The sequence below is a fragment of the Quercus lobata genome, chromosome 4 (genome assembly GCF_001633185.2).
Source record: "Quercus lobata isolate SW786 chromosome 4, ValleyOak3.0 Primary Assembly, whole genome shotgun sequence".
NCBI classification, from domain to species: Eukaryota; Viridiplantae; Streptophyta; class Magnoliopsida; order Fagales; family Fagaceae; genus Quercus; species Quercus lobata.
The window spans coordinates 88,473,056-88,596,503 of record NC_044907.1 but is presented as its reverse complement, the minus strand read 5'-3'; the positions used below and the strand labels follow the sequence as shown (position 1 = coordinate 88,596,503).

General features: G+C 35.6%; 7 protein-coding genes and 1 non-coding gene across 11 annotated transcripts; 4 read left to right on the top strand and 4 right to left on the bottom strand.

Annotated features, from left to right (window-relative positions):
• Window positions 1-28,854: 28,854 nt before the first annotated feature.
• On the bottom strand, window positions 28,855-29,337 carry LOC115986084 (putative receptor-like protein kinase At3g47110). The gene has a single exon (XM_031108947.1). It carries the CDS (start codon window positions 29,335-29,337, stop codon window positions 28,855-28,857), a length of 483 nt encoding a protein of 160 aa, XP_030964807.1.
• Window positions 29,338-51,277: 21,940 nt separating this feature from the next.
• Window positions 51,278-60,429, top strand: LOC115987257 (release factor glutamine methyltransferase-like). Of its 2 annotated transcripts, none has more exons than XM_031110767.1 (3): window positions 51,278-52,719; window positions 54,257-54,502; window positions 60,342-60,429. In XM_031110767.1, the coding sequence occupies exons 1-3, from the start codon at window positions 51,997-51,999 to the stop codon at window positions 60,348-60,350; spliced, it is 978 nt and encodes a 325-aa protein (XP_030966627.1). In that variant the 5' UTR covers window positions 51,278-51,996; the 3' UTR covers window positions 60,351-60,429. The 2 variants fall into 2 exon arrangements, with proteins under 2 accessions (XP_030966627.1, XP_030966626.1); XM_031110766.1 differs by lacking the exon at window positions 60,342-60,429 and adding an exon at window positions 59,032-59,444.
• Window positions 60,235-63,978, bottom strand: LOC115987258 (ubiquitin-conjugating enzyme E2-17 kDa-like). Its single transcript, XM_031110768.1, has 5 exons — window positions 63,882-63,978; window positions 62,182-62,259; window positions 61,474-61,601; window positions 60,659-60,763; window positions 60,235-60,506 (listed from the first exon to the last, which is right to left on the bottom strand). Exons 2-5 carry the CDS (start codon window positions 62,249-62,251, stop codon window positions 60,363-60,365), a joined length of 447 nt encoding a protein of 148 aa, XP_030966628.1. The 5' UTR covers window positions 62,252-62,259; window positions 63,882-63,978; the 3' UTR covers window positions 60,235-60,362.
• Window positions 63,979-68,942: 4,964 nt separating this feature from the next.
• On the top strand, window positions 68,943-83,447 carry LOC115988169 (thiosulfate/3-mercaptopyruvate sulfurtransferase 1, mitochondrial-like). 2 transcript variants are annotated; one of them, XM_031111817.1, is made up of 12 exons: window positions 68,943-69,234; window positions 70,175-70,363; window positions 73,059-73,118; window positions 73,289-73,351; window positions 74,768-74,892; window positions 74,984-75,143; window positions 75,995-76,054; window positions 76,625-76,683; window positions 78,791-78,872; window positions 80,150-80,213; window positions 81,642-81,709; window positions 82,987-83,447. In XM_031111817.1, exons 1-12 carry the CDS (start codon window positions 69,130-69,132, stop codon window positions 83,080-83,082), a joined length of 1,131 nt encoding a protein of 376 aa, XP_030967677.1. In that variant the 5' UTR covers window positions 68,943-69,129; the 3' UTR covers window positions 83,083-83,447. The 2 variants fall into 2 exon arrangements, with proteins under 2 accessions (XP_030967677.1, XP_030967675.1); XM_031111815.1 differs by having other exon boundaries at window positions 68,944-69,234; window positions 74,984-75,146.
• Window positions 83,448-84,278: 831 nt separating this feature from the next.
• On the bottom strand, window positions 84,279-88,758 carry LOC115983385 (transcription factor bHLH52-like). The gene is made up of 2 exons (XM_031106058.1): window positions 87,921-88,758; window positions 84,279-84,648 (listed from the first exon to the last, which is right to left on the bottom strand). Exons 1-2 carry the CDS (start codon window positions 88,581-88,583, stop codon window positions 84,457-84,459), a joined length of 855 nt encoding a protein of 284 aa, XP_030961918.1. The 5' UTR covers window positions 88,584-88,758; the 3' UTR covers window positions 84,279-84,456.
• A 12,796-nt stretch (window positions 88,759-101,554) lies between these two features.
• On the top strand, window positions 101,555-104,587 carry LOC115983423 (patellin-4-like). Its single transcript, XM_031106094.1, has 4 exons — window positions 101,555-102,930; window positions 103,634-103,758; window positions 103,849-103,990; window positions 104,333-104,587. Exons 1-4 carry the CDS (start codon window positions 101,590-101,592, stop codon window positions 104,585-104,587), a joined length of 1,863 nt encoding a protein of 620 aa, XP_030961954.1. The 5' UTR covers window positions 101,555-101,589.
• Window positions 104,588-107,878: 3,291 nt separating this feature from the next.
• On the top strand, window positions 107,879-107,951 carry TRNAR-CCG. The gene has a single exon. It is a non-coding gene; the product is annotated as a tRNA-Arg (tRNA).
• Window positions 107,952-109,448: 1,497 nt separating this feature from the next.
• LOC115983770 (putative rRNA methylase YtqB) lies at window positions 109,449-115,634 on the bottom strand. Of its 2 annotated transcripts, none has more exons than XM_031106543.1 (6): window positions 115,402-115,634; window positions 114,988-115,051; window positions 113,376-113,568; window positions 111,700-111,770; window positions 110,353-110,508; window positions 109,449-109,721 (listed from the first exon to the last, which is right to left on the bottom strand). In XM_031106543.1, exons 1-6 carry the CDS (start codon window positions 115,604-115,606, stop codon window positions 109,598-109,600), a joined length of 813 nt encoding a protein of 270 aa, XP_030962403.1. In that variant the 5' UTR covers window positions 115,607-115,634; the 3' UTR covers window positions 109,449-109,597. The 2 variants fall into 2 exon arrangements, with proteins under 2 accessions (XP_030962403.1, XP_030962404.1); XM_031106544.1 differs by having other exon boundaries at window positions 109,635-109,716.
• Between the last annotated feature and the right edge of the window lie 7,814 nt (window positions 115,635-123,448).

Here is a 123,448-nt window from a genome sequence, read left to right as displayed (position 1 = left end):
ACTTAAACCCCGGCACTTGCCCCCCACACCCCATAAATACTTACTCCTATATTTATGAAGTGACTATCGCACCAAGGGTGCACGGTGATAGGAAAACCCAATTTTAACTTGATGAGATTTGGATGAATGTAAATTTGAGTATTCAACTACTCTCTTGACTTGAGTGTGGGACGTCTTACTCTCCATTGAGATTGTATTGAAAATTTGAGTATTCAACAACTACTCTCTTGATTGAGAAGTCCTTGAATTCATGTTAACAAGAGGATGTGAAATGTCCAAACAACTTTTGAAAACCTTTTTTTTTTTTTTTTTTTTTTTTTTTTGAGAAAGCAGTTGAGGACTTGACTAATAATTTGATTCCCATTTAATTAGGATTTGATGTGTTGGCTGTGTGGTTTAGAATCAACGTATGTGTTGCATGGTTGTTAGAAAGTAGAGCTCTCAGTAGATCTCGCTAGATTTGGGTGTTTTTGTAGTTTTAATTTTAACTGACATCACAACGTTTAATTTGTTTTTTTTTTCATAATTTTTTTTTTTGTTGGACATTATGCTTGACAAAGATTACGTTCAATTCATTTTACAAATTACAAACCTTTGTGATTGCTTATGATTTGCTATGATTTTGATATCTAATTCACATTTAGGGGCGGAGCAATAGTGTTAGGTTCTAAAAGTTTAGAAAAATTAGCAAATGGTGAGCACAAACTTGTCTAGATATAGATTCCTAGATCTATAGAGTTTATTAGACAATGATCAAAGTGTTACAAGTCAGAACACAAGGACATACAAACTGCAGAAAGAAGAATTCAAATTCAATGAAATCCGACCGATCGAAAATTAGATCCGACCAATTGAAAATCGCAGACAAGAAATTTTTGCAAAATTTTATTTCAACCCAAACTCTGCTTAAACGTTTTGGGTTTCAAGTGAAACACTTCTAGTATATGAACAAAAACCCTAATTATGTTTTGGGCTTGTTTAAAAATTCTGCAAAAACTATGCCTGTGATTTTCGATCAGTCGAGCCTAATTCTCGATCAGTCGAGAAAGACAAAACTTCACTTTTCTTTTTTGCAATCAGCTAGACTTCGAAACTTGAAACAACCTTATTTAAGCATTGCCTAAACACCTAGACTAGACATGTTTTATTCTCAGTTTGCCAACACAATACCATAACAATTCTAAATATTTAGAACCTAACAATTTTAATACAACCCAAAGTTCAGGAGTCTCTCTAACCCTTTCCCTGGGTAGTTGGATTTGGTGCAGTGTTACGTTTTCTTCTTATTTCTTTGAGCTTTAATTTCACTGTCATGTAAGCCGTGTAATTAACAGTATTTTTATTTTGGAAAATGCTAACAAATGCCCTTAGGGCATTGGTTAATAATCCATTTAAAGAAAGTTTTTATGAGAAAAGAAAAAAAGCAATTAATGTTTTGACAGATTTTTTCATTTCCCATAAAAATGATGTCAAAATTTTCCTAAAATGAACTATTAACCAATGCCCTAAGGGCACTCGTTTGCATGACCCTTTTATTTTTAGTTTTGTTGGGTTTCTTTTTTTACCTTGTGGAGTGAGCTAATGGCATGAGGACTTTGACTATTAATTTGATTCCCATTTGATTAGGATTAAATTTGTTTGCTCTGTGTGGTTTAGAATCAACGAATTGCGTGCTGTTATAAAATAGAGCACTCAGGAGACTCACTAGATTTGGGTGTTTTAAGTTTTAAACTTTTTTTTTTTTTGAGATAATTACAAATGTTGCTAATTTCGCAGCTCAAAAGTCAAATCCCTTAGACTCTTAAGCATTTTATGCATAAGGATATGTCAATTTAACTTTTAACTTACATCACAAAGTTTAATTAGTTTTGTTCGTAAAAGTTTTTGTTGGATATTATCATTATTATGCATCACAAAGATTACGTTCAAAATCATTTTACAATTTGCAATCTTTTGTGAGTGTGTGCTTATGAATTTCAATTATTTCAAGATCTAAATTGGCAATGTTGTCATAGCTAAATATTTGTTATTTCTTGTAGCGGCTTTAGGAATTTTTCTTAAGATAGTCATTAAAAAAATTAAAATTATACAAAATCTAATTAAAAAAACATGTGAAATTTTACAATTTCCTTTTATTAACAAAATGAAAAGGCACCCCCGCACCCTTAGTATGATGGTCATTTCACAACTATAAGTTCTTGTAGGGTGTAAGGGGTAAGAACCAGACTTCAAATCTTCAGGAGGGAGCTTCACATGCATACATTTATATTAGGTTAGAGTAAAATTCAATCTAAAAACAAAAAAAACAAAACAAAACAAAACAAAATAAAAAAAAATGAAAAAGAAAATATAGATTAATTAATGAAAATGATAAGATGAGAGTAATAAAATTAGAGAGTCTGATCATGATGATAGAAAAACATGGAGAGAGAGAGAGAGAGAGAGAGAGAGAGAGAGAGAGAGAGAGAGAGAGAGAGCCACGAATGATCACTGTTGACATTGCAAGCCAAGCCACCAAGGAGAGCAAATTAAAGTTATTGCAATGGCAACTATAAAGCCTAAGAGAAGTCACCGTCATAGTAGTATCTCTTTTCATATCGGTTTTTTAGGAAAAATAAATTACAAATTATTTTTATGTAATAGATTCAATATGTTACGAATTTGAATAATAAGTTTTTCTTTTTCTTTTTCTTTTTTTAATTCTGTTGGAAATTTTTTCATTTGTTCTGTTTAGTCTAATCTTGTTATTGTTTGAACTTTTTCTTTTTCTTTTTTGTGTGGTTATTTTGACTAATTTTTAGAGTTATGTCTAGGTACATTACCAATATATTAATAGAGTTGGTTCTAAAACTTAAAATTAAAAAATTAAAAATTGTTAGCGTGCATGCTACGTAGAAAGACCCAATACTACCTTGGACGAAGACCCCTGGGAAAACTACTCTACCGTGTGATTTGTGTCATAATGGACATCTCTCCTGAAAACGACGGGCAGAGAACATGAGTTTGAACTTTGAACTATTGTCATCTTCTTTTAAACCCTTCCCAAGTGGTCCTACCCCTATCTTCGGGATGGTTGTTTCCAGAATGAGATATATGGCAAGTCAAGTCTTGAACAAGATTTGTATTGTGGCTCTGTCAAGTATCATTTTCTCTCTTATCAACTAAATTGTTTATCTCAATTTCCTCAATCTGAATTTGGTTTCATAACTAAACTTTTCATATTCGAATTAATATGCCTGAACTTTGTGCTTATATAAGAGGCTAACATCTACGATTTTCACAACTTCCAGATGTGCGTATGCACTATTAAACAACAAAAAGACAACTAAAATAGGACAAAATTCGTATTAAACAAAAAGGCCCCGGAAATTTATGTTAACGCCTTAATGATACCTTCCAAGCTTATTTACTTTTCATGATTTGTAAATATTTTTGAAATTTTTAAGCCCAAAAACTCAAAGCAAACTTATAGAAACTAGTAAAATAGTTAAAGACTTGTTTGCCTTGGAAGTTAAAACGTAAAGGCTGTAGTATTTCCTAGAAGACTCAAATTAAATGTTTTTTTGACTTCTTGAACAACATAAATCATCAACTTCAAATATCATTTTCCCCCTCAAAAAAAAAAAAAAAAAAAAAAAAAAACCTCAAATATCATTTGAACTAAAGGCAAAATTTATTCTAAATAATGGGCCATGTTTGCTGGACTTAAAAATCAATTGGCACTACAACAAAAGTGGGCTATGGTGACGAAATCTAGTGAGGATAAACAATTTCGTCACCAAATATTATAAAAAATTTAAAATTGATTTCGTCACCAAATTGATTTCGTCACCAAAGATGTACCAATTGGTGATGAAATCAATATTTCGTCACCAAAGATGCACAAATTGGTGACGAAATATTTATTTCATCACTATAGGTCATGAAAAAAAGGCAAACCTAGGGTGACGAAATATTCATGTCACCAAAGACTTACCAATGGTGATGAAATTCTAAATTTGTCACCCAATATTAGGATGTAGGTGTTTTTGGTGACGAAATAAATTTTGGTCACCTATTGTTTAACCAAAGACTAACTAGAGGGCGACAAAATTCCAAATTCATCATCCAATATTAAGATGGAGCTGTTTTTGGTGAAGAAATAAGTGTTCATCACCTATTGTTTACAAATAATTAAGGATGGCCATGGGCAGGGTATACCCATACATACCCAACCCAATTAATTTATCCATGGATATCCGATTACTTTACCCAATTAGTATCCATACCCAATTGTTACCCGGTCTATTTATCCATAGATATCCATACCCTACCCAAAGCCAATTTTTATAAAATCACCAAATATTCTCAAAAACCACTAAAATGACCAATATATCTTCAAAATCTCTAAAATAAGCAAAATACCCATGAAACCTTTAAAATGACCAAAATACTCCTACAATCTCTAAAATCACCAATTATGCTAAAAAACCACTACAATGACCAAAATATCCCAAAATCTCTAAAATGAGCAAAATACCCATGAAATAACCTCAAAAATGACCAATGTATGGACCGTATTTGGATTAAATCCAGTACAAGATTGGGTTTAAGCCCAACAAGCCCAAACAATGAATTTATAAAGCGTGGGTGAAAGAACTAATTCTACTCTAAAAGATGGACCATAAAAGTTGCCGAATTAAGATTGTTAAGCACAAGTAAAGTAAGAAAATCTGTCATTGGCACAGCCTGAGAAACTTATCTTATAATATCTTGTTGAGGAACACAGTTACCAGAATTCACAATGTTAGTGCCTAGATTTTATGATTTTTTCCTCAATCCCCTTTTAGGTCACCTTCCCATGCTATATATTACAATCTTGGTGTTATCCCTGCCATACACGTGTAGGTTGGATTCTAAGAGCTCCTTCTTGTCCCATCCAACACCTCCTAGAACCATCAAATAGTAGCTGTAAGGCTGCTTGGTCACTGTTCAGGTATCACCTCCACATTAATACGGTCAGAGAGTTAGTTGGGAGGCATTTAATGTGGAGGTAGTAGCTTTTGAAGATATTTGTTGCCTCCTTTTACTTACCCCTTGTCCAACGTCCAACTCCTAATTATGATGTAACTTTGAAGAAGGCCTAGGGTGATATGACACTCTTACCGACCTCAGATCCTTGTTCCCGAGATGGCTTTTCTCCTTGAACGTGTGTCAAACTTGTCTCATACTATCTTTATTTTTCTTATTATACCATTCCCATTATAACCTCATTTGACCATTCTCGGATTAGTTAATGTCTTCAGATTGGGCCATAGGCCTAATTCGTACAGCCTTAATAATACCTCCTGACTAACTGGCCCCCACAATAGCCCTTCAAAATCTTGCTTTTTGACTCCTCGGGAGGAAAGGGTGATTTTGATGTCCTCAACCCATCTCGTTTATGGTTTTATTCTATATTCCCGATCCCCTAAATGCCTTTTTACCTGCTCAAGGCACATTCCTGACGCTTCGGTGTCCATAGCGTGCCATCATTAAATTTTGGCGGCACCTTTATCCCCCACGTTCAACGGTAGGATGTAAATCAAATGGTGGAGAATTTTTCTAGTTTTATGAGCAAGAACTTTCCCACTTGTAACTTCTACGCCACTAAAAATAGCTTTTCAAATCAATTCATTTTCCTACTTTCAACAATCACACAGTACTAGAGCTCATACACTGAACCTGTCTCTTTCTTTCATCTCCCTGTGCGTCTACAAATACTAGAAATTTGTCTGAGGACCCTTTTTTTAAACCTATAAGTTTTCTCAAACCCTCTTAGTTTTCATTTTAAACTTGTTAATTTTTCTTCAAACCTCTTAGAAAAATGGGTAAGTTCAAACGTTTAGTTGAGTCTGAGGAGGGTATGGAAAGTTTTAGGGCTAAGTATAGGATCCCACCAACAGTAGGCATGAGGTACGCTGCCCAGGGGGAGTGGGTAAATGTTAGGAAAACAGGAGAGGTGGTCATTCCCATGATCGCCTTCATAAAGGGAGGGATGACCATTCCCATGGGTACCATCACTAGGAATTACCTCAGGTTCTTTAGACTATCTCCCACGCAATGCGCCCCAAATATGTTTAGGGTCTTGGGAGTATAGAAGCTTTAATGAACCTAAATTTGACCCACCACAATGTGAATTGGGTATACAGCTTGCACCACCTAAAGAGACAGGGGTATTTCCTTAAGTCGAGGCATCCCGAAGTAAGGTTAATCCAGTGTCTCCCCACTTCAAACAAAAACTTAAAGGAGGATTTCTTAATCTTTTCTAGGGAATGGCACGATGGCGTACCCTGTCCGACTAAGGAGGGAGAACCAGGTGGGGGTATAGCTGTAGATTTATGTGTCTTGGTTTGCATTTCTCTTTTGTTTCCTAACACCCCTGTCTCTAACGAAATTTTATTCTAATTCAATGATTTTGCAGATAAGAGTTCTACTAAACCCAAGCTCAGTTTAATCAATAAAGAGAGTTTAGATAGGATTTTATGGGCCGAGGTGTACGTAAACGAAGCTGACAGTCAACTGCGAGCGGCACACCTGATTCTCGGGTATACACCCCTCTCTTTTGCCTTTCAAGCCCCAAAGTACGTGATAAAAGCCAACAATCCTCGGCTCCACCATATCAGTGTTGCCTACTAAGGTTTCGTTGTTCCGGAGGGTATTCCACTTACTGAAGGCACTCCTCGTACTCAAACACTCTTTGTTGCCACCCCTTCTATAGGAGCATCCTCATCCCAAATCATTCTTGAAGAAAAGGAAGAAGGAAGAGAAGAAGAAAAAGAAGATTCAGAGGAGATTGTAGACGTATCAGACTCGGACGAATTCGAAGCATTCAACCAACCTTTATCCCCCAAGAGTATATCAGACGAAATGGATATCCAGAGGAAATCCCAGAGGAGATAGAAGATCAACCCGGAAGAGGTGTAATGGGGAAGTCCACTCAACCTAAACTTCCTCCTCCTCCTCCCAAATCTCCTTTCCCTCCTCCTCTGCCATCTTTGCCCTCTAGGCCAGAACTTGCTGATTCGAAGAGGAAGAGAGAGCAGAAAGGTAAAGATGTGGTAGAGACCGAGAGATCTCGTCCTACTCGTGAAGACAAGGCTCAATGAGCTGTGAAGCAGCAAAAAGTTAGCCATGTGTCACAACAAGGCGTGCAAAGGGTAGATACTCAACCTCCAAAGTCTCAAGCTTGGCTTCCAGCACCCATGCTCGGCGGTGAGCCCTTGAGAGATGATGCATCACTCAGGGACTTCAACGGGGGTATTGGGTGCCATGTTGCTTCAGCCCTAGAGGAGGCTTTGTTACTTCTAAAGGATATGACCGAGTTGCGGAATATCAGGAAGAACGAGGTTTTCCTCAATTGTAAGAGATATTTGGGCATGGTATGATGCTAACCGCTTTTTTTTTTTTTTTTACTTACAATTATTATATATATATATATATATATTTTTTTTTTTTTATTTGTTATGTTACTAACCCTTTTCTTTTACGCTGTCCAAGCCACTTTCAGGCTTGAGGAGGTAACCAACTCCTGCTACAAACAACTGGAAGATGAGAGAAAAAGGAGGGTAGCAGTTGTGCAGATGCTCAACATTGCTGATCAAAACAATGTAGAATTGAGGAAAAAGCTGGCTGATGAGGAACATGCCCGCAAGAGTGTTGACTCGGCTCTAGAGAGCGCACAAAGACAAGCCGAGGATCAGAGGAAGCGCCTGTGTGAGGCCAATGATCAGTTGGCTGCTTCCAAGGAACAAATGGCAACCTTTAGGAAACAATTGGAAGAAGCCTAGAGGCTCAAAGATCAAGCCGAAAAAACAAAAGCTGAGGCAGAGAAGACAAAAATAGAGGCCGAGAAGGCAAGGGATGAGGCTGAACAGCATGGCTATGACATCAGCGTGGCCGAGACTGAGGATACCCTCCAGGCAGAGGTCCCTACTGTATACTAAGCCTACTGTGCTCAGACTTGGGAAGAAGCTCTCAACCGAGCTGGGGTTGAGGCTTCCTCTGAGTTGAGAAGGCCAAAAAATGTTTATTTCTCTCCAGCCATACGAGCCTCGAACCTTCCTTCCAACCAAGAGGAGTTGGCCTTTATAGTTGTTGTAAGGTTAAATTTAATCAACCATGTGTTGGCTTTATTCCATGACAAATTTTCTTGTAATACAGCACTTAGAAACCATGTATTTAGGTGGGAATCATGTAAGGGTAGTGTGTGAGAGAGTGTGAAGAAATGCTCAAGACAGTGCAGTGAAGCAGGGACTCGCGACTGGATCTCGTGGGAGGCTCGCGGCTTGTAAGCCGCCAAAAGTTGCACATGCGCAGAGCATGCAGGGGAGCTGAACAGTCACGCCAGCCGGAGCACTACAGGACAAAAATCCAGACTGGCCATTCAGTTAGCTTGCAGCTTGAACTCGCAACTCAGTCAAGTCGCGAGGTCAAGTCGCCAACTAATCCTGTTTTAGAAAAACTGACTCTTCGCATTCTATTTTCACACCAATATAAATACCCCTCATTCTCACAAAATATGTGTGGCTATTCAGAAAGAAAAACCCTAAGAAAGGTTTCTTCAAAACACCCACCCAATTAGAGAGAGCTACTCATTCTTAGAGAGAGCTACTCATTCTCAGAGAGAAATTTTTGTAGTCTCTTTTCATTCTCTCTCTCATTGTCATATCTACTGAGAGGAGATTTCTATCCAAACACTACCCACACCCATTTAGAGTGTTGAGTGTTTTTGGAGTTTTGGGAAGCATTGGAAGATGCCAAGGATAGCAGATGTTATGGATTATAGCGGAATCCAGTAAGTTAGAAAAGAAAAAGGTTTGGCACAACCTCGTTTGAGCAAGAAGCTTGGAGGACTTAGGTACATCGGGTAGATTAGGCTTGGAGGGTCTATTGCTGTTCATGTATCCCAACTACATTTTCTAGTGGATTATTGACCGCTTGGAGGGCGGCGGAGAGGTTTTACGCCGAGGGCTTCAGTTTCCTCTTCGATAACACATCGTGTGTTGTCCTTGTGTTTGCATCTCTCTTCCCTTAATCTTTGCCTTTTTATTTTCTGCTGTGGATGTGATTTTAATTGGCTTAGATTATTTACCAATTTTGTTTATAGGTTGTGTTCATTTTCCGCACACTTAGTGTTTGTCATAAAGCTTGAATTGGTTGTTTTGTAATTGGGGGTCTAAACGTTCAAGGGTGTTTTATACACTATTTAAACTTTCAATTGGTATCAGAGTGGGTACACTTGTTGTGGTTTAATTACCTAAGTGTGATCCTTGACCCCTTGTATTTATTTGCTATAGATTGTGTTTTGTATGCCTCTTTGTATGATTTGGTTGGTGATGAATGTAACATGCCACGTGTTTGTGAAAATGCCTCTATGAGTGTTCAACCTTATAAGTGTGATGACATGTTATTTGAATATATGGGTGTTATTGACAAACTCTTGAAGAAAAATGCTAAGAAGTTTCAAAAGAATTTGAGCAAGTTATTTTGTGAAACGGATGATTTGATTGCTAAGTTCAATGAATCCAACGAATTGGTTGAGAAATATAAAAAACTTGCTGAAATTTCTCTTGAAAAGCTGAAAGAGTTTGAATGTTTGAATATGGACTTGGATGCTAAACTTGTTTTGTCTAACAAACTTGTTGATGAGTTAAAATGTGAAAATGAATCTCTTAAGATGCATGCCACGTGTTTGATTGTTGAACCTACTGCTAAAAAGGATGATAATATTTGTTGCAATCATGTTGTGGTACCCGATTTTGTACCTAGTGTGTGTTCTACCTTAAAGGACAAATCGATGTACATTCCTCCACATAAAAGAAATCAAAAGGTGGAGAGAAAGGCTGTTAAGTCAAAGCCTCCGTTTAGGTCTCAACCTAAGGCTTGGGATAGATCTAAGTTTGTTTCAACTTGCCACCATTGTGGTGTGATTGATCATATAAGACCTCAATGTCATAAGTTGAAGAAGGAACAAAACCATATTGCTAGATCCCTTCCCAAAAGGCCTAGTGGACCTAAACACATTGTGTGTCATCATTGTGGTGTCTTTGGTCACCTAAGACCTCAATGCTCTAAGTTTCATGCTGTCAAAAGAATTAAAAGAAAAGAAAAACTTGAGCTTCATGGAAGTTATGCTAAAAAGAGTAAACCGGTTTTGAGTGAAAATAGCATGTTGTTAAAGAAAATGTTTAATGCTCTTAACTCCTTGACTATGTGCATCTTCGGTTCTCATTCTTCCAACCCTCGTCTCGCTTCTCTTGAGACACTCATTCCAAACAATCGTTCCGTTTGGATGAGGAAGGGTTCATATGGTTGAGCTTGTGCTCTTTTTAGTCCTTGATCTAATTCTTTCGATCTTTGTAGGACCCTTCATGCATTAAATGCCATATCATTATGTATTTTGTGCATCTTGCATTTATTTGTATGCATTGTTTTGTTCTTGATCTTACTTTTATGTTTCTGCTTTGTGTGAGTAAAAAATCCAAAACCACATAAAAAGTGAAAAATTCAAAAAGTTTGATCGTATATGTTTGAGCACATATCACATGTGAGTTTGGCCTTGTACCTTTGTACAAATGGTTTTGTGCATTTACGAGCTTAACTTGTTATTTTTGCACTTATATCTTTGTGGGAAAAATCTTGACATCTTTGTGTGATTATTGTAAATCGATTTTCAAGCTTGTCATGAATGATTAGTCAATAGTCATGTTGGTTTTGATACATGCGTAGACTTGTGCTTATATCTCTTCCCACTCTTTTAATTTTATTGCTTAAAAAGCTCAATAAATGTAAATCTCAAAATGAAAAGAGATAATGAGCTGCAAAAGCCATCGCACATACTAGTATTCGACTAGGAAAAAGGGAAAGCGACTTATATGAAATTGTATGATGCCTAAAAAGCTAAAGGCTTGTTCATCAAATTGAAATATCACAAATTTCAGGCATCGATCTCAAAATGAGATGTTTTGATTCAAAATGATCAAATGTTATGAAATGTAAAGAAGCCAAATGAAAAGCTTCATCGTATGTAATCGTTTTCTTATGGGAAGTCATATATGTTCATTTCTATAATTGAGATAGACCTCTTGACTTAGTACTAGTTGTGTATGACTTGATTGAATTGATCATTGAAGTTTCACTCTAGACTAAGGACTATTCCACATTTGATACACACACATAACACACATGCCTAATGTTCAATGAATGTCTTATTCATTTGTTAGATTGTACTTGTCTAAATGTGATGTGTGTGTGCTCAATCTTATATGAATTAATCCAAAAAGATTTTTGATCATTTTATATATATTTGGAAGTGATTTTTATCACTCTTTGTGTTTATGTTTAGTACTTACTTTGTTTTTCATTGTTTAAACATGTTCTGTGTTGAAAAACAGGTGTCAGAGTTTTTCACGACTCAGTTGGCGACTTGCCAGTCGTGAAAGCCCCAGTCGCGAGTTCATCCAGAAGTTTTGGCAACTCACTCGCGACTCGCGAGAATTTTCGCGACTGAACCTGGCGACTCGCGAAAATTTTCGCAACTGAACCTAACGACTCGCCAGTCACAAAACGCCCAAAATCAACTTTTTATAGAGCTTTTTCGTGGGAAACTTATTTTAAACCTCTCCCATCCTCTCTAAAACCCCTCTTTCAATATTTTTACATCAAAACTCAACCAATTTGAATGGTTTGTCATTCCATTAACATTTCTAAGGTAATTATAAACTCTTTTCATTAATTTTGATCCTTAGATTATGTTTTGGAGAGTTTTGTGCTCTTGGTTGGGATTTTTATCATAGGGGTTGGGAAAACTTAATTTTTTGTCAAATTTCTTCATGGGATTGGTTTCTTTTGTTGATTTGTATTGGATGTTGGCCCCTTGTGACAAAAAGAACATGTATTAAGGGTGAATTTCATGATGTTCATACATTGTTTCACATTATTGTTCATAGTATGCATGCTAGGTGTTTGATAAAATGTCTCTTAGGCATTTTCTCGCTTGTTTGGACTCCGATGAGTACCAAACTTTGGGGTTTCTCATGTTTCCTTATTAAGAACATGTTTGGTTCATTGGTTGTGTATTTAACACATCTTTCCCCACATATGTATTTACCATGCATTGGTCATGCATTACACTTATCCACCTCTTGCATACACCTTTACTACCCTTGTCATGTATTGGTCTATACCTTTCTTCTTCATCCTAGCATGTCATGTCTACCTTATGCTCTGTAGCATTTTATATTGTCTTAGGTTTGAGCTTCATTTTCTCATTCATCTCGCACCCCTTATGCATCATTAGCATTGTTCGTACCTTTATCTTTTGCCCTTGTTTCTTCTTGACCCTTTGTCTATTCCTAACAAAAAGGGGGAAAGTATACTCTAGAGAGTATACCGGAGTGTTTTGTCATTTCTATATGACTCTTGTGCACATCCTTAAGGGGAGAAATTCTATTTCTCATGCACATTTGTAGGGGGAGAGATATTCCATAAGGGAGATGCATGTACCAAGGGGGAGAAGACATTATGTTAACAATAAAACTTTATTTTGTTTGTTTTCTTGTATTGCATCGTGTTTGCGTTTTGGACATGCATTTATCCTTATGCTATTATGCTTCATTGAATGCATGTTCGGATGATCATTTGCTTTACTATGTGATCATTGTAGTCATTTCTATATGACTGTTTTGGTGTATGATCAAGTTGCTCACATGTTTCACATCATGTTTACTTGATCGCAATTTACTTGTTATATTATACTTGTCATTTTATTACTTGCTTTTCCTTGAGGGTCTAATGTGTTTTGTGCAAGTGTTTCAGGTTACAAGTATATATGTTCCAAGTGCATCACAGCTTCTCATCATTCTGAAGGGGAGAGAAATTTTAAGCACTTTTAGCTTATATTGTTCAAGTTTTTATTCAGTATTTTGTGGTTTGTGCCCATATTGCTTTTGTAAGCTTTTAGGGTTTGTTTCCTTGATTCTGTAGGCTTTATGGTTTGTACCATGCTTTATTCAGCCTTTATGCTTTGTTAAATCAGTACTTCTAACTAAATGTCATGCATTTTCTTGTTAAGTACTGTCACTCTTGTGCCCTTGTAAGATTGTTCCTAGATGTATATACTTAGTGTATTATGCATTGGTTGAGTGTTGGGCATACAAGTGACTTGCATTGTTCTTGTTAACTTGTATGTTCAAGTATTCATTTCAAGTGTGAATGAGCATTGTGGTCACTACCTTGTAGTGATTGCTTGTTTGATCAAGCCATGGTTTGTTTCTTAACTCCATCTTTGCTTGATCAGATCATGCCTACTTCATATGCATTTCATGCTTTTCTGCATACAATGATCATGGTGTATTGTTGTGTTTCAGGAGATTCATGCTCATATGATTCAAGAGCTTTATAGCTTCTAGATTTAGGTGTGAGTGAGTTTTTCCATTGTTCCGAAACTCACGTTTAAGTCTAGAGTCTGTTTTAGGGTGTTTTGTCACAGAATAGCCAAAGGGGGAGATTGTAAGGTTGAATTTAATCAACCATGTGTTGGCTTTATTCCATGACAAATTTGCTTGTAATACAGCACTTAGAAACCCTGTATTTAGGTGAAAATCATGTAAGGGTAGTGTGTGAGAAAGTGTGAAGAAATGCTCAAGACAGTGCAGTGAAGTAGGGACTCGCAGCTGGATCTCGCGGGAGGCTCGCGGCTTGCAAGCCGCCAAAAGTTGCACATGCGCAAAGCATGCAAGGGAGCTGAACAGTCACGCCAGCTGGAGCACTATAGGACAAAAATCTAGACTAGCCATTCAGTTAGCTCGCGGCTTGAACTCGCGACTCAGTCAAGTCGCGAGGTCAAGTCGCCAGCCAACCCTGTTTTGGAAAAACTGACTCTTTGTATTCTATTTTCACACCAATATAAATACCCCTCATTCCCACAAAATATGTGTGGCTATTCAGAAAGAAAAACTCTAAGAGAGGTTTCTTCAAAACACCCACCCAATTAGAGAGAGCTACTCATTCTTAGAGAGAAATCTTTGTAGTCTCTTCTTATTCCATCTCTCATTGTCATACCTATTGAGAGGAGATTTCTATCCAAACACTACCTACACTCATTTAGAGTGTTGAGTGTTTTTGGAGCTTTGGGAAGTATTGAAAGATGCCAAGGATGGCGGATGCTATAGATTATAGCGGAATCCGGTAAGCTAGAAAAGAAAAAGGTTCAGCGCAACCTCGTTGGAGCAAGAAGCTTGGAGGGCTTAGGTACATCGGGTAGATTAGGCTTGGAAGGTCTATTGTTGTTCATGTATCCCAACTACATTTTCTAGTGGATTATTGACCGCTTGGAGGGCGGCAGAGAGGTTTTACGCCAAAGACTTCGGTTTCTTCTTCGATAACACATCGTGTGTTGTCCTTGTGTTTGCATCTCTCTTCCCTTAATCTTTTCCTTTTATTTTCTGTTGTGGATGTGATTTTAATTGGCTTAGATTGTTTACCAATTCTATTTATAGCTTGTGTTCATTTTCCGCACACTTAGTGTTTGTCATAAAGTTTGAATTGGTTGTTTTGTAATTGGGGGTCTAAACGTTCAAGGGTATTTTATACACTATTTGAACTTTTAGTTGCTAACCTCGCCGAGGAAGCCCAGACTTAGGATCCTCTTCCTCCCAGTCAGCAGGAGCAGTCCAAAGAGCCTGAAGCTCCTAAAGATACCTCCTCGGATAAGGTCACAGAGGTTCCTCAGGATGGGGCAGCTTCCCAAAGTTTTGAGCTGGCTTTAGCTTCAACTACCATACCTACTGGAGAAGTCCCTAAGGAAAAAGAGAAAGTGGTTCCTCCTGAAGCAGCTGACAAAGCCTCCAAGAACAAGCTCCAAATAAAGTTAAAACCATAACTCTTTATTTTTACATAGGGTAGTAACAGTTAATGTAATGAAATTCCCTTTTTTCTTTTTAAGACAAGTTTTAATGAGATGTACACTTTACCTTTCCAAATTTATATGGGTTATTATTATTTTATCTTTTATTTATGCAATTTTCATTTTGACTGTTCTTTGTTCATATATAACCATATGCCATAGAAGAACGAAGTTTGCTAATATGAGGGAAAACAAAGTTTTACATATTTTAACTGAGAATTCAAGTAGATTATGACTGTTAAATCCACAGCACTATCAAGACATGCTCTTAATTTATCAATTCTAATAAGTTTCTAACTCTGAAAAACATCCAAATGTTTAAATAACAGGCAAGTCCAGGATACCTCAAAATGCTTTAAGTGATGCTCATGGATTTTACTTTGGCTTACAAATTTGATCATAACTTAGTTCAAGGGGTATTAATTTCCACTAAGTTTGTGATCCGAGGAACCTAACACAACTTAGTTTCCGTTTAATACTCCAATATATGTCAAAGGGTATTAATTTCCACTAATAGATGTCATCGGGTATTAATTTCCACTAAGTTTGTGGTCCGAGGAACCTGACATAACTTAGTTTCTGTTTAATATTTCAATAAATGTCATAGGGTATTAATCTCCACTAAGTTTGTGGTCCGAGGAACCTGACATAACTTAGTTTCTGTTTAATACTTCAATAAATGTCATAGGGTATTAATCTCCACTAAGTTTGTGGTCCGAGGAACCTGTCATAACTTAGTTTCTGTTTAATACTTCAATAGATGTCATAAGGTATTAATTTCCACTAAGTTTGTGGTCCGAGGAACCTAACACAACTTAGTTTCTATTTAATACTTCAATAGATGTCGTAGGGTATTAATTTCCACTAAGTTTATGATCCAAGAAACCTAACATAACTTAGTTTCTGTTTAATACTTCAATAAATAGGGAAACATATGATGCATAATTAGAGTAAATTAAAGAAAAAACTAAACAGAACTGTTTTTATTAATAATAATACCTCTTTAGATTGTTTACATTCCAAGGATGGAGTACAATTTTTTAATCTAGATCCTCCAAATAGTATGCACCTATTCTTGCCACCGAAGTTATTTGATATGGTCCTTCCCAATTAGGCCCCAATTTTCCCCAGGTTGGATTCTTAGTGGTTCCCAAAACTTTCCTCACTATCAGATCTCTCATGGCCAACGGCCTCAGCTTTACATTGGTATCGTAACCTTGCTTGAGCTTATACTGGTAGTAGGCCAGTTGGACCATTGCATTCTCCCTTCGCTCTTCGATCAAGTCCAAACTTTTTTCCAGTAACCCATCATTGTCGTCCGGGGTAAATGCATTTGTTCTCAATGTTGGGAAACCTATTTCCAGAGAGATTACAACCTCGGCCCCGTATGTCATCGAAAAGGGGGTTTCCCTGATTAACCGACGAGGCATTGTTCGATACGTCCAAAGGACATGCGGCAATTCCTCCACCCATCTTCCCTTTGCATCATCCAGTCTCTTTTTAAGTCCGTTCACTATAACCTTATTGACAGCTTCAGCTTGTCCATTTCCTTGCGGATAGGCTGGAGTGGAATATCTATTCTTTATCCCCATATTAGAATAGTACTATCTGAAGGTTTTACTATCAAATTGAAGGTCATTATTCGAGACTAGGGTATAGGGAACCCCAAATCGAGTAATGATATTCTTTCAAATAAACCTTTTGACATCTACGTCTCTGATATTAGTTAAAGGTTCAGTTTCGACCCACTTGGTGAAATAGTCTGTGCCAACCAGCAGATACTTTTTATTTCCCAGTGCCTTAGGGAAAGGATCTTTGGGACAGGCCTTATTGAGGTCTGTAGAATCCACACACACACGCCATTTCCCAGTTTTCTTTCTCACCACCATTGTGTTAGCTAATCATTGAGGATAGAAAACTTCCTTGATAGCCCCTGCCTGTTTGAGCTTGGTTACTTCGTTCCTGATAGCTTCAGCATGCTCTTTTGAGGGACGCCGAGGTGGCTGTCTCTTTGGGGTGATGGAAGGGTTAACGTTCAGGTGGTGACAAATGAAACTTGGATCTATACGCGGGGCTTCATAAGCGCTCCATGCAAACACATCAACATTTTTTTCGAAAGAATTCGACCAATTGTTTCCTTTCCGGTAGAGGCAATTGAGCTCCAACCTAAAAGAACTTCTCCGGATCGTTGCCAACAATTACCCTCTCTAGATCTTCACATTTTGCCTCGTTGGCTAGTCCGTTAAAGGGCAATGCCGGAGTTTCTAACTGCTATAAGCCATTATCATTGGTGGCCGAGGTCTTAGCCTTAAGCCGATGTTGGATAGCTGCCACTAAGTATTGTCTGTCTGTAGACTGAATTCCTACTATCTCCAAAACCTAGTCTTTGGATGGGTATTTCATCTTCTGGTGAAGAGTAGAGGAGATGGCCCCCAGGGTATGAAGCTAGGGTTTACCTATAATGGCCGTGTAGGAAGAGAAAACATCTACGACAATGAAGTCCACTTCCACCACATCTGGGCCGGTCTGCACAGGTAATCTAATCTGACCTTTTGGGATGACCATTTTACCCTCAAAACTCACCAGAGGAGAACTGTAGGCTACCAAGTTTTCAGGTTTCAAATTTGGCCCCCTATACAAGTCAGGGTACATTATGTCAGCAGCGCTGCCTTGGTCAATCATCACCCTTTTCACATCGCACCCACCGATTCAAAGTGTAACCACTAGAGCATCATCATGGGGCTGTATGGTTCCAACTTTGTCCTCATCTGAAAAAACTAACACTAACGAGATGCCCATCTTGACTCTCTTAGGCATTGAACTAGGCTCCTCGGCTAGATAACAGGATACTAACATCACCTTGGAAGGACAAGATCTGGTCCTCCCTGGGGCAGCAACAATAACATTTATTATGCCAAGGAGGAGTCTTGAAGAAGCATCTCCCCGAACGTCTGAACACATTCGGCTTCACTGACCATTGGAATGATGCAAGAGTTGTTTCAACTTCCTTTCCTGAATTAACTGGTCTAGATGGTCCCACAAGTTTCTGCAACCCTCGGTAGTGTGTCCATGATCCTGATGATATTGGTAGTAAAGGTTTTGATTGCACCTCATAGGATCTTTTGCCATCTTGTTTGGCCATTTGAAAAATGACTCATTTTTAATCTTCTCCAGCACCTGCTGCACTGGCTCTCGAAACATAGCATTAACCACCTGGGTGTTGGCAGACCCTAGCTACCTAACAAAGTCTTTCTGAGGTTGGTTATTATTGTACCGGTCCGACCTGAAATCTCTTCTCTCCTAAGGGATCATCTTAGCCTTTCCTTTTCCCTTTAGTGGGTCTTCTTCTACCCTTCTGTACTTGTTAATCTGATACATCAGTTGACATACACTAGTAACAGGTTTACCAGTTAGAGATTTCTTCAAATCATGCTCGGCTAGAAGACCAGCCTTAAAAGTACTAATGGCCACATCATCGTACTCTCCTTCTATTTCGTTAAACATCTCCCAGTCTCTATCTGAATAAGCCTTCAGAGTCTCACCCTCCCGCATGGACATAGATAATAAGGATCCCAAAGGCCGAGGAACCCTGCTACAAGTAATAAAGCGAGCACCAAAGGACCGGGTGAGTTTTTTAAAGGAGTCAATAGAGTTCACCTTTAAACCATTGAACCACCTCATCGCCACTGGGCCCAAGCTAGATGGAAAGACCTTACACATCAAGACCTCATCTTTGGAGTGAACGGCCATCCTTTGATTGAAATGGCTAACATGTTCTACCGGATCTGTTCGACCATTATAAATGGTGAACGTGGGTTGATGGAATCACCGAGGAAGACTCGCACCTTCTATGTTTCGTGTGAAGGGTGATTTAGAAACTTGACTCAGCGCCTTGTTCATGGCATCGTTCCCTAAACCTTTGCAAGGCGGGCTTTTGTATCTACGTCTATGGTGGTACTCCTTGTCATAGGAGAAAGTCTCGCTGGGCGGAGTTTTGGATCTCCGTCTATAACTATCACCATCTATAACCATCTATCTCTTCAGAGGACGGCTCGGAGCTGGGCGACGGATGTCTTCGCCAAGTGTGTCGCAATTCCCTCTTCGATTCATTGATTTCATGTTGCATGTCTTTATTATCCTTTGCATGGGAAACATTGGTCTTCCCTCGATATTGATTTTTACTAGTATAAGTTGTGTGCACACTTCCATCACGACCTCCTCTCCGTTCGAGGCTCCTACGCGGATTGCCATGTTGGAATCCCCTTGATTCTGCCTGGTACAAATTAGCATTCACCTAGTGTGGACCTGTCGCTGCCTGTTGTGGACCTGCTTCTTCCATCTTAGGTTACGCACCTAGATCGCTTTCAGAATAGATCAAGCTCTTCCCCACAGATAGCGCCAATTGTATGGACCGTATTTGGATTAAATCCAGTACAGGATTGGGTTTAAGCCCAACAAGCCCAAACAATGAATTTATAAAGTGTGGGTGAAAGAACTAATTCTACTCTAAAAGATGGACCACAAAAGTTGTCAAATTAAGATTGTTAAGTACAAGTAAAGTAAGAAAATCTGTCATCGACACAGCCTGAGAAACTTATCTTATAATATCTTGTTAAGGAACATAGTTACCAGAATTCACAATGTTAGTGCCTAGATTTTATGATTTTTTCCTCGATCCCCTTTTTAGGTCACCTTCCCATGCTATATATTACAATCTTGGTGTTATCCCTACCATACACGTGTAGGTTGGATTCTAGGAGCTCCTTCTTGTCCCATCCAACACCTCCCAGAACTATCAAATAGTAGCTGTAAGGCTGCTTGGCCACTGTTCAAGTATCACCTCTATATTAATGCGGCCAAAGAGTTAATTGGGAGGTGTTTAATGTGGAGACAATAGCTTTTGAAGATATTTGTTGCCTCCCATTACTTACCCCTTGTCCAACGTCCAACTCCTAGTTATGATGTAACTTTGAAGAAGGTCTAGGGTGATATGACACTCTTACCGACCTCGAATCCTTGTTCCCGAGATGGCTTTTCTCCTCGAATGTATGTCGGACTTGTCTCGTACTATCTTTATTTTTCACTTTATACCATTCCCATTATAACCTCATTTGGCCATTCTCGGATTAGTTAATGTCCTCGGATTGGGCCATAGGCCCAATTCGTACAACCTTAATAATACCTCCTAACTAACTGGCCCCCAAAACCAAATATGCTCAAAAACCACTAAAAATTACCAAAATATCTTCTAAACCTAATAAATGATCGAAACCCCCAAATCCCTAAAAAATGACCAAAGTACACACGAAACTTAAAAAATGACCAAAATACCCCCAAAACCTAAAATTTGGCCAAAATACCCCCGAAACAAAAAAAATTTACCAAAATAACCCCTAAACTTAAAAAATAACCAAAATACCTCCAAAACAAAAAAACTTACTGAAATAGCCTTGATGCTTGAAAATTACCAAAATACCCCCCCTCGAAAACCTAAAAAATGACTAAAATACCCCTGAAACCTATAAAATGACAAAAATGGCCCTAAAACCTATATGATGATAAAAATATACCCTAAACCTAAAAGATGATCGAAATACCCTTAAACCTAAAAATGACCAAAATACTCATTTTTATAATTTCAGGCTATTTTGGTCATTTTTTAGGTTTAGAGGGTATTTTGGTCATTTTTTAAGGTTTTGAGGGTATTTTGGTCATTTTTTAAGGTTTTGAGGGTATTTTCGGTTATTTTTTATATTTAGGGGGGTATTTTGGTAATTTTTATATTACGAGAGTATTTTGATCATTTTTAGGTTTCATGGGTATTTTGGTACTTTTTAGGTTTTGGGGAGTATTTCGGTCATTTCTTAGGTTTAGGACATATTTTTTGTCATTTTTAAGTTTTGGGGGCATTTTGATTATTTTAAAGGTTTCGGGGGTATTTCAGTTATTTTTTAGGTTTATGGGGTATTTGGTATTTTTATAGTTTTCGGGGATATTTTGGTAATATTTTAAGTTTAAGGGGTATTTTGGTAATTTTATGATTTTAGAGGTATTTCAGTCATATTTTAGGTTTAGGGTGCATTTCGGCAATTTTAGAGGATTTTAGGAGTACTTTGGTTATTTGCAAGTTTTAGACGCAATTTGGTAATTTTGATTATTGGTTAATTGGGTTGGTTTGGGTTTACTCATAATAATTTGGTTGAGTTAGGTTTGGATAAGATTTAATTAGTTAAATGGATAATAATGGGTAAATTACACCCGATTGGCATGAAAATTGGCGTGCATGTTAAGAACATATTAAACATGTAATCCAACGGTTGGATTTTCAAAATATGAATTCAATAATAAGTTATTGGGTGGTGTAAAATTTTTTAGAGTTACATCAGGTGTAACTTGAACTAAGCCCTATATTTCTTAATTTGATGTGAATTTTGACAAATCTACCATTAGATTACATTATCTTCATATATTTTTTATGTTTACAAAATTTCAAGATGATCAGAGATTAATAAGCATGTCATCAATTAATTTTCTAAATTCAAGTTTTTGTAGTTTAAAATAATGTTTAAAAGAAGAGTTTAAAGATCAAATGGTAAATTACACCTAATTGGCATGAAAATTGGCACGCATGTTAAGAACATATAGATCATGTAATCTAACGGTTGGATTTCAAAATATACATTCAATAATAAGTTATTGGGTGATGTAACATTTTTTAAAGTTACACCAGGTTTATCTTGAACACAGCCCTATATTTTTAAATTCAATGTGAATTTTGACAAATTTATCGTTAGATTACATTATCTTCATATATTTTTCATGCTTACAAAATTTCAAAGATGAGTTTAAAAATGATCAAAGATTAATAGTCATGTTTAAATTCAAGTTTTTGTAGTTTAAAATAATGCATAAAAGATGAGTTTAAAGATCAAATGGTAAACAACATCCGATAGGCATGAAAATTTGCATGCATGTTAAGAACATATAGAGAATATAATCAAACGGTTAAATTTTAAAAATATGAATTCAATAATAAGTTATTGGGTGGTGTAACATTTTTTAGAGTTACATCAGCTGTAACTTGAACCCAGCTCTATATTTCTTAATTCGATGTGAATTTTGACAAATCTACCGTTAGATTACATTATCTTCATATATTTTTCATTCTTTAAAAATTTCAAGATGATCAAATATTAATAGGCATGTCATCAATCAATTGTCTAAATTCAAGTTTTTGTAGTTTAAAATAACATTTAAAAGATGAGTTTAAAGATCAAATGGTAAATTACACCTGATTGGCATGAAAATTTGCATGCATGTTAAGAATATATAGATCATGTAATCTAACGGTTGGATTTTCAAAATATGCATTCAATAATAAGTTATTGGGTGGTGTAACATTTTTTAGAGTTACATCAGGTTTAACTTGAACACAGCCCTATATTTCTTAATTCAATGTGAATTTTGACAAATCTTCCGTTAGATTATATTATCTTCATATATTTTTTATGCTTACAAAATTTCAAGGTGATCAAAAATTAATAGGCATGTCATCAATTTATTGTCTAAATTCAAGTTTTTGTTGTTTAAAATAAAGCTTAAAAAATGAGTTTAAAGATCTAATGGTAAATTACAACTGATTGGCATGAAAATTGGCATGCATGTTAAGAACATATAGATCATGTAATCCGACGATTGGATTTTCAAAATATGCATTCATTACTAAGTTATTGGGTGGTGTAACATTTTTTAGAGTTACACTAGGTTTAACTTGAATACAGCCCTATATTTCTTAATTCAATATGAATTTTCACAAATTTATCGTTCGATTACATTATCTTCATATATTTTTCATACTTACAAAATTTCAAGGTGATCAATGATTAATAGTCATGTCATCAATCAATTGTTTAAATTCAAGTTTTTGTAGTTTAAAATAACGCATAAAAGATGAGTTTAATGAGCAAATGGTAAACTACATCCGATTGACATGAAAATTGGCATGCAAGTTAAGAACGTATAGAAAATATAATCTAACGGTTAGATTTTCAAAATATGAATTCAATAATAAGTTATTGGGTGGTATAACATTTTTTAGAGTTACATCAAGTGTAACTTGAACCCAGCCATATATTTTTTAATTCGATGTGAATTTTGACAAATCTACCGTTAGATTACATTATCTTCATATATTTTTCATGCTTAAAAAATTTCAAGGTGATCAAAGATTAATAGTCATGTTATCAATCAATTGTTTAAATTCAAATTTTTGTAGTTTAAAATAACGCATAAAAGATGAGTTTAAAGATTAAATGGTAAACTACATCCGATTGGCATGAAAATTGGCATGCATGTTAAGAACATATAGAAAATGTAATACAAAGGTTAGATTTTCAAAATATAAGAATAATAATTTATTGGGTGGTGTAACATTTTTTAGAGTTACATCATGTGTAACTTGAACTCAGCCCTATATTTCCTAATTCAATGTGAATTTTGACAAATCTACCATTAGATTACATTATCTTCGTATATTTTTCATGTTTACAAAATTTTAAGGTGATCAAAGAGTAATAGGCATGTCATCAGTCAATTGTCTAAATTCAAGTTTTTGTAGTTTAAAATAACATTTAAAAGATGTGTTTAAAAATCAAATGGTAAATTACACCTGGTTGCCATGAAAATTGGCATGCCTGTTAAGAACATATAGATCATGTAATCTGACGGTTGGATTTTCAAAATATGCATTCAATAATAAGTTATTGGGTGGTGTAACATTTTTAGAGTTACACCAAGTTTAACTTAAGCACAGCCCTATATTTCTTAATTCAATGTGAATTTTCACAAATTTATTTTTAGATTACATTATCTTCATATATTTTTCATGCCTACAAAATTTCAAAGTGATCAAAGATTAATAGTCATGTCATCAATCAATTGTTTTAATTCAAGTTTTCGTAATTTAAAATAACGCATAAAAGATGAGTTTAATGATCAAATGGTAACTACATCCGATTGACATGAAAATTGGCATGCATGTTAAGAACATATAGAAAATGTAATCTAATGCCTAGATTTTCAAAATATGAATTGAATAATAAGTTATTGGGTGGTGTAACATTTTTTAGAGTTACATCAGGTGTAACTTGAATCCAGTCCTATATTTCTTAATTCGATGTGAATTTTGACAAATCTACTGTTAGATTACATTATCTTCATAAATTTTTCATGCTTACAAAATTTCAAGGTGATCGAAGATTAATAGGCATGACGTCAATCAATTGTCTAAATTCAAGTTTTTGTAGTTTAAAATAACGTTTAAAAGATGAGTTAAGATCAAATGGTAAATTTCACCCGATTGGCCTGAAAATTGGTATGCATGTTAAGAACATATAGAACATGTAATCCAATGGTTGGATTTTCAAAATATGAATTAAATAATAAGTTATTGGGTGGTGTAACATTTTTAGAATTACATTAGGTGTAACTTGAACTCAGCTCTATATTTCTTAATTTGATGTGAATTTTTATTTCTATAACAACTGTGACTTCGGGATCATTTTGGCATCTTAACAGAAACGTTCAAAAACCGATTGAGTCATCCTGGTTTTCCGTTTTCACGGTTGATCAGCCGATCCTTAGTTAATCTTGGGTTTTTACTATTTTTTGGTTTTTTGTTATAACCAGACCGGATCAGTGATTGGTTCCTGGTTGAATTGGCAAGTCTAGTCTAGTTTTAAAAACTGATACGAACAAGGAACCAAAAAAGTGACTGGTTAATTACCAGTTTTTTGGTCCGATTGGTGACGTCATAAATATTTATTTTATAATTATAAAAGAAAAAATATAATGAGTTTATTACTTATAATATGTAGGTAAAAATTTGCAAAAGATTTATGTGGGTTTTCACATCTTACATTTAGAAAATAAAAATAGCAAAATGTAAAAGCGGACCATCACATATTTTAGTGATACTTTCATTTAGATTTAATTATTTTTCATGGGTATTTTTCTTATTTTAGAGATTTTGAAGATATATTGGTCATTTTAGTAGTTTTTGAGAATATTTGGTGATTTTATAAAAATTGGCTTTGGGTAGGGTATGGATATCTATGGATAAACAGACCGGGTAACAATTGGGTATGGATACTAATTGGGTAAGGTAATCAGATATCCATGGATAAATTAATTGGGTCGGGTATATATGGGTATACCCTGCCCATGGTCATCCTTAATTATTTGTAAACAATAGGTGATGAACACTTATTTCTTCACCAAAAACACCTCCATCTTAATATTGGATGATGAATTTGGAATTTTGTCACCCTCCAGTTAGTCTTTGGTAAACAATAGGTGACCAAAATTTATTTTGTCACCAAAAACACCTACATCCTAATATTGGGTGACTAATTTAGAATTTCGTCACCTCTGGTAAGTCTTTGGTGACGTGAATATTTCGTCACCCTAGGTTTGCCTTTTTTTCATGACCTATAGTGATCAAATAAATATTTCGTCATCAATTTGTGCATCTTTGGTGATGAAATATTGATTTCGTCACCAATTTTAAAAATTTTATAATATTTGGTGATGAATTCTTCTTTTCCTCACTAAATGTTATCATTTGGTGACGAAATTGTTTATCCTCACTAGATTTCGTCACCATAGCCCACTTTTGTTGTAGTGAAAATTTGTATAAAATAATTTGTAAATCTAGCATTATCTATATGTTATTATTAGTGTTGGGTTGGGTTTGGTGAGAAGTGTTTGAAAGGTAAATTGATGGTGGAGCATGGCCAAAACCATTGCAATATCAAACTTTGTAAATCTAGTATTTGACATTAGTTATTATTGGTGTTGGGTTGGGTTTGGTAAGAAGTGTTTGAAGGGTAAATTGATGGTGGAGCACAGCCAAACTCATTGAAATATCAAACTTTGTAAATCTAGAATTTTCCATTAGTTATTATTGGTGTTAGGGTGGATATGGTAAGAAGTGTTTGAAGGATAAATTGATGGTGGAGCATGGCCAAACCCATTGTAATATCAAACTTTGTAAATCCAGCATTTTCTGTATGTTATTATTAGTGTTGGGTTGGGTTTGGCAAAAAGTGTTTGAAGGGTAAATTGATGGTGGAGCACGGCCAAACCCATTGAAATATCAAACTTTGTAAATCTAGTATTTTCCATTAGTTATTATTGGTGTTGGGGTGGGTATGGTAAGAAGTGTTTGAAGGGTCATTGAAATATCAAACTTTGTAAATCTAGTATTTTCCATTAGTGATTATTGGTGTTGGGGTGGGTATGGTAAGAAGTGTTTGAAGGGTCAATTGATGGTGGAGCACAGCCAAACCCATTGAAATATCAAACTTTGTAAATCTAGTATTTTCCATTAGTTGTTACTGGTGTTGGGTGGGTTTGGTAAGAAGTGTTTGAAGGGTAAATTGATGGTGGAGCATGGCCAAACCCATTGAAATATCAAACTTCGTAAATCTAGTATTTTCCATTAGTTATTATTGGTGTTGGGGTGGGTTTGGTAAGAAGTGTTTGAAAGGTAAATTGATGGTGGAGCACGGCCAAACCCATTGCAATATCAAACTTTGTAAATCTAGCATTTTGCATTAGCTATTATTGGTGTTGGGGTGGATTTGGTGAGAAGTGTTTGAAGGGTAAATTATTGGTGGGGCAGGGCAAAATCATTGTGATATTAGTCGTTTGAAGCCCATTTCTCAACAAAGGGGCTCCGATTGTGTTAGGTATTTACTCTTTTTATATATATATATATATACCATCCCTTCTTTCTTTTTGCTTATTCTTATTATTATTATTATTATTATTGTTGTTGTTGTTCTTGTTGTTCTTGTTATTTTGCTAGATCTGAGGATTTAATCATAATTTAAAGCCAATTAAGTCTCATAGATATAAAGGAAGAGGATAAGGCTAAGTGGACCGTCACCAAGTCAAGTTTCTTCTCTTGTGCAGCCACATATGAGGCACAAGGCTAAGGTGGTGGACTGGTGGAAGCTCTCGTGGCTCAACCTTACCATACCAAAGCATGCTCTCATTGGCTGATTGGTTATCAAGAATAAATTAACCACTAGAGGCTGTCCCAATGGAATAATAAGGGAAGTAAAATTAATACATGGCAAGTTGTGATTGGTGAAACATAAAGTAGTACATAAAAAGTGGTACAAAGAATATGTATTCATCCCAATGAGGTTACACAGGTGACACTCTTTTTGTGTTGAAAGAATGAGCCATTTCTTTATTTAGTGATCTTTCCGGACACATGTTTATGGAAATTGGGCTGTTAGGAACCTCAAAGTGAAGGGACTTGCAAGTTACAGCATTCATATGTAAGATTGGATGGTGGGGGTCTATATATTATATTTGGTGCCAAAGGAAGGCTATCATCCATAATGGCCCAATCTTAACTAAGGAGCAAATCCTGTCAAAAAATAAAGGAAGATGTTAGAGGCAAGCTTGAGTTCAAAGAAAAATTCCCTAATTCCACTCTAAACAGGATTCTTTGCTGACTTCGGGGCTTAAACAATTCTATTTTGATCTCCACGGCTCAATGATCTTTAATTTCTGCAGTAAATTGCAGAATTTGTTTTGATTTTGAGTTATAATGGAGTCGCTTGTTGGATAAATGGAAAATGGCAAGGTTCTGATTTTGTTTGTGGTAGTAGGATGCTATACTAACTATGGCTAATTGTATTGCACTATATTTATTCGCTTTGCTTGGGTTGTGAGTTGCATTTGAGCTGTTTACTGAGGTCAGCTACATGCTTTTTTCTTGTTAGTAAATACAACTAGAGGTGCAAAAAATGACTATCAATTCTGCAGATTGTTGCTGTGTGCAAGACTGTTTGCTATGTGCTTGGAAGGTTGATTGCTTAAACAAGTGTTCTCCTGTTCATAGTTCACAGATGTTTGTTTAGCTTGTGTTATTAATGCACAGGTTAACTTTGTATTTTTGGTTGGCTTTGTTGGTCGAGTGGGCTTCTTTTAGGCTTAGTAATTTTGATAGCTAAATGACCTTTTGTTCTTTGAATAGATTGTATTCTTTGTTTCTTTTTCAATAAAATATTTATTCGAACTTGAATCCTTGAAGAATTTATTCTAGGTAGTGAAGGGTGACTGTTCTTATAAGTGTTTGTTTAAAGTCTTATATAATAAATTGAAACTTAGGTTGATTGTTATACTCTCTACAGCTACAAGATAATGTAATTTAAAATATTAAGTTTAAAGGGAAATTAAACAAAAGATCCACTTTTATTTGTACACTAGAATAATGCCATATAAAGTTCTAAACTAACATGGCATCTTTGATGCATTCCCTTCCTATAAAAGGCTTTTAGGAATTGAGTTGATTATTAGTACAAACACAGTCACACATAATAGTAGTAGAACAAAGCACAGTACATGAAGAACACTCCTACACCAGAAGAGAGAGAAAATCACTGATTCTAACACTAGAAGTGAAAGAAAATCATCCATTGATCCTTTCAAAAAGGGATTAAACTAGCATAATAATATAACAGATCAGGTAGAAATGCCTAATCTCATGCTTAATCCAGGAATTATTAAAGACATTAAATTCCTTCTATTTGTTTCATGTCTCTGCAATTCACCCAAAAAAAAAAAAAAAATCGTTAGCTCACCATTTTAAACCTTGATAACATAAGAAAAGGGATAGGAATTATTACATGAAGGTTGTGGGTTTTAATAAGATGACAATTTATGTTTAGTTTTGTGATCATGAATGAAAATGAAAATCCAATTTTACAATCATCTATGATGATCTACTCAAAATTAATAAAAAGGTCAACATAAAATCTCCATGCTTTTTTAATAGAAGTATTTGGGGACTGAATGAAATCAAAGTAAATGAATAGGGCACACTACTTAACTTAGTCTTATAATCAAAACTAAATACCCCTTACTTGAGCTCTACTTGGTCTGTCTCTGTGCATTCCCAAACTAACGAAAGCACTTTTTATCAGTTTCAGTTCCTTAATGACTTCCTCCATACACATTCTCTCTTTTGGGGATTCCAATGAACATAAGATTTCAATATTAAGAATTGAGAGTAAGCACTTTTGCGTGTCAACATCAATATGCATAGAATCCTCAATATTATTAGCTTCTTCTACTTCAATTTCATTATCACTGTCATCTTTTTCTGTTGCCATCATTACTACAATTGCAACTCCTAATTCTTCAACTTCTCTTGGCAAAAGCATTGGGTCAACAACTTGAGCAAGTCTTTTTGGTAATGCCATCTTAACAAAATAATGGAGATTCAGACCATCTTTAAACATATCATCAGTGGGAGACCTTCCTGTAAACATTTCCAGCACAAGGACTCCGTAGCTATATACATCCCCCTCAGTTGATACCTCACCACCCATGCCATACTCTATAACTCGTGGAATGGAAGGAAATTAGGCAATTTTTATCTATAATGAAATGGATTAAGGTTTAAAAAAGCAAATACAAAGAAAATGAAATGAATCTATATGGAAAAACTATATGACATATGATATTACTTCCGCAATGGAAGGAAAATGTATGAAACTTTACCTCGAGGGGCCAAATTACTTTTTTTTTTTTTTTTTGCATGTTCAATTTGATTGAAATATATGCATACAAAGAAGATATGAAGCTTAGCCAAAGGATCAAAATGTCCATCACCAAATTAACTTAGGCATTTCTCAGAGTATGAATATTACTTTTGCTATTAATTATATTATTTTAAATTTTATGTAAAATTAATTATGTGCTTGTATGTACTCAAGTGAATATTTATTATATGAGACAAAGAAATAGTAAGAAAGAGAGTATGTTAATATGTTTATACTAATTTTAAGAATATTATATGCTTAAGAATACAAGTGGTTAATTCTTATCTTTTGATAAAGTGACAAAGAGAAAAGCAACATATTATAGTATTGTTAAAGATTTAAAACTAAATAAGAGAGGTTATACCTAGAGCAACATAGCCGATAGATCCATTTAACCCAATTGTACAAGTATACTTTTGGGAAGAATCATCGGTGCCTATGAGGTGTCTTGCTAAACCAAAGTCGCTTACATGAGCAATCATCTCACTATCGAGAGGAATATTGCTTGGCTTTAAATCACAATGTATGATTTGTTGCTGACAATGATTGTGCATATAATTTAATGCAGAAGCCACATCAATTGCAATAATTATTCTTTGAAGAAAGTGAATGCTCAAAAATGTGTTAAAACACGAGCTCTTTAGACCCCCAAATTAAAATATTACGGCTCGATAGATTTTACTCTAATTTATACTAAGTGCGGAATAGAGTAAATGTGAGCTGATAAATAAATAAACTACTCTAAGCCATTATCAATATAACACAGCAGTAAAATGACAGCTAAAAGAGTTGGGAAGAAGAAAGCAAACACAAGATAATACGCCAATATGTTATCGAAGAGGAAACTGAAGAACTCGGCGAAAAACCTCTCCACCGCCTTCCAAGCGATAATCGATCCACTAGACAATCAGTGGGGATAGATGGGTTAGCAAGAGACCCTCTAAGCCTAATCTACCCGATGCACCTAAGCCCTCCAAGCTCCTACTCCAACAAGACTTCTCGGAACCGTGTCTTGTTTAGCTCTCCGAATCCCGCAATACGCCCAATTGCATCCGCTAAAGCCTGGTTTTTTCCAATGCTTCTCAGCAGCACCAAAACTTTACTGAACATTTTGAAAGGGTGTGGTAAATGTTTGGGCTATCAACCTCTCAATGGTATGGAAATGGAAAGGTAGGAGTTGAGGAAAATCCACAAGCAAAATGTGTAGAGAATTATGGGTATAACAATCTCTAACTCTCAAGGTTTGTGGCTAGGGTTTTCTCTCAGAAGCACTCAACATTTGTGGGTAATATGGGTATAAATAGTGCAGGCACAGAAAGTGTGTATCAGAAATGACAGTCTAGCAAAACAGAATGTTTCGTGGGTATCTCGAGGGAAGGCCTTATCTGCGAGACACTTGCGAAACATAGTTGTCTCCATCCTGTCCTGACTCTTCGCAATCCAGTCATGTGCAGGGCACATGCATCACTTCGCGGGATGCTTACTCGCGAGCTACCCACAAAAACACTTCAGTCTTCAATTTGCCTTGAGTCTTCACACACACTCTCTCTCTCTTGCACACAACCCTTACAAATAAATTCCACAATAAATACAGGATATAAAAGATTGAACATAATTACAATTAAATTTGGCACAGAATAAAAGCCAACAAAATACATAGTTGTAAATTACAACTTTACAGAAAGCTTAATTTTTTTGATTGATTTTCGCAATTTGTCATTGGATGTAGCCATATATCTAAGCCCCTATTTGTCATGAATTCAAATACAAGAGCTTTAAATTCATCACCATTATAATTGATACTAGAGCAACATGTTAAGATCTTCACAAGATTTCGGTGCCGAAAATTTCTTAAGACATTGCATTCCACCACAAAACTCTTGGTAGCTCCTTTAGTTTGAAGTTTTAGGACTTTTACAGCAACTAACATTTCTTCATGATTAAGAACTCCTTTGTAAACTGATCCAAAACTACCAGATCCAATCAAATTGTTAAGAGAAAAACCATTAGTTGCTCGATGAAGCATTTTGAAGGAAACTGTTGGGAGGAGATCCGTCTTTGAGACTATAGAAGATGGTTTCATTTTATATTTTTTCCTCCAATAAAGAACAAGAAATGATGAAACTAGCAGGACACATGCAACCACACAAAAAATTGTGATCATTGTTCTAGAAGTAAGAGATTTTCTTGATTTTGTAACTTTGGGGCATTTAGGTAGTTGTAATTGTGGAATACCCCCACAAAGCTTATTATTTCCAATAATTGATATTGCATCTATATTTTTGAAAACTCTAGCAGTTGGTAGTGGACCCTTAATATCATTGAACGAAATGTTCAAGTATTTTAAAAATAAAAGTTTCTCTAGACCCTTTGGAATAAATACTGATAAGTTGTTTCACGAAATATCCAAAAGTTCAAGGCCTTTCAAATAAGCCATGGATGAAGGTATGATTCCTTCAAAGGAATTCCCTTGCAAGTAGAGGTTTTCTAAATTCAATAAATTTCCAATTGTTGTGGGAATTTCACCGAACAAGTTGTTTTCAGAGACATCTAGAGAATTAATATTTTTCAAATTGCCGACTTCAACAAGTAATTTGCCACTAAATGAGTTGTAGGATAAATTGAGTAATAGCAACAAAGAGAAAAGAGAAAAAACTTACTGAGGTATAACTCCACTGAGGTAATTTTGTGAAACATCCAATTGTTGCAAACTTCAGTAGTTACCAATACTTGGAGGTATACTTCCTTCTAACTTGTTTTGAGAAAAGTCGAAATGAACCAATTGAATGAGGTTGCTAGTGGAGCTTGTGATTTTCCCTGACAAATTGTTCCCCCATAAAAACAATCCTTGCATCTTCCAAAAGTTCCTAAAATAAGTAGGTATCACACCAGTGAAAAGATTCACTTCCATGCTCAAACCAATTAAGTTGATAAGATTCTGCAACATTGCAGGAATCGCTCCTGATATTTTGTTGCCTCCTAAATACAATTCATTAAGTTTTATTGACAAGTTGCCAATAGAATTGGGCAAAACACCTTCGAATTGGTTTAATGTAATTGACAGCGATTCCATTTTGCTACAATTTCTTAAAGACGTTAAGAAATCCAAATCCTTTCCTAATTTATTTTGACCTAGATTTAGCACTTTAAGATCTAGTAGATATCCCAAATTAGTCGGAATTGGTCCCACCAAGTTGTTATACCCTAGGTCAATCACTTGAAGCTTAGATGCGTTGCATAAAGAACCAGGGATCGGCCCAAAGAATTTATTGTAAGAAATTTCAAATAATTTGATATTAGGGAGAGTGAGGCCTATGTTTGTTGGAAGAGTGCCACTAAGGGTCCGTTTGGGAGTTTATAAAGGAATTGAATGGAATGGAATGATCATTAAAGGAATGGAATGGAATGGATTTAGTAGGGAAAGGAATGGAATGGAATGGAATGGAATGTGATTTAAAAATCTTGTTTGGATGTTATAAAATAAAGGAATGGAATGGAATAGAAAGTAAGTAACATCGTTTGGGAGTGACATTGGAAAGAATGGAATGGAATCATTTTATAATAACATTACTATTATACCCCTCATTTTAAAGAATATAAAAAATAATCAATGAAACTTATAATTGCTTTGAAATGCTTAGTATTTAGTGGATGATGTGAAACTAGTTAGCCACAATTGGGTCTGTGTTAGATTATTGAATTACAATATTGTTTTGTCAAGGTGAATAGATTGTATCACACTAATCAATAATTTAACAGATGAAGATAATGGCATGAAAAATTAACAATAGTACAATTTCTTTATTTCAATTTGCAAATTTTTTTTAGGGGCTGCTAGTTTTAGATTGGATCTTTTTTGGCTGGTATGCTTTACAATGGATTCGATAATTTAATACATCTCCATCTCCCAATTTCATTAAGGAAAAAAAAATTATTGTAGCTAAAAAACAAGTTATGTATATTCCTATGTTGTAAAGCAATTCACGCATCACATATTTATTCTCAACAAAATAAATATTGTCTAACAATGCAAACAAATATCTTTAAAAAAAAAAAACTCCAGTAATGAGTAATACCAAAACAAAACAAAATAACATAATCCATTCCAAAACTAAGGTTGGCCAAAAAATCCCACACTTTTTTTAATTTTTAGGCCTAGACATCAGTGTCAATAAGACACATTTGCGCTCATGATCTGGGCAACGAAAGAACATCTCTTTATATGTTGGATTTTCCATCAAAAATATGTAGGCCTCAGGCATAAAAAAATTTATATTAAAAATAATCTACTCCAACTTATTAAAGTTCTAAACTACTATTATTTTAATTAAAATACTTTTCATTTTATTTTCTTTTCATTTTAAATTTTTTTTACTCTTTTTTTTTTTCTTAACCACACACCTGTCCTTGTACACTAGCTTTAACATCTTAGTAAGTTGTAAACAAATGCATAAAATATATTATGTATATATTTTGTTTAGACAGAAAGGGAATTGACGTTGATAAATTATAACATAGATTGATGGATAGAAAAGGGAACTATCTTGGTCTAATATTGGTTTTGTTATTTGCATTGCAAGAATTCTGTTGTGATTTCATGAATAAGTAGTGGGCAATAAATTTGTTTGAATTATTTTTGGCTAAGAATATATTCAATGAAATGCCTTGATTTGAATTTGGGCAGAGTCATGTTACTCGGTCCTAGGCTGAATCATTTTCATGCTCAGCATTAATAGTAAAAAAATAAGTTTCTATGCTAACTCAGTGTATGATTTTCTGCAACAGTGCATTACTTTCTAGTTTCTTCTCATTTAAATTTTTTTTTACTCTTGCTTTTTTCTTAACCACACACCTGTCTTTTGTCTAAACTTGTACACTAGCTTTTGTAGACATTTCCTCTTAACCATACACATGGTGAAGCCTTGGAGCTATTAACTAATTGGATGGTTGACTTAAAACTGCAAGTGTACGTAACACACCACTTGCTTCGTAAATAACAGAAGAATCAAAGAGGAAACAGAGTAAAAAGCAAATTTGAGTTCTCTAGCGGTTCTCAGTTTCAAATTCACAGCAGTTCTACAGCAATTTTCCAGCAATTCTCACTTTCAAATTTCTAAATACAATTTTTTTTTTTTTTAGCTGTACAGGTAACAGCAGTTTTCGTTTCTTTTCACTTTCAAGGTTTTTTCGTTTCTTTTCACTTTCAAGGTTTTTAGTTGTACAGAATGTAGTTTGTTTTGGTTTTTAGGTGTACAAAAACACTATATATCACTCTCATGAATCACTAGCAAATAATTCATAAAAAATAAAATAAAATAAAATAAAAAAGAAAAGACTAGCAAACAACCGAAAAGAAAAAGAAAAAGATAGACATACTTGGTTTGAGCAATATCTGAAAATTGCAGGAAAAAAAAAAAAAAAAAAAAAAAAAAGGACCAGCGGCAGCAGCTTCACTTTGTAGAGGACGGACAATATTGTGCAAGAATTATAGCTTTATTTTTCTTATGGCTGAATGAGAAAAAAAAGGTTGATATTAAAGGGGTATTTTAGGGATTTTAACAAAAAATTTCATTAAACCTAAATTCATTCCCTCTCATTCCTCCCAATTTTGAGGGGAACAAAAATGTGAGGTTTTGAGGGAAAAGGGAGGAATGAGCATTCCCTCCTAACCATTCCATTCCCTCTCACTTAAACTCCCAAACGAGGGAATGGACATTCCATTCCCTCCGTTAAAACTCCCAAACAAGAGAACAGGATCATACTGTTCAGTTTATTTCCTTCTAAATAATTACAACCTACCAAAAAATGTACGAGCAACGAAAGATTTCCAAAGGAAGGTGGGATTCCTCCTGTCAACGTGTTTGTTGAAACCCTAAGAGCAAAAAGCATTGACAAAGAGCCAAGCTCCATGGGGATTTTCCCAATAAGTTTGTTCCATGATAAGCCAATTACCCTGAGTTCGGAGCAGTTGGTCAACCTGGTTGGAATTTCTCCTACCCGCGTGTTATTTGAAAGATTGAGATGTTGTAGTCGGAACAAATGACCAACTTCCTTTGAAATTTCACCATAAAAGCTGTTATTTCGGATGTTGATGGCTCTAAGAAAGGTGAGGTTTCCAATGTAAGGTGTAATGGTTCCATGCAATTTATGCCCCTGTAGTGCCAAGGTTGCGACTCTTCGAAGGTGGCGGCCACATGTAATTCCATATCAGTTGCAGAACTAAACAGAATGATTCCATGAATTCAATACTCCAATTGGATCATTAGCAATGGATTCTTTGAATTTGAGCAAAGCCAAACGATCAGTCTCGTTAGTTGGAGTGGCAGAAGAAGTGGCAGGATGTAAGCATAGTTGGGTAATTATGGTAAAGAGTAGAATCATATGGAGGTATGTAAAGCATAATGTAGGAAAATTGGGGTTGTGAAGCTTCATTGGTCTGGACAAGCATGAAATTGGTGAAATTTTAGTACAAGGCAGAGTTAGATATACAAGTTTGTATTATATATATGGGCTCTTATAATTATGGTGTGGATGTAAATTGTATGCTTTTAAAATGATGACATAGACAAACATTTTCCTGCCTTGGTTGACGGTCAAGCAAGTGAAAGTTTGGTTGCTCTACTTAATTATTCTGCTTTTAAAATGATGACATACACAAACATTTTCCAATATGATTAATTATTCTGCTTTCACTTTCTTGGGATTACATTCATTATTTTTTAATGCTAAATCCTAGAAAAAACTTACCAATTGAAAAATAGTATTACTACTACACACCCTTAGTGCAATGGTCACTCCACAAGTATAAGTGCTTATGAAGTGTGGGGGGTAAGGGCCAAGGTTCAAGTCTTTAAGAGGGAGTTTCACATACATATATATTTAGATTAGGCTAGAGTAGAATTTCTATCTTGTAAAAAAAAAAAAAGCACTAATGCACTACTAGAGTGTAGAGCAGCCAGAGCAGAGTTTGGCTGCTCTACTCTCTTGTAGTTATGGTTGTCAAAATCCTGATCTGAATCCTACATTCCTATAATTTTACGATCCCACCTACCCAAAACAATTCAAATCTTTCAAGGATCTTTGTAATCATTCAGGATTGGTAGGATAATACGATTTTGACAATCCCAAATGACCTTGATTTCTTGTAATCATCTTTAACTTGACAAAAGGCTCAGTTGGACCTAAATGAAAAATAAAATCCCAATAGACCAAGTTTTTTCAATTTAATGTAGAGAGTGTGTCAGTTGGACCCAAATAAAAAATATCCCAATAGAGTGTCACATTTTTAGATTTTTTGCCTCTTTAGATGATGCTTACAAATAGATGTAGTGATGTATGGTAATTATATCAATGAATGCATAATTTATGTAATTATTTAACATACCAATGTGTATTTTTTGTTTTTTCTCAAATAATGTAGGATCTTACAATTCACGATTTGATCCTACGATCTACGATCTCATCTACTTCCCACGATCCTACGTAGGATCCCAATTTTGACAACCTTGTTGTAGTGCGTTAATGCTATTTTTATATTGGTAAATTTTTTCTAGGATTTAGCATTAATAAATTATGAATGCGCTCCCAAGAAAGTGAAAGCAGAATAGTTAATATTACATCAAACTTTTTATATATAAAAAATCATTAAAGATTTTTGAGTCTAAACTTTCCCTAATATGTGTGACGCAAGGGAAACATTGTATGAATGCATAATGTACTTAGAAATAGGCAAATGATAATATAATCTAATATACTATTTTCTTAAGTTGAGAGAAACTTTGTGAAAAAAGATTGGGAGCATATCACATCAATAGCAAGTAGCAACTACTCTTAGGGGGCGATTGGTTCTCTGTGATGTACTCTTAACGTGATGCACATTACAATGACGTGACATTAAGATTTCTAGTTTATTTTATTTTTCCTAACACTACCACAATCTAAAATTACAAAATATATCACATCACTTTAATCTTATAATCTTCCTAAATAATGTAATTTTGTATCATTATTTTAAGATTACATTAATGTAAGATTACAATAATATAACATTACAGTGTAATGTAATATTAATTTTGATGACTTACTAAATGCACCTCTCTCTCTCTCTCTCTCTAGCTTTACATTGATGAGTAAGGTCTACAGCATATTTTCATTAGTTTCATTTGGTTGAAATTGTGTGGAAAGAAACAATGCTGAATAGGTATCATCATAAACTATTTGGTGATTACGAACTATATATAAAATCGTTTTGAGTACAATGTTGTATTGACAAACATTCATTTTCCTAAAATTTTGAATCAAGTCTCATGATAATCTGTGGCTCAGTGTGATTGTCAGTTTCTTGGATTTGCTGTTTTTCATAGTTCTCAAGCTATTATAAGTAATACAGTCGATGTTATAGGGATGGATTATTTGGTTTAAGCTTTACTTCATTCACGAAATGATTTCTTGAATTAATATTTGTACATATTTAACACACAGGCAATTGATTTTGCCTTTTTGCAAATAATTTGTATTTTAAACCTGCTTATTCAATTTCTTTACTTTCTATCCTAGGATTCATTTCTCATTTTTGGGTTTAAGCTTACAGTAATGAACCCAAAACATAGGTGATTAGGTGTACGAAATATCAATCATAATTTTAATTAGAATAAATTTTTATAAAATGCTCTAATGTAGAAAAATATCAATTTTCAAAAGCTTACATAGTAACATTAGAAAAAAATTAATAAACACCAAAAGTTTTTGTGTGGGGATTTTCCCGCACAAGCTGTTTCTCCGCTTTGGGGAGCCAAGCTCGGACGGTTTTGTTCTCGGCCCCGAGTGTGGTGTTTGAGATTTTCACCTCAGGCACTTTGGCCGATATTGGCTTGACACCCTAGTCTCACATCGGTTAGAGATATGCCCCACGCATGCCTTATAAGCTCTTGGGCAAAGGCATGGTGTACCACTACTACGCATGCGTAGTAGTGGTACACCATGCCTTTGCCCAAGAGCTTATAAGGCATGCGTGGGGCATATCTCTAACCGATGTGAGACTAGGGTGTCAAGCCAATATCGGCCAAAGTGCCTGAGGTGAAAATCCCAAACACCACACACGGGGCCGAGAACAAAACTGTGCGGGCTTGACTCCCCAAAGCGAACAAATAGCTTACACGGGAAAATCCCCACACAAAAAGGCGCTTTTGAGGGGATGTGCCCCATCAAGAGTATTGTCCGCTTTGAGGCAAGGGTGGGATTAGCCCTACTATGTCCCGACCGCATGATACCCGCACGGCTTTGTTACCCTCCAAGGGCACGCCTCTACCACTACTCGCATGCGTAGTAGTGGTACACCATGCCTTTGCCCAAGAGCTTATAAGGCATGCGTGGGGCGCATTTCTAACCGATGTAGGACTAGGGTGTCAAGCCAATATCAGCCAAAGTGCCGGAGGTGAAAATCCCAAACACCACACTCGGGGCTAAGAACAAAACCGTGCGGGCTTGGCTCCCTAAAGCAGACAAACAGCTTGTGCAGGAAAATCACCACACAGTTTTAATTTTATATTATACTAGTATTATGCCCGTGCGATGCACGGCTTAATAAAAAAATTATATATAATTTAAAAAAATATATTTTTTGATAATATAATTAAAATATAAGAACAAATAAAATAGTAAAAATATTTTTAAAATTATGGCAAGTTTTAAATTTCTAAAAGTTCTTGGTAGTAAAATTGTAATTTGTTTACATATATATATATATATATATATATATATTTATATGTATGGCACTTAAAAATCTTTCCATTATACTTGCTAACGTGTACAGTAGTAGAAGTGCTAACCATATATAAATTTCTTGCATATATAACCAAAAACAAATTCCATAAATTACAAAATATAAGTATTTAGAGTTTCTAGACTACAATGTAAATGTAAAAGTTTACCTATAAATTATTTTAATGTTACCATAAGTGAGGAAATAATCAGCATAATCTATTAAGAACACCAAATCAAAGATGAATTGCATTATCTAAAGTTTTTTATATTAAAAAAAAATCATAGAATTTAAGCTATAATTGAACTACATTAGTATCTAGACCTTCTAGGGTACCACACTTAAATATTGTATTGCAATGTAAATGTAAAAGAATAAATATGTAAATACATACTTGCAAGGTTGTAGGTAGAAGAAGAGAAAAATAGAGGTTGTTGGTAGAAAAATAGAGAAAAAGAATTGTATTGTAAGTATTCATTATGGATTATTTGATAGTGTTGTTGTGTTCTCTGTCTTTCTGTCTGTGTCTACCCGAAACTTTGATACTCCTTTGTTGTGTTCCATTTTTACCATCGTTGGTGCCACCCGTGTTGGACAGTGAATTCCCAGAACCAAATAGTAAGGCCCGTTTATGCTAAGAGAGCGTGTAGGGCATGAAAGGTATAGGGTTGACTAGGGTATGTGTTACGAAATGCAACGGTGTTAAGACAAACATGATAATTGAGTGTTAAAACTAGGATAGTATGGAAAGATTGTGGAGATCCAACTCCTCTGTTAGTTCCAGGACTGGTTGTCCTCCTAATATTGTAAATGAAGAAGATCACACTATTGAAGAAAATGAGTTTCCTGATTTCCAAAAATGGAATATTCCCAAAGTTGATACTAAAACTGTTTACAAAACTAGTTGGATTGAAAATAGATTTTATTCTGCTTACAAAGTTAGAATTGTTGAACAAACATTTTCTATTTCAAAAACTCATGAAAAATGTTGCTTGTTTTCTAAAAGAAATATTAGTGATTTTCTTGCTAAAAAATTCAGTTATTTGCATATTGGTATGGTTCAAGTTGTTGTTAAACCACTTACTAGAAGGTATAAATGCTTCTATTTTCACATGTTTAAGAGATGCTAGATTTAAGAACTTTAAAGATAGCATGCTTGGTATGATTATTGCTTCTTTGTATGATGGTCCTATATATTTTACCTGTTATCCTAATATTACTCTTGCTTTGGATGATCCTAATATTGTTAAAGCTTTAACCTTGAATATTGCTTCTTCTGGTTATCACATGGATGGAGGCAGTAAGCCTTTTGCTCTGATTTGTTGTATTTATTATAGATTTTTAGGTACTCAATTGAATCCTGGTGCAACGATCAATAGAGAACCTGTTGGTAAAATCATGTTAATTCAATGTTCAACTCCCGATGCTACAGTTCAAGTTCCAAAAATGATTCAATGGCAAGATGTTAAGCTTCCCACTAAATTGTTGTTGGAACAAGAAACCCCTTTGGCTAAACTTGCTTTTGATGAGTTAGATCTCACTCATATTTAACAATATCTTGATGGTAATGTTAAAATAAGTTTTCAAAACAATCAACCCTTGAGGATCAACGAAGGAAGACATTCCTTTGCTGGATCTGAAAGTATCTCAAAAAGAGATCAAGATCTCAATGAATTTTTCCAAAAGAGTTTTGAAAAACCTACTAATTTAAAGCTAAAAGGTGTTTCAAGTGATAAATCCCAAGTTAGCATTGTTTTCTATTCTACTAAACCTGAAACTTCCTCTCAATATGGCAGAACTACTAATGAAGAAGAAGATGACACTAGATCTGTGTCTCCATCTGGTTCTGATTTTCCTCCTATTGAAAACCCTATTTTCCAAAGTTAATTAAGAGTTTTGAATGTTTTGAATGAAAGTTTTGAATTTGATATGGTTTCCCTGTTTATTGAATTTATTTATGCTAAAACCAGAGATAAAAGGAAATATTACCAAAGTACTTTTGCTCAGTCTGAAATGGAACGTGTTAAAAGGAAATGGAAAGAAAAAATGAATCAATTAAAAAAATATATTTTGTTTTTTTGTTTTTTGATTTTCTTGAAAATTATTATATTCCAAAAGATGAAGTTTCAAAAAATCATTTGAATGTGATAAAGAAATCAAATTTTGTTAAATATGATAAAACCATTGTTAGGTCTAGCCATCCGCCTCTTGAGAGAGTTTTGATAACCTATAAGAAGACTGATGTTAAGGCCTCCTCTTTCAAAATTACTGATGATCAAACTCCTAAGGCCTCCCCTTTCAAAATTGCTGATGATGAAACTCTTAAGGCCTCCCCTTTCAAACTCCTATTATTAGTATTATTGAACAAAACAATTTTACTAATGAATCCTTACATATTATTGGTCAACAACTTGACCATATTGAAGAAAAGATTATTGAAAAAACCCCTGTTTCAAAAGCTGAGAAACGTTTGATTGATTTACCCAGTCAAGATGGAAAATTAAAGTTTAAAACTTCCCAAGCTAAAACACTTGACATTGTTGAAAAAATGCTTTCTGATTTAAAAGTTAAAACTGAAGGTACTTCTAAAAGTGCTACTTGCACCATTTCAAGAAAGGAAAAAAAATTTGTTTCTGATGAAAACATAGATTCTGATTCGTTATCTTATGTTCCTGCAAAAAAGGTTTTTGATGATGATTTACCAGAAATCAAAAGATTTGTTGGAAATTCCAAACTTATGTTTTTTACAAAAAATTGGTATTCAAAACCTACTCCTTCTGATATGTAGTTTGAAGAAAGATCTTTTCAAACCCAATTCTCTATTTCTGCTGATAAAATTTATGAATGAAATATTGATGGTTTGTCTGAACAGGAAATCATTAATAAAATGGGTCATATGTCTATGGTTGGAATTGCTTACATTAATAACCATAATCTTAATCTGTTAGGATTAGTGCCCTTAAATCCTATTGTATGATGCTATGTATGATATTATGTATGACATGATGTATGACTTGATATTGTAATTAATAAAGTTGTTTTAATTATTATCTGAAATAATGGTAACAAATATTTAGACATTATCGTATAGTCTATGAGATGCATAGTATGTGATTTATGTGAAAAGTCACAAAAGATATAAATCATAAATTTTTTGTAAACTCAAAATTTAGTTCGTAGTCGGTGATGAAATTGGGCGTTTCATCTGTGAAGACTATAACATATTAACTAAGATGATTTGTCTTGATTAACTAAGATGATTTGTCTTGATCATGGAAGTGTTGACTTCTAGTTAATATGTTGACATGTTTTAAGAGTTAAAATATATTAAACTGAACCGTTGTGAGATTTATTATTCTCCTAACAACTATCAATTGAATAATAAATCTCATGACTTCCTTTTATATGAACTCTTAATCCTGAGAGAATAATGGACTTGATCATGAAGTGTAGGTTGTTTTGATATATCAGGAGTGAGATCTAAGATAACGGTCAAAATCTTAGTATGTTGGGCAGCCACATTTAGTGTTGATGGAACATATATTTTCAAGAAGGAATTCATAGTCTCTTAACGGAGATACAAAATATTCCCTTAAGATAAGTTTAATGAGTTTGTTATTCAGAATGTTAGGCCTAATTACTTTAGTAAATAGTTACTAAAGTATATATTTATGAAATTGGATTTCACAAATATAGAATAAATAACTTAAAGGATTAAACTGGGTACTCAAGGATTAAGATGTAGTAATTTACAAAGTGACAGTCTATATTCATGACTTTGTATTACTACGAATATTTTATGAAGGGGTTACATGTATAATAAAGTCTTGTGATATAATTTATTACTAAGACCTAGAGTGCAATTATATTTATATAGTGGTATTAAATAAAATTAATGGTAACTTTGGACTTGTCAAGAGTTGACAGAAAAGCCCAAGGCCCATTAGAGCTAGTGTCTTATTTGTTCCCTTTTGGCCCCACTTCAAGCCACATACTAAAACCCAATTGGAAAGGCCCAATAGACTAGCCTAATTAGATAATTAGTTTTAAGGAGAGAACTATACAGAATTTAGATAATATATATGAAAAGGTTTGTATGTGGAGTTAGACACTATTCTCATTCTTCCTATAACAAACTTATTGAGAGACCGCACTTCTTGGGCATAAGTGGAATTGAAGTGAGGATTGAAAGTATTCTCAAGAACTTCTGATATTTGGTTTTGAAATTCACTACACCGAGGTACACTTTCTTGTTCTTGAATTCTGAAACTTACATAGTACATGTTATCAATTGCGAATGAAGTAGATCCGTTATGCTTAATTTTTCCGCTGCGTACACTCATATTTCCATCATGATCACCCTGAAATTGTTAATCTCCTTGCTACTGGTTTTTTTGGTACTCTTTGTGGATGGTGGGATTCATATCTCGTAGAAGATTCCAAAGAATTTATTAAACATGCTGTTAAAAAGAATGATGAAGGTTTACCTATTTTTTATGAAAGTATTGGCAAAGGTATACCTGGCGGTGTCAATACCTTGGTCTATACTATTCTCAAACATTTTGTTGGTACTCCATCTAATATTTCGTCTCGAATTTCTGATTATCTGAACAATTTGAGATGTCCTACTATGTCTGATTACAAATGATATCAAGATGTTTTCATTTCCAAAGTCATGCTTCGAAAAGATTGCTACAAGCCTTATTGGAAAGAAAAGTTTATTGACGGTCTGCCTCCTATCTTTGCTCATAAGGTAAAACAAGAATTAATTGGTAAAAATGATTCTATTAATTATGGTAATCTAACTTATGGTGATATTTTAAGAACTATTAAAAACCTTGGTATTAATATGTGTGATAAAAAAAACTGTTAAAATACCAATTAAAAAATAAAAGAAAAGCTAAATATGAAATGGGTAATTTTTATGAACAATATGGTTTGCTTCATATTGCTCCTTCTAGACAATAGAGTAAAAAACATGATAAAAGTCACAAAAATTATAGCCATAAAAATATAGAAAATACAAAACCAACTTTGTTAAACCTAATGATTTCTATGCTAAAAAGAAAAATGTTTCTAAAAAATATGATAAACAGAGATCAGGTAAAGGCAATGTTTTAACTGTGGTAAACCTGGACACTACAGTAAAGATTGTAAACAAAAACCTAGTAAGTTAAAAAATAAGTTTAACATGCTAAATATCAATTATAAAGATCAAGAAGAATTATTCAGAATCCTTGAATCAAACAATTCGTCTGATTCATTGGAAGATGATTTTTCTTCCTCATCTGATTCTTGCTATCAATCTGCTGATGATTCTTCTGATTCACCTAATGTTAAAATTGGTTGTGAAGATTCCTGTTGCCATGTTATTAAATCTGTTAATGTTCTCACTAAAAGTGAAGAAAATGAAAGTTTGTTGATTAAATTGATAAGTCAAATTGAAAACCCTAAATTACAAAAAGAATATTTAGATAAGCTTAAGAAAAATTTAATAAAAGATGAAATTAGTAAAAATCTAAAATCAACTATAAGCTTTGAAGAAACTTTGGAGAGATTTAATCAAAAGAAATCCAAAGAATTAACTGTTAATGATCTTCAACATGAAATCATTGTTGTTAAACAAGAAATAATTGAATTAAAAAATGAATTCAAGAACATTAAAAGTGATAACGATAATCTTAAACAAGAACTGTTATTGTTAAAAATTGATAAAAATCTTGATAAACATCAATCTGATAATGAACAAGATGAACAAGATGAGCAAAAAGATGGAGATGAATCCAGTCGACAGGCTCTTCTTTCTGATAAAGGTACTATTGATAATTCTCAAATTAATCTTGTTAATAAAGTGCTTCCTCCAAAATGGTTTACAAAATCAAAATTGTTGTTTCTGATGATTATCATTTCACTGTTATTGCCTGATTGATTCTGGTGCAAATATGATTGATGATGTTTGCTCTAATGTTCCTAATGCTTTTTGGCATAAAAGAAAACATATTGTTGACTTGCCTTATGTTAAAGATTTTGATGAAAAGAACATTCCTACTAAAGCTCGCCCTGTTCAGATGAACGCTGAAACTATTGAGTTTTGCAAAAAAGAAATCAATGATTTACTTCAGAAAAAACTCATAAGGAATAGCAAGTCCCCTTAGTCTTGTGCTGCTTTTTATGTCCAAAAAATGCTAAGATTGAGAGAGGAACCCCTCGCTTAGTCATCAATTATAAGCCCTTGAACAATGTCTTAGAATGGATTAGGTATCCCATACACAATAAAAATGATTTAGTTCATAGACTAAGCAAGGCTGTGATATTTTCAAAGTTTGATATGAAATTTGGATTCTAGCAGATCCAGATTAGTGAGAATGATAGGTATAAAACAACTTTTACCACTCCTTTTGGACATTACGAGTGGAATGTGATGCCTTTTGGTCTTAAGAATGACCCTAGTGAATTCCAAAATATCATGAATGATATTTTCAATTCCTTCAGCCATTTCACCATTGTTTATATTGATGATGTTCTTGTTTATTCCAGTTCTATTGATGAACACTAGAAACATTTTTATTCATTTCTAGACACTATTAAGAGAAATTGTCTTGTTGTCTCTACTAAGAAAATCAAACTGTTTCAAACAAAAGTTCGCTTCCTTGGCTGACATCTATGAAGGACAGATTCTTCCTATAGATAAAGCCATTCAATTACTCCAGAGATTTCTTAGTTCCCTAAACTATGTTGCTGATTTCTACAAAGATATGAGGAAACAATGTAAACCCCTTTTTGATCAGTTACAAAGTAATCTTCCTCCCTGGTCTGATGTCCATACTTCCCTTTTTAAACAAATCAAGTCTCATGTTAAGACATTGCCCTTCTTGGTATTCCTACTATTGATGCTTACAAAATCGTTGAAATCGATGCCTCTAACATTGGTTATGGTGGTATTCTGAAACAAAGAATTTCCCCAAAGTCTCCTGAACAAATTGTTCGCTTTTATTCCGGAATCTGGAATAATGCATAGTTAAACTATAGTACTATTAAAAAGGAGATTTTATCTATAGTACTATGTATTTCAAAATTTCAAAGTGATTTATTAAACCAAAAGTTTTTGTTACGGATTGATTGCAAAAGTGCTAAATATGTTATTGAAAAAGATGTTGAAAATATTGCTTCAAAACATATTTTGCCAGATGGCAAGCTATTTTAAGTGTTTTTAATTTTGATATTGAATATATCAAAGGATCTCAGAATGCTATCCCTGATTTTCTTACCTGTGAATTTCTGCAGTGTCACCATGGCTAGTAGGCGATCTAAAGAAAAAAGCCTAGCCACTAATAAACCACTTGTTAAAAAAGAACCTATTTCTTCCCTAGAAATTGTTAACCATTTCACCTCCTTAGGTACTATCCCTAAGCCCAACTATTCCTCTATCTTAGCCTCCTCCCATGATCCTTATGCTTTAACCAGTGTGTCCCAACCTGTTAAAACTATTTATCCCAAGGCTTCCAATGCTTCACAATATGTTAAAAAACAATCTGTTCAAAACCTATTTTCTATTTAGTCAACTAGGGCTTCCATTGTTGACCCCTTTAAGCTTGCTACTAGTTATTTTCCCCCAAAATTCCATTGGATCCCTGAGCACTGTCAAAAGGATGTACAATACTATTCTGATATTTTGCTTCATGAGAATTCCATCACTATTAAAGCCATTAAATACAAAGCTAACAGTGCTAAGATTATTTACCACAGTGTTTTCTTGAATCACATTATTTTTGAAGAAATGTGGGGTCCCAACCTTGCCTCCACAAGAATGATGCCAACTTCCCATGTTCCATATTCATATCATGATTATCTCACTGCCTAGTTCAGATTCATGCTTCATCAAAATGAAAATATGTCTCATTCATGGTTTGTTAATTTTGCTAAGGATTTCAATTCTGATTTCCCCCTTTGGTTCATACGTTGGTGGACTCAATTTGGCTTAATTGTTGAAATATTCCCAGAACCATTAATGAATTCTTTTACATACTTCAAAAGTGTCTTCAAAGTTGATTCCTATGGTGCTAAATTCCCTCCTTTGCTCCATTTCATTAAGAAATACAAGGTTCCTTGGATCCTGAAATGGCAATATGATAAGGAAGGTGATGTTCTCACTCGCCACTGGTATGTTAAATGGTGGGATAAGTTTCCTCACACACAATCAATTATTAACAATGTTACCAGAGAATTCCCATCCCCAACTGCTTCTCCAACATTAAGAATCATTACCCTAGTTCAAAAAGCTGAACTGGCTGATGCATCTGCTTCTATATCTGCTAAAACTATTAAATCCTTTACTAAGCCTAGAAAAAAGGGTTCTCCTTTGGATGAGATTCGCAAGGACCCTGAGGCTTTATATGCCCTCATCAAGATGATATCAAGGGAAAAAGAAGCTGCTGATTCAGAAGATGAATGGTCCTCTAAAGCTTCTGTTACAAAAGACCCTTACTACCCTTACAATCAAGAGTGGTTTGGTCATGATAAAGAAGAAACTTAGGATTTAGTAGAAGATTGATTCCCCTATTTGTCTGGCCTGCCCAATGGCCAAAATGCTACAATGTTTATCTCCTAGTGAAATTCCCACTATTGTTTCACACCACTGCCCCTTGTAAATGATGATGTTTTGAAAAAAGGATTCTTCATGCTTTTAGTCATTTCAAGCTTACTTTTAGCAAGTTTTGGTTCTTTGTGTTGAAGAATCAAACAAGGCCCCTGCTGTTGATAATTTGAGACAAAAAGTGAAAATTCACTATTCACTTTTTAATGTTCACTGATTACTGTTCACCGGTTACTGTTCACTTTTCACTATTCATCGGTATTGTTCACTACACTTTTTATGCCTATTTAAGGGGGGATGTCCCTTATGTTAAACCAAGTTTTGCTCTAGAGCTAGAATTCTCTTTAGGATTACTTCTCTCCTTTAGAACTTCTCTCTAGAATTTCCACTATTACCACTATTTCCCTACAAAGCCTTTTAACTAGAACTAGTTCAAGCCTTGTAACTGTTAACCTATTGAGATCTTGTAACTACTACTGTAAGTTCTGCTACTTATTTTCAATACTAACTTCTTTCAGCTTTTAGTTTATTCTATACTTTAAATTGTTTTAATCTATATTGCTTGGCTGGTTCTACTACCTTACTATTATTTTAAATTACCTTGATTATATATGCAATACCGCCTCCTTGATTGGTTCTACTTTGTTTATTTTAACATAATATTACTGTGCTTTTGCCTTCAGTGCTTTGTCTCTTCCCCCTTTGTGGTATCAGAGCCTTAAATAGATTGTCGATCCTCTGACTTTGTAATAGATACAAAGTAAAGAGAGGCTCTCCAGCGGCAGGTGTGGGTACTGTTCATGTGCTAGGCCTGTATGCTCTGGTAGGTACACGGTGTCGTCGAAGTTGGTGCTCTCCTAGCCTGATGCCATGCCGTTAGAAGCATGGCCTGGCATCGTGGGGTTTAGGGCGTTTTCCAAGCATAAGCAACTTGGAGATGGAAGCCCCGCGATGTAAGGCCTAAAATAGTGTATTGGGCCTGAGGCCTTGTCCGAGGACATTCAATTGTCTGAGGACAGGAAAACACTAGTGTGGGAGTACAAGATAGTTAATGGTAGAGGGGTCTAGTTCCAAAGGTTCTAGGAAGTGTGTTCGAGGACAACATTCACCTCGGCTTAACAAAGCAGAGGTTAGACAGATTGGTCTGACGCCAGGGATAATGCTATGGGCTATTCAGCAGGCAAAGATAAGCATTAGGAAAGGATAAGGTAAGAGGAAAGTGGAAAATATCTGAGGAAAAACTGCTACCACCGCATTGAATACTCTGTAGTTAACTCTCTGGCCGCATTTATATGGAGGTGATACTTGAACAGTGGGGGGTAGCCTTACAACTATCTCTAAGAACTTCAGGAAGGTGCTGGTGGGAGAAAAAAAAGGATTCAACCATCCGTTCTACACATGGAGGGTTGGGATGGAACAATGAAAATGTAATATAAAAAGGAAAATTCCCATTGGGAAGAGATGAGGAGATTAAAGTGAGAAATGCTGTAAGAACAAAGATTGGACTTGTAACCAAATTCGAAAAAAAAAAATATATATATATATATATATAAGAACTGATTTCCTCAAATTGTGCCGAGGATGATTTTCTTAAGATAAAACTAACTTATCTTTACTTTCATGTCATCTGGGCCAACTATAATTGTCGTCCAACTCAATAGAGTCTAGTTTTCTAACTCACTCTCTACAAATTCATTGTATTGGGCTCTTTGGGCCCATATCCTCTAACCCTTTGGGCTTGGGGACCAAAATCCTGCCCTTACACACACACACACACACACACACACACACACACACACACACATGTACACATATATATAGTTCACATTGAAGAAGTTGATATAAACAAAAAGTCTAATGTTAGTTGAATAGAATTTTATAAAAAACCTTTTTTTAAGTGTACTACGTTGCTGTTAAGTTGCTGTTTTCTTTTTACTTGTAGTATTATATGTTTTTTTTAATATATATTTGTTATTTTCTTTTAATGTGTAGTAATATAATTATAGGAGTAGAAGATAAGAAAAAAAATTATGCCAATTTAAAAAAATAAAATAAAACATGTATTAAAAATCTGTTAGATTTTTAATATATATAATAATATATTAATCATTAATTACCATACTATTATAATTTAAAAAAAAAAAAAACTAAACTGTGTACTACTTCTCTTTACGTGTGCTTTTGTTTTTGTTACTAAACATTTGGGTTTAAGATTTTTTTTGTTGCTTTTTTTTTTTTTAATAAAGATTTTTTTCAACATATATATTATAATAAGAAAATGATTAGAGGAAGAATTTGGATTATAATCAAATTATGATTTTTATCAACTTAAAAATTATAGGAAAAAAAATTTATATCTATTTTTTTAAATCTAATAAATTTTTTAAATAATTATAGGAAAAAAAATTCTGCAATTATAACTATTTTTTAAATAATCTAAATATAATACTTGTAAGATTAACGTGTAAGATTTTTTTGTTGCTTTTTTTTTAATTAAGATTTTTTTCAACTTATATATTATAATTAGAAATAGATTAGATGAAGAATTTGGATTGTAATCAAACTAAGATTTTTATCAACTTAGAAATTATAGGAAAAGAAAAATTATATATATATATATAAAAAGTTTTAAAAAATCTAAAAATCTTTAAAAAATTTTTTGCAATTTAGTGAAGCCACTTGGTACAATCACGGCTTCTAAGTCCAACTTTTATTATATAGTATATGATATGTAGGAGTAGTTATGTGTCTTTCCAATATTATTTGTATGAAATCTCATCTTTAGATGACTCCGTTCTTAATCATATAACTTAATACTTGATCTTAATTTATTTAAAATTTAAGTTTTAAAATATGCTTAAGCTTCTTTTTTTTTTTTTTCCTATTTTAATTTAAGCATAATTTATTAGCCAATATAGACAAGTTCTTTTTCTAAAAAATAAAAATAAAAATTGAGTTCCAAAATGAATCTAAATATGGTTTTAAAAATTAGAATGGACCACAAAACTAGACAAAAGATTTGGTTTCCATTTTTTTACTGATTGAATTGATAAGTTTGATCCAGGTTTCAAAACATATATATTGGATTCTAGTTAACTCAATTAGTAAAATCTTTGATATTTAAATAAGAAATTTGGGGTTTAATATCTGCTTACACTAAAAACTGATTGATGTCTTGGTCTAATAATAAAATTATTATCAGAAGCAGACGTCACAAATTGAAATTAAAAAATAAAATAAAAATATTAAAAAAAAAAGTTTAAAACATATTCTAAAACTAAAAGTCCATAAATCACTTTCTCTCACACGCGCGCGCACGCGCGCACACACCATAAATCACCATCCATAAAAAAGCCCATAAACCCGTCTCTAACCAAACTTTTCCCACACATTCCCCAACCGTACCTCACTCTTTTTTATCTCCTTGAAGAGGAGCAAGGAGCTCTCCTGAACTGGCTGTGAAGTTCTCCAGGTCCCATTCTATTTCTTCCATTTCCTTTTGTTTGGTTGCTTAGAAAATAGGGAATATTAGCCACGAAAATTCACACACAAAATTCTTCTTCTAATCAATGAATGAAAAATAGAAACTCTAATTTCAATTCTAAAAGCCCAGTGAAAGGCCCTGCTTGGTTTAAAGTTTAAATCTTTCTCTCTCCTTTCCTCGTATAATGTCTGAAGTATAGAAACCTTTTAGTTTTCATGTTTCTGTTAAGCTTAGACGTTCTTGCTTTAGTCTTTGTCTTCAGCTTTTCATTATTGTTAGAAGCCAAGTTATTGGTACACTCGGAACTAGGAGAGTGGTAGGGAATTCAATGGAGAAATTTCAATGCTGGTGATGAAATTTAAAGTCTAGGCCTTTAATTCTTGCTTTGGTCATAGTGTGTAAAGGAGCATATTTAATGGGTTTATGGTGGAATTAGAATTTGGTTTTGTTATAAGGTGGGTGGTAGGAGTTTTTGGCAAGATAATGTTGTTGTTGTTATAGAAATTTGTAGCTTTATTTTTTGGGGGTTATTTAATTTTGTTCCAGGTTTAAGCATGATATTGTAGCATAGAGAAACCTACATTTTTTTGACATTGACATTGCCAAAAAATGAAGCTAAGCTTCATACGTGGATGTTTTCCTTCTAATTTATCAGTCTTTATTAAACCCTCTATAAGTACCAATCTTCTTCGACCCGTTTGCTTTTCTTCAATGTCATCCCCACCCACTTCTTTGAATCCTCAAATTCCTCTCTTTCTAAGACCACCACTGCACTCAGCTTCTGTTTCTGACCTCCGAAAATGGCATGATTGGGCCAAAAATCTTGCTTCTTCAGTTGGGACAACCTTTCTAGACTCCGACAATGGTCCAGACTTGGACCTATTTTGCAGGGAGCTTAAGTGGCTCATGGAAGATGCAATTGAGGATCACACAGTGTTTTCCCAAATGGGTATTGAAAACAATCAAACAAATGTAAGATTAAGGACAGGCATAGAAGAGCTTTACAATCTGTGGAAGCAGAGGATTGAAGAGAGAAGGCCTTTTCAGTATCTAGTTGGGTGTGAGCACTGGAGGGACTTGGTGTTGAGTGTCCAAGATGGGGTTTTGATTCCGAGACCTGAGACCGAACTCATTGTTGACTTGGTGGCTGATGTCGTTTCAAATAATGAAGGATTAAGAGAGGGATTGTGGGCAGATTTAGGAACTGGAAGTGGTGCACTTGCTATTGGAATTGGGAGGATTTTGGGGAGTTGTGGAAGGGTCATTGCAACAGATTTAAGCCCTGTCGCACTGTCCGTGGCAGCTTTTAATGTGCAGAAGTATGGTCTTCAGGTTAGTGAATTTATCATTTTAATGTAATGGTTCCAATTTCAATAATTTCTCATGAAAACTCACTAACAATGATAGTGTTCATCCCACAATCCATATATTGGACCATTTTACATGTTGAAATGAAATGCAGGAAGTTTTTAATTTGCTTCTAGTAAATCATATATTCAACATAGAAAGTGAAAGATAGTCTCCAACTTTTTATTTTTATAGGTAAGATAGTCTCCAATTTTAGATCATCTATTTATTCAACATATGAGAGGATCTTTTTATAATAGAGTGACTAAATTTTCAATTCTTGTGTACTAGGGCGTCCCTTTTTTGATATCAATAAATCTTATCACTTATCAAAAAAAAAAAAAATTACTTTAGCCAGCAACTTACAAGTCCTCCATTTTTGCTCGTGAATGTACTGCTACTATATGTAATGAAATTTACTGAAAGATTATGTTTAATAAGATGGCCAAAGCCTTTACAGCATTCTTGATTCCCTTTTTAACCAAACCCTAGCCACTTATATGCCTCCTATAATAAACTGTAGCCCCAATTATCATGGCTGTAGTAATTGTGTCCTGTGTTCTTGTGGTATTAGAGGGTTCAATATCAGGAATGCAAGGGAAATCTTTGTTGATTACTTAATAGGTTTTCTTTAAATTAAATTTACTAATATGCTCAACTCTCCTCATTATTTATAATCTTCAATTGCATTAACAAGTCATCATCTAAGGTTCCTAACGCAAATGCACTTACAATGGCTAAACACAGTCATTGTCCTGTGAAGGACTTTTAAAAAAATCTTGTAGGTGATCGGTAATAATTTTAACTACCAGACACCTTTTGGATAGTTTTTTTTTAAGAAACCAATATGCAAATTAATTGGACTTCAAAAAAAAAAAGAAGGGGGAATAATTTTCTTTAGTAGTTATCAAATTTGCTTTTCTTTTTCTTCCTTTTCTCCATTTCTTAGAAGGCATTCAGATGTTATAAATGAAAGTTCAAAGAATACTAAATTATTTTTCATTGGGGGGGATGATGTAAATCTGTGATGTTTATTGTTAAAACAACACCACAAATAGTCAACTGGATATGCAATGAATGCTGAGATCAATATTTCCTCTACTGTAGCTCAAAGTTCCAAATAACACCCTGCAGCTCTAAATGCTCTCAAATTAAGAGGCATGAGAAGAAGAAAAGGCTGAAAAGAGCTTTGGCATATTTTTTCTTCTTTGGGATTGGTGGCACATTGATGCAATAATTTGCTCTTGGTTTGATAGCAATTGGAATTATAGGGAGGCTTTTGGAAATTTAAGTAACATTAGGGGATTGATTGCTCAGTTTTAAACTTTAGTGGGACAATGCAGCTCAGTTGATATGGTAAATATTTGTAATTAGCCTTTTATTTTACTATCAGAAATTAAAGCGTATTAATTTTTTAGGTTTCTTAATTTTCACTCTCATCTTTTTCCCCTCTTTCCTTCCAGCAAAATAGAATATCTCTGATTTATTTTCTTTCTTCTGCACTTTATTACAAACCACTCAGGATGTAATTGAATTAAGGCAAGGATCATGGTTCAAACCATTGAAGGATGTGGAAGGAAAACTTGCAGGTATTGTCAGTAATCCACCGTACATACCGAGTGACAATATCCCTGGGCTACAAGCTGAGGTTGGTAGACATGAACCGAGACTTGCGTTAGATGGTGGTCTAAATGGCATGGATGATCTTCTCCATCTTTGCAATGGGGCTGCTTTGATGTTAAGACCTGGTGGATTTTTCATTTTTGAGGTACTGATCTTTTAATACCTAGAAGCCAGAGTTCAAAATTTTAAATGATCATACTACCTAATTTATATTATTTTTCAACATTTTCTCAATGATAATGTTATTGAAATTGCAATATCTGCAAGTTTTTTTTTTTTTAATTTTTTATCTTTTGTGTGTTAAAATAAAAGAATTTACACTGGATTTTACTTTGAGGTTAGATTTGTAAATTACAAGAGGTTGAGCCTTAGTGCACTGGCTAGTGCCTTCCACCAAAAGCAATAGGTTGTGGGTTCGAGTCTGGGAATCAGGCCCTCCTAACAAATTTGGGGGTAAGGTTGCCTACCATGACCTCTTTTAGACCCCAAAAAAGTGGGAGTTATGTGCATTGGGTACAACCTTTTTTTGATTTGTAAATTATCAATGTTAAATTCCAGTGCTTGGATTAGCAGAAGAAGGGATTTCTAACAAATTTGGGCTTAAGGCTGTCTGCTATGACCTATTTTAGATCCCACAAAAGCAGGAGCTATGTGCATTGGGTACAACTTTTTTTTGGATTTGTAAATTATGAATGTTAAATTCCGGTGCTTGGATTAGCATAAGAAGGGATTTCAACAATCCCCAAGGAACCTGAACACATCAATTCATAGTATCAAAGTCCCAAGTATGGACTCCATCATCAACTGTTGTAGAAATTGTACTTGTGAGAAAATGGGTGCTGCTACACACGGATTGTACATGCATTAGTGTGGGTAAAGGAATGAGATGGGAGCCTGATGCATCTATTGTTGAATGCATACTGACAGATAAGTTTAACAAAGAAATGAAGCACTCTGGTGAGTTAGGAATGGTCAAATTTGATCCATAAGCACAGGAAGGTTTTCAAATGGGAAGCCCCCTCCCAACCTTGGTTGTAGAGACTAAAACCCTCTCATACATGTCAAGAATTAGCAAACCTGATTGTAGGCCGTCATGCAAGGTAGTCACCAAAGATGATATGAGAAAAAAAGGACCTGGGTAAGGTTCTAACTTGGCTCTTTGCAAATGATACTGTCAATGTCTATATGACTTATTGGTGAAAAGGACAAGAACTTGACAGGAGACTAGGAAAGAAACAGAACTTGAGATGTTGATATGGGGATAATGAGAAGTTTAATGGGTCTGGAATCAGGATGGTTGGATGTGCTATTACGATTCTTATATGGCTAATGCTGTTCTAAAAATACTATTAACAATGGTGTTATTATAGTGACTTTAATATCTAGTTTGGATGAGTTCTGCTGTTCTGGAACCTGACACCTCTGCCTTGAACCAATCCCCAAATTTAATTTGGTTGTGTCTTTATAGACCATATTGGAGTCCTTCATTGGGTCGAAATGGTTCAGAAACCATGTTTTTCTGGGTAATTGCTAGGTGTGCACATACCTCAACCCTTGTCCCTGTTGCATGGCTTCTAGTGGTTTCATTTATGAGGAAGTCTAAATGCTTTTCTTTTCCCTGTTGCATGGCTTCTAGTGGTTTTATATGCAAGGAAGTCTCAGTGTCATTCTTATGCTTTTCCTTTTTTGGGTGGTTTGTGTCTCTCCTTTTTGTCTATTAATGTTACATTTTCAATATCTAGGGGACACAAATTATTTAATTTTACGTTCTCCCATGTTATGCCATATGGTTTATGCTAAAGTATTTCATACTCCTTTACAATACTTGCGTTTTTTGAGCTCATTAAACATAATTTATATTTTACCCCTACTTTGGATTTCTTTTTTTGTTAAGTAATGTCAATTTAGTGAAAACAGAAAGTGTATATAGGAAGTATACAGTAAAAATAAATAAAAAACACCAATGAAAAATAGACACAAAGAGGAGAGAAAGATAAAAGCAAAGAAATTAATGGCGAATAAGAAAAGAATCAAAAACTCCATCAAAGAATATGCCTAGAAAGTATAGGATTTTGAACTCCATTCATAAAGGGTCTTCAAAAACATTAACTTAAAATTAGGCAAAGTTAACTCCTTTCCCATAAATGTAGGCCGACTCTTCTCTGTCCAAGTGCACTGCATAAGACAGGCAAGAATGGAACCCTGCACTTCCTTGAATCTACAGAATTTCAAGGTCCCTTTCCAAGACTCCAACATTGGCATAACATAACTTGGCAATTTGGCATCACCCAAGTGATCCTAGGCAATATAAAAAATCCACAGGTCACAAGCAATAGGACAATGTAACAGGAGATGACTTGCTCACTCACCCTCAGATTTGCACAGGCAGCACCAGTCTGCTATGATAAAAACCCTCTTTCAAAGATTATCCGTCACCTATATATTCCCAAGAGCCATCTCCCAAACAAAGAATGCAATACTAGGCAGGGTTAGCATTTTCCATATGCATTTCCAAGGAAATTGGATTGGATTTAATTTACAGCCCTTACTTGAAACACTCTATAATTACTTTTAACCTGGAATCCAGTCTTAGGCGATAGAAGTGAAACCAATCTACTGGGACTTGTAGGGGTTACCTTCATTGCATACAGATCATCCAAAAAATTGGGCCATAGAATCTAACTCCCAGTCTTGTGCCTCTAAGATGAAGATAGGTTTCCAATGCACCTGACCATTGACCCAATCAAAATAGTCTGAAACCAAAGCCTCTTTGTCTCTGGCAAACTTGAACAGCTCAGGGTATCTATCCTGGAAAGTTTCATTGCTATCCCAATGATACTTCCAAAACAAAACTTGGGAACCAACCCCCACCTCAAAACGAGTGTATGAAGCAAACTTCTCCCAACCCTTCCTGATATTTTTCCATGGACCTACCCCAGAAGGACCTTTTACCATTCTAGAGTACCTCTGACATCAAGTAGTACTGTACTTGCTCTATCAATAACCCTTTGCTGTTTTGCCACAATGACTTCTGTTCCAAACCATACCTCCACAGTCATTTCCCAAGCAAAGCTAGGATAAAAATCAGCAGCTTTTGAATGTCCGGTACCCCTTGGATTGGATTGCACATAGTAGACTAATAAACAAAATGGAATTTATGCTCCCCATGAAGCCCGCCCCACAGGAAGTCTGTATTTTTTCCAGCTTGTTGGCTACACTAACAGGAATGGGGATTAGGAACAAGAAATAGGTAGGGAGACTTTAAAGCGCACTCTTGATTAAAGTTAGGCTAATAGGCTTCCTCTAGATTATTTCCTCTCATTTCATTTACATTTGGTTTCACTTTTTCCTACAATGGGTGGAATATGAAATGATAGTAGAATGTATTAACTTTAAAAACTCTTATTATTCTCATATCATCATTTAGTACATATAGACACATTTTGAATGGATGAAAAAAATTTCTTGTAGCCATCACTTATAAAAAAAAAAAAAAATAGTAATAAACATCTTATAGCATCGCATGCGGAATAGACTTCTACCCGGTACAGTTTTGACAACATTGATTAACAGGGAATTCTTAAATTAAATTCTGTGTAAAAAAAGGGGCAAACCATGGATGCTCATAAGAAAGACTTTGCTTCTAAAATGAAAAAATGGTGTACCCCATGCACAAGACTCATTTTGTGGTCTAGGAGAGGTAATTGGTAGGTAACCTTATCCCCAATTTCAAAGAGGCTAATTTCTAGACTCAAACTCATGATTCATTGCTCGGGGTAGATGGCACTTACCACTGCATCAAGGTTTGACATCTCTTGCTTCTTATCATGAAATGAGCTATAAATCACAGTGTTTAATCAAAGAACCAACTGTTTTGCTATGATAATTCTTTCAAGTAGGACGAGTACATGAAAAGGCAAAAATTCTGATACAAAGTTGAATTCCTTTTCTTTTTTTGGGTCTTGTTCTCTTCCTTTGAGTCAGTAAACTTGATGTGTGTTTTATCATATATTTCCATATACTGCACATATAATTCATACCGTTGCCTTTTCCTATGAATTATGCAGGCATAGAAGTAGTAAAGAATTTGAAGTAAAGACTGTCATGAGGAAAGAATACAGTTCCTCCATTTCAACTCCCCTTCCACCCTAACCCCAAAACATTGCACAAGCAGAAATGTTTTCTCATTGTCAATATGAACTCTTAAATATTTTAGTTGGATATGACTAAGTAACACTGTAATGAATATTTTACAATGTTTTTGTGCGTGTCCGTATATATATACATATATTGTCAACATATAATTTATAAAACTCATACCTATAATATGGTTGTGACTTATCCATTCACCCTTATTTCTAAGGAAAGACGCCATTTGATCCAAAGATTATTGATATCGCATCCTTATATTTATTTCATTACATTCATATCTTATGCAAAGCCACATGTGACAATCTTTTCTCATGGATTCTTGACTTGTTTTACCCTACTCAATATCAGCTATTTCTAGGCTTTTGACCCCAACATAATTAAATCAGATGTGAAGTCACCAATTTTTTACTTAATTCTTACTCTTAGAAGTGCTTAGCTGTGGATTCGTGTTATAAAAGTTCATGGTTATTCTTGATCTAATCTATTACTTGTATTTATTTTCATTCTTTCCCATCTTTGTAGACAAATGGTGAGAAGCAGTGCAAGTGTCTTGTAAAGTACATTGAAAATGACATTAGAGGGAGCTTCCACAGTTTGGACATAGTATCTGATTTTGCTGGCATTCAAAGATTTCTAACTGGATTCCATCAATGACCAATTTGATTTGTGCATGACCTTGTATATCAGCCATCAACTAGGAAACAAGGAGAGGAGGAAAGAAATCCTGGAAGCTCTACCATTGATTTTCGGCTACTGTGTTTGAGGCTTTATTTTTTGGGGAGGCGGTGGGGGGGTGGAATTTTTTGTTGAAACTCTATCAAGTGACCAAAAAAGGGAAAACATAAATGTTGTAACCTTGGGCGTTGACTCGGGTGGTATAGAGGTAGATAAATATGCTTTGTTTATTAGCAATGTGATATCAATACAATAATTGGAAGCTTATCCTATTGACTTATACATTTCCTGTCTCACTATCTCAAGAAAATTGAAATAAAGAAACTTCTCCAATCCAAACATTTCTGTTTTGGATGAATGAGTTAGATATACAGAAGCAAAATCACAAAACATGCAGCATTCAAATGCAAATACAATCTTAACCACATCAACCAAACAACTAATAAAAGCATATTCAATAAAAAGGACATGGTTTAGGATAGAATTACTGATATGAATATGTTCCCTAGTTATTACTTGGTTTTATTGAACTCTCAGCATTCCTTTTTAGCCAAGTTTGACAAATTGTGGCTTCCCATGCAGTCTGCAGATAATGTCACAGTAGTACTCAGTCTTCTCTTTCTAAGGAACTAAACACCCAACTGGATTATATAATCACATTTTCTTACATCCAGCAACAACCACTTCCACTAATTATTTATGGGAATTGAAGAGGGAAATGTTATAAATCATCCCACAAGTTGAATCCTAGAGGCAAAATATAACCAGCTTGGGCTTGTAAACAAAGCTGTGTTTTATGCTACTTGTTATATACATGAACGGAAAATAAGGCCTGGTTGTTTAGCTGACATGGCTAGGGAAATGCATACATTGACTAATATTCCCTCTTAGTCTTTTCTAATGCAGTTTTCTTTATTTCCACTTTTCATTATGTTAGTGACAACTGATAAGGACCACAGCATGAAAAAGCAAATATATGTATTTGATAGTAGACATAACCAAAAACAAAATGCAATAGAACTCAGGTAGTAAAAGAGAAATGATGAATATCTATAAACCTAAATAGCATTCAAAATGTACGTACAAAACCCAATCCACTTGTATTTATAAAAAATTACTAGAGAACCCATCTTAAATTCACTTCACTCAAGCTATAGGTTCCCTAAACTGAAATCAAATCAAGAGCTCGCATATTTCTCAGTCCAAGCTCGAGCAGTAGTCTCATACTTGGCTTTGTCGGTCTTGTACATATGAGCAATCTCGGGGACAAGAGGATCGTCCGGGTTTGGATCTGTCAGTAGTGAGCATATCGACAACAGCACCTGCAACAAATTATTGTATTGATCAAACAATTTTTATCTTGAGTGAGGCACTAACTTATGCTTATATATTTATTACTTTTAACACTGCCAAAGTGAATGACCAAGACCACTCACAAAAGTTAAAGAACTAATGAATTACATTAAAATGATACCTTAGATATTGTAAGGGCAGGGCTCCATTGTTCTTTAAGAATGTCAAGGCAAATGCTTCCATTGTTGTTGATGTTAGGGTGGAAAACTTTTGTTGTAAATGAAACCTGCCAAATCACAATTAAGTTTGTAAATTGAAATGTATCCCCTTGACTAGAACTGAAAGAACAGTCTGTAATTTCGATAAACAATGCAACTTGAGCAAACCTTTTAAATTCAAGGTATATAATATTTATATGTCAATTCATGGAGACAATTTTAGTAATTTGTTTTTTCATTCTTTTTTTCTCTTTTGAGATGGACATCTCCATGAAAGCACATACATACGTATATTTCTGTGTATATAACAGCTTTTTCATAAAGTCTCCATTTTCAACCAGTTTTGATTGGAAAGCATATTCACAAATAAACTGGGAGAACTAAAGGGTGGAAGATGTCTTAGAAAAACAAAAGAGAAAAACCATGAATTCAGACTGTTCACATTGTATTTTGACCTCCTGGTAGTATCAATGAGACAATGACCATGGTGTCAACACAATCAAAGGAATGCCACATATATAATCATAACATTCTAAATTGAAAATTAAAGTTCTATTGTGTTCTATCAATGAACAGATAAAAAGCTTGATTACAGGAAGGATAAAGATTATGCTCTACTTGATCTATCTCTTATCATAATTAATTTACATCTTTCAAAGTAAAGTTACAATTAACTAGTTCAAAGGTTAAGGTACATCCAAACAAGAAGACACACGAATTGACGGGGACAGATACACCTTAAGAATTCTACAAGCATACAAAAAGATTTAGTCATTACCTTTGGTGGCTTAAATGGGTAATCTGGTGGGAAGTGTATGTTAACCAAAAACACACCCCCATCATAAGGACTGTCTTGTGGACCAATTATTGTTGCTTGCCAATGAAACATGTCTTCTCCAATGGGACCTAAAAACATGTGAAACTTAGATCTTGTAAATCAAAAACATTATAATTATTAGTCAAATTTATAAAAGTCCTTCAATGTAACTAAGTCAGCTTGTTTTTGTGAAAAAAAAAAGAGTCAATTTTGCTGGTGTTTTGGCATGTATTCACAATATGCTTAACTCTGACAGTGATGAAAACAGAAGCGTGGAGCCTCAACATTTACCACAAACCAAGAAAATATTTGAGTACTCCATTAAGTAGATTAACAGATAAATTCCTTCAGCACTCGGAAAGAAAAAGTGGCAATCAAAGTAGTTCTGTAATGCAAATCTAACCAATATTTGACTTCCAAAAATTTTCCACTAAGGCTACATAAGAAGGTAGACTGTTATAAATCCAAAAAGAAGTAACATTATTGACAATGTATAACTAACACTGTATATGCAGATAAATCTTGAGAAATATAATTACAGACAATGCAAAGACAAAGTTTTATAACAAGGATATTATTAAAGTTATACATTGTCAAGTGTATAACATATGGTAACATAGTAAGAAAGAATGTCATAAGGGAAAACAATGAGAAAGTTTGGCAACAAACCAGCACTGCAAGAAACTGGAGGATCCCTCTTCAAATCCTTTAATTCCTTAAGAATACGTTTTGTAGCCATCACAGAATCTGTATATTTAAACACACAACAGCATGACAACATGAGTAAAATATGTTACCAATTCTCATAAGATTACTCAATAAATGGAGAAAAATAAAACCAGAAGTAAAAGGATCGGATAATGGAAATATATAGAACATGTTCTCAAATGGTTAGGTGTAAAATCAGCAAGACTATTATAAGCATATAAAACCAAAATCATCAATAAAGGTGAAAGCCGGGCACAATTACACTGAGTAATATCTTTTGACAAAGAACAGATATATGAAGTGATGAACAACAACAATGCAATTGTAAATCTATAATAAATCCACTAACTTAGATAGGTAAAAATCAAATGATTATCTATTGTTATAAGATATAGTAGGTGCATTTTATTGAAATATGTATGTATTGATTGTATTCCTTCCAGATCTATTTTTTGTATTAATGTCAATACCTCACCCCCCATAGTGCTAATGAGCTATATTATTACAACAAAGAAAGTCTCAATTGAGCTATAACCAATAGCTACTACCTAGCTTTAAAGCCATTCTACATATATTCATATATCTTCTACAACCAAACTTTTATAAAGTTTTCCAACTTCAATTGATTATCTATTATACATAAGAACGCCTGTGGAATCTAACTCAGCACATCATCATTAAAAACTGAAATCCTAATAAAAACACCAATGCATCTGTTAAAGTGCAGACATCTTCAAAGGAAATCAGAAAAAAAATTTCCTGGTCTAGAATCTGAAGGTTACATGCATACAAATTTGACCTAAACAAATATGCTAAACTCCCTTTATATCCGTGCCTATTGCCCCCAAGCAATCAATTCCACACTCAAAATTATTAACATATATTCAAGTGCATATATAAATCCACATAAACTGTGCAAAACAAACTTCAAATTTGTTGGGCCAATCAATGTCATTCTTATCAGACAATAAGATTGAATAGAGAACACCATGACCCTCAAATTTTGATCACATCAAGAACCAGAAACTGCAGTACTTCAGTTCAAACCTGGACATCAAAAAATCACAAGCAATCACACCAAAAAAAAAGAAAAAAAGAAAAACTCTTTTTACAATTTCAAGACGACCCACTAAACTCAAAAGTAAGGATTTTTTGTTTTGTTTTTTGTACAGCCAAAGTTAATTTAGTACCTCAACATACTCGCAAATAATTAATTAATCCTATGTATATATCATAAACAACAATACTTTTTTTCAAAATTAGGAACCGAAACTTTGTTAACATAGTTCCGAGGATTAAAAAGGGACTCCTAAAAGAGAATAGTACCAGTGAAAAAAAAAACAAACAAACAATTCATGGAAGAAAAGAAGAAGTTTTCAAAGAATTTGTAGAGAAAATATTTGAAGTCAAAACAAACAAAAGACAAATTACAAAGTGTCAAGAAGTAAATCTTTAACATCAAGTTCAAGGTCCACCCAGTAAACCTATGGCCATATAGTAAGAGAAAAAAAGGCCACGAATACGTATATAAGAGCAACCAAACAGCTAACCCCATAAACCCTAATAGTCTAAAACAAAAAGAAAAAAACGAAAAAAGTATTTGCAGAGAATATGGAGAAAGACTGTAGAGAGAGAGGATGTAAAAGTGGGTATATACATACATTGGGACTTGAAGCCTTGAACTGAATGAGTGTGAGAGTTTGTGCCAAGGAAGATCTGGTACAAAGCTCAAAGTTATGGTGTCCTAGGGTTTGGACCAACGTGCTTTTATAGACTTTAAAAATTCCAAGTTGTACTAGAAGTATTAGAGGTCGGCTTGATAAGTTTTTGACAAGGACGAATATAACCCCAAGAATTCTAGAAGTTACTAGTTTTTTTCTTTTTTCCACTCCATATTTAAAAGTTCCTTATGGCTTTTAATTATGTGAGGAGGTTGATTTGGTTTGAATGTAATTAATTAATTATTATTGGCTAAATTGCAAATTTTAGTCCTAAAATTTAAAGGTATTTGGATTTTATACTATGAATGAAAGAATTTTGATTTCACCCTCTTAAGTTAGAATAATGCGTTTCTCAAAAAAAAAAAAAAAGTTAGAATAATGCTAAAGATATAAATTATTTTATAAAATTTTTTACAAACTGCTGATGTAATGAGTAATTATTAGTAAATGAAAAAGTAATATTGGTGGTGAACCTAGATAAAAACCAATAAAAGATTAGCCACATCAACATTTTGTAAAAATGTTGCAAAATAGTATATGGCTGTAGCGTTACTTCTTAAATTATATTCCGTTTGCATAAGTCATCTTTTCGTCTATATTTTCTGCTAAATGTTACATAGGCTTGCCACACATGTTTAATTCATCCAATAAAATGATGTCATGATATTTTTGTTTCATAAAAATTTTAAAATATGTTTTAAATAAAATGATATGACATCATTTTATTGGACAAATTAAACACATGTGGAAAACTTATATAACACTTAACAAAATTATGATTAGAGGGGCTGTTAAATGTTAATGCAAATGAAATATAACTTCAAACGGTAAAATTTAAATTCTAAAATTTTAAGGTGTAAAATCCAAACAACCCCAAACTTTAGTGATGTAAATTGTAATTTACTTTTAATTATTTCTATGTTTTGTTTAATTGAGAATCTAATAATAATCTTATGTTGATTCACAGCAATGTATATCACCATAGAAATACATGGCTACATGATCCATACACACATTCTCATGCTATAATTGCTCCCACACAAACACTACAAAAACCTCACATTCTTCAAGCAAAAACAGTGATTCTTCACCACCACAGCACAAACACTACACCACACAGCATATACATTAATTCTATACTTTTACATACATGGAATTCACTTTTTCTTTTTTCTTTTTTCTTTTTTCTGCTGAATTATACATGGAATTCACTTACCCACACATGTTTCAGCACAAACCCAAACTCTGTGAGACTGTGACTGTGTGTATATAATTATATATCAACAAAACACAACTGATTCATTCAAGACATCCAATGCCTTTTCATACGGACACTATAGAAAATCAGACCTTTTTACATCAGTTTTTAGCTTATTAAGTCGAAAAGTTTGGACAATATAGAAAATCAGACCTTTTTAGACAACTTTACAGCTTAGGATGAAGCCGGGCCTTTTTAGACAAGCTTGGGTTTGCAATTTTTGCTTTATTTTTTCAGGCCCAATCATCATTCTTTTTTTTTTTTTTTTTTTTTTTTTTTTTTTGAGAATCATCATTCTAATATTATGTTTTAATTTGGTTTCTAGATTTACAAATAACGCTAAAATATGTTCATTTAAACTAAGTAAAATTCACCATCTTTTTTTATTGAACAACCCAAACAACAATCAAATCTTTGATTAAATTTCTTTAAACAAAATCTAATTAAATTGATATTTTATTTCTATAAATTCTCTAATTCGAATTTTTATTTATTAATATTTACTAATTAAATTAGTATACTGAGAAATTCTACAATATCTCTTACTATCCCTTGTTATAACAAATCACCAAAAAAACTTACTATCCCTTGTTATAACAAATCACCAAAAAATCACATTTGATGATTCTAACTCTACATTGGGCAATACAAACATCACATATAACGGTATCATATCACATTTAGTGCTTTATTTATTTTTTAAGTCACATTTGACAGTTCTAACTTCTAACTTCACATTGGACAGTATTAACATTACATATGACTACATTATTATCACATTCTGTGATTCTCTTATTTTTTTTAGTCACATTGGATGGTACAAACATTGCATATGATTGTACCATTGTCACATTTAGTTGTTTCCTTATTTTTTTTAGTCACAATAGATCACATTTGACAATAGAAACATTATGTATGACCATACCATTGCACATTTATTGGATCACTAATTAGTTACATTAGTCAATACAAATTTCACATTTTGTGGTTTATTTATTTATTTATTTATTTATAATCTCATTGGATGGTACCATTGTAACATTGATTAGTACTATCCAATAAGATTAAAAATTGACATAGCTAACGGTTAAAAAAAATGGTTTTTATGCCACTTAGTATGTCAAGTATATTGCTAGGTGACTTAAACAAATATCTCAAAGTTTTGCATATACATACACAAAAAATGTGGGTTCTAGTTAGTTTAATTGGTAAATTTTTATGTCTTCAAATAAGAGATCAGGGTTTCAAACATTGCCTACAGGTATCTTGGTTTGATAATAGAAAGCAATTATTAGGAGCAAACACCATAAGTTGAAATTGTCTTTTAAAAAAAAAAAATACACAAAAAATAAATTCCAACCTTCCACTCTTTTACTAATTCAAACACATGCACTTGACACAAATTGGATAAAAAATCACATTCACATCATCACATGTTGAAAATAACACATAAGCATAAAATTAGGGTTTCAATCATTGCCTACAGGTATCTTGGTTTGATAATAGAAAGTAATTATCAGGAGTAAATACCATAAGTTGAAACTGTCTTTTTTTTTTTTTAAAAAAAAAAAAAAAAAACATACACAAAAAATAAATTCCAACCTTCCACCCTTTTACTAATTCAAACACATGCACTTGACACAAATTGGATAAAAAAATCACATTCACATCATCACATGTTGAAAATAACACAAGCATAAAATTTCATACCCAAACACCACATGCCTAAAACACCACATACCCCCATAACACCTCTTGCAACAATATCACATTCTCTCTTTTTATTTTTTTGATAATCAACAATATCACATTCTCAATCACACTTACCAAAATAGGTTTCGTTTATTATGTTCCATTCTCAAAGTCATACACAATATAATATACTCACAAAATCATACATACTTCATAAGATAATGGTGGCGGTAACGAGAGGACCAAACAATGGTCATGGCGATGAAAAGACGAAATTGTGATTGCTTCAACAAGAGGACCAAATGGTTGATGCAACAATTGTTGTGGTGGTGAGAGGAAAAATTATGGTTTGTTGCGGCGGTTGTTGTGGCGACTAAATGGCTAATCTCTCTCTCAAATACTATGAAATCAAATGAGTCCAAGAAAGAGAGTAAAATTAGATTAATTAAATCAGTACAATTTAATTTTGTGTATTGGCATTAGATTTGTCATTGTTAGCCATGGTTAACAATGTTAGGCTGGGTCCCTTCAAAAAAATTCGAGTAAGTGGTCTCATTAACTTAAATGACGTGTTATAAGCTCAAAAGTCCCAAATTTCATCCATCATACTTGCGGTTCATGAGATTTTTGAGGAATTTCATCAGCAATGAATAAAATAATCTAACTAAAGATTGGGATAACACTTTATATGGCCAAAATGGGGATATACCCCTTTCAACCAAATTTTCTAGCAAAATGCCCTCAATCTGAAACTATTTAGGGATATACTCCTATTTTAAACTTGATTTTCTAAAAATCAAGTTTCAATGAAAAACTCGATTTGGCAAAAATCAAGTTATAGGGTGTGTTTGGATAAAACTTATTTTGCTGAAACTGAAAACTGAAAACACTGTAGCAAAATAATTTTTAAATGTGTGAATAGTACCGTGGGACCCATTTTTAATGAAAAAGTTGATAAAAAGTGTAATTTGTGGGTCCGTGAACAGTGCATATGTGCACTGTTCACTGCAGAAAGTCAACAATTGCGGTTACTGTTCATTGAACAGTAACCGCAATACTCCAAATGAAAACGCGTGAAAAAAAAAAAAAAAAAAAACAGAAACGCAGCTTCAGCAAACGCAACGCCGGAACCAAACACACACATAGGCAAAAAAAAAAAAAAAAAAAAAAAAAAAAAAAAAACTTGCTTTTCTTCAAATCGAGTTTTTTATTGAAACTCGATTTTTTTTTTCCTAACAACTTGCTTTTCATCCAATCGAATTTCAAAACAGGGACATATCCCTAAATAGTTTCAAACATGGGGCATTTTGCTGGAAAGTTTAGCTGAAAGGGGTAAAACCAATTTTGGCCCGCTTTATATATATATATAAACAATTAATGAAAAGTATATGGTTTTAATTTGTCTCAAATATAAAATTATAGGTTTTTTTTTTTAAAGAATCTCCCCAAGAATTTTAGAGATAACCATGCACAATGATTAAATAAAAAAAATTGTGAAACAATTTTTGGAACAAAGTTTCTTTCTAAACTAGTTTAGAGAGAAACTCTTCAAACTTCTCATATATCTTTTTTGGGTGTGAATTTTAAAAATCTAACTGTTGAATTCTATATTCCTTGTATTGTTAACATTCATATTAACATTCAAATCAGATGTTAAATACTATTCGATTAATAAAGTTATTTTTTATACACAATTTTAGATTATAAAAATTTAAAATTTTAACATTTCAAGCATAAAAGATATAATAAGAACACTTAATTCAACAGTTAGATTTTTAAAATCTACAATCAATATAAAAGATATCGGATGCGTTTGAAGGGTTTCTCTCAAAAAAACACTTTGTTCCAATTTTTGATACATTCTATTTTATTTTTTATTTTTTTATTTTTTTTAAAGCCAAACCCGCAACCAATAGAAGATCCTTTCTTTTTTTTTTGAGAAACATAGAAGATCCTTTCTATTTGTTCTTATTCAATCCTGACCTATATTTTTGTTCTAAACTTGAACGAATCCACCTTATGTGCATTGAAATAGTCTCACCCAAACAGTCCCCTGAATGAAAGGTATAAAAAAACAATTTAATATTTATCAGTAGGAGACAACAGCAGTCTTGCAAACTACAGCTACTGTAGATGCTTCCCACACCAGTTTCATTCACATCACACAAAAGCTCTCACTGAAAACTGACTCCAAAAGTGTCCAAAAGCCACTCTTTCACTCTTATGGTCTCTGAGTAGATGGCTTCGACCGTTCTAACAAGGTCTCTCTTGACTCACCGTTTTATTCACTCTTCCTTCTCTCTCAGTACTCACAAGCCCAGACTTTTGTCTTCCCTATTCAATGTAAGTATGGCTTTTTGTGTTGAAAATATAATCTGGGTTTGTTTTGAATGTCCAAAACATTGATGGGTTTTGGTTATTTTGGCCTAATTTGTGATTGTGTTTGTGTAATTCTTGTTCTAATGCTTGATTTGATCGGTTTTGCCATCTGGGTATTTCGTTTTTATGGTCCTTTGTATATAAAGATTGAAACTTTCTTTAATGGGGCTTTGAATTTTGTTATTGGTGTTGAGTGTGAGAGATGGGGTTTTGCATTTATCAGTGCTTTTTACAGATCATGGGATTCATTGGTAAAAGTCGCGGACTTTGTTCTGAATTCTGATATAGTTTTCATTGTTGGTTTTTGTATGTGGTCTCTATTTTTGATTATGTGCTTCAATTTAAGTGGTATTGTTTAGTTTATAGCAATTGTTTTTGTACTCTTGTATTCAAACAAAACAGAAAAGGAACTGTTTTGGACTCTATGAGTGTGTTATTTTCTCTCTTTTTTCTGATTGTCGTTATGGTTGAAGCATCTGATATGGAGTTAGTTCAAAATATTTCAACCAGTGGTGTATGTTATGTACAAAATCTATGCACTGAAAGCATTGACAGCTGTGTAGTTTTTTTTTGGGGTGCATTTAAAGCTTTTCCTGTACACATTCATGTAGTGATATCATTACAAATCATATAATGAAAAGTATGTTTTTCATGCTTTTGCTATATATCCCTTGGCTTAAACTGAATTGGGAAATCTTTATAAGTATTTTCGATCGTGGGATTTTTTAGCAATTATTTGTATATATGTTGTATCTTCTAGCATATTTTCTTAAGATTTTAGTTGGATACCGAAAACCTATTTGTTTAAGTGTTCCTAGTGAGTTGAAGGCTTGAAGCTACCTCTCCAACCGTATTATTCTCTTTAAGACAAGATCATATGATATGTTATTCATGTTACTTGCAGAAGAGACAGTTTCACTTTCAATCAAGTCCCTCTTATACAGCATATAAAGCATCTTCTTGGGTTCCTTGTGTTATGGCGTCCTCAGTAGTTGGAAGAAGAGCTAATTTTTCAACACAAACTTTATCTACAAATGAGCCTGTTGTTTCTGTCGAATGGCTCCATGCTAACCTCAAGGAACCTGATCTCAAGGTACCTGCTTGGGCTTGTTCCTACTGCCCCTCTTTTCTTGCCTTTTGTTGAATATTGACAAAAACTGAATTTGGGAATTATGTAATACTTTGTGTTCTTTAATTTAGTCGTCTGTTTGAGAGTGCTTTTGCTTGATTTTACATTTCACATGTTCTTATTTATGTGTATGTAAGCACACATCCATTCCAGGCTTTCCAGCATATATGCTAGTGCATGCAGATACGCAAAAATCCCTCTCTCTCTCTCTCTATAATCCATGATAAGTGTTGTTAAATTTAAAAGCACACTTTAGGTACGCTTAAGCTCAAGGCTCAAAGCCCCAAGATCTCAATGCTGAACTAGGCCAAAAAAAATCTCATTTCATGAAGTGCTCTTAGGCATGCTTCTTAGGAGCTTTTTGAAGAAGCATAAAGCACACCTAGGCATGCTTTTTTATTTTGTTGCTAAAAAAGATATGGATCATCAAAATTAATTGCTTAGTCTTGAAAGAAATGACATGGACCAGTGATTTACTACACAGCCACTATCCTTAGGGTGTTGTATTACACAGATTTATTTTATTTTATTTACATGTCATAAGAAACAAACAAGGTTAATTAACACATCATGTGCTCTTTGGCCTTTGACTTTTAGTTTTAGATGTATATTGATTGAACCATATACATTATTTGATCATAACTATCATGGTTATGTACTTTTATAAAGCACAAGAGAATTATATAAAATATTATGTTTAAACTTTCTATAACTAGATTATTATGATATTGACCATTGATAATTGTTTTGAATTTTCTAAATAAAAATTTTAAAAATTAAAATAACTTAGGTAAAATTTGAATTTACAAACATTATACAATTGTACTTACCCAATAGGTAAAATATACAAATTTCGAGTTATTATTATTTTTTTTATTATATGTTACTAATATTTCTATTAGAAGTTATGAGATATTATATTGGAAAACAGTGTGCTTTACTTCAATCAAGCGCATGCTTGCGCTTTGCACCTAGGCTCCAAGAGGCCTACGTGCTTAAGTGCGCTTGACACTTTTGTTCATGAGATCACCATTTGTTCCATGTGACAAAAAAATTTAGACATGTTCTCTAAACCTCCTGTTTAGTTCCTGTCTGATCAAGTGGATATTATTCTTATTTTAAATTTTGCAGTAAGTTTTTTGAACCTAGGTCTCTGTATGCTAGTTAGATACATATTTATTCCTTTTTAAGTTTATATAGTAGGTAGGCCCAATAAGAAGAGATCAACTATAGTAAGAGACAGTATCTTTACAGTGGTCCTTTCTCTTTTTCAACCCTTTTCAACCAACTGTTATTTATTATATACGCTGCATGTGGATCCAAGGAATTACAATTTTCTTTTTCTCAAACACAAATGGCCCAATTGAATTCTTTGACTATGCTTCCCCATTATAAATTAACTAGGAACTAAATAGTTAATTGATCATTTCACTTCTCTTCATGCCATTTTTATTTGGGACTAAAGTCTATGGGGTTGGAGAAAATACAGTAATAAAAAAGTTCCAACAAAGCTTGATTAGGGTTGATGAATAACAGGGCGTAATATACAAGCATACATACCATTGGTGCCTTTGCATTCTTTTCCAACCAAATTATGCAAAAAATATCTAAGAAGGCACAAAAGATTTAGGTGGAGTTTATTATCATCTTAAATGCAGAGTTTTCTGTCAGACAACAGATTTAGACACTTCTCTCAATTTCTTCTCTACTGATACATTTTTCAACAACCATTGGATTACTAGAAGTTGCTTTGAGATGCATCTTAGTTCCCAATACTGTGAGAGGCTGACACAACTTTGGGAATTTGTGATGTTAATTGCCAAGAGCCTTGTAGTTCAACTGGCACCTATTGTTGCTCCTTTTTCTTTTTTATTGTGAAATCATTGATATTTTATGGGATCAAATTTAGAAATTGTTTGTAGTTCCATAATATCCAGTAATATGCATGTTGTAAATCCTAGAAATCCGCAACTAAGTAGATCTGTTTGATCTGTGATTCAAATTGGGTTCTGATTATTGCTCATGAGATCAATTTTGGATATAATTTATGTATATGTATATTTGACCATATTTTAGTTACTAAGGAAAATATCAAGTGTGCATCGCACCTTTTCCAATCTGTTGGCTCCTGTATCCCTTTTTGAGGTGATTATAGTCCCACATTCATATTGAGAAAATTTTTGAATGCTTCTTGGTTGCTATTGGCCCAATAGGTCATTAGTATGAACATACTTAAAGTTCATTGGAATCGATTTGTGCTATATATACTGTGTAATTAAGCATGAACTCTTTAAGGTGAAAATTGATCAACTATTGTCCTTAATGATTCTAAAGGCGGCAATACTAAAAGAAATTATTATTTACATAAATTATTACCTCACTTATAAAATGTTAATGTAAATAACATTTCTTTAATTAGGCTCCATGTGCAAATCACTTACTCTAATACTTGTTATAATGGACATTTGTTGATCTCTGAAACCAGTCAGATATTAGTAGCATTTTGCGTGTATATTTCCTGCGAGCATTAAGCTCTGCATTTACAGCTCATTAACATTGACACACCCACATACAAGCCCGAGAAATGAGTCAAGTACTACACGCATGTTACTCCCTTAAGATCCTAACAGTTGGTTAATATTATATTTTTTATATTCAGGTGTTGGATGCATCCTGGTACATGCCAGATGAGCAGAGGAATCCAATTCAAGAGTATCAGGTAATTACTATGATTATGTTGAAATCTCATTCTCGATTTTCTTTCATAAATTTTCTTTATCCTAAATTCAGAATGGTTTGGGTATATGGTATCCTTGAGATATGCTCTGCAAGTGTGTTTTGTAAGATTTTCAGCTCTGATCCATTTTCATCTATTATTCCCTCCAACAGGTTGCTCACATCCCTGGTGCCTTGTTTTTTGATGTAGATGGAATATCTGACCGAACTACAAATGTGAGATGGTTTCTTCATTTGCTATATTTATATTTACATACGTGTATATATATATATATATATATATATTTTTTTTTTTTTAATAAGTAAGAAAGATATATATTAATAGCTACCTCATGAAAACACAAGGCAGAACAGAGAATACAGAGAAGGAAAACAAACAAAAAGAGAGAAGAAAAAGAAAAAACAAGAAAACAAACGGAGACAACAAAGAGCAAATTAATTACAGAGAAGAGAACTAAGGAACATAGGGATAGAATCACTAGAGGTGAGTCCCCAAGCCCTAGACCAATCAAAAAGAGAGCCACTAAAATAAGCGAGCAACTGGTCATCGGATTTGTCCCTATCCTCAAAAGTACGCCAATTACGCTCCCTCCAAATACACCACATTAGGCACAACGGAACTAGATTCCAAATGCCAGATGAGTGCTTTCCAAACCAATTCCACCAACCGAAAAGCATATCTGCAACTGATCTTGGCAAGACCCAAGAAATCCCAAAGGATCTAAAAACCAAGCTCCACAACAGATAAGCTTTATCACAATGGAGGAGCAAATGATTCGCCGACTCCCCATTACAACGGCACAAAATGCACCAATCAACAAAATCGAAGCCTCTGCACCGCAAAATATCCCTTGTAAGAATCTTCTCCCAAGTCGCAGTCCAAACAAAGAAAGAGGCGTGAGTAGGAGCCTTAGCCTTCCAAATACCTTTCCAAGGAAAGGTAATAGGCAGGGAACTTCGGAGCTTATTGTAGAACGAGCGGATGTCAAAAACCCCTTTCTTCGACAATTTCCAAATCATGCGGTCTCCTTGCTCAGATTGAGGTAAGTTAGAACCCTGGGTTTGAAGGAAATCATCCACCACACCCGTCTCCCAATCATTTGGATTTCTAAGTAAAAGAACCTTCCAACTTCTCCGAGCCTCGGTCCCCAAATGTTCGAGAGACAAGGCCACCGATGCCTCTCTATTAGAAGCAATCCCATACACTACCGGGAAAGATAGATGGAGTGGTTAGTCCCCACACCACTGGTCTGTCCAAAGCTTCACTCTATCCCCCACCCCTACCTCAAACCGGAAGTGTTTGCTAAACACCTCCCAACCTTTCGGGTACTTCTCCATAAACCACACCCATGAACACCCCTGCCCAATTTGGAAGACCAACCCCCCCACTCTTCCCCAAACTTCAGAGCCAGCACCCTCCTCCAAAGACGAGTCTCCTCAACCCCAAACTGCCATATATATATGCGTTTACCCATATATATACACAAGTACATATGTACGTGCATGTATACACACACACACACACACATTCATTTGGGTTAGGATCATGCACCACCTTTTTTTATATGTATTTTATGCATTTTTTTTTTTTTTGCCCTCTATTTATAATATAGAGTTTATGACTTGTTTCAGTTGCCGCACATGTTGCCATCAGAGGATGCTTTTGCTGCTGCTGCTTCTGCTCTTGGAATAGATAACAAAGATGGGTTGGTTGTTTATGATGGGAAGGGGATTTTTAGTGCAGCTCGTGTCTGGTGGTGAGTTGTGTTGATAATAAATGTTCTTATTCACTAGAATTCATGTTTGAAGCATAAACTAATATAGTTCATTCCTTATTCAAATAATAAGGATGTTTCGAGTGTTTGGGCATGACAGAGTTTGGGTATTAGATGGAGGCCTGCCAAGATGGCGTGCATCTGGATATGATGTTGAATCTAGTGCTTCTGGTGATGCTATTTTGAAAGCTAGTGCTGCCAGTGAGGCGATTGAGAAAGTATATCAGGGACAGGCGGTAAGTTCATTATTCATTCAGCTAGTTTTTGATTTTCCTTTTTCTGGTTCCTTTTTGTGGGATAGAAAATTAAATATTGAAATCTGCAGTATTTTAGGTTTTTTATTCACCATGCTCAGTGCATTGGTTTGCGTTGTAAATCATTTATTCTTATAATAAAATATTTTAACCTAAATATTTAAGAAAAAAATTCTCTATAAGCCATAGGGTTTCATATTGACATTGAGTTCTCAGGAGCTACTTTATACATCTATCAGTTTCTTAAGTTCATGCTTTTGACAACTGAGCTAAACTTGTCTTTATGAAAACATCATCTTCAATTGAGATTTGCTTTTGGAGAAGACTTTTATTATTTGATTACCTGAACTGGGGAAAATATAAAGGTTAGGATTTCAAAGTCAAATGTTGGAGGAAATTAGGGGCTAAAGTATGGTACTATTGCATTGTCACTTTGCTAAAATGGTAGGCTTGTTATGCCATTTTGTTTTCAGTTGGTCACGCCAAAGGGAGCTGAAGATCTCTTTCTTTTGCGTACTTTTATAGCACGGATCAAAGGAGAAAAAAGAAATGATATAATGTTTGTGCTATTCTGTTTCATAGCTTAATGCAGTTAATATATTTTAGTAAGAAATATATTGGAAATTTGATATAGAGTTTGATATATTCATCTAAGGTTCAGACCTTAAACGATGTTGTTTTTCTATGCCTTTTTCTGGCTTTGACATACACCAAACTATGTGCCCAGTAATTTGATTATTCTCTCCCCACCTCCCCCTCAATATTGCAGTTTGAATTTTACTTTTGAAAACTTATGATTTGTTCCAATCACATGCACTATTCTTCTGCAGGTTGGGCCAATCACATTTCAGACCAAATTTCAGCCACATCTTGTCTGGACCCTTGATCAGGTTGGGTTGCTCTCATCTTAATCCTTTTTTTGATAAATGCGCTTATCTTAATCCATGCTTATAGTAATAAAATAATTATCTATGCCTCATTTTTCAGTTCTGAAAGTGGTAACCAGACTATCATTAAATTTTCCAGGTTGACATATTATGATAAATAATGCAATGTATATCTGTGGTTTATTACTGATGATACATGAGCATGGACCTGTAATGTGCTTGCTAGTGAATTTTTTGTATGTGATTTACAAATTAATGCGTTCTAGTGGGTCAATTGCTTCTGGTAGTAAAAATTCCTTTGAGCCTGACTAGAATATACAATATATGCTTAGTATTTATCAATAATAGAAAAAAAGAATATACAATATATACTTACTAAAATAATGAGAATATTAAATAGCAAAATTATTTCTGATTGACATTATACGTGTTTTATTCGAGTAAATAGAGGTTTTATGAGCATACAAGTTAGTTACCTTTTTTCTAGTGCAAATATGGGCAAAAGTTTCCCATGTAACTTAGGCTATGATTTGAGTATTCTAATTATATATATCTTTTCTGTGTATTTTCCAGGTTAAAAAGAACATTGAGGACAGGACTCATCAACAAATAGATGCCCGATCAAAGGCCAGGTATCCAATGTTTTTCTTTTTCTGTATTTCTGCTGAATATATGAATGTGATATCTTCACCTAGATATGGTAATATAGTTGAAAATTTACAGAATATTGCCAGTGATTCTTGTACTGTTGGTTTAAAAACCTTGTGTTTAGTTTTCAGTGTTTAGTTATTGTTGCTATCTTTATTAAGCACAAGTAGTATCCACTCAAAGGTGTTCTTATAGGCAAAGGGTTTGAAAAACTTGTGTTTAGTTTTCAGCATTCTTGCATCACCTTTGGTTTTATGCTAGGGTGATTTATTACAGAAGCTATTTTCTTGCTTAGATGCCTAATGGAAAAATATAGAGGCAGTTAGAGTTAATGTGAATGTAAGCTCAGCAAAAGTAGAAGTAGAGATGAAAGGGTTGTAAGATTTGATGGTCAAGAGATACTAGAGAGTGAGAGCTTTCGATATATTGGATCAATAATTCATAGAGAAGCATATTAGGAGCATTGTGTGATCGTATAATTCCTATTAACTTAATTTTTTTTTAAGACTGCTATAAATTCTACTTTTCTCTATGAAATGAATGTTGGGCTATTAATAAGCAAGATATTCATAAAATGAGTGTAGATAAAATGAGAAGGCTAAGATGGATAAATCAAAATACATAGAAAGATAGGGTTCAAAATGGGGAATGTTAAAGGTTGTCCCTTGTTGATGAAAGATGAGAGAGTTGTTTGAGATTGTTTGGTTGTGTTTAGAGGAGAGAGGAGAGCAATTAATGCACCTAAAATTGTGAATTGATTTAAGTTGAGGGAATGAAAAAAGTTGAGGAAGACAAGACTTCAGTTAAGGAAGTAATAGAAAGTATGACTTTGAATAAAATAAAATAAAATATTTGTGTTCTTGATTGTATTGATCCCCAGTTGTATATGTCAGGTATGCTTGGCTGTCTCTCTTTTTTAATGTTTGAATAAATTTTTTTATTACTTATCAAAAACTGACTTTGAATAAAATTGTATAGCAAACAAGAATACGTGTGACCGATCCTAACGAATTTTTTGAGGATCTAATCAATACCCGAACCCAAAAAACTTGGGACTAATTTGTTGAGGAACCATAGCCCACCCCTAAAATATTTTTGTTGTTGCTCAAATGTTCTCAGTTCAGTTTGTTCATTGTTTCCTTTCTTTTTTCTTACAAATGACCCATCCTTGTCCTCATGTCTTCTTTTAGTAATTTCATATTTGTTACCACTAAAACAATAATAAGCTTGATAATAAATTGATTAGAAGATCTTGCTCTGCTAAACTTATCAAGTTCTATACCTATCCCACAAAAAAAAAAAAAAAATAAAAAATCAAGTTCTATGTTAAACAGAATAGACAAAGTCATACTCACTCCACACAAAGCTCCCACTTTTTTGTGGGGCCTTGGAGAGGTGATTGATAGGCAGTCCTGCTCACATTTTTTTCTTAGAGAGGCTGATACCCAGACTTGAACCCATGACCTATAGCTTTTGGTGGAAGGCATCACTCCATGGCCTGATCTCTATGCAAATAGAATATAACAAATAAAATTGCGTAGAGAGGTCCAACATGCCTTAAATCGGTATAGCATATAATTGGGAGTGTCAACTAACAAAAATATATGTGAACATTTTGTTCTCCTAACATGCAGTAATTATATCACCAATAGTTCCAGTTTATGGTCTGTGCAATCCAGACCTTGGATGTTTCTCATAAGAGTTCTGCTTAATGAAGTTGGTTGTTGGGCCAGGTTGAATGACCACAGAAATGACCAGGTGAATTATTGCATGATTTTAGATCAGGAAGTTTACAAACATGATAGAATGTAAGCTTGCCTGCATCTGTTTAATTTTCCTTGACATAGCTTGATTGATTCTAATTGCTAAACCCGAGGAACATATGGAATTCTGGATATGATTGGATATGTCCAACTCACTAGCCCATGATTTTTGTAGTCTATATTGTCTTTCCTTAAGCGAATGTAGAGGGATGAGAAAGAATGGGCCAGGTCAAAAGGTCACTTTTATTTAGTAATTTTGATTGTTTTCCTGAGTGCCTGTTTTTAATGCAAAATTCTTGGAGTTGATGGAGATTGAATACTTTTTCAGGTTCGATGGAACTGCAGCAGAGCCTCGAAAGGGTATTAAAAGTGGTCATGTACCTGGCAGCAAGTGCATTCCTTTTCCCCAGGTGAATGATCAAATGTTATATGGTTTCTGTTGTGTTTTGATGACCTGATAGCTTTTCTATCTGTTATATTGAATCCACTTCTTTCCCAGGTTGGATTTTGATGTTAAATTTAAGTTCTAAATGCTAAGCGTCATTTTAGATGCTCTTAGAATCATGGTTTTTGTGTAGTATTTTCTGTCTGCAAATTTTGCCTGCCTTAAATGTCTAAATTAATTTCTCTAACTCTTAGTAGAAACAGTGGATTGGATTTAGCAATAGTGTATATATAGGATTTAGCAATGTACAAAGTGATTGCATTCCTGGAGTTCTGTATAAGCTAGACCTGGAGAAAGCTTATAAACATATTTATAATAATGCCTCTGTATTCGTTTCTAGTACATTCTGTTCATCATCATAAACATGACGTACTTTTTTTAATGAAGATATCTATTACCTATCAAAAAAAATATATATATATATATATTTTTATAATCAAGCCTTTATATATAAACTATTGCTAAATCCTTTCCAAGGACTAGGGCTCCTAAATAACTTTTTTCCTAGAAGGACTAGGAGTCTTAGACTACCAATAACAAAGAAAAAGTACTTAAGAATTTCTAAACCATATAGAAAAAGAACTTAAAACATAAAATGAGAACAAGCCCTTTACAGCCTCTTCTGGAAAATTTTGAAATTACCAGATTTCCCTGATTTTAGTAAAACTTAATTAAAACTGAATCAACAACTTGTAAAATGACTCAATAATAACTAAATTAGCCTACGAAGGTTGCCAAGAAGACCCCACATCAAAATTAGACCACAATTCTTGAATCATTTGGTATCTGAACTTGGTTTTCCTTGAACTCTTTATTATCTGCATTAAAAAATAAAAAAATAAAAAATCTTGAAAGTGCCCGATTATGGTGATGTGATCTGCAAAACAAAAAAAAAGGGGGGGTGGGGGGGGGGGGAGATAAAAGTGCTTAAAAGCTATTTAACTTCTGAAGAAGAGTCTAGTTTATGGTATAGTTGCGATTTGGATTTTTTTGGCGATAAAAGTAGTGATTTGGTTATCTTTCATATGTAAGGACAGGAGAGTCTAAAGCTGGTTCTTGCATGATTTCATTTCAGGGATCCTTTAAATTTCAAGAGTTCGACATGACAATGTTTTTTTATTTATGACTGAGAGTCATCTTAGTTGTTTCTACAGTGTTGTGGATGCAGTGGATGAGGAAACAAAAAATCCTTTGAAAGCTATGCCTCATAAACAATTTATTTATCAATGCGTGGTTTTGCAGGTGTTGGATGCTTCCCAGTCACTTTTGCCTGCAGATGAACTAAAGAAACGATTTGAAGAAGAAGGTAAGGAACGCACCCCCCCCCCCCCCCCTTTCCCTTCCCCGATTCTCTCTTAATATTGGTCATATTCTTGGGAAACATTCTATTCCTTCAGTATTGGGTTTGTTAATATCTTGTTGAACTATGGCAGTTGAGAACTAATTGTTATTTATATATTAATACTATGTGGATCTGATCTGAAATTTTTTGGATCAATACAAATACAAATAAATATGAAATTGTCAGCATTAGTCATGTGACACAGTTTTAACCCATAGTTTTTAAAGTCAAGTCATATAGGAGTTTAGGGTTAAAATAGTTTGTGTTTATTTTGCAAGTTATGGTTAGTTTTGTGGTGAGGGTCAGATCTGTAATTTTCAGAAACTCCTACAAATTAAGGCTATTTTGAAAACATAGTCAATTCTTGAACTTTCTGGAAGTTTTCATTGTATTTTCTGAGTGTCCAAATTAGACTTTGATAATTCAATAGTTACAACAGAGGAGAGAGAATTTGAACATTGGATATCTCTGTCGGAAACATTAAGAGCTGCCAACCAGTAGAGCTACAAGACTCTTGGCAGTCTCCAAATTAGTCTTTGTAACTTTATTAGTTAACAGTGAACTGATATGTAGACTGTTCTCTCTAAATCTATCCTATGTCAAGTTAACAATTAAATGAAAAAGAAAATGTTTATCATGCAAAAAATTTTAATTAAAAAAGTTTGTACCTTTTGGCAAGATAACATAGAAGAAAGAAAAAGTAAGTTTATTAATGGCAGCCTTGGCAATGACTCCCTATCCCTCCCTCCTTCCCTCCTCTCTCTCTCTCTCTCTATGACACACACACACATTTCTACCATCACTTGGATTCCAATAAGGGATAAAAATAACTGATGAAAATGACTAATGTTATGATGTCAAGCAAAAAGTGTAAAAGAGAGAAGACGCTGTCATGAAGCAAGTATAAAATTGTTTCCTAATGGCTTTTTCATTTGTTCATATGGGACTTTGCTTCAATTGGACATTACACATGGACCCCATAAGAGATATATCTTGAATGATAAAATTGCACTGTAGCAGATTGATTGATGTTCCATGACTGCATCATAAGCGAGGCTATAATAAATTACCAACAATAGATATGCAGATATAAATTATCGCAGAGGTTTAAAAAAGGACTATGTAGGAGGTTGTGTGTTGTTTTATTGAAACATTAATAGGAAAGTCAAGTCATGCTTGGTAATTGCTATCTTATTGTTTTAGGCCAGAGAGTTTAAAGGTCTGCATTCCATGTATTTGTTTCCATGATAGCATGTGGGTAATTTTGCTATGAGCAAAACTTAGGTATATTTCCTTTGTTGTAGTATGTTAGGTTCTACCCTTTTGCCATTGCTATCTTATACTGAACTTGATCTTGTTACTTTACAATCTTAATCTCAAATTCTTCTGCAGGCATATCTTTGGAAAAGCCTGTTGTAACTTCGTGTGGCACTGGTGTAACTGCATGTGTCCTTGCATTGGTACCCCTCTCTCTCTATCTCTCTCTGTCTCTGTCTCTCATTTTGTATTGTCTTGATATTTAGATGGGTGGGTAGTTGGAAGGGAAATGGAGGGATTGGCATATTTCTTGTTTGGTTGGACAGAAATAGAGAAGAGGAAAAGGGGAAGAGGTCCCTTTTTGGGCATTGGGATAGATAATATCTAATTATCATCTTGTTTTACATTCCAATAGTAGAAAACATTTCAAAATGAATCATTATACTTTAGAATGAATCATTACATTCCACAAAGATGATCACATGCCTATAAAGCTAGTTTTCTGCTGGGAAATGATAATATTGGCAGTAGAACAACTTTGAAAGAAAGTTTTGGGAGGATGTATGGTGTGGGGATTGCTCTCTTAAAGAAGTATTTCCAGAGTTGTATAGGATTAGTCGGGCAAGGGAGTCTTTTGTGTCGGAGGTAATGTGTTTCTCTGGTGGGAGGATTCATTGGGACATCCAGTTCTATCGTCCAGTACAGGATTGGGAGGTGGAACCATTGGCTATGTTTTTGGATATGCTTTATTCCACGGATGTACGGGGCTATGGTGCTAACAAGTTTTGTTGGAAGCTAGCAATGAGGAAAAGGTTTCGGGGTTCAAGGTTTTTATCACTCTCCATCTCCTTCTTTTGTCATCTCATTTCCTTGGAAAAGGTGTGGCAACCAAAGGTTCCTCCTAGAGTAGCGTTCTTTCCTTGGACTGCTGCTTTAGGTAAGATTTTAACTACAGATAATTTTCAGAATAGGCATATTGTAGTGCTTGATTGGTGCAAAAGATGCGGGGAATCAGCGGAGCATCTTGTTGGATATCATATGCGTTGTGGTCTATGGTATTCTGTCTGTATGGTATTCATTGGGTTATGCTGTATAAATTTATTGAGTTGTTAGATTTTTGGCAGGGAAAGTTTGAAAGACATAGAAATATAGATTTCTGGAGGTTTGTCCCATATTGTTTGTTTTGGTGTTTTTGGCAGGAACAGAATGGTAGATGCTTTGAGGTCTCTGAACAGTCGATACTTGATTAAAGTCATTTTTCTTCCACTCTCCTTGAATGGAGTTTAGTTTTGCCTTCATATTCTTCCTTGTCTCTCCTTGTTCTAGTTGATCTTTGTAATCTGGGTTCTTAATTTTTTTGCCACTGCAGTACATCCTGTGTACTTGGGTTAGCTAATTTTTAATAAAAAGTTCTGAAGATATTTATATATAAAAAAAAGAAAAATCTTGAAAGAAAGGTCTTATGCTTCTGTTTTTTCAGGGTCTCCACCGACTTGGGAAGTCCGATGTTGTAGTCTATGATGGATCTTGGACTGAATGGGGAGCTCATCCTGACACACCTGTTGAGACTTCATAAATGTTCATGCATCATTATTGGAAGCGATCCGGCAACATGTGCAGCATGAGGTTTGTCAGTCAGTTGTGACGAAAGAGGTTGTATCTAAAACGGTTAAATATCACCAAGCCTTATAACTCTAATAAATAATGAATTACAGTTTGTGTTTGTTATTAAACTCTCATTTTGCAAACAAAGCAGGTGGAAGAGCATCAGGGATACGGGGTAGTGGGTTGGGATCTAAGGTTTCACATTTTGTTGATGATGAAAAATAAATAATTAGCAGCATGATTCTTCTCTAAGTTCTCTTTAACTTATCTAGTTGCTATTGTAAAGATGAATTCGCACGTCCCATATAAAGAGCTCCCCCTTTGAAAAAAAAAAAACAGAGAAAGGAAAAATTCTTAACAGCCCTTGGTAGTGAGACATTGCCGTGATATGACATGGCAGCATTGACTACATGTGATTTGTCTCCCTCACACATGATATTATCCTCTTAGTGATCGATGGATTTTGATGAAAGTCAATTATATGTTTCACTAGATTTGATAAATTGATTTCCTTTAATGAGCTTCTGCCAAATTGCTTTGTATATGTAATGTTGATAAGGCATACATAATGTTTTGAAAGTCACATTCTCTCTTATTACGTTCTGAGAAAAGGTGGTGAAGTTATAGACTTATAGGAATTTAATTTTTGAGCTCGATTTTGTATCTAAGATTTAAGATATTATGTTTGGGAAGACAGTATGAAAGAAGATTGAAATGGAGGAATTACTATGGTTTTCAGTTATTCCTCTTTGGAGATGATTGTCAAAGAAAAGCTCCTCCTTTGGAAGGAATGGGATGGAATGAATATAAAGGTATTGTCTAGAAATATTCCATTCCATTCCCTAATAACTGAGAACATTCATTACATTCATGAAATGGGGGTGAAATCTCAATTCCTCAATTCTATCCTTATCCTGAGAAAAGACAAATATAAAAGGCAATCTTATTCTTAAAAAAAAAGAAGAGAAAAAGAAAGCCTTTATTATTATTTTAAATTCCATCCATTCCTTTATAAACTTGTAAACACAATAGAGAAAATACACCATATTCATTTCCATTTCATTCCATTATTTTATCCTCTTCTCATTGCATTATTGTATAAACTACCAAATATAATGTGAAGGAAAGAAATTGAGGCGTCTTATTATATATACCCCTGCATTTTCCAGCTGAACAAACATATATTCTGCACCAATTTTTTGGATGAGAAACTTTCAGGTGGAAAAATATTAACCATCAGATGAAATGGATAAGTACTTTGCACGAAAATTATTTACAAAAAGCAACACTATATACAACTAAATCACATAAGAGTAACATATTTTTCACTTGCTTGGCCTTCATGTCAACCCTCTGATTTGACCAGGCGATTGTGATCATTAGAAATTGAAGGTTTAGATAGAATGTCATGCTCTTTCACACACAATTTGGAAAGCTCCTTTGGGACCAAGCACTTATCCTCCAAATATAGCTTCTCTTGAACTCTTGGAGATGCAAGAATGACTTGCATTTCTGTGGGACTGATTGCATATGTTTCCTGTGCAAAATAATTCCCACTTCTTTCAAAACCAAGTAATAAATAACTTTGGTGGTAATGACAATAAAAACAAATAGAAAAAACTAAGTCTTGTCGAATTGTGTTGTATAATTTTGATATTCACCAATTGTTCTTTAAAAGTTGGTACGATTTGAGGTTGGATATAGATTCTCGAAATGAACCTGACCAAGATTTGGATAAAAATTTTAGCTACACCAACTTCAGAAATTTATGGGCCACTTTTGTGTACATACTACTTTGGGCAGAAAGTTTGATATTAATAAAAGGGACAGAGAAAACATGGGCTGAATTTTGATAGGAAAAATTTATACAAACATTTAGTTGTAGCTCACAATTAGTAAAGTTTATTGTCATTAAATAAGGGACCTATGTTTAATTTTGTATAGGAAAAAAAAAAAAAAATCACTCTCGCACAACTATATTAGTCATTAACCAGGGAATATGACCAGACCATTAAGCAGCTCTCTAATATTGTCTGGCAATGTTAATAAGAAAATTATGGCCTAACATAGTATAGACAAATATGTTAAAAAATGGGTTTGGAATCATAGGTTTGAAGTTGGTTGTAGAAAAGAGAAATTAGTCATTTTTGAATGAGTAACATGAAAAATTAATCTATTGCATAGATCTGTAAGAGTTTCTCCATTTCATGGTAAAACAAAAACAGAAATGAAAACACAAGTGATGAAGTGAAGCTATATTTCTTTAACTACGTACATTTTCCTTTGATTTCAATAGTAGTGGGTTAACCATTGCGCACCCTTGGTACGGTATTCACTCTACAAGAATAAATGCTTGTGAGGTGTGGGGGGCAAGGGCCGGGGTTCCAATATTCAAGAGTGAGCTTCACACATATATACACTTAGAGTGTGTTTGGTTGGAAGGGTGGAAAAATGGAAGGATAGAAAATGGTGGGAGGATAGAAAAGTGGAAAGATAGAAAAGATTTTATTTTCCCTCCTTTTTATTTGGTTGGGAGTGAAAAAGTGGAGGGATGGAAAAAGTGAGTTTGTATAAATTTACTCATATACCCTTGTTAAAAAATGATACACAATTAAAATAAAAAAATGACAAGCAATTAAAAAAAAAACAATCACCCAAATTTATTAAACAATAAAAATTATGTCCAGGAAAAAAAATCATGTCTAATTAAAAAAAAAAAAAACAAACACTGCTACAGCCCAAAAAATCAAAAGAAAAAAGGATTAAAAAAAAAAAAGTAGGCATCGTTCTCAGAAAGTGAAAATAATAATAATAATAATAAATAATGCCTTAAAAGGAGCAAACGCCCAAGAAAGCAGGCAGAAGAAAAAAAAAGGAAAAAAAAAAAGACAATGGGACGAAATTAGTGTAGTGGGTAATTTTGTCATTTATCCATAAAACTCTTCCCACACTATTTTCTCTCCATTTTGGAGGGACAAGTTTTAGGTAGGCCCGGGTGGAAAATGCCTGGGCCCCACCAAAAATTTTCCTTTCCCTCCCTCCTTACCAAACAACACCCTTTCTCATTTTCTCTCTTATTTTCTCCTCAAATTTTTCCATCCTCCCTAAAATCCACCCATCCAAACATAGTGTTAAATTAGACTAGAGTAGAAATTTTATCTTATATCAAAAAATAGTAGTGAGTTAAACCTCTCAAAAATAGTGGGTTAAGGTTTCATTAAAAAAAAAAAATTTTAAATAGAAGATTAATTGGCTAATGAAAGCACGTGTATCATTGGATGATTTGCTCCCTGAGTCTCTCCTACTTTCATGCACGTCTTTCAACTTCCTCCTAAAGTCTCTCATGCATGTATATCGCTTTAACTTCCTACGTTCTTCTTTCCCTTCTAACTGTCTCCTAAACTCTCTCGTGAACCATTCTTAAGAGGATTGTTTTCTACTTCTTGGTATCTTCTGGATCATAGTACTACTATTATTAGCCCTTATTGGGTTAATTACATTACATGCCGAGAGCAATGTCGTTCTAGTTATAGACTTTCTCAATTGTTTAAGTTAGAGCATTTACAGCAAGGTTATCAAAAAATATAGCTTTTAGCAACTTTATCTTTTTAACAACTCACTCTATAATACATCCAACATCAAATGTTTTATTTCTTCTCCCAAAAAAAAAAAAAAAAAAATCTAAGGTTTTATTTTAACAAACAACACATTAAAATGATATAAACAAACAAATATAATAAATACTACAGAGAGAGAGAGAGAGAGAGAGAGAGAGAGAGAGAGAGAGAGAGAGAGAGAGAGAGAAAATAATTTAATATTTGTAGCAACTTGTTACAATGAGCTGTTACTAGTAACAGCTCACTGTAGTAGTAACAGCTCACTGTAGCAAGTTGGTAAAATATTTTAAGTTTAGCAACATTGCTTTGGGGTGTTTTTGTTTGTTTGAAGCTATAAAATAACTAAAAAGCTATTTTAAGAGCATTGCTGTGGATGCTATTAGGTTTTTAGCATTAAATCTGATAAGTAAAAAAGTAAATATTATATACCAATAAAACATAAAAATAATATAAAGGAAAAGGCAAAGGAGAAGAAGCTTTAGTACATATATAGTTGGGAGTTTTAATCCTTGTTATAGTCATAGAAAGCAAACCAAATAGTCCAGCATGTATTGAAACTTTGGCCATGCATTATCATTAAAAGATATATAAAAATCCACTGAAATTAATTCTCAAGTTAAATATACTTTTTTCTTTCCTTTTCTTTTGATGAGCAGTTAAATATACTTTGTAGTCTTAAAATCTAATCCATTTATTTTGGAATATAAATGATTAGATTTTGTTATAGTCTAATTTAAATAACATATGTTGACTAACACTATTTAAATTATTGATAATATGAAAAAAAAATTAATACATTCATTTTAAAAATAGATGGAAATGATTTTAAGACCGTGGAGATCTCAAAAATTAAGACCGTGGATAATATGACAAAAATTAATGCATTCATTTCTAGAAAGGTCACACAAATTAGCCAATATGAGGTGAACTCGAATTGGACACCAAAAAGATCACTTAGCAGAAGCTAATTAAAATGGACAATTTCAAAGAAATTATTAAATGTACTATAAAAAAATATATAAATAAAAAAGCTTAAAAATTGACATGTCAATTAATATAACCAGCCTCATGGTATGATATACAAAATAAATTTTTTTAATTATATTTTATTTTGTGTTAAAAAATTAACACATTAATTTATAAATAAAATTGTAACGAAATTTATAATATCTCTACGGTTAATGAAAATTACCTGAAATGCACCCATGAGTTCAAGAATCCCAACTTGTGCCTGCAAGTACTTGACATACTTGGAAGCAGCTTGAAGCATCTCAGCTGTGTTCATTTTAGAGCAACCCGGAATCAGCCTCCCTAGCTCTTGAGTCTTCTCAGTGATCTTCCTTCTCCTTTCTCGAGCCGCAATGCTCTGTGCCGACACACTTCTTTCATTCATTTTCTTTGAACTCTCAACATTTTGAGTGCAATCAACCTGTGGAATACCATACTCAGGCAGTTGAGAGAAGAGTTCAGGAAAAACGTCGGCCACCATACAAGGATTTGGAACAAGCCCATCAAAGAAAGTTGGTGAAAAATCCAAGCTAAATTGATTTTCATGGCATCTTTGGCGTTTTGGGAATGAGTAGGGTTCAAAATCTTGAGGTGGTGTTAGCATTTCAGAGAGGGAAATGAAAGGTTCACAAGAAGATGATAAGTATGGAAGCAAATGGGTGTAACATTCTTCAGGGTTTAGGAAACTTTCTTGGTCATACAGTGGATGAAGCAGAGTTTTTTGAAGTTCAAAGTTGTTGGAATAGCCTAGGATCTCTCCTGCTAGCTCTGCGTGTCTTTGTTGGAAACTAATCTGAGTGTTAAGGTGTTGAAGTGTTCCCAACTCTGTGTATGTACTCAAGGCCATGATGGTAAAACCTGCAGAAGAGAAACAATGTATATATTATCATTTAAACTTTGAACAATTACATAGCAAGCTAATTAACACAAAGTGAACAATTTTAGTGCTTAGTGGTTGCAATTCCTCTCTGTTCAAAATAATTTGTGAAGTGCCAAAAAAATAAAAGTCTTTATAAAATTAGCAAGAGAGAACAAAAGTGGTAGCAGAAGAAAATAGTAGCAAAAGGGCTGTGTAATATGTAGTATATTAAGAACTTAGATATAAAAGTAAGAAATAAGCATGACCCAGTAGGTATTATAAGTGAAAAAACTGAAACATAGCTAGAGAGAGAGAGAGATACTGTGTAGGGAAGTAGATACTGTTTGTTGACGCAGACACAAGAGCAGAACTCAGAAGACCTTAATTTATTTGCAAGTACAAAACTAGATAAACTGAGTAACTGACATTAACTTCACTGCCTCAGTGTGTCAATTATTGTACATTTGTTGTACTCTGATAGAGAGAGAGAGAGAGAGAGAAGTGGGTAATGGGTTGGGTTGTGGGTGGGTTGAGATAAATCCGGAAGTTGAGGTTTGGAGCAGTTAACTACTTGCGAGGAAAGCTAGGACTTTGCTTCTTCATCTAAAACCGCCATGTGCTTAGTTTTCACCTTGGTATCCTAGGTGCTTTTTTTTTTTTTTTTTTTTTTAATTATTATTTTTAATTTTAATGCTTTTAAAAATATTCTCTATTTAAATATATACAATTAGGCATTACTTTGGTATAAATCCCAAATCTAAAACTCTTGGATATAAAAAGAAAATATAATCCAATGATGAATTTGTCAAAATTCACATTAAATAAAAAAATATTGAATGGAGTTGTAAAATTCACATTCAACTAATTTTTAGCCAAACTTTTTGTGATCTAACATTCTTGATCTTACATTGTTTTTACTTATTTGAGTTGATTATTCCGGATTAATTGTTCCTGTTTTTGGCATTTTTGGCAAGTCCTAATTTTTGAAACTTTTTTTTTTAATCCCAAACTTGCAGGATGGTCTTTGTGGGGACCGTTCGATTAATGGGCCCATAGGGTTCAGAATTGATTCAGGATTGTTGGGCCCGTAGCCCATCCAAGGACGTGTACCCGTCCGAGGACGCCATACTCCTCGGCAGTATGCGTCCGAGGACGATCGCGTCCGAGGACGATCGGGACGTGGTCTTACTGCGATCAGATCTCAGAATTAGGTCACCGTAAAGGATAAGAGTAACCGATTAAGGATGAAAGAGATAAGACAAACAAATATCTGTAACTACAGCTGCCTCCGCATTAATGACCTCTCAACCAACTCTCTGGCCGCATTAATGTGGAGGTGATACCTGAACAGTAAGGAAGCAGCCTTACAGCTGCCCATAGGAAGTTCCAAGAGGTGCCAGATGGGACAGAAAGAAATCCTCTGGACCCAACCTACACGTGTGCGGTAAGGATGGAGCGCAAAGGGGAGTATATAAACTAAAAGAAGAGCATGAAAGAGGGGGATCGGAACAGAAAAAGAAAGGAAAAGAACAGACATAAACAAGAAAGAAGAAAGTTAGAGAAGAGAAAAGGACTTGCGCTAGTCACTAAAGAAAAGATTCATTGTACCAACTTTAAACCTTTAACGTTCTTGAGAGTGAATCTTTTGAAGAAAGACCACAGTTAACCTAGTTCTTCAAACCCACGCTCTACAAATCATATTGTTTGGACCATTTCACGCACGAACCCAACACTGTTACGGTTCGTCACGAATCGTGTCCTTACAATTAGCGCCGTCTGTGGGAAGAGCTTGTGTTAGCTTGTACAACTTCTGATACAACGTTTTCGATGGAAGGAGTGGAACTACCTCATCCCGCAGCGGGGCTGCATCAGGATGATGCCAACCTGCATCAGGCGGAGTCAAGGGGCTCTCAGCATGGTGGTCCTCGAAGGAGTCCCGAACGGAGGGAAGTCCGGGAGGGGATACATACCACTCATACCACCAGAAGCCATACACGCGGGAAGAGTCACGTCTCCCACGTGAAGCACGATGGGAATCTGCAACGTGAGATTGCGGACTTGAAGAGAGAGTTGCGCCATGCACGACGGGAACGTTCCCCACCTCGCTCTGAACCATCATCCGGGGAGTCGGATGGAACTAGCTACAGGCGGAGGTCGAGGACTCCGCAAAGCGAGACTTTCTCCTATGAAGAGGAATGTCGCCGTAGGCGTAGGCGTAGGCGTAGAAGTCCAACTAGCAGGGGCTTGGGAAACGATGCCATGAACAAAGCCCTGAGTCAAATTTCCAGGTCACCCTTTACAAGAAGCATAGATGATGCTACCCATCCTCGGCGGTTCAATCAACCTACGTTCTCTCTGTATGATGGCCATTCGGATCCGGTGGAACATGTAAGCTATTACAGCCAGAAGATGGCTATTCATTCCAGGGATGATGCTCTGATGTGCAAGATTTTTCCATCGAGTTTGGGTCCAACGGCAATGAGGTGGTTCAATGGCTTAAGGGCCAATTATGTTGGATCTTTCAAAGCACTGACCCAGGCTTTTGGTGCTCGCTTTATTACATGCAGCCGAACTCCTTTGCCTCTGGGATCCTTGTTGACTTTGTCTATGCGAGAGGGCGAGACTCTCAAGAGCTATTCGGATAGGTACTGGGAAATGTTTAACGAAATAGGGGGGAAGAATGACGCTGTGGCTATAACCACTTTCAAAGCCGGTCTCCCAGCTGATCACGACTTGAGGAAATCCTTGACGGGTAAACCTGTCACCAGTGTGCGCCAGCTGATGGACAGAATAGAGAAGTACAAAAGGATAGAGGAGGATCAACTTCAGGGGAAAGGAAAGGCCAAGATGATCCCTCAAGAGAGGAGGGATTTCAGGTCGGATCGTTATAATAATAACCGACCAAGGAGGGACTTTGTTGGGCAGTCGGCCTCGGCGGACGCCTAGGTTATTAATGCAGTATTTCGGGAGCCTGTTCAGCAGGTTTTGGAGAAGATAAAGGACGAGCCATTCTTCAAATGGCCGAACAGGATGGCGGGAGAGCCTACAAAACGCAACCCGAGTTTGTATTGCCATTACCATCAGGACCATGGGCACATGACAGACAACTGCAGGAATTTATGGGACCATTTGGAGCAGTTGGTCCGGGAAGGGAAATTAAAGCAACTCTTGCACCACTCCAGCGGAAGGGCGAGCCAAGCAAGTTCCGAGGTGCGTGGGGATGCTTCATCAAGGCTCCCCCGGGGAACGATCAATGTCATCTTTGCGGCCCCGGGAAGGACTGGATCTTGCCCCACGATAGTGTTGTCGGTGTCCCGATCCCCGTCCGAGGATCGTTCTCAAGCATCGAAGAGAGCCAAGAGGCGTGTCCCTTTGATTTTGGGTTTTTCAGACGAAGATTTGGTTGGAACCATACAACCCCATGAGGATGCCTTGGTGGTAACACTGAGGATTAGTGGGTACGATGTTCGAAGAGTGATGGTTGATCAGGGAAGCGCAGCGGATGTGATGTATCCTGATTTGTACAAGGGGCGAGGTTTGAAACCGGGGGACTTGACAACCTATAATTCCCCTCTAGTCAGTTTTGAGGGAAGGTTGGTCATTCCTATGGGGCTAATCAGGCTGCCCATGCAGTCAGGCACGGAGGTGGTGGAGGTGGATTTTATTGTCGTAGATGTTTATTCTCCGTATACGGCTATCTTGGGCAGACCTTGGCTTCACACACTTAAAGCGGTTTCATCCACCCTACACCAGAAGGTGAAGTACCCATCCGGAGACCAAGTGCTGGAGATAGTAGGGAACCAAGCGGCTGCTCGGCAATGCCAAGTAGCGGCTATTCAGCATCGGCCAGAGGCAGAAACCTCGGCTACAGCCGATAATGAGTCATAGCAATTAAAGTCCCCAGCATCAGGTTTAGACGTACCAACCAATGGGGTAGAGTGTGAAGATCTGGAAAAGGTGATTGTTGCTGATGATCCAGAAAAATTCTTCCGGGTTGGGGCCAAGTTGCCTCTGCAAGAGAAAGCGAGTTTGTTGGAGTTCCTCCGAGCCAATGTGGACGTCTTTGCATGGGACCTGTATGAAGCCCCAGGAGTAGACCCAAGTTTCATTTGTCACCGACTCAACGTGAACCCTGCCGTTCCCCCCAGGAGGCAAATTCCTCGGCGACCATCGAAAGAGCATGCCGAGGCAGTCAGAAGTGAAGTTGCCAAGCTAAAACAGGCTGGGGCTATCAAAGAAGTCTTTTACCCCCAATGGCTGGCCAATACGGTGGTAGTGAAGAAGAAAACGGGGAAATGGCGAGTGTGCGTGGATTTCACGGATCTTAATACGGCATGCCCTAAGGACCCATTTCCTTTGCCGAAGATTGACCAGTTGGTGGATGCGACCGTGGGCCACCCTAGGATGAGTTTCTTGGATGCCTTTCAAGGGTATCACCAAATACCGCTGGCCGCCGATGATCAAGAAAAGACCGCTTTCGTGACCCCGGTTGGGAAGTACCATTACAAGGTGATGCCTTTCGGTTTGAAAAATGCTGGATCTACCTACCAACGCATGATGACGAAAATGTTTGAGCCACAGCTGGGCAGAAGTATTGAAGTTTATATTGATGACATGGTCGTGAAAAGTAAAGTAGTAACTGAACATGTGGGGGACCTCACTAGCATCTTCGGGATATTGAGAGAACACAAATTGCGTCTGAATGCTTCGAAGTGCTCCTTTGGTGTAGGTTCCGGGAAATTCTTGGGGTACATGGTGACCCATAGAGGAATTGAGGTGAATCCAGACTAGATTAGGGCTATTAACGATTTGCAAGCGCCTCGGAATCCAAAAGAGGTGTAGAAGTTGACTGGGATGACTGCTGCGTTGAACCGGTTCATCTCCAGGTCGGCTGAGAGGTGTCGTCCTTTTTTCCGTCTGTTACATAAGTGGCAAGGATTCGAATGGACCGAGGAGTGCGCTGAGGCGTTCCAGCAGTTGAAAGACTATTTGTCCAAACCGCCGATCATGTCTAGCCCTGAGGTGGATGAAGTGTTGTATGCCTACTTGGCGGTAGCTCCTCACGCAGTCAGTTTCGTCTTGATTCGAGAAGACAATGGCGTTCAGAGGCTAGTTTATTATGTAAGTAAATCCCTCCATGAAGCCGAGGTGAGATATCTATCATTAGAAAAGGCCATACTGGCAGTGGTCCATGCAACACGTAAACTTCCGCACTATTTTCAAGCTCACACTGTAGTTATTTTGACCCAATTGCCTCTTAAATCCATACTTAGAAGTGCAGACTACACCGACAGAATTGCCAAGTGGGGTACGATTCTGGGTGCTTTTGACATCAAATACTTGCCCCGCACCTTTGTAAAGGGTCAAGTTCTCGCCGATCTGGTGGCTGAATTCGCTGAGTGCCCTGAGGAAATTAGTAGGAATCAAGATCACATGGATGAAAAATCGGTTGGCGTGATATCCGCACAAGGAGGGTCTGTGTGGAAAGTATACGTGGATGGGGCCGCAAACCAACAGGGGGCTGGATTGGGATTGGTTTTGATATCCCCCGAAGAGGTCATCATCGAGAAGTCGTTAAGACTAGGGTTCTCGGCTACTAACAATGAATCAGAGTACGAAGCTTTGATAATGGGAATGAGCATGGTCCATAAAATGGGTGGAAAGGCGGTGAAACTGTTCTCAGACTCGAGGCTGGTCGTTGGCCAGGTAACCGGAGAGTTGGAGGCCAGAGACCCAAGGATGCAAGGGTATCTGGACCGAGTTAGGCGTATGCGAACTGAGTTCGAATCTTTCGACGTATTACATATTCCACGAGGTGAAAATACCCACGCTGACTCCTTAGCGACCCTTGCCACCTCCTCAGTACGAAATTTCCCTCGGGTGATTATCGTCGAAGACTTGTGTACTCCCATTTCACCAGAAAAGGAGGTTTGCCAAATCCGTCAAGTTAATTTGTCGCCAAGCTGGATGGACCCTATATTAAAATTTCTCGAAAGTGACACATTGCCCGAGGATAAGGTGGAAGCTGAGAAAGTACGAAGGAGAGCACCTTGGTACTGGTTATCCGAGGATAAAAAGCTGTACAGACGGTCCTTCTCTGGGCCATACTTGCTCTGCGTGCCTCCTGAGACAGCAGAATCAATCCTGGAAGAGTTGCATGAGGGCATTTGTGGAAGCCATACAGGAGGAAGGTCTCTATCATGCGGAGCACTAACGCAAGGTTATTGGTGGCCGAATATGCAGAGAGAAGCGCAGGAGTACGTTAAGAAATGCGATCAGTGTCAAAGATATGCTTCGAATATTCACCAACCGGGAGGAGTTCTTAACCCTCTCTCAAGCCCTTGGCCTTTTGCGCAATAGGGGCTGGACATTGTCGGCCCTTTTCCTAAAGCTATAGGAAACAAGAAGTACCTGCTGGTCGGCACAGACTACTTCACTAAATGGGTTGAAGCTGAGCCCTTGGCGAACATCAGGGACATAGATGTGAAGAAGTTTGTCTGGAAGAACATTGTTACCCGATTTGGAATCCCACGAGCTCTTGTTTCGGACAACGGGCTCCAGTTCGATAGCAATGCCTTCAGGAAATATTGTTCAGAACTGGGAATAAGAAACAGATATTCCACTCCAGCTTATCCGCAAGGTAATGGGCAGGCTGAAGCTGTTAACAAAGTTATCGTCATTGGGCTTAAGAAGAGACTGGATGACGCGAAAGGAAAATGGGTGGAAGAACTGCCACATGTGCTTTGGACGTATCGGACAACACCCCGACGTTCGACGGGGGAAACTCCCTTCTCCATGACTTATGGGGCCGAGGCCATCATTCCCCTGGAAACTGGATTCCCAACGTTAAAGACCAGTGCATTCTCTTCGAGTAATAATGATGCGATGTTGGAAAAAAGTTTAGACCTGATTGAAGAACGAAGGGAAAGCGCGATGGTTCGGCTAGCTTACTACCAGCACAAACTCAAGTAGGGCTACGATAGCAATGTGAGGATGAGGCCGTTAGCCATAGGAGATCTGGTGCTGAGAAAAGTCCTGGGGGCCACTAAGAATCCAAATTGGGGAAAACTGGGACCCAATTGGGAGGGACCATATCGGATTACTTCTGTAGCAGGAATAGGGGCTTACTATCTAGAGGACCTAGATGAAAAACCTGTACTCCATCCTTGGAATGTAAATAATCTCAGAAGGTATTATTATTAGTAAGAAGTTTTCATTCAAATATTCTCTTTTAACTTACGTCAAATATGCATCCTGTAAATTTTGCATCCCATCATATCATACTGAATTGTTAAACAGAAACTAGGTTATGCCAGGTCTTCGGATCGCAAACTTAGTGGAAATTAACATCCTATCATACTGAATTGTTAAACAGAAACTAGGTTATGCCAGGTTCTCGGATCGCAAACTTAGTGGAAATTAACATCCTATCATACTGAATTGTTAAACAGAAACTAGGTTATGCTAGGTCCTCGGATCGCAAACTTAGTGGAAATTAACATCCTATCATACTGAATTGTTAAACAGAAACTAGGTTATGCTAGGTCCTCGGATCGCAAACTTAGTGGAAATTAACATCCTATCATACTGAATTGTTAAACAGAAACTAGGTTATGCCAGGTCCTCGGATCGCAAACTTAGTGGAAATTAACATCCTATCATACTGAATTGTTAAACAGAAACTAGGTTATGACAGGTCCTCGGATCGCAAACTTAGTGGAAATTAACATCCTATCATACTGAATTGTTAAACAGAAACTAGGTTATGCCAGGTCCTCGGACCGCAAACTTAGTGGAAATTAACATCCTATCATTCATGCTGTATTGTTAAATAGAAACTAGGTTATGCCAGGTCCTCGGACCGCAAACCTAGTGGAAATTAACATCCTATCATTCATGCTGTATTGTTAAACAGAAACTATGTTATGCCAAATCCTCGGACCACAAACTCGGTAGAAATTGGCCTTCTAAGTTGTATATTGAAGTGTTAAATGATAAATAGAATTGTGATGAGTTTTCTAAATCATAAACTTGATGAAAATAATGCCCTATGAACATTCATTAAGGAGTCAGAAAGAGAGAGCTTCGAATACAAGATTGGCGTACAATGAAAAAGGTGGTTAAAATGAACCCATACAAAATTACGACGACAAAGTAAATGAGTGTGAAGGTAACTTGGAGCCGTCAGAACGACAAGAAAGTAAGCGAAAAAGTCCTCTATTAAGTGTCTATTTAAAGTTACAAAACAGTTTCTACTTTTTTACTTTCAATTGGTAATGCCCCCGGTTGATAGAACTGTGGAGTCCAGTTCTTGTTGAAAACCCTGTGAGGCCGTCTCTGCCTTCGAAGCAGTGGTGGATTTGTTTGGGGAAGCTCCTGGAGGGGAATTGCGAAGCAAAACCTCCTCGTTAGGGTTAATAGCTGGTGGAGGAGTATCAGCCTGGTATGGTTGAGGAGCTGAGGAGCGTATCGCTTCGGGGTAATATACGTTCTCTGGCTTACGTAGCTCAGATGAAGCTTCAACCCCAGCACGGTTAAGAGCCTCGCTCCAGGTTCTCGCGCAGTAGATGCGGCACACCTCCGGAACCTCGGCTCTTAAAGCTCTCTCAGTTTCAGCTACCCCAATTTCGTAGCCCCTCTGCTCGTCTTCATTCGTTGCCTGTTCGAACTTGTTTTTCGCTTTCTCGGCTTATTCTCTGAGCTTTTCAGCTTGCTCCCTTAGCTTCTGAGTTTCCTCTAGATGCTTCTTAAGAACAAGAACTTGCTCCTGAGTCTTCTTCAGCTCGGCATTTGCCTCGCGCAGAAGCTTTGCTTGTTCCTCGGCCTGCTTCTGGTAGCCTTCTGATGTCGATTCAGCACTCTTGCGAGCTTCTTCTTCGACCTGTAGTTTTTTTCTTGCGTCGACTAAATCCTATTCAGATTTGGACAAGGTCTGTACAGCCATTACCCTTCTTTTCCTTTCGCCGTCTAGCTGATTGGAGCAAGCATTGAGCATCTCATCTAGCTTGAAAGTATTTTGGATGATCTGTAAAAAATGGGGGGGTGAGGCAGCGTTATAGTTAATGAAAAGTGCGCATTAGTAAGTAACAGTCATAGAATGAAACAGTGTAAAAGACAGCTTCTCACCATGCCCAAGTATCGTTTGTTGTCAAGGATGATTTGATTTTTCCTTATATTCTTTATCTCAGCCATATCTTTTGGGAGCAATAAGGCCTCCTCTATGGCCGAGGCTACATGACACCCAATGCCGCCATTAAAGTCCCTTATAGAGGCATCGTCTCGCAGGGGCTCCCCATCGAGCATAGGAACTGGCAGCCACGCTTGTGAATCAGGATGTGGGGAATCGGACTTCTCGTGGCCCCGCGTAGCGGGATGCCTAGGTTTCTACTGCTTTGCAGCTCGTTGGACGTCCTCCTCTCGAGTGGAATGAGACTTGCTTGCATCTGCCACCTCCTTGCCCTTCTGTTCCCTACTTTTTCCCTGCTCGGCAGCGCTGGGCGGCGCTGGTTGCGGAGATGATCGAGGAGGGTGGCGAGGAACTGGAGGAGGAGACCTGGCTAGAAGAGGTGAAGCCTGGGATGGTATTGTTTTGGCAGGTGCAGACTTTCTCGGTTGACCTTCCATCAGCTCCATCAAGCTTTTCTGGGGTTTCCTTTGTATCCCCATCTCGTCAGGATTTTCCTCGGGGCTTGTGGGCTGATCGAAAATCCCGAAATCGTCCGCGGATTCAGATACTGTTACAACGGTTTCCTTGTCTTTTCCCCTTTTCCTTCTCTTATTGGTTCCCTTTTTCTTGAGGGAAGATGAGGGTGAAGAAGGTCCCGCCGAGACGCTGGCCACGAAAAAAGGCTCTGTGCGAGGTGTGTATTTGGGAAGTGGAATACCCTCTGGAACAATAAACCCTTCGTAGGCAACACTGATACGGTGAAGCCGAGGATCGCGTGCCCTAATCACGCACTTCGGCGCCTGAAAGCCAAAAGAAAGGGGGGTATAACCAAGAATTAAATGTGCTGCCCGTAGCTGACCATCAGCCTCGTTCACGTATATTTCAGCTTTCAATAACCTGTCTAGGCTCGCTTTATTGACTAATCTGAGATTGGGCTTCGTGTAGCGTCTATCTGCAAAACCGTTGATTCTAAAGTTAAAGTTGTAATACACGAAAATAATAAAGGTAAGTAAAATGTGTTCATGAGCTAAATAGCATAGGTCTATAACTTCGCACCCACCTGGTGTTCCCTCTACTGTGGGGCAAGATAGACCATCATGCCATTCCCCAGAAAAAAAATAAGGAAATCCTCTTTTAGGTTCTTATTTGAAGTGGGGAGGCACTGAATTAGCCTTACTTCAGGATATCTCGACTTGAGATAATAGTCCTGGTCAGCTAGGCGGTGAAGGCTGTACACCCAATTCACGTCGTGATGGGTTAGCTTTAGATCCATTCTCTGATTCAGAGCGTCTACACTTCCCAGGACCCTAAACATATTGGGGGCACATTAAGTGGGGGATAGCCTAAAAAAGTTGAGGTAACCCCTGGTGATACTACCCATGGGGATAGTCATCCCGCCCTCAATAAAGGCGATCATGGGGATAACTACTTCCCCAGTTTGCCTGGCATCAACCCACTCCTCTTGGGCTGCATACCTCATCCCTACCGTTGGAGGGATCTTGTACTTAGAGCGGAAGTTTCTAATACCCTCCTCGGAGTCAACGAGACATCGAAAGGGATTCTTCTGTTTCCCCATTTTTCTAAAAAACTTAGTAGAAAAGACTTTTTGGCTTTAAACAAAAATGGTAAAAACTTCAAGAGGACTTACAGGTTTAAAGGAAGGACCTCGGACAACGTACGATTATTTGTAGTCGCCAGGAGAATAGCGAAGACTGGAAGAAGGCAGATTCAATGTATAAACTCTGGAACCACGTAATCATCAGGGGTAAGGTGCAGGTTTAATTAGGGAGCGCCTTTATAATTATATGAGGATTGTGAGCGGTGAAATTCCCGCTCACAAAACAAGAGAAGCCCCCTGCCGTTTGATTTAGATCTCACCGTCGAACGTGGGAGACAAGGGAGTTGTCAGAATTTAATGCTGCCAAAATCGGGGTGCTGAAGCGTCAGGGGCATGCCCCAAAATGCGCACAGGTGCAGGCTTATGACGTCAAAATCCACCTTTTCTCCCGAGGAGTCGAAAAGTAGGATTTTGAGGGGCTATTGTGGGGACCGTTCGATTAATGGGCCCATAGGGTTCAGAATTGATTCAGGGTTGTTGGGCCCGTGGCCCATCCAAGGACGTGTACCCGTCCGAGGACGCCATACTCCTCGGCAGTATGCGTCCGAGGACGATCGCGTCCGAGGACGATCGGGACGTGGTCTTACTGCGATCAGATCTCAGAATTAGGTCACCGTAAAGGATAAGAGTAACCGACTAAGGATGAAAGAGATAAGGCAAACAAATATCTGTAACTACAGCTGCCTCCGCATTAATGACCTCTCAACCAACTCTCTGGCCGCATTAATGTGGAGGTGATACCTGAACAGTAAGGAAGCAGCCTTACAGCTGCCCATAGGAAGTTCCAAGAGGTGCCAGATGGGACAGAAAGAAATCCTCCGGACCCAACCTACACATGTGCGGTAAGGATGGAGCGCAAAGGGGAGTATATAAACTAAAAGAAGAGCATGAAAGAGGGGAATCGGAACAGAAAAAGAAAGGAGAAGAACAGACATAAACAAGAAAGAAGAAAGTTAGAGAAGAGAAAAGGACTTGCGCTAGTCACTAAAGAAAAACATTCATTGTACCAACTTTAAAACCTTGAACGTTCTTGAGAGTGAATCTTTTGAGGAGAGACCACAGTTAACCTAGTTCTTTACACCCACGCTCTACAAAAATCATATTGTCTGGGCCTTTTTACGTGCGAACCCAACACTGTTACGGTTCGTTACGAATCGTGTCCTTACAGTCTTTATTTATTTTTTATATTTCTTTTTATCCATTTTTTTTTTCATTTGTTTTAACGATTCAATTAGGAGGCATACCCTAAAAAGTAACACCATGGAATTTTTCTAACATTTAAAATTCATACAACAAATGTTTTTGGTTAATTTTATGGTTTACAGAAGTTAAGCAAAAATAGTAAAATTAAATAACAAAAATCTAACTAATGAAATCTATATAGTTAGGAATACAAGAAAATTCATTTATCTTAGACTATAATCTCAATGTTATAGTTAGTGATTTGTCCATTTTATTTCCGTTTGGGTTGAAATTGTCAAAATTGCAAATATTCTAGGCAAGGTTTTTTTTATTAAAAAAAAATTGTATTATGCCAATTAATTTCTAGCCAAGTTCGTTCAAAATAAATATTGTCCTTAGGTATGGAAGATTCTATATTTTTATTTGAGCGAGGATGCATTTATGGTGTCCAAACCTGAATTTTCAGTCCACATTATTTGCAAATTATAATAATAATTAACAAAAATAAACCTTACATTATATGTTCCCGAATTCTTAGAGCTCTAAGGATTTTCCCTTCATATGTCCAAATTCTAATTTTTTTGGCATCACATTTTTTTTATTTTTTATTTTGATAGAAGGCATCAAATTTGATATCAATATCATTAAAATTATGAATCTATTTGTACAAATAATACATTTTTTTTGTGAAAAATGTAAAATTTTTAAATAATTACGGAGTCTAGATAGTTCAATTAGTAAATAACAATATTAAGTTGCAAAAGTTACATTGTTGTAAAGGTATTGATGATTTTGTCAAACTCAAAAATATAACCATTAACTAGGTCTCTCTTTTCATACCAAACAAAGGAAGAGAGAAAACATAGGAGTCAAAAAGGGAGAGGTTTGAGGTCTGTGTTCTTCCACTCTATCGTCTCTACATTTATCTATCCCATATATATATATTCCAAGTACTTTCTTCTTTTTCTCATTTCATTGCCAGAATTACTAGGAATTAAACTCTTGAATTCAATCAAACAAACTTCAAAATGGCAACAATTACTGAGACCGATGGAAAACATGTAGAGAAAAATTTATCTAAGGATGTTGAAAACAAAGATGTCACAGTGGCAAATGTGAAAGTTGTAGAAGAAAATGGAGAACCAAAGAAAGAGGATGTGCATGAAAACGATAGGGTGGTGACTGAGAATACAAAGAATGTAGCTGAAGAAGTGAAAGAGGTGGTGAGGAAGGAGGAAAATGGAGCTGAAAAGGGTGATGTTTCACCATCTCCTAATGTTGAGAGGAGTTCTTCTAAGAAAGAGAGCAACTTCCTCTCTCATTTGAGAGTGCACGAGAAGAAGGCTTTGGCCAAGCTGAGAATGAAGATTGAGGAAGTTATTCGTGGGAAGGCAGGGACTGAGAATACGAAGAAAGATTATGAAAGATTGGAGAAGACAGATGAAGCTGAAAAAAAAGCTGTTTCATCACCACCTCCTACAATTGAGAAGAGTTCTTCATTCAGAGAAGAGAGCAACTTCTCTTCTGATTTGAAAGAGAGTGAGAAGAATGCATTGTCTCAGCTGAGAATGAAGGTTGAGGAAGCAATTCATGGGAATACTTTATTGAAGGGGAAGAAAGAGAAAATTGAATCACAAGCAAATGCAACATCATTGGAAAAAGAGAGCAAAGATAAAGAGAAACAAGAAGAAGAGAGTGACAATAATGTTAAAGAAGAAAAAGCTGAGAACAATGATGCCAAAGAGAGCAAAGAGTCAAAGCAAGATACTGAAGAAAAGAAGAAACTCACAGAAGAGGGCGCAAAGGAAAGCACCCATGTGGCTGTTGAGGAAGAAAAGGTTATTGTTGATGAGGATATTGCTCTTTGGGGTGTACCATTATTGCCTAGCAAAGCAGACACTGCCACGACTGATGTAATACTATTGAAGTTCTTGAGGGCTAGAGAGTTCAAGGTCAATGAGGCATTTGAAATGTTAAGGAATACACTTCAATGGAGGAAGGAAAACAATATCGATTCGATCTTGAATGAGAATTTTGATGCTGATTTTGAATCCCTTGCTTACATTAATGGTGTGGATCGCCAAGGCCACCCAGTGTGCTACAACAATTTTGGGTTGCTTGGAGATAATGAGATGTACAACAAGATACTTGGGACCCAAGAAAAGCGTGAAAAGCTTTTGAGGTGGAGGATTCAGCTGATGGAGAAGGGGATTCAAAAGCTTGATTTCAAACCTGGGGGTGTGTGCTCAATGCTCCAAATCATTGATCTTAAGGACTCTCCAGGTCCCTCAAGGAAGGAGTTTAGGCTTGCTGCCAGACAAGTGATTGTGACCCTCCAAGACAACTATCCTGAATTTGCTGCAAAAAATGTAAGGTTTTCTTCACAATCATTAGTTTCATTCATGGTGATTTATGTTTCACAAGTTTCTGAAGTAAATGCTTGTGAAGACCTAACAAGATAATTTGCATGCATTCTTCATAATTTTTTTTATAATAAATACATATGAGTGATGCTATTGATCTTAAAAATTCTACTGTGTAGATTTTTCAAATTGATATGTCAATTTTTAAACTCTTAAAAAAATAACTAAAAATTTATTTATTATGTTATTGATATGAAACCAATTAAATTAATTGTCACTTCACTTTGTAAGATTTATTCTAGTAAAATTATTAATAAGTTTAGCACTGAATATATACACCTATGTATCCATGTATGAATATTTCATTCGTCTCTGGCCTGTTTGGATTGCCGTACCTATGTATGCCTGAAGATAAACATGCTCAATTCTTTGGATTTTGCTAGAACTTGTTTATTCATTTATAACCTCACAAATTTTTCTTTGCCAACTATATGTTATTATATTAAACATACACATTTTCTAAAAGTTTTCCAAGAATTTTCAACTTTTCGTTTGACTTCCAAATTCTAACGAGGCCGTTTAAGTTTATCCTCATATTAGTTCTGCTGAGTTGCATCTAGATAGTTTGTAATTCTTTTACAAAGCTGAATTTGCATATCTCAATTTACTCTCAATGCTACTAATGATGAACCACTTATCTTTGTTATAGGTATTCATCAATGTCCCTTTCTGGTATTACGCCTTTAGTGCTCTACTCTCACCCTTCTTAACCCAAAGAACCAGGAGCAAGTTTGTATTCGCTCGCCCGGCTAGAGTTTCAGAAACCTTATTGAAGTAAGAACCCTACAAGGTCTCTAATATCTAAGCTAACTTAGAGATGGGTCTAGTTAGAAATATTGGAATTAACTAAATGCTTCATTGCAGGTACATTGCTGCTGAGGAAGTTTTTGTCCTTAATGGTGGGCTTAAGCAGGAAAATGAGTCTGAGTTCTCAGCTGAAGATCCTGTTAGGGAAGTTTTCGTCAAGGCAGGATCAAAAGAAAATATTGAGATCCCAGTATTAGAGGTACACACTGAGACATTTCTCTTTTCTATTTGGAAGCCATGAAATATGAATGCCTGAACCAAGTATATTACTAGGTGGAGTCGTGTTTATTACATATACCTTAATGCACACACTTTTACAAACGACTGAAAAAGAAATTGACATTCTGACTTGAAATCATGATTGTGCAATTATATTTATCCTACTCTATATAACCCAGATTCTCAACTCTACAACATACTTTTGCTCAAGTTAGAAAAAGCATTAGAAACAACTTTGTTAGTTTTTTCATAAGATCAATTCTATGACTTAGCAAGTAATTGTCCAACTTTGATAAAGGTTATTGTTTGGTGGTATTAACAGGCTGGAACTACTTTAATCTGGGACGTGATTATCTTGGGCTGGGAAGTGAATTACAGAGAGGAATTTTTACCAAGCGATGAGGGATCATATGGCCTTATCATTCAAAGAGACAGGAAGCTGGGTGTACAAGAGTCTTCGATTCGCAACTCTTTTAAGAACAACGAACCGGGAAAAGTTGTGATCATTGTTGAGAATTCATCACTCAAGAAAAAACGTGTTCTCTACCGATACAAGACCAAGAATAGCTCCTCTTGAACTGACTATTCTCGATGAAGTTAAAGTGAAAATACTATGTACTTTATCATCATCACTATTATTATTATTATTTTGCTTCGTTTAGTATATTTCTCAAAGATGAGATAAGAACATTTGGTATTATGTTTGAGGCTTGATATTGCGACTCTTGTATACTATTTTACATGTATAAAATATAAATTATGATGTGATGAAAGGGAGGCTCTTTCTCTAGATTTAACCATCTTAGATCACTAATATACCTCTGTGACAGATCTACCAGTTGAGAATTTTTTTTGGCTCCTCAATGTCAAATATGACCAGGGTGTAATATATGTGTATTAGCTACTACATGTGTTTTTTTTTTTTTTTATAATAATAATAAAAAAATAAAAAAAAGAATCTTGTAAATGAGCATTTTTTATTATTTTTTTTATATATATACTAGACTTCTGACCTATTTAAGAAACTGGTAGATTGAACATGTAACTTGTGACAGAAAATATTGTTCAAAGAAGTAGAACGACGGTAAAAATCACTAATAAAGGAGAGGAATTCTCTCGTAAGATAGGACACTACAAAAATGAATTCCAAGATCCTAGCTATAATGTATGAAAATATTAAGAAGTAAATTAAGATGAGAGAGGGAAAAAAAAAAATAATATAAACCCTTATTCTGATTGGGTTTTAAGTTTTAACAGCTTACATCTATAATCTATAATGGAATTCATCTATAATCTATAATGGAATTGACTACATCTCTACTAATTTGGCTATTATATAAGACCTGTTATGATAACTAGTCTCATCACATATGCTTTGTGCGTGCGATTTTTTTTGTCATAGTTTTTCATTCATTTTAATTTAAGGTTTACTCGTTTTCTCATTAATACTACGTATTTAGAATTTATAAATAGATAAAGCAATTTGAAAATCAACAAGAGAGTGGCCCTATTTTTTAGGCAATATTTTAATAGGAGTTAAAATTTTATTTTTACCAGATTATTATTTAGTTTTGTCTTCACTTAAACATAGGGATATAAAGGCATTTTTTAACCAAAAAAATAAGGATCCCAAAGAGGGGAAACCCCTTAAATAGTAGTATAGATAAACCAACAATTATGTTTAGGTTTTCCAAATACCATCCGAACAAGACAAATTTAGGCTTTGTTTAGTTGGGGATGGAAAAGTTGGAGTATAGCATTCTACTAAGTTTGAGGAGAAAACACTAAGCCCCATCAGTTTTCCTTAAAATATGGTTGTCAACCTAAAAATACAGATTTTACAATCTCCTTCTTTGGCAATTCATAACAAAACCACAATATATTAAATCATAATAAAAACCGCATCGGAGGTTGATTGGCCAAAGAATTGGTTTACTAGTTTAATCATCATTTGCTGAATTGTAGGTTTATTAATTAATTAAATAATATATTTTTATAATTATTAAAAGAAAAAAATGCTCCATTTAGGTAAATTAATAAATTATAACAATAACAAATTACATCATGTGGGGCCTGAAATTTGAAATCCCAGCCCACTTCACATTAAGGGCCCAAAGCCCAAGCCGAGGAGCCTACTGCTGAGGACGTATGACGAAAGCCCCTTAATGGCCCAAGAATGTGGCCGAGGACGATCTCACACTCAACACCTCACAAAACACCTGAAGAAAAAGACAAACTCAGTACAAGAGCAGTACAAACGAGAAAGCTGCCAACACCATAATGTGGAGCTCAGCGCCTGACAAGCCCATACTCCATACCATGCTATCCAGCTTTTCCCAACCACTCTGACGTATGGATTGATAGGACGAGTAATTACCCCAAATAAGGAGAAACTGACACGTAGATGAAGAAGGGGAAGTAAATACTAGTATAAAAGGGAAAAGAGAGAAAAAAAGGGGGCCCCCGGAAAAAGGAGGAGAAAAAGGAGGAAGAATGGCGAGAAGGTAATGCTCCTCGGATTAATTCCGAGGAGTCAGACCTTTCAAACCACATCCGTGTAAGGCTTAGCTATACAGGCCAAATCCACCTTCGTATGGGCTTCCATGAAAATCCTGACTAAACCGTTGTCCAACAACCAAGGTCCAGTCTTTCCAAACCCACTCTCTACAAATCGTATTGTTCGGGCCCTTTACATACGAGCCCAACGTCATCCTTGGGTCATTAAAAATCGTGTCCCTACACATCATATGACATAAAGTTAGAGAATAAAAAATAAAAAATAAACACATCATTCACATAAATCATCCAATAACCAAGTTATGTAGTTCAAAAGTCTTGAAATAACATATCTCATAGAAAATCAAAATAAATTTTTAGCTTAATCATTAAACCCTAGAGATTACACATATATAAGATGTTGGACTCTTTTAGCTTAATCATCTAACTTTTTAGTTGGATAAATTTTGACTTTTTTAGTGTAGAAGTTCTTCTATTTTTGTCTCTCTATTTTTATTTTTTTTTATTTTTTTTTTTAAGTTCATCACTTTATCACTTGCATATATAATTTTATCAATATCTCTTTATCTCTTTAGGTCTCAAAACTCTCATCACTATCTCTTATTGTCTTTAATCTCAACTCTCATCCCATGGCAGTTATTGACTTTTACTTTATCTATTTAGTATTTTAGTCTTTAATGTTTATCACTTTATGTCTTTATCAAATTATCTTTTTAATCTTCAGTAGATTAGTAAATACACACGCTTTTTTTTTTATTATTTATTTATCCACAAGTTAAAAGGATTAACTCGTGCAATAGGTTTGATAATGGGTTTTGCATATTCGGTATTTTACACCGAACCATTCCAAATAATGCTTTGGTTCACATTTTAACTGGTGGTTTGGTACGGTTTTTATAATTATGCATTAATGACTTAAATACACCCAAAAAAAAAAAATACACATTTTTAAAATCAACCCAACAAAACACCCCAAAATATTATTTTCTCTCTATCTCTCCCCACTAAAATGTAAAATCCACGCAACCAAATCAACCCTTAAGCTTTCTCACTTGTTTAGTCCATGAAAAAAAAATATATATATATATATGAAAAATGATATGTCTACAACATTTTCACAATAAATCTTAAGTGACAAGTTGTTACTAGTTGTTATTATTGGGACAAAAAAGTAATCTTATTGTTAAGTTCAAATTTGAATCAATAACAACTAACTATCTATGATTTGTTATGAAAATGTTGTGGATGTAGCACCCCTTAAATATATAAATATATATATATATATATATATATATATGTAGACGCTACATGGTTCCGAATATATAATTAACATCGCAGTTCCTGACCATAAGATCGCGTGGCCTAATGGATAAGGCGCTCGCCTCCGGAGCGGGAGATTGTGGGTTCGAGTCCCATCGCGATCGAATTTTTTGTTTTCCACTTTTCGTCTTTTGTTCAGTGTCAATTACGGACTCCTCCTTTTCCATCTAGGAAAGCCCAACCCAACCACTGATTCTTTATAATAACTTAATAAAATCATGAGATTGGTTTTGTTCTTATTTGGTAAAATAGTTTACTATTAATTTCATAATTTCTATTCACATTTTTATCAAATATTATCTCTTCAGATGTCAAAGATTCAACTATTTGTAGAGAAAAGAAATGGGTAACAATATCTATTTGAAGCTATTGTCATGTAGTATTAGAGTCATTATTTTATTTTTATTATTCATAACCAGTCTCTATAAATAAGTTATTATATAAAATAATTTTGCTAGCCTTACAAAAGTACCACACAGAGTATTTCATCTCATATCCTACGCAATAAATTTCACAACATCGAAAACGTTGTGTGCATAATGCAAAACAAAACATAAGAAAATTTTGATACACTGTTGGTAATTTTCCTAGAGTTGATTAGTCTTAATCAGGATGTTATCATGATTAATAAGAGTTTACTACTTAACCAAGGTCCTGATTAGCCGACTAGGAGTTGGCATCACCATTTGGGTCGTGACAAATTTAGTTTCTTATTTGAAGATGAAGTTTTTCACTTCAATAATTTATTTAGATAGAGGGCAAGACTTCTGTCCAATGCATTGGACAAGATACGAGATCGATACATATCATGTTTATGTCATGTTTAATGCTCTAATGCATTGAATACAAGCCAAACCTTTGAATTGACTAAAAGAAAAAAAAATTATATTCTATTTAAATGACTTGAATAAAATATGAAATGATAACTCTTTCCTATTGATGAAATTTTATGAATAAATTTGAGCATTGTAAATAAATGGATTTGAAATGAGTAGATGTAATATATTATTTCAAAACAATATTGTTACAAGTCTTTGTTTGAAAAAAAAATTAAAAAAATCTCCAAAACTCAAATTATTATGTGTCATTAAGGGTCCGTTTGGATACAGCTTATTTTTGCTGAAGCTAAAAATTGAAACTAAAAACACTGTAGCTAAATAATTTTTAAATGTGTAAATAGTACTGTGAGAACCATTTTTAATAAAAAAATTGCTGAAAAGTGTAATTTGTGAGACCTGTGAATAGTACACAGGTGCACTGTTCATAGTTGACTTGTCAACAATTGCAGGTTGAACAAAAAAAAAAAAAAAAAAAAAAAAAATGAGAGAAAACACGTGAAATGCGAAACACAGCCGTGGACGTGGAATCCAAACACATACTAAATTTATATCTAACTATTTAACTCCTTTTTGTGTGTGGATAATTCGATAATTGGGAGAGGGATTTGAACCTAAATGTCTCCCTTAAAAACATGAGAGAACATATCTAGCTATTTAACTAGAAATTGTTTTTCAAATCCATTAGATTTTAAATGCATCCCAAGTGCACTTAACATCCATTGACTAAGAAAGATTTACATGTTGACCAATATTTCAAGTTGATATGAAGTTATTATAAACTGAAGAAAATATCAGGGATGAGAGAAGCATTGTGATTCAATCGATTGTATAATATTTACATAAAATAAGAATGAGAGCCTGTAGGAAATGGTTAAGTACAAAAATCCTTAAAACTAGGAAAACAAAATGACTCATCTTTTGAATAAGAGAACAAGTATGGGAGCCCATGGTCGGTTTAACATCTGGAACTTGCAGCAGACCCAATTGTTAACTGGCAATTTAGAAGCAAAAGTGTGTACAGTCTCAGATTCTGCCCTGGATAGCAAAACCCAATATGTATCTATTAATGCATATTCAACCATTAACATTCTAAGAAGTTCATAAGCACCAAAGTCCCTTATTGGGGGGGAAAAAGAAGGAAAAATTGCCTAAATAATAAACAACATCAAATATTTTAATCATTATACATTTATATGGCTCATGTGGAGAGAACCTATGATAGGATAATACCGAATCAATCTTCATGTAACCTCACTCATTTTACCTATATATTGATTAAAGTTTATAACAATGAAACTTTCACCAAAATCATACTGCTCTAAGGGAACTTAAATAGAAAGGCAAGCCACTAAGTTGGAACTTGGAAGGTTGGGGATGGAGTGCCAGAAATTTGTTTCTTTGGAATTCGTGCTTAAACTTAATTTGGCTAATAAAAAGAAGGCAAAAAAAAAAAGTAACTTTGAATTGTTCATTCTGCTAATTGGGAGCAAAATTACGCATGAGCTTTAAAATTTGGCCTTGACTGACCACATTAGCATGTTACAAGCTTCAGTCAACCAGGTTATGATAGGTGAGCCAGATAAAGCACAGATCATTCATTGAAAACTAGCATAGTGAGCAAAAGAAAATTAATAACCATAAGAATCAACAAGAGAAGAAGTATCACCAGCCGCCAGGATGCCCCACATAAACCACCAAGCTGATAAGCCCTCCTGGCATTAGGATTCCCTTTGCAGCTTCCAGTGCAAGTAGTGTTGTTTCTGGCTTTGTAATTATTTTTTTGTCACCACCAGGAAGGTAACCTAAATTGAATGCAACAAGCCTAAAAGCACCCAGGTCATCAATTTTTTCCTGATCAGAATGCATGTGTTGTGGTTCTTGATAAAATACAGCAATATGATTTACAATATTTCCTGATTTTATATGAATCCATAAAAGGTTACAAAATAATTATAATAACTAAAATTAAATATAATAGCATAAATACAAAAATGGAACCAATTTTATCTTCTCCTTGCTTGTAGAATAGATACCACAGTTTTCTTTTTTCATTTTTCATTTTTTTTTTCTTTTTTTTCTTTTTTTTTATAGGAAATAGATAACACAGTTAATTGCTATAGATGATTGGATGTCTTCTTTCTAGATAATTTTTCAACTACATGATCATAAATGCAGTCACTATTTATTTATTTAATATTTCCCAGTTGATGTAAATATTTCCACTGCAAACACGGAATTAAATGACCAAGTGAACATGCTATATATATTATATATATCAGGGACGCTATTTGTGGCAGCTACTCGTGCTAGTTGTACCAATATTTATACCATGTTATAGCATTTTTATGTGTTCCCTACAAATCTTGGTTCTAAGCGCTGTCTTAAGAGCTTGGATGTGAAAAGTTCATCTACTGAAGCATAAAAGTATCTTACAGACCTCCACTATGAGTTGGATCAGAAAAGAATAAAAAAGGAAAGCTAAGAAGATGTGCTGGGGAAAAGGAGAGGGGGGAAAAAAGGAACTAGCATGTTTACTCACTAATATAAATATACCCATTTTGGATCACTGCCTTTAAAACAAAGTGAAAGTGCTATGGACTGTAAACACATGGTGTGTGTGTGTGTGTGTGTATATTGAAGCATCAGCCATTAATTTCCCTTTAATAACTCCATCATAACTCTTCAATTTTGAGAAGCCACCTCTAAAGCCTAATGATGCAAGTGAGATGGCCTGAAGTTTGAAACCATAAGTAAATTCTTCTAACTCATATTGTTTCAATAAACGTGTCTACTAAAGTTGGAGTATCTCATATTTTCAAATAATTGAGTATTCGTTTGAGGTCCTTATGAAAGTAAAGATTGTAACAAAGTTTCAGTCGGAAAAGGTAAAAGCAAACAGAAAGTAAATTTGTATTTAATCAATTGGAAAACTTAATAATTTACATCATTTCATTGCTTATAAACACAGAACATTTAAATAAAGATTGTAAGAAACTTGAGTCATAGTAAGTACCTCACAGAGGCCTCTGGAACAACTTTGTCCATTTTACTGTGGCACATGGGCAAGAGTTTAACAAGCTCTTTCTGCACATATTTGCAACCCATAAGCAATTGCACTACAACTTAAAAATTACAAATGCAATTACTTTTTGATAAGTCCTAAAAATATACAACATGTCTCCAATTCCTAAAGACCAGTAAACTATATCATATGGTATAAATGGTGCAATTATGATACATTTAGCAACGGTTAAACAGTTTGATCAACAATATGTATGTAAGCTTTGTTGTTCATAATTACATATTTGACACATGAGATGCATAAATAAATAAAAAGAGATCTCAAATAAACAATTCTAAGTTCTAGATTAGATATCTAAGTAGTCCCTCAGGGTCATCTGATGAAATAGGAACGATATAAATTAGATATTTAAAGGGAATTTCACCATGTTTGCATCTATATTAGCAATTCCACTATTTTTTCCCCTATTTTTGGATATCTAAAAACCTTATCTTCAATTTCCTACTCAACTAGAAAGAGTTCACATTTCACAACTCTTACCTGATCTGATATCGAGGGAGACGACAAGTGAAAATAAAAAGGTGACACACAAAGGCCAAATTCTAGTCTTGTTCTCCAGTGAACTCCACAAAAAAATAAAAGGGAGATCAAGGCCAACCGGTACTGTTATGACACCATCTCTTTTTTTATAAGTAAATAAGTATTTTATTAAACAAGACTACTTTGTGTACATGAAAGTGAACACAAAGAAGTCTCAAGGATTAGAAAGGTCATGCACAGAAAGACAATTATTCTAAAAACTCAAGAATGGAGTTACTATGAGTAAAGCCCCACACATGAGATCAATCAAACAACGATCTAGCAAATAGCTCTATCAATTTTATCCATGAAATTTTTTATATCCTCAAATGCATGACGATTTAGTTCCCACCACAAAGTCCACATCAAATATAACGGAACCAGACAAGAGTCAGGGGGGGGGGGGGGGGGGGGAGTGGTTGCTAAGTTCCACATCTCTGATTAAACTCAAGTAGAACAGTTGCAGGAGTCAGGAGGCTGTTAAAAAATTCTTAGAGCTCCCAAGACAGGCAATTTTATCCTTTTATCAGAGAATTTACTTCCCACCAAATGGCTATTGACAAATGAAATTATACAAATAAGGAATTTTAATATATCTGATCAATATTTAGTAGAATAATATATCTAGTCAGCATACTACATCAGGCCTTGTAACAGAACATGCAGTCTTCCAACATGTGAACTAAGGTTGAACACATAAAAGAACAGATCTTGGTAATCTCCTTCATTACTAAATATACTGAATGCCTCATCAACAAGAAAATCGACATTCTAAAAACACTGAAAGTAAGTTTAGTGGCCCATCAGAGCATTATTACGTTTGGTATCTCCTTCAGGTACAGATAATAAAATTGACTTCTGCAATTATTCACCAAAAACAAGCTGCATACATACATACATACTTAGCACACTAAATGATGCTTATGTGCTATGGAATCAGAAAAATTCCAGCTCTGGCACTCATGCACTATGGTCTATGGATTAACATTAGACAGTGGTAGTAATGTAATTTAGAACTAAAGTTCCATATATGTTAACTGAAAACAGATTACTTCCAAAAAGTAAAAAATGTTGTGAGATAATGGCACCTCGTTTGGATTAAGTGACTCTTCTAGCAAAGAAGAAGCACTTTCTAAAGCATCATTCTGAATATCCATTGCATAAACACATCCCCTGGCTGATTCATCAGCGACCATTTTGACCATTGCTAAAGTATCATAACCATTGCCACAAGTGGCATCAATGACCATATCCCCTTTCTGGACAACATGTTTCCAAACCCTGGTAAACATAGGCAATAGAAAATATTTGATGCCTGGTCACAATTGCCTGAAATAATATGCAAAATACAAATGTAAATGCCCCAATCTAGAAATGGCACAGAACAAATTGGACAATATTTAATTCAGTTATCAGTCACAAACAAATATTGATCACAGACTAAATATCAATGGGGTTTTTTAATAGGTCGAGCCCGAGCCCGAGCCCGAGCCCAACCCCAACTTGAAAATGGCTCATCAGGAGCCTGTAGAAGCTCATTGTAAACAGAGTCAAACAAAGTCCATAAAACAAGCTCATTTCATGGACCCACCAAAGCACAAGCAGCATTCAGCTCATAAACTTAAGTATAAAGACATTTTAATTGCAAAAGAGCTCTGCAATCATCTGTGCCAGTGTACAAAAAGACATTTTAAAGTTCACCACTAAATCTAGAATGTGGTATTATTTCCTAGAAAGGAGCAGTTAGTCATAAATGACAGCATGACCAGGTGCAACTTAATCTCCTTGTAAAGGATGAGCAAATCACTTGCAAGATAGGAAGTGAAGTAAGCATGGAATATGCATGGCAAGCATCTCATCATTGAGTATGCCAATAATTATTCAACGAAAGATATATTGGAACCATAAAAATGGCTTCCATGAATTGTTGATTAACAGAAAGATAAGATACTTGTAGAGAGTAAGCCAACAAACCTAATGCTCCTATTTATGCTTACATGAAACAAAAATTCATTAAAAACTTTATACACACATGCACATGCAAACACACACAACCCCAAAAGCTAAAACGCACATCAGGTGCTTTGCATTCAATTTCGTACAGAAAAGAGATTCTTACAGAAGGTTGGTATTTATCATTGTAAAAATTTTATTTTCTCCGGTATTTATAGTGCACTTATATATTTAAGTCAGTTTGTTGTCTTCTATAGGGTTTCCACCATAACGCCAATAATTAATCAATTCGCAATTTTGCACTTAGTCAATAAAGGTTTGGTATTTTGAACATCAAAAATATAACTTTACCACATTGATCAATGTAATTCTCTTACCATGACATATAATATCCCATGAAGTGATAATATATTAACATAAGCTCAACCATTAAGAATGTCACCACTATTTATATCCAACAGAACAATTGCAGACTAAGCATCACAAAAGAAAGTCTTTTAACCATAGATTGTTGTGGCCAAAGTCATTACACTGCAGCAGTAGCGAACCACGGCCACTTGAGAAAAAAAACAAAGAACCCATTTTCAATTTTCCAAAAAAAAAAAAATTTTCATGTAAGTTTCAAATCAAGTACAAATTAATCCAAACTTAAAAGGGTTTTTATTTTGAGTAAAGAATCAAACAGAAAACCAAATATACAACCAAATAAAACCAATATTTCAGGGAATCCAGTGTATAAGTACTTACAAGTGAGCAACTTCTGTTGCCTTCTTCTTCCCAAATACATAGCTCCCAAGAACTTCCTCCATTCCTACATCACACCATTCACATTACAATTACTATATGCCTAAAGTTTTATAACAATTGCTCATCATTTTACAAAAAAAAATTACCAAACTTACTACAAAACCCAGATTTTATAAGTACAGTTTCATGCAAAAATCCATCAAAATAGAAGCAAATATTGAACTTTAGCACAAAACCCAAATGGCCAACCACCACTAATATTATGTTTTGTCCTTGAAAAATTGAAACACAAAGTTAAAAAAAAAAAAAAAAAAAAAAAAAAAAAAACCATTTTTGTCATATTTGAAAAATTTTCTCCATTAGAATCACTATCACAAAACACAGAAGGAAGTGAAAGAGGGGAAAATGGGGTACCAGAAAGAGGAGAATCATGTGGAGTATGATTTTGAGAAGAAGTGAGTCCATTCGGCTCAATGAGCAGCTTCGCACAGAAGCAGAGGTTTCTGGTGCTACTCTGCGAAACGTTTCTTCGCGAAGAAAGCGAGAGTTTCTCCACGAAACCAATAAAGGGTTTCGAAATTACAAGCGAACGTGAACAACAAAGTCTAAGCGATAACATATCTCTCTCTGTGTGTCTGTGACTACAAATTTGGACTGACAAAGTGATAATTTGATTATTTGAGGCATATATGGCGCGTTCCGACTTTGACAGCGGTTTTTTTTTTTTCGTAATCATGGTCCAAATTCAAAACAATAAAATAAAATAAAATAATAATAATAAAAAAATCAAAATCAAAACATATATATAGCTTGCTATACTATTTTGGTCCCTAAGTATTATTAAAAATTTACTTTTTAGCTTTAAATTTTTGGAAGTATATTTTTTGGCTCTAAATTATTGAAAATTTTTTATTTTTAAACTTAAAACTAAAAAAAAAATTAAAAAAAAATTATCACTAAACTATTTAAAAAAATGTTCTTTTTTTTTTCATTTATATTTTTGTCCCTAAACTATAAAAAATCTATTTACAAAACTTAGGGATGAAAAATGAACTTTCTAAAGTTTGGAGATGAAAAACAAACTTTTGATAAAATTTAAAGATTAAAATAGTATTTTAGTTTTGTGGGGCCCAACAATTCGTGGACCAGGCCCATTTATCCTTAGAGCGTCCGAAGGCCCAATCCGAGGAGAGCTGTGGCCCAAGCTCTACAACGCAGAGCACAAAACAATTTCTGGGAAGCAGCCGAGGACAGTTTAGTCCTCGGCAGATCCATAATCCCACTAGAATAAAGGGGAAAAACTGGTATAGGGACAAATTAGTAAGGAAATCCAGAATATCTTGGGGAAGTTATCCATACTACCCTTCTAGATAAGGCCCGACGCCTGACAGAGCCGTACTCTGCAGCCTTATCAACCACCCCCAACAATTCTGGGATTAGACGGATGGGACAAGTATCAGTCTTGCAAAGATTGACCCTACACGTGGACGAAGGACAATTAACACAGACGAGTATAAAAGAAGAAAGCAAGTAAATCTAAAGGGGACCCCAGCCCGCCTTGTGAAAAAGAAAGATCACATGGGGAAGAACATCTCAACAACACCGGACTTCACTGGAGAAAGTCCGTCGTTGGATAACCGGGGTAAGACCTCAATGGTCATCGGATCAACTCCGAGGAGTCCCATTCCATAGGGTACGACGTCCTAGGGCTTAAATGTTCAGGCCCAACTCCTTTTTCTACCTGAATTCCTATAAAGCCAGGATCGGACATCGCCCCGTGATCAGCGGCTAGCTTTTCAAGCCCACTCTCTACAAATCATATTGTGAGGGATCTTTCGTACGCGAGCCCAACATCCTTATTGGGCCGCCAGAGAATTGTGTCCTTACAATTGGCGCCGTCTGTGGGAAAGCTTGCGCGTTGGCGCAGGTGGCGGTGGAATCAACTCATTGGCAAGCGGAAATTTCTGGGATCTCCTCTGCCTCCGGCGACATATAGTTGTTGCTCCGACGTAAACTTCTGCTGGGGGCTATGCCTCGCAGTGCTAAGGGCGCGGGCGTCTCTAGGGGCTTCCAGCCCCAGGCCAACTGTTCCCGCCTTGGCGTAGGGGCTGGTGGTTGAAAAATAAGTACATAAAGAAAAAGATCATAAGTTTTGGACAGAACCAAGGCCTTGCATGGTCCACGGACTCAAGCCTATGGGGAAACCAAGTACATAAAAAAAAAATCATAAGTTTTGGACAGAACCAAGGCCTTGCATGGTCCACGGACTCAAGCCTATGGGGAAACCAAGTACATAAAAAAAAGATCATAAGTTTTGGACAGAACCAAGGCCTTGCATGGTCCTCGGACTCAAGCCTATGGGGAAACCAAGTACATAAAAAAAAGATCATAAGTTTTGGACAGAACCAAGGCCTTGCATGGTCCTCGGACTCAAGCCTATGGGGAAACCAAGTACATAAAAAAAAGATCATAAGTTTTGGACAGAACCAAGGCCTTGCATGGTCCTCGGACTCAAGCCTATGGGGAAACCAAGTACATAAAAAAAAGATCATAAGTTTTGGACAGAACCAAGGCCTTGCATGGTCCTCGGACTCAAGCCTATGGGGAAACCAAGTACATAAAAAAATCATAAGTTTTGGACAGAACCAAGGCCTTGCAACTCAAGCCTATGGGAAACCAAGTAAAAAAAAGATCATAAGTTTTGGACAGAACCAAGGCCTTGCATGGTCCTCGGACTCAAGCCTATGGGGAAACCAAGTACATAAAAAAAAGATCATAAGTTTTGGACAGAACCAAGGCCTTGCATGGTCCTCGGACTCAAGCCTATGGGGAAACCAAGTACATAAAAAAAATCATAAGTTTTGGACAGAACCAAGGCCTTGCATGGTCCTCGGACTCAAGCCTATGGGGAAACCAAGTACATAAAAAAAAAGATCATAAGTTTTGGACAGAACCAAGGCCTTGCATGGTCCACGGACTCAAGCCTATGGGGAAACCAACCATAAAAAACTACTATGGCATATAAACCTCAAAATCCATCCGAAGAGAACTTCTCGTTAACAGTTGGGTCAGTCTTTAATTGCACGGGTTCCCCGGTCTACCCGCAGATCCCCAGTGCCAAAGGGGCTAATACGATACGGCACAGTATGTTGTCCCAAGGGCACGATCCAAGTCTATCGCTGCTCGGCTGCTCTCTCGGATATTCATCTAGCGTGCATCACGCAGCGCTCGGCAGCTATCTCGGTTAGTTCCATGAATTCAATCTATTGAGGATTACCATTGTTATACTTGATAATATTTGCGAGTTTAAACTAATAAGGGTTCATATTAAAGTGTTCTTCCGTCCAGAATATTGTTAAAGGCATGTTTAGACTTAATATTCAGACCCAAAGTGGTTGTTGCAAAAAAAATATATGTATAAAGAAATAAACACATCTTTTATTAAGACAAAAGAACAGTACAGTGTGCAATAAAAGCTGAAACCAGCTTACATTAGAGTTAACTGCGTAAGCAAAAGAAAAGTACAAAAGAGTAAAGATGATGCCGAGGAGATATCTCAGAGGAGAGGTTGGCTACTGTTCCAAGATGTCGTCTAAGGAAACTATTCCTCGACGCTTCTACATGCCCATAACTCAGGCAGCCAAAGAACCTGACCTCAGGCTAACACCATCTACAGAAAAGATGCAGGGAGCCGGCAGTTGGGAAGCTCCCGCAGAAATTTGCCTGCTACAAGGCAGACGGCGCTGATGGCGGAAATTCCTTCTTCGGGCATGCCAAAAATCTGGCATGACCAGAACCTGCTTCGGATTTTGACTAAAAGAAGGAGAAACATCCTTTCCCCTCTCTCGAATTGAAATATTCTCTTGAGTCTACGCCTCCTTGGCCTGTACCTCACTATCTGGAGTCTCAGGAAGACACAGCGCTTTTGTGGCGGAGAGAGCTCCTTTGCCCCAATCCTCGCCTCAAACATGATGAACTAAGAGAGGAGACTAAAGAATTCGTGTGAAAGTAAAGCAACCTTCTCTCCTATTTATTTAAAAGAAGAGGTGATGGCATTTAATTCACGCAGCGTCCCAAGGAACGCTACAGACAAAATGTCTCCGGCTCGATTTCCAATGCCGTCTGCAACCCTGAGATTAAAGGAGCCTCGTGAAGGCGCACCTCGAATACTGGGACGCCCAAAAAGTACCGCGTGACCAAAGACTACGGAAATGCCTCTAAACCTGTGGGCCTAATAAATTCGCGGCCCAGGCCCGTTCTACATGGAAGTCCACGGACTATGGCCCACACCAAGGAATAAACGTTACCGAGGACAACTTTCTGCTCGGCAACTTATGAGACACCTAAGGAAAGACCGGTGCAAAGAGAAAAAAGGGAGGGCATAAAGTTTTGGACAGAACCAAGGCCTTGTATGGTCCTCGGACTCAAGCCTATGGGGAAACCAAGTACAAAAAAAAAAATTATTATTATTATTAAAGTTTTGGACAGAACCAAGGCCTTGTATGGTCCTCGGACTCAAGCCTATGGGGAAACCAAGTACAAAACATTATTATTATTAAAGTTTTGGACAGAACCAAGGCCTTGCATGGTCCTCGGACTCAAGCCTATGGGGAAACCAAGTACAAAACGTTATTATTATTAAAGTTTTGGACAGAACCAAGGCCTTGCATGGTCCTCGGACTCAAGCCTGTGGGGAAACCAAGTACAAAACGTTATTATTATTAAAGTTTTGGACAGAACCAAGGCTTTGTATGGTCCTCGGACTCAAGCCTGTGGGGAAACCAAGTACAAAACGTTATTATTATTAAAGTTTTGGACAGAACCAAGGCTTTGTATGGTCCTCGGACTCAAGCCTATGGGGAAACCAAGTACAAAAAAAAATTATTATTATTACGAGTTATGGACTGAACCAAGGCCTTGCATGGTCCTCGGACTCAAGCCTATGGGGAAACCAAGTATAAAAAAATTATTATTATTACGAGTTATGGACTGAACCAAGGCCTTGCATGGTCCTCGGACTCAAGCCTATGGGGAAACCAAGTATAAAAATTATTATTATTACGAGTTTTGGATAGAATCAAGGCCTTGTATGGTCCTCGGACCCAAACACGGCATCAAGCCTCCCGTTCTCTCCTCGGCCAGCATGGGTAATCATTACTTGTCACTGGTCGGCCTTATTGGGCCAAACACTTATATTAGAGTTATGGCAACATCTTTTTATTATCAAGTATTTTGGTCTTAGTTGTCATCGGTTTAGATACTCTCATTGAGCCGAGCAGCATTTACCAATATACAAAAACATAAACGGGATATGCAAAATGGAATAATAAACACTTTTATTAATATAAGAAGATTATTACAATGTACGAAAAAGGGCTCAAACAAGCCTATACAAAAGGAGAACTGCTGAAGCAACGATAACACTCGCAGTACAGAGAAGTAAACAGTCAGGCTTCTTCTAAACTCATCTTCAAGGTCTCTTCAGTCTCTGCCTCAACATTGCTCATATCATGACAAGAACCTTCTTCGGAAAAGGATGAAGAACAAGGAAGAAGAATTGAAGGAGAAGGAAGAAGAATTGAAGGAGAAGGAAATAGTAAGGAAGAAATCAATGAAGAAGATGGAGGAGACGGATGAAGAAGATGGAGGACATGAGTAAGGAAGGAGGAGAAGAAGAGAGAAGAGATAAAAAGAAAGAAAAGGAGCAAAAGAGGGAAAAGAGAAAGCACCAGAACGGAACTGGTGCTGGGAAGACTATAAGAAGAGGGCGGGGGAGGGCACCAGGGAGCAAAAGAGGGAGAAGCAGAAGCACTTAGCCCCTGCCTCAGCCCTGACTCCTAACACGCTGGTGCCATATTAGGTACGCTCGTGAGGAGCCGGGTGGTGCTGGTCTTGGTTGTTCTCGACTCAGTCACGCCGAGAATTCGACATGACGAGCCCCTGCTTCGGATTTTGGCTAAAAGAGAGGCGGGACAGATCTTAAGTCTGCGCCACCCTTGCCCTGATCGAGCCATTTCAAGTTTTGTCAGGATATGGTGTTTTAAGGAGGAGTGTGTTCCCTTCATCATTCGTTATGGAGGACGTGTACGGATATGATGTATAACAGACAGGCTAAGCAGACGCTAAAAGTGGCTACGGGTTTCAAATCTCAGAAGGAAGGGGAGGAGTCTGTACGAAAGTGATTGCCTCCTGCCTGCCTTCTTATAGGAAGAACCAAACAGAGGGAATTAAACGCATTCAAAGTTTCCAAAAGAATATGGAGAAAAAGAGGCGTCCATTCCGCTTCCCCACCTTATCAGATGAGCCGCCGGACATAAATGAGCCTCGTAAAGGGGATTTACTAAAGGCGTGTCTGGGATAGTCAATCAGCAGGAGCAGATCACGAGCAGATTAAACGGGCTCCCTTGAAAAACGGCTAACTTCGTGGACAGGCGGAAAACCGCTCACATAAATGCGGGGTCAAATTAAATGGGCCATATTGAGGGCCCGGGTTTGCCAAAACCCTCCTTTCCAACCTGGAAGTCGGACAGAAGGGTTTTGAGGGGCTATTGTGGGGCCCAACAATTCGTGGAGTAGGCCCATTTATCCTTAGAGCGTCCGAAGGCCCAATCCGAGGAGAGCTGTGGCCCAAGCTCTACAACGCAGAGCACAAAAACAATTTCTGGGAAGCAGCCGAGGACAGTTTAGTCCTCGGCAGATCCATAATCCCACTAGAATAAAGGGGAAAACTGGTATAGGGACAAATTAGTAAGGAAATCCAGAATATCTTGGGGAAGTTATCCATACTACCCTTCTAGATAAGGCCCGACGCCTGACAGAGCCGTACTCTGCAGCCTTATCAACCACCCCCTACAATTCTGGGATTAGACGGATGGGACAAGTATCAGTCTTGCAAAGATTGACCCTACACGTGGACGAAGGACAATTAACACAGACGAGTATAAAAGAAGAAAGCAAGTAAATCTAAAGAGGAGGCCCAGCCCGCCTGGTAAAAAAGAAAGATCACATGGGGAAGAACATCTCAACAACACCGGACTTCACTGGAGAAAGTCCGTCGTTGGATAACCGGGGTAAGACCTCAATGGTCCTCGGATCAACTCCGAGGAGTCCCGTTCCATAGGGTACGACGTCCTAGGGCTTAAATGTTCAGGCCCAACTCCTTTTTCTACCTGAATTCCTATAAAGCCAGGATCGGACATCGCCCCGTGATCAGCGGCTAGCTTTTCAAGCCCACTCTCTACAAATCATATTGTGAGGGATCTTTCGTACGCGAGCCCAACATCCTTATTGGGCCGCCAGAGAAGTGTGTCCTTACAAGTTTATATGAAATGATTGTCTACTACTCATATTCGACCAATTCATCAAACATTCCTAATAAATTGAAACTATCTCTAAAAAAAAACTTTTTTATTAGTTTTTTTTGTTTTTTAAAAACGAAAAACACACTCACACACAATGAAGATGAAATGAGGTTCTAACACATGCACAAATATTTGAGTGAACACATTGCTCATAGTATGTTTCATAGTTGTCGAGGTGATAAATTTTTCAATAGCAAACAATGGACAAAATTGGTCTCTACCCTTTTCGGGAAAAATAAGTAGCATTCTACCTTTTTTTTTTTCTAAATTAATTAGGGAAATGTCCCTATTTTAAAACTCAATTTTCTCAAAATCGAGTTAAAAAAAAAAAAAAAAAAATTGGAGCCCTATAGTGGCGTTTTAAGGAGCTTATAGTGGCGTTTTAAGGAACTCATAGTGATGTTTTAAGGACCTATAGTAGCGTTTTGTAACTCGAGCTCCATGAACTCAAGTTCTATGCAAGTTTTTTTACCTATAACTCAAGTTCATGAAGCTCAAGTTACAAAACGCCACTATAGGTCCTTAAAAACGTCACTATAGTGTTTTAACTTGATTTTGAGAAAGTCGAGTTTCAAAAGAGAGGCATTTCCCTAATTAGTTTGAAAAAGGGAGTAGAATGCTACTTATTTTGCCCGAAAAGGGCAGGAGCCAATTTTGTCCAGCAAACTATAAACTAGTGTCAATGAGCTCACATAAGATTCAATAATAATTTACCAACTCAATTGTTGTAAGCCAATATTTTGTGCCTAATATTAGAGACATTGCTCACATTCTTTTAGAGGTATGAGTGATTTCTATAATAATAATAAAAACTTTTGAAATCAAAATGTTTCAACTTTCAACCTACCGTTTGATTCGATTGTGAAGAATTTTGTGGCATAGTGTTTATACGTTTTTCAATTCGAAAAATCTGAAGTTTCAAAATTTTAATTTGTACAGTTTCAAAGGGTAAATGAAAACAAAATTAAGGTTATAAACATTTCAAAATTTCGTAAACTAATTTTTAAGATAGGATAGTATTTCAAATCTATTGCATCCATTCTATAATAATTGTTCTTTATCTTTAAGCCAAGACATCAATTGGATTTTAGAACCATATA

Coding starts and splice junctions, on each gene's coding strand:
- LOC115986084 (XM_031108947.1), bottom strand. CDS start 29,337: ATGGGTGGTGAGGTATCAACTGAGGGGGATGTATATAGCTACGGAGTC.
- LOC115987257 (XM_031110766.1), top strand. CDS start 51,997: ATGAAGCTAAGCTTCATACGTGGATGTTTTCCTTCTAATTTATCAGTC. Junction 52,720..54,256: donor TGCAGAAGTATGGTCTTCAG/GTTAGTGAATTT, acceptor CAAACCACTCAG/GATGTAATTGAATTAAGGCA. Junction 54,503..59,031: donor GTGGATTTTTCATTTTTGAG/GTACTGATCTTT, acceptor CCATCTTTGTAG/ACAAATGGTGAGAAGCAGTG.
- LOC115983423 (XM_031106094.1), top strand. CDS start 101,590: ATGGCAACAATTACTGAGACCGATGGAAAACATGTAGAGAAAAATTTA. Junction 102,931..103,633: donor CTGAATTTGCTGCAAAAAAT/GTAAGGTTTTCT, acceptor TCTTTGTTATAG/GTATTCATCAATGTCCCTTT. Junction 103,991..104,332: donor TTGAGATCCCAGTATTAGAG/GTACACACTGAG, acceptor TGGTATTAACAG/GCTGGAACTACTTTAATCTG.
- LOC115987258 (XM_031110768.1), bottom strand. CDS start 62,251: ATGGCTACAAAACGTATTCTTAAGGAATTAAAGGATTTGAAGAGGGAT. Junction 61,602..62,181: donor TCCAGTTTCTTGCAGTGCTG/GTTTGTTGCCAA, acceptor ACATGTTTTTAG/GTCCCATTGGAGAAGACATG. Junction 60,507..60,658: donor CTGCCCTTACAATATCTAAG/GTATCATTTTAA, acceptor AATTTGTTGCAG/GTGCTGTTGTCGATATGCTC.
- LOC115988169 (XM_031111815.1), top strand. CDS start 69,130: ATGGCTTCGACCGTTCTAACAAGGTCTCTCTTGACTCACCGTTTTATT. Junction 74,893..74,983: donor AGTGCAGCTCGTGTCTGGTG/GTGAGTTGTGTT, acceptor TCAAATAATAAG/GATGTTTCGAGTGTTTGGGC. Junction 75,147..75,994: donor AAGTATATCAGGGACAGGCG/GTAAGTTCATTA, acceptor ATTCTTCTGCAG/GTTGGGCCAATCACATTTCA.
- LOC115983385 (XM_031106058.1), bottom strand. CDS start 88,583: ATGGCCTTGAGTACATACACAGAGTTGGGAACACTTCAACACCTTAAC. Junction 84,649..87,920: donor AACTCATGGGTGCATTTCAG/GTAATTTTCATT, acceptor TATTTTGCACAG/GAAACATATGCAATCAGTCC.
- LOC115983770 (XM_031106543.1), bottom strand. CDS start 115,606: ATGTTATCGCTTAGACTTTGTTGTTCACGTTCGCTTGTAATTTCGAAA. Junction 115,052..115,401: donor ACATGATTCTCCTCTTTCTG/GTACCCCATTTT, acceptor GGTGTGATGTAG/GAATGGAGGAAGTTCTTGGG. Junction 111,771..113,375: donor AGTCACTTAATCCAAACGAG/GTGCCATTATCT, acceptor AAATATGTGCAG/AAAGAGCTTGTTAAACTCTT.